This window comes from Amphiprion ocellaris, chromosome 4 (genome assembly GCF_022539595.1).
Source record: "Amphiprion ocellaris isolate individual 3 ecotype Okinawa chromosome 4, ASM2253959v1, whole genome shotgun sequence".
NCBI classification, from domain to species: Eukaryota; Metazoa; Chordata; class Actinopteri; family Pomacentridae; genus Amphiprion; species Amphiprion ocellaris.
In genome coordinates this window covers 7201237-7345415 of record NC_072769.1, presented here as the reverse complement: position 1 = coordinate 7345415, position 144179 = coordinate 7201237, and the positions used below count along the sequence as shown (strand labels likewise).

Here is a 144179-nt window from a genome sequence, read left to right as displayed (position 1 = left end):
GGGGGTTTGCACAAATGAAGCATGATTTGATGACAGTTAATGATTTCCTAAAAATGTTAGAAGTGACAATTTGCACAGAAATGTAGCTGGTGTGATTTTGAACAAAATGCTGCAAATATGCTGATTCATACAAAACTGCCAAGAAAGATATTTACCAAAGTTTCAGAGATGGGATACCTCTGACTTTTAAATATTGGAACAGATTTCCATATATATATATATATATGTGTGTGTGTGTGTGTGTGTGTGTGTGTGTTTCCTACCATCATTGTCGTGGAAGCGTTAATAATTATTGTAAGGAATAATTAACATAAATGTGATCAGACAGTCTTTTTACATATTATTTTCATTATTATTATTATTGTTTAAAGATGATGGCCCAAGTTTGCTATTGAGGAAGTTCATATCAAACAAGGTGCCCTTCGTACTACTCAATCCCCTTGAAGTTGCTCTCAGGTTCAAAAAGGTTGGTGACCCCTGAACTAGAGCCTATTGCTTTCTGACTATGTCTAAAGCCAGAGCATTTATACGTGGTCCAAAAGTTCTGACTCAAACAGTCAGTGCTTTTTCCTGCATCTTGCTGCTTCCCCGATCTCATATCTGACCATATTCTTCACCACTTGACTGTACAGACCAAGAGTGATGGTGGTTAAACAACAATCTATGCAGTATATTAGGGCTGGACCCAAATATATGAATATTCGGTCCCGATGGTGGTATCCTGATATTAATTTTGAGATCCGAATATTCATTTTTCAGAGCGCTCTAGCTGCTGAGATAAGGGTCTGTCCAGCATTCTGAATCCTGAATATGATGATTATACATGCAAACACATAACTGTGCGTGTAAACATGCACAGTGTTGACTTGTGATTTTTTTAATTTCGAATCAGAAACGACAGGAAGTACATTTGCAACTAAAACTTTTGGAGCATCTCATTTGGTCAGATAGAGTTAACAGCCTGAATTCCTGTTGAAGGGATAAGATTGAGTAAGATTTGGATTTAACACCATATTGGTGATAATAGTGATTTAGACAATATGTCACAGTACAGTCTTGTCTCCAGACGTTTCTGTACACACACTCATCATACAATGAAGCCTTAAAGATGTTAACTGACTTTACGTCTAACAGCTTGAACTTAAAGGAATTAAAAATTAGATACACAATATATCCCATTTGCGCAGCACAAATTGTGTCCTTTTCCATAGTGTAAGCTAATCCATTCCAACATGTTGATGAATGTTTTCTGAATTAACTGAGACAGTGAAAATCTCAAGAGATCAGCAATGTTGGAAATACTAAAATCAGCCTGTCTGGTACCAACAGTCACACCGCAGTCAAAGTCACTGAGATTGCATTTTTTTCCAACTCTCATGTTTGATGTGAACATCAACTGACACTCCTGACCTGTATCTACATGATATTATGCACCCCTGGCACATGACTGACTGATTGGGTAATGGACATTTTCAATGGCAGGCATTTTGACTTGTTACAACAGGCAAAGCAGTGGAGTATTAATGATGGTGGCATTTCTCTAAATGGTGTTTGTTTTTCCATATATTGTTTTTGCATGCTAGTTCATAATGTCATGCTGACTTGAATCAACATGATATTACGCACTGCTGGCACTAAGACTGATTGGGTAACAGACATTTTCCATGGCAGACATTTTGACTTGTTACAACAGGCAAAGCAGTGGAGTATTATTCATGGTGGCATTTCTCTTAAGGGAGTGTGTTTTTTTTTCGTTTATTGTTTTTTCACGCTAGTTCACTATTGTCAAGTTGTGTCTTTAGCATCTGTACAGGTCCTCCAGATACAGGAGCTTGAAACTGGATTCTATTCAATGACTAAAAAGGTTTTATTTTGCCTTCTTTTACTTGCAGGATCAACAGTTTAATTTAATGGTTAGGTTTTGCAGTTCCCTTGGCATTAGCTGTTAAGCATAAGCCTAAGCCTTTAGCATTAGCCATGCGCCATCAGGATTAGCATTAGTAGTCAGGTAAAAAAACATAAAAGGACATGAAGAAATACAAAAAGAAAAGAAATATTTTAAATACTGCACATACTTTGTATACTACTGTGAATAAACCTAATATAAAAACACACAAGTACCAAAAATAAAGACTTTTTAGGACAATGTTTCTCAAGACATACATGTTTTCAATGGCTTCTGACGGGTCTTAATGATCCAAAAGGGGAAAGAAACAGGGAAAGTGCTCCAAAATTTACTGAGTGTACATATCTTTCTGGGCCACAATGTGGATTTTTTAGATTGTATTTAAAAACTGGGAAGTCATACTATCTGTAAATTTTAACATAAAGATATAAGAGATATCTCACAGGGTTTCATGTTTTTGCCCTATGTGTACTGAATTTGAATGTATACGTTTAGAAAAACAGTCAAACACACTGCAATCCAGTTAAAAAGATTAGCACCAAGTGTATTTTACTAATTGTTGCATGTTTCTCTCCCCAAGATGCTAAAAATGGCCACATTCCCAGAAGGTCATGACTTCCTCATTGGCAGCTCAGGCCCTGGATTTTCTCCATTTGTCCTTCATTATGAGGCAGTTTGTTATTTTGTTTGTGCCGTTGCCCATAGAGACAGGAAGGTTGAAAACAGAGACTGGAAGGAAGTGCGGATGGAATCTGCATGTGATAGACTTCAGCTGGGATGCATTCCTCAACCTTTACTTGCAGCAGTAACAAAGAAAACATCAAATGAAAGTAAGGAGGTGAAATCGACTGCAAAGGGGTCACTCACTGAACAAAAACTGCACATTGACTGGTTTCAAGATTGTAAAGTATGCGACTGGGAAATGAGTCAGGACTTGACATTATGGTTAGGCGTGTTGTTGTTGGTCCTTATGTGCTTCACACCGTCTTGTCTGTACCTCAGACGACCCTCAGCCTCGTCCTTGACGCCCACGGGTCAACAACTGTGCAGTAAACAGTCAGAACTGCAGCCACAACCTGAAAAACACTGAAACAGTCAACAGACTAATGAACGACATGAGCCTGAATCAGTGGTTAGCTGTGTTGGATACAAGCCTCTCCTGTTCCTCACTGCAAAATAATGTAGTTCACACACTTTGGAAAAATACAAATAAATGGGTTGCTGATAGCTTGCTACCAGTAATAATTACAAACAGAAAGTGGCCTTAAAGCTTTATTGTCCCACACATATTATCTCCACTTGATGCCTTCTTGAAACATAACCTTTAAAGCTGCATATCTTTCAAACAAATCTTATTATTATATACTTAAGGTGCATTAGCTGTTCTGACCACTTGGGGGCAACAGAACAGGCTGTAAACACAACAGTGACAGATTATCACCTTATAAAAGTTGTTATGGTGAATACATTGTTTTAGCAAACACATGCAGCAGACATTAAGCAACATCTGTATATATTTGGAGTTGTGTTTCTGATCACCAGACAAATGTAGGTCCAATATTCTGTCTCCTTTCAGTTTTATTTTGAACTCTACCAATTCCCAAGAATTCCTCCTTGTTACCCTGGTGTGTCTGTGTTTGTTACAGCTTTTCTGTTGGAAAGTAGCTACTTGCAGTTTCCAGAAAGGAGGTTGTTTGTTGTAACTGCTGATCTGATGATAATTCTCCTGAGGGTCATGTGACTGAATCTGTTCACATTACATATAGTAATTGCATCCTTTATTAATGTACTGTATTAATGGCATGCTATCTATAGCCTGAAATCTATAGATTACCTAAATGTCATATCTTCTCCTTCTTTGACTAACCTATACATTTCATTTTTCTTATTTCCCAGGTATCCGGCACTGAGTTATAGCTATTAACATTTATTTTTTTTCTGTTTAGTTTACCACATGTTCACTGTCTAGGAGGGCTATCGAGGAAGTAGCCCATGCATTTTCAACTTAATATTTTTGCGGGTAATTTGCGCTACATACAGTGGGTACGGAAAGTATTCAGACCCCTTTAAATTTTTCACTTTGTTTCATTGCAGCCATTTGCTAAAATCAAAAAAGTTAATTTTATTTCTCATCAATGTACACTCAGCACCCTATCGTGACAGAAAAAAACAGAAATGTAGAAATTTTTGTAAATTTATTAAAAAAAGAAAAACTGAAATATCACACGGGCATAAGTATTCAGACCCTTTACTGTGACACTCATATTTAACTCACCTGCGGTCCATTTCTTCTGATCCTCCTTGAGATGGTTCTACTTCTTCATTGGAGTCCAGCTGTGTTTAATTAAACTGATTGGACTTGATTAGGAAAGGCACACACCTGTCTATATAAGACCTTACAGCTCACAGTGCATGTCAGAGCAAATGAGAATCATGAGGTCGAAGGAACTGCCCAAAGAGCTCAGAGACAGAATTGTGGCAAGGCACAGATCTGGCCAAGGTTACAAAAGAATTTCTGCAGCACTCAAGGTTCCTAAGAGCACAGTGGCCTCCATAATCCTTAAATGGAAGAAGTTTGGGACGACCAGAACTCTTCCTAGACCTGGCCGTCCAGCCAAACTGAGCAATCGTGGGAGAAGAGCCTTGGTGAGAGAGGTAAAGAAGAACCCAAAGATCACCGTGGCTGAGCTCCAGAGATGCAGCAGGGAGATGGGAGAAAGTTCCACAAAGTCAACTATCACTGCAGCCCTCCACCAGTCGGGCCTTTATGGCAGAGTGGCCCGACGGAAGCCTCTCCTCAGTGCAAGACATATGAAAGCCCACATAGAGTTTGCCAAAAAACACATGAAGGACTCCCAGACTATGAGAAATAAGATTCTCTGGTCTGATGAGACCAAGATTGAACTTTTTGGCATTAATTCTAAGCGGTATGTGTGGAGAAAACCAGGCACTGCTCATCACCTGCCCAATACCATCCCAACAGTGAAACATGGTGGTGGCAGCATCATGCTATGGGGGTGTTTTTCAGCTGCAGGGACAGGACGACTGGTTGCAATTGAAGGAAAGATGAATGCGGTCAAGTACAGAGATATCCTGGAAGAAAACCTCTTCCAGAGTGCTCTGGATCTCAGACTGGCCGAAGGTTCACCTTCCAACAAGACAATGACCCTAAGCACACAGCTAAAATAACAAAGGAGTGGCTTCGGAACAACTCTGTGACCATTCTTGACTGGTCCAGCCAGAGCCCTGACCTAAACCCAATTGAGCATCTCTGGAGAGATCTGAAAATGGCTGTCCACCAACGTTCACCATCCAACCTGACAGAACTGGAGAGGATCTGCAAGGAAGAATGGCAGAGGATCCCCAAATCCAGGTGTGAAAAACTTGTTGCATCATTCCCAAGAAGACTCATGGCTGTACTAGCTCAAAAGGGTGCTTCTACTCAATACTGAGCAAAGGGTTTGAATACTTATGACCGTGTGATATTTCAGTTTTTCTTTTTTAATAAATTTGCAAAAATTTCTACATTTCTGTTTTTTTCTGTCAAGATAGGGTGCTGAGTGTACATTAATGAGAAATAAAATGAACTTTTTTGATTTTAGCAAATGGCTGCAATGAAACAAAGAGTGAAAAATTTAAAGGGGTCTGAATACTTTCCGTACCCACTATAAGTAGTTTATTCTGATCTCTGAATTACTACCAGCATCTCCCAGTGTTTCAGTAAACTGCATAGATTGATATATGAATAAATAAAGTACAACAAAGTGGCAGTCTATCCGCTGGCACATCCTAAAGTGGGTCCAGCATTATTTTCTAAGCTTAATGAACTCGTTGCATAAAGTGTTTGGATTTTGGAATGTGAGAGCTTTTCCGAAGGCTCCATGATAAATATAATTAAGCTGCAATGCTTTGTTTATTGTGTGCACTGTGTGATGGATGCCTGAAGGTGTCATGATACAAAGTGCACAGAACATTTGTGAGTGGTGGTCAAAAGGCAGCCCTGCTAAATGCAAACATCACTGTAGTAACATCTCTCATCCACAGGGAGGCGATAGATATCTTTCGTCTATCTTTACTGTCCATTTGCAAGAAATAATAAGAATCACATGAGAACAAAAAAAAGCTCTCAGGCTAATTTACTTCTAAATGATGATGAAAAAATGTAGCCTGCGGTTAACCCAACCTTCTATCTCATTTCTCTCACTTTTTAATATGGTGATCTGGTGTATCTTTTCTTTAGGAGCACATTAGGATTTCACAGAGTTCTGAACGCCTGAGGAAAGGAGGGGAACAATTACAGACTAACACACAATGCACACTCACATTACCACACACTTGACATTCTCCTGCTGCATTTGCCTCCTCCTATGTTGAGAGGATATGAAGTGTGCAGAGCATATTGTCCGTTTTTTACAGTCGTACCCTGATGTCATAAATTTAAAACGCTCCACCAAACATGCAGTGCCTCGGGTTACGTTCCTCTATAGTGTCACATTTACCCCTGAGTCTCGCCTCCCACATCACCGCTGTGACCATCATCATCACGTCTCCTGCTCTTCATGTGTCCAACCTACCAACATTTCCTCTCAAAGTGCATTGTTAAAAGGATTCTCTTAAAACAAACACATGCACACACTTCCTAAAGCATTGCTACTGCGCATAAATTGCAGGGCATTTAAATATGTTGCACTGAGGTGAACACTTGACTGGCAGTTTGTCTTTTTATGCAAAAGCTGGCAGATGCGTTCCCTCTCATTAATGATAGCCATAAAACCGGCCGACCTGTCGGAAGCACCTAGATCACTGAAGAGGCCACTCAGCACTTCGAAAGGACTCTTGCACACAAGTGAAAGTGCACACACACACACACACACACACACACACACACACACACACACACACACACACACACACACACACACACACACACACACACACACACACACACCAAAGAAAAAGAGGAGAGGAATCATTTCCAAGTAAAATGGGATCAGTTGGCAGAAGGAAGGACAACTTCACTCACTATTTATGTTTAATGCAACATCTAATTTATTGTTTTACTCACACCATGCCATGAAAATCAAAGTAAGACTGTTTTATTGCAGCTATTTGGTGTTTATCTTGAGAAGATACTTGCAGCGAGTAAATCAGGGCTGCTCCTAAAAAGTGCGTTAAAGTTGTCATACATAAATTACATGTTTAGAAGCCTGGAACCTCCATCGACTTGTTTATCTATACGAGGAGGATTAGATAAGAACCGGCAAAGTGGTTTTGGCTGTTGGCCATTGTTGTAAATCCACATAACAGTTCAGGCAAACAGAACAGTGCAGTGAGGGAGGAAGACTAGAAGAGAGAGAATTTGTGGGTGTGCAGCATGTTTGTGTGTAATAATACTGACATATAGATTTTCGTTCTATGGAAAAAATACTCCTCTGAGTCTTTACACATTCAGCATTCATGCTCGTCAGCCAAGAGAACAAAAGGAAGAATAAAAGCCTCTTTCCTCTCGCTGTTGCTCCTCTGTTTCACAATTTTCTTTGATATTATGCTCCTAGAAAACACAAAAAATTGTTTTAAAAAAGTGCCAGTTTTATCTAAATGCATGCAGAGTTGTGGTTTTATCACTCATTCATTCTTTTATTTCCACTCAGCCAGACTGTTAGTCATAGGCTTCATTGACTTGTGAGATGATGATATGCATCATGAAGGAATCATAACAGAGGGTGTTTAATACTTAAATATCCACAGTTGTTGCAACTGTGTGAAAATCACAACGTATTAATGACAATACTGGATATGCAATGTGTCTGCATCAATGCATTGCTGTTGGATTTGCAGGCATTTAAACAGAATAAGCCAGAAAATTGTCTTTTCTGTTTGTCTTTGTCGTCTATAAATTTATCGTCACAATGCATTGTAACAAAATTACATATTTAGCGGTCATTAACTTAATTTTTTTGGTACAATTTACTGTTACAGTAGTTGACAGATTTTTCCTGTTTTGTTAAATTATAGATAATAAGTAGTAAAATAACAGAGAAAGAAAGTATTAGTTTATGTTAACCCTAAAAATCAGGAAAAAACTGTAAATAATGTCCACAATTAAAAATCTGTATCCTTACAAGTGGTAATTCAAACCTTTTACACTGATTGACCTTAAAATTACAGTTTTTACTGTATTCAAATTAGTAAAATGTATATATTTTTTAAAAATGATATCTGTTTTCGGTTTATAAAATTATGTAGGTAAATGAACAAAAAATGCAACAAAAAAAAATTAGCTGTGATTTTATAACTTTTCCCCTTTTTGTTAAATGATAGATAATAACTAGTAAAAATCACCAAAAAAATGCTAATTTACATGTTAATCCTACAAAAAAATCTTCCCGAATGTTTAATGTTGTCCCCATTAAAAATGGCATATTTACAAATGGTGATTTCATTTTTTTTTTTTACAATTGTGTTTTTGCTCTTTTTAAAATCAGCAAATATATATCCCTATTTTTACAAGTATCTGCTTTTTGTTTGAAAGAAAAAATATAAATTTTTAGGACTGAAAAATGATAATATTTTTAAGTGTTTTATTGAATTACATTATTATTATAAATATTATCAAAAACTTAAAAAAAAAAACATTTAGAGTAATTTGGTCTGATATAATATGTGACCTAGAAGTACACAGTTTTACTTACTTTATCCTTTATTTTGTCCATAGCAAGAGGACAAACTCATTTCATAAAAAATAGTGCTAGCGTTAAGATTTTTTTTCAACTGTAATTATATACTTTAATCTGATGGTATTGGTGGCAGCACATAAACCCATAAACCAAGGAGAGGCAGCAAGGGAGAAGACCTATAAACCTGTCGATCAAGAGACTTTAAAACATGTTCGTTAACACCCACATTCATCTCTACATTGACCGGATCTGTACCACACTCATGTTATGTTACTCACCATCACCATAGCAACAGAGATCTGGAAAGGAAAACGTCATAGTGTACACAGTTTGATGGACACTTTCCATCGACAAGATTACCCTTTCTTTTATCTTCGAAAGGCATTGGTGGGTTTAACTGTACAAATTGCTTCCAATTTGTCCTTTTTAATGTTTAGTTCTTGCAGTTGTTCAGTCAAAAAGACTATTTAAAACCCCCATTGACTGGATTATGCGAGGAAAGAGCAGCAGCAGAAAAAAACGACAACACATAAAATCTTTGTAGAATCAATCCCTCAGCCACTATGTTGCCTTTATCATCTAATAGATTTTGATTTATCTGTTGACATCCTGTTTTATATTCTGAAAATAATGCCCCTTTTACATTATCTAATATAAACGCAAAGACATTTCTGTAATTTGCTTCACATCATGTTTTGCTTCTCTGAGTATTGTCATCAACCCCGCATTAAGAGTTCTTTCTTGCCTAGCTGTGTGTGCACATGTGAAGCAGCATTTCTCTGCATGTGCTTTGAGATTTAGTGTTTCCATATCGATACTGCTATAGAGAGATACTTAGAAAACAGCTTCATAAAAAGAAAAGAAAGATCAAACACAACTGAGTTATAAGAGAAATTCATACTTGGATGTGTATTAAGGCAGGGCCCACACACACACACACACACACACACACACACACACACACACACACACACACACACACACACACACACACACACACACACACACACACACACACACACGCACACGCTGTCAGGCACTTTCATAACGCACTGCCAAAATCACTTACACAGTGTTAGTCCATTATCATAATTGCAACCATTAGGAAGTTAAAAACAACTAAATTAACATCCAAATAAACAAGCCAAAAGCAACAAGACGGAATTAATTGTATGATGAAATATGTCTTAAGGGAGCAGTTATGTTTATATGAAGCACTAGCGGCTCTGCTGGATCTCCTGATTTGCTTTCTTGCCTTTCTCCTTCTCTGTCTTTTTCCCCTTCCCCCTGTTTCTCCAAGGCTACAGACAGAAGGGTTTCATATTATCTCAGGGCTTATCACTGAGAATAATATGTGATTTTAGCTGCTGTGAAGAGCTGTGAAGATGTATTGAAAGTGGGTGAGAATTCATTTTAATAACACACACACACACACACATGCACACACAAAAAATCAGACTTCAGAATGGCCTTTTCTATTATTTATGCACATGCACATTAGTTATTCAGGGTTATCAATAGCCTGCAGCATTAAACCTGATGATTCACCAAACAAAGACAAAAACACTTCAAAACAGGACTTTTAGATTACATGAAGGGCTTTATTTCAAAAATGCATTTTTTAACCCGTTGAACGTCACTCTGTCACTCATTTCAGTTTTGACAGCAAATTGTTATAGCCACGAGATTTCTGTGAGATCCCCCTCGCAAAAACATGAATTTCACATGTTTTTCACATCTGATCACACGTTCAGGGTTACTGATCCTAAGTTAAGAGTTTAAGCCTTTCTAGCTGCTCTGGAGACCCTGTGGTATGATTCTATAACTTGTTAAATCAGATTTTTCCAAAAGCATTTCTTTAACAGTATGTTATGTGCAATGTATTGTTTTATTATTGTTATTATCAATATTATTGCATCATCATGATGATCATTAATATGGGTTTTGCTATTATTGCTGTTTTTATTATCAAAATGCTGCAAAATGATAGGGGTGTAATAAAAAGATAGGAATTGGAAAGATAAAGAGGTGAGTGTGGGGGAGATGGGGTAAGGCAGTGGGGTAAAGATGAAGAGTTAAGAGGTGAGAATGGAAGGAAAAGTGGTCAATGTCAGCTTTATTTATATAGCACATTTAAAAAGGCCCATGGCCAACCAAAGTGCTTTACAGTAAAATAATCATCAACAATAAGAAACAATAAAAGCAAAAAAATAAACATCCATCCATTATCTATACACTGCTTAATCCTCATTAGGGTCGCTGAGGGGCTGGAGTCTATCCCAGCTGAATTTGGGGCGAAGGCAGGGGACACCTTGGACAGGTCACCAGTCTATCACAGGGCTACAATCACACTCACATTCACACCTACAGACAATTTAGAGTTACCAGTTAAGCTCAGTAGGCTGCACAATGGCGTAGTGGTTAGCACTTTCGACTTGCAGCTAGAAGTGTGTCCCGGCTTTCCCGGGATCTTTCTGATCTTTCATGGAGTCTGCATGTTCTCCCTGTGCATGCGTGGGTTTTCTCCAGGTACTCCGGTTTCCTCCCACAGTCCAAAAACATACTAAGGTTAACTGATTATTCTAAATTGCCCGTAGGTGTGAATGCGAGTGTGATTGTCTGTATATGTAGCCCTGTGATAGACCGGTGATCTGTCCAGGGTGTCCCTTGCTTTCGCCCCAAGTCAGCCGGGATAGGCTCCAGCCCCCCCACGACCCTAATGAGGATTAAGCGGTGGATGGATGGAATTAATCTCAGCATATTTTTGGACTGTGGGAGGAAGTCGAAGTACCAGGAGAAAACCCACACATGCACAGGGAGAACATACAAACTCCATGCAGAAAGATCCCAGGAAAGCCGGGACGCGAACCAGGGACCTTCTAGCTGCAAGGCGACAATGCTAATCACCACGTCACTGTGCAGCCCCACAATAAACAGTGAAATAAAACAGCTTAAAGATCCAATAATTATCAAAAATAAGAAACAATAAAAGCAAAACAATAAAACAGTGAAATAAAAGATCCAGTAGAAGTGACTCTGCTCAGCCAAAGGCCAGGGTGAACAAGTGGGTCTTAAGACGTGTTTTAAAAATGGAGGTTATCCACAGACCGCACAGAGAGGGGCAATGCGTTCCACAGCGTGGGAGCCACAACTGCAAAGGCTCAATCTCCTCTGGTTTTCATGAGGGATCAAGGAACGTCCAGGACCATCTGGTCAGCTGACCTAAGGGTTCTGGAGGATTGATACACCTTAACAAGGTCAGATAAATATTCTGGGGCCAGTCCAAAAGCGGTGAGGAGAAGATAGAGGAAGGAATAAACATAAGGCAGCTGTCCATCATACTCGATCTTTCTCTCTCTTTGTTCTCATTTGTCGTCTATTTTCTCTCTTTCGGTGCATCTTTGTTTCTTTCCTCCTCCTCTGTGTGTCTCTCTGCTCTCGCATCAGCTGGACTATGGCTGCTCTGTCGCCCAGCTGCTGTTTGGTGTTACTGAGATTCTCTGTTAGCTGCTGGAGTCTGAAGATTTCCTCGTGTCCTTCTGCTGGATGGACTCTCTGTGTTCTGTACTCTCTGTATCTGGCAGAATTGCCTGGCCTTTTTTTATTCAGCCACCAATCTTGTGGCCGCCACGTTCATGTGGTCTATTAACTGCAGCAGGGCTGTCTTCTGCTGCAGTAACTCCCTGTGCACCCCGAGGTGCTGACCCTAACCCAAACTCTGTAGGTCCTTGTTCTCTCCATGTGCCCTGTTGTTCCCCTGGAATTTTTCATTCTCTTTCTGGAGTTTTTCAATTTCCTCCTGGTGTTTTTCCCTCCGCCACTGGAGCTGATGTCTCACTCAGTGTCACAAACAGTGAATCTGAGAATTTCCTCATACAAATCATCTGAGGCCCTATGCGGCCCGGTGAAGCAGATACTGCTGTAGTAAACTGTGGCTTGTGGAGATGCTTTCATGCTCATCTTGTGTAATGAATGCTTTTCACTGTAGATACTGCATATACCAGTCGCTGGGTGCCAGTGTTCTAAGGTTCACAGCCACATGTCCTTTTGTTAATTTGGACAATTTCTGATTCATTTTGGACAATTGTTAATTGGTGTTGGAAATATTTTAATTCATTTCGAACAAACTGTGAGTCATTTTGGACAGGGTTTGTGATTTTGGACAATGTTTGAGCAATTTCGAACACATTTTTGTTAACTTGGACTATTTTTGATTCAATTTGGACATTTTTAAATTATTTTTTCCAATATTTGAAGTTGCTTATTTTGGAAATCATTGGAGTCATTTTAGATATTTTGGGTATCATTTAAGTACTATGGACAATTAGACAATTCTGTACTCATTTTGGGAAAAAAAATTTGTTGCTTTGGATAAATTTTAACTCATTTTGAATACTTTTGAGTAATTTTGCGTTAATGTCATATTGGATTTATCTTGAGGTTTTTTTTTAGTTATTTTTAACAAGTCATTTTGGACTATTTTTAACTCCCTTTGGAACACATTTGATTAATTTTTGACAACTTATAACTCATTTTGGATGAGTTTATGTAATTTTTAAGTTATTTTCTACGTGTTTGGGCAAGTTATTGTAGTTTTGACTGATTTTAGACTTTCGTTATTTTGTTTTGTTGGACAAATTTTGAGCCATTTTGGACAATTTTTGAGTCACTTGGACATGTTGTTAATTTATTGATGATCAGTTCTTTTCTCTGATATCAGGTTTTTAATTCAAGAAAAGTCAGGTGTTTTCTCTTTTCCCACCCTCCTTCTCTCCACTCCTATTTGCCTTGGCCCTGTTTAATCAAACTTCTGTTGTATTCCCATAGCAATCTCAATCTCTCCAGCAGACACTGAGCTTTCACTGATAGACAGAAAAGTGGATTGATGAGAAGGGAAAGCAGAGAAAATGTTAGAATTATAAAGTAAGTAAAGATTATAATAACTACATCAGATAATTCTTGGTCGCAGTTGGAATTTTGCAGACTGAGAGATGGTTGAGAAGGTTTCAGTTCTTGTTTTAGCCAAATATGTTATAATAGAATATCTTTATTGTCATTGTACATGAAATTATCTGCAAACCAGCAAAGTGCATCAGTCTGAGGTATCTAAAAATAAATAAGTAAAGAAAAATGCCTCTAAAGCCAATAATAAACAGAATATTTTGAGGGAATATTCTAAAAAGGAAAGAAAAGCTCCATTCTCACTCCTCTCAGGATAAACTGTCATTAAAATTGACTTTAAATTTAGCTTCAACACGAGATAAAAACATTTACTTTCATTGCTGATGTTGTCAAGTTTTAATAAAGTTCATGCTACTTTTATAAAATGATGAAAGTGAATAAATTGTATTTCTGTGATCTGTGTTTGATTTCTGTCTTTTCTCCTGTCATCCAGATGTTCAGAGGGAGATGATGTCACATCTGGTCCAGCTGATGGAAGGTCTTGAAGTTCTCTGCATGGCCTCGACTGAAGATGGTCGTCTCACTGGATTTAAGGTTCAGATGCTCAGTAATAAACTCCACCAATGAGCCAACAGGGAAGCTTTAGGTTTATTAAATGTTGCTATGAAGGTTTTGCTGTGTTTCTTTGTGAATGCGATGTGCTCCAACTGAAACTTGAATTAGAACTTAGAAGTAAATCCTTCCATCTGAAAGGATTTAGTTGCATTAATAACCTCATAACATTCTAATTTTTATTCCAGTCTTGGTTGGAAATAGAATCTCTGTATTGATTCAGGTAAAAACTGAACTTCACAGCATGTTGCAGCAAAACAACCAGATGAAAACTGTGATGGTGTTGGATTGTCAGACCGTAATGTTGCAGCTCAAAGCAGCTTTTCTATCTCAGTTCATTCTGACATTCAGCTATGAATCAACACAGCAGATGGTGATCCATGCTGTGGAAGTCTCACATCTCCTGATTTAATGGAGCTGCTTTGCACTTTTTACACTGTTTATTCACCAACACTTTATTTAATAAAAGTCCCATCTAGTTTTTATGAGGAATGTGATGTTTTAATTTCTCTGTGAATAACTGCAGTCTTATGTAACAGCTGGAGTTGTAACATCTGTCCTGATATTGATCATGAAGTATTGATCAGAATAATTATGGTCAGCAGTCATCCCTGAAGTTTTACATTCAAATCTTTACTTGTGTTGTGAACTTTGGTAAGAAGCAGAAACGTTAGCGTTGCCATGGATACATGAGTGTTAAATTCTGTCCATGTTTCCATTTTGGGAAATTCAGTCCAGTTCCAGAATGTGGAGGAATTTAGTCTCACAATCACAGACAACAAATATTATCTGAAAGTCGGTTTATTATTGTTGTTTATCAGCACAATACAAAAAGATTAATGTTAGAAATATTCCAGTTAAGACTCTGGAATATCATGATTTATGTAAATTTACCTCAATAATATGAATGTTCAGGTTAAGATTGTACAGTGATATTTATTATGCAAGTTTAGCTGATTAAAGTTTATGATTCTGCACTAAAATATTATTTAAATTGACATCATTATTATAATATTTAGGGTCAGACCCTACAGTATTGAGATTAAGAAATCAAATATTCTATAAAATGTAAATACACTGAACTCATTTAGATATATTTATATATACTCTACAATATTATTTGACACAAATCTATCTAAATCAAAATTTTAATCATTTTTACTCCAAACATTTACTGGACTGATTTAAACATTAAAATCACTCCTTTCTAATCCTCTGCTGTACGTTCAAACCTGAGGCCTTAAACAGAAACACACAAGTATCTGATTGAAGGAACTTCTGCAGAGTCCTGGTTCCAGAACATGATGATAGAATTATAGACAAACTTTAACAAAAGTGAGAGGTTTGTGGATGCATGTGAACGTGTCTGTGTTGAAACAGCAGCTTTTGACTCAGTAACGCCGGGAAAAACCAAGAGCTCCTTTATTTGTGACTTCCACTAAAAAACTGATGAAAATAAGTTTGCCAGGGTTCTGACCAATGTTCCCTGTAATTTTTCATGAGTCTGAGCAAACACACAAACTCCCTGAGCGTCCCTTGGACCACTGTGAGCAACATCAGACGTGTGCACTGTGGTCACACCAGCATCACATCCATTCAAGTTACATGGTTCATTAAAAGAATCAAATTACAGCATTTACATTTCTGTTAAAACACTTTGTCAACAGGAGCCAGTTGAAGGCTGCAGTGATTTTAGTGACACTACAATGTATAAGAGTGAAGTTATTGAATATTTGTCTCTCTTTACTGTTGCAGCGGTTTTGCAAATTGCAGACGGATCCTGTTCACTCCATAGACACCAATGTTATTCCTGTAGCTTGAAAGACAGCTACTTTTGATAAAACTGGGCTTGTAGCACATTGTCTGCCTTGCAACAATGGGAAAGAGGCACCGTTTATGTTTTGACAATCTATATCTAATGAGTTATTGATGCTGGAAGTCCGAATCTGTGAATATCTTTCCAACTTTACTGAACTTGGGGCCACTACCACCTAAGGAGTGATATATTTAATTTTGAAAAAAGCATTTAGCCATACTTAAAGCTTTAAGTGCTTTATTAACACGGACCTAAAAATTTTGTATTGTTTTATTATCACAGGTTCTGTCTGAAAAGAGGTGGCATCATTTTAAACAGTGAAATCAAACTAACAAAATGTAATGACCAACCAGTGAGTAATAGTGGATTCTGCAAAAACATAAACAACTTTTTTAAAAATCTAAATCTTATCTTAACACAGTTAATGTATTAACTTATTTTTGTGTGTATGCATGTATTTATTGATTTATTTAGTACTGTTAACATATCAGAGTTCTGAGTGAATTTTTCTTAAGATAGGCAAAGGCCATTTATTGATTACATATAGGCTGTTAAATGTTTATTAAAAACTAAAAAGCTTTAAAAAAAAAAAAAAAAAACAACTTAGGCATTTATTGAGTCACTAAAATACTGCAGAGTACAGACCACATCAGCATGATTATAAGCATCCTCTGGTAAATAAACAACCAGATACTGATGTCTCTCACCATATGGACTTCAGGAGATGACTGGGGGATGATAAACTGTGACCTACTGGTTGGGTTCTCTCTGTTCTCATGTTTCTTACATGTTTGTCCCATGACAGCCGGGTCATAATGTTTTTTGAGCAACACACCATACTATGATGTTTTTACAATGATGGTTCTGCTATGGAACCAGTTTGACATGTTCAGGTGTTCTTTGTGTGAAAACTCAGATTTCAGGTATCAGAAGGTGGTTTTCAACTTTCTTTGTTAACTTTCTGCTTCAACTTTAAACTAAATTTCCTTCACTAACCCAGCCCTCTGGACTTCCAGTAAGCTGTGTTCCTATTGGCTGTCCAGGTGGCTGCTTGGTGTTATCAGGAACACCTGAGCAGCTCAGTGTCTTCCTGCTTTATTTAGCTGCAGACAAACATTTCTTCTGCTTCCCTTCACCAGTGAACCGGGTTTGGCTCCATTGCTTTAGTTTGTTCTTTAGGTGCTGGCTTGCAGCTTCCAGCAGTAAAATCATCTTTAATGTGTTTCTTGGTGTGTTTTAGGGCTTTGTACTGGATAGTTGTCTTGGTAAATGTGGTTCTTTAGCCACAGTTAGCACATGGTGCTAATGTGTGCAGTGATTAGTGGATTTGGTACAGCTGAGTTGTGTCTTTATCTTGGCTGTAGTGAGTCTTCAGAGGTTTTTGGTCGGACACATTCTGTATTCTTGTTTGTGAACCAACGTTGGTTGTCCAGAAGGTAAGAGTTCCTGTCCTGATTCTCTGTTCTCAGAGGTTCTCTGGTAGGCTGCAGGAGACTTTAGCGTTTGGGTTGTGCTAGTTTGGTTTTTGTATGGTTTCATTTGGACGACTATCTTGAGGCCCCTCCATGTGGTTTAGTGAGGTTTTCTGTAACAGTTCTACAAAGCAACCTGCAGCAGAAGAGACTTTGAGAGTTTTTAGGAAGTTCTGGAGACCAGACTTTAGAGCAGCAGAAACATTTGTCAGCAGTTTGAGCAGGACAAGGTGAGCTTCAGAGTAGAAATGAGACGGAAACCTTCTTGACCCGTGTGGTGAGGTCCTGTACCAAGAGTTTGAGCAGGTTGTGAAGAGTCTGTAGTTCTTTGGTCTGAAAGCACAAGAAGAGTCGACTCATTAAAGGAGAAAACAGGAGATATTGTTGGTTCTTCTGTCGCTCTGCAGTTTCCTTAGACTGAATATCAAGTTTATATTTTAAATGACTTCCCATGTGAGCCCAAGAAGACTTCAATAAACTCCCTCCATCCCCTGGACACAACATATTTTATTACCATGTTAAAAGTTGTTTTTTTTTTTTTTTTTTTAATGTTTTTGAGTTTTAATCATAGTTTTAGCATAGTTTTTTCTCTTTGCTTGTTTAGTTTTGTCATCTGTGTAAAAGGTGCTAAACAAATAAAGTTGAATTGATAAACTGAATAACTGACTAACTCATGATTGTGACAACAGAAGTATTTTCATTGTGATTTAAGGGTTTATTTCATTTTCAAGGTTGGGGTTAAAATCTTGACAGAAAAAGAAGATTAAAGAAATAAACTACATAACAAAAAGCAATTAAATCAAAGGGAAAAAAATTAATACAATAAAACTTTTAAAAAGGTTTATTATTAAAAAGTATTTTTGAATGTTTAATTATTGAAAATATTTTATCTGTAATTTTTAATATTTGTATTTGAAAAATTTTGTTTAGTTTCGTAATTACATGTATCGTATCTTGTTTAATTATCTAATTCAATATTTTGTCTATTTAATATAGTTAAACATTAAATACAATTAAATTCTATTAAACAGACAAAATATTGAATTAGATACTTAATCAAGATACAATACATGTAATTATGAAATTAAACAAAATAGAATTTTTTTTCTTTCCCAATATTTAATTTTTCGATTAAGTCTTGAAGGTTTTTCTTTTTAAATGTTTTACCACCTTTTAATGTTTAATTTTCTTTTTAAATGCTTCATTGTATTTTCTGTTTAATTCCTATTTGAAGTTTTATTGTCTTTAAGATGTAATTTTCTAATTAAACATTTAATTTTTTAATTAAATGTTTTGTCTTTTTAAAGGTTTAATAATCTAATTAAATGTTTTGTATTTTTTTTAAATGTTTAATATTCTTCTTGTTTAATTGTATTTTTTGAATGTTTAATTATCGAAAATATTTTCTGTAATTTTGAATATTTGTATTTGAAAAATTCAGTTTAATTTCATAGTTACATGTATTGTATCTTGTTTATCTAATTCAATATTTTGTCTGTTTAATATAGTTAAACATTAAATACAATTAAATTCTATTCAACTGACAAAATATTGAATTAGATAATTAAACAAGATACAATACATGTAACTATGAAATTAAACAGAATTTTTCAAATACAAATATTCAAAATTACAGAAAATATTTTCGATAATTAAACATTCAAAAAATACAATTAAACAAGAAGAATATTAAACATTTAAAAAAATACAAAACATTTAATTAGATTATTAAACCTTTAAAAAGACAAAACATTTAATTAAAAAATTAAATGTTTAATTAGAAAATTACATCTTAAAGACAATAAAACTTCAAATAGGAATTAAACAGAAAATACAATGAAGCATTTAAAAAGAAAATTAAACATTAAAAGGTGGTAAAACATTTAAAAAGAAAAACCTTCAAGATTTCGAAAAATTAAATATTGGGAAAAAAAAAAATTCAAACAAGCCGATAAAACATTTGAAAAAACAAACATTAAAAAGACAAAACATTTTGAAATCAAATCAGACATTAGAAAAGAATAAAAGGTGAGAAAAGCGCAAAACTAAACATTTAAGAAGAATCAAACTAAAGACAAAACATTTGAAAAGACACCAGTTAAACTTTAGAAGATCAAATTAAACAGAAGAAACAATAAAATGATCAAAAAGAGCAAAAACAGATAAAGGTTTTAAAGTGTTTTCTGGTCTGAAATGAAAACATCAAGTTGTTTCTTCAAACATTTCCTCTTTCTATGTTCTTGGTTTCATTGTGGATAGATTTACTAAGAACTCATTTCAGAAAACTACTTTCCGGATAAAGTCTGCTAGTAGTTGAAGGCATTTATCAAACTAATGTTTCCTTCTGATCTCCACAAACGTTACTGTTCAGTGAAGAGAATCAAAGTTTGTTGAGGATTTCTAAAAAACCCACAGGTGAAGGTCTGAGAAGAACTCGGATGGTCTAAATGTGAAATAAAGACTCATGGTCACAAGTTTTAAGGCTTCTGTTAACCAGAAGGTTCAAACTAACAGAGAAGTACTCAAGAACTTTTAAGATTTCAGTCCTCAGACTGTCTGAAGGTTCAAACTAACAGAGAACTACTCAGGAACTTAGAAGATATCAGTCCTCAGACTGTCTGAAGGTTCAATCTAACAGAGAACTACTATGGGACTTAGAAAATTTCCGCCCTCAGACTGTGTGAAAGCTCAGGTCCTGAGGACTCGGGAGGTGTGGAGGCTTTGGAAAGTCTTGGAACTGAGGGTTCAACCCTCCAGCACAAAGGCTGAAGTCCAACCTCCTGAGAAAAACGGTCGAGTCGAGACTCGAGTTAAAAAAAAACCTCGAAATCGACTAAAAATAGATGATAAATGCGCAAAAAAAAGATGATTTAGTATCTGAGCAAGTAGCTCAGGGGGATAAGAAGAGAGACTACCAAGTGCAAGGTTGCAGGTTCAAGACCCACCACCGGCATTTTTCTTTGTTTGTCTTTGTCAGGATTTTGATAAAATTTAAGAAGGGTCTGGTCTTGAACCTGCAACCTGCAGCTCCATAGGCAAATCCTTAACTCACTGAGCTATAGATCAGATAAAAAGAAGTAATTTCGTCGTCCCTTTGGCATCGTAGTTCCTCAAGTGACCACATGGGTGGAGCTGAGGCGGAGTCTGGGTGGAGTCAGGGCGGAGAGTAGGCGGGGAGGTGGGTGGCGGCCTCCCCCCTCTACTCCCCCACCTCCCCCCACCACCCACCACACCTTCCCCCGCCCCACGAGTTCTTCGAGTCTCCACGAGTTCTTCGAGTCTCCATGGGTTTTCTGGAGTTTCCACCAGGTCGGAGGCAGGACAAGTTGTCATGAAGAGGTGTTGAAGTCGGCCAGGATGGAGTGACTTTTTACAGCGACTAGAAGGAAGACCACTAGAAGAGCAGGTCTTTAACCACCATCCATAAAATCCATAGAGTCGGCTCCAGAGAAATGAAGGGAGGTCAACTTTTATCAACCTCCATCCAGATGTTCAACTTGATATCTTTACTTGGAGATTTTTAGCACCACAAACCTTCAGTATCACACTTTATCATCATTTATTAGGACTTTAATGGAATCCACCAGCAGATTTACTTTTTGTTGACAAACTTTATTCTTGTCGTTGTGGGACTGCAGTATTTAAAACTCTTCCTTCTATTTGACCTCATGTTTATCAGTTTTAGTTTAGAAAGTTATTTTAGTTGTCCGTTAGTCTCTTAAAAACCAAATAATAAATTGGATTAGTCAAGAAGTTTAAATTTCTTACTTTGTCATACTTTAGATATGACAAAAAAATATAAAAATAAAGCATCTTGAGACAATTTGACCTGTAATTGGCGTTATATAAATAAAATTGAATTAAAATTGTATATATCTTGTAATGTTGGAGTAATTCAGCCATATCTGTTGGAAAACACATTTTCTTTGTCCATTAATCTGTTGATTGTTTTCTCCAGTAATTCATTTATTGTTCTGGTTTATAAAATGTCAAACCCAGATATATTAAGTTTACTGTCATAAAAACCAAAAAGATTTACATTCATGATGCAGGAATCAGGCAGTTTTTCACTTTTTATCTTAGTTTAGTCAGAAACATAGTTGATAATGTGTGAATTGTTGCAGCTTGTGAGCCGTAGAAGGTTTTAATCTTTGGGGCCGAGTGTCAAAAAACATTTAGAAACCAACATCAACAAAACACTCAACAAAGATTTGAACATCATTAAAGGGAAATCCAACTTTTGCCTGACAATGTCTAATGAAAGGACATTTATTTCCAACGTAAATGTGTGATATTCATCCTCTGGAGCTTTCTCTTCACATCGTCTTCCACCTGGACTGGTTTGGTCGGGAGCATGTGCAACAAACATTTGGAAAACTGCACTTTAACATCAATAAATGACACTGAAGTTTAATGTCTACATAAATGAGACTGAGTCTGGATGTGCTGCTCTGTCATTAACTCCTAAGTTTAGGGAAAGTTAAAACAAGAGAGGACAGTTCAGATAAGACTTGAGAATGAGCTTATTTTGAACAAACACCTCAGACTTTCTGAGCTTCAGCACCTCTAGCAAGATATTTTAACAACAAGCAACTCAAGAGATCCAGAAGTTGGAGAGAGTTAGCTTTAGCTGAGCCAAAGAACATGTGGGACGCTAACCTAGCAAACATTTCAGACTTTTCTCTGTGAATTCTGAGAAATAATTTCCTATTTAATGACAGAGCTCTACATCTTAACTCGGTCTCATTAAAACAGACTCTGATTCAGTGTCATCCATCCATATTAAAGTGCAGTTACCCAAAATGTTTGCTGCATGAGCTCCAACAAAACCTGTCCAGGTAGAAGGCCACTTTGACAAACAGGAAGTGGAAGATTCCAAGCAGATTTATAGAAGGGGGAACCAGACTGTACTAAGTGTGGTCGAGTATAGAGGGGTGTTTTGTGGGTTTTTAAGGCTGATAATGGTTATTAATGAGACATTTGGAGTAGATATTCATTTGCAGTAAATGAAAGTATTTAAAATCTTGGAGTTAAATTTAGAAGAACACAAACTCTAACAGAAAACTTTGTTGATAACCAATCAAATCACTCCAGAAGACAGAGCGACCACAGGTAGATTAAGGTTCAGAGCCAAAGTAGCGCCATTTTTAAATGTATTTATTACTGTAAACCAGTAAAAAATAAAATACTGATAATCAGTAAATCAGTCAGCCCACAATTACTACAATTCTACAATGTATGTCTCTTTACTTTGACTTGTTATTTGTACAATATATGATGTATATGATGGCGTTTTTTCATACCAAAGGCTATACTATGATGTTTTCTAAGAGACATACGATGCTACTCTGTTTGTTCTGGTCCTGCACTCCTCCTCTGTTGTTTTCTGGATTGTACTCAGCTGCATGCCTTCGTCCACCCGGCCTCCGTTGACTCGTCCCGCCTGCCGTCTCTGGAGCTGAAGCTGGATTGGAACAGACCAAAGTACAGTCCAATCACGATGCCAGCTGCCTCTCAAAAGACTCCTTCATGTGGTGGAACTTCTTCTGAGGGGAAGCTGAGCTGGCCCAGCAGAACTTTGGAGATGTGTTCCAGTGCTTGGTGGATGTGAGGGGAGATAGAGAGGGACCTCTGAATTGTTCAGAAAGGAAAACAAGGAACCCATTGGTAGTTTTAGTTTAGGCTGCTACTGCGGTGTGTTTTGGGGTTTTAAGAGGTGAACAGGAAGAGTTATTTTTTGTATTGATTATCTTTTACTTTGTTCCTGGTTGGAATGTCCATCAATGTCAACATGAAGTTCACTTTTAGTTCTGTTTATTTATTTTTATTTTACTAACACCCATTTGCTTTTAACCCCCTCACATGTGTTGTTGTAAACTTCCTCTTTCAAATAAATACTCGTCTAACCCTCTGGAAACCAGTGTTTCGACTGTTTTTGTGTTGCTCCTCACCTACTTCAGACAGCCGGGACATAACAACGTTTTGTGGACTAAAGGCTTTTCTATGACGTTTTTAGAGTGACATGCTATACTATGACGTTTTTAGAGTGACATGCTATACTATGATGTTTTTAGAGTGACATGCTATACTATGACGTTTTTAGAGTGACATGCTATACTATGACGTTTTTAGAGCGACATGCTATACTATGATGTTTTTAGAGTGACATGCTATACTATGATGTTTTTAGAGTGACATGCTATACTATGATGTTTTTAGAGTGACATGCTATACTATGACATTTTTAGAGCAACATGCTCATTTGTTGGGTGACACGCTATACTATAGGCTTTTTTAATTGACATATTACTATGACTTTTTTGTTTTAGTTTTTTTTTTGTTTTTTAGCAACATATATGAATTTGAACAGTTTTAAAAATTACTACACTTTTACTTGTGCAATGAAATATTATTCTATGGCATTTTTTAGACAACATATTATACTGTGATATTTTCTTGAATAACATACTATTTTGACAATATACTGCACTGTGACATTTTTTGAACCACATATCATACATGACAATTTTAGGCAACATCCTATCATTTTGCGTTTTTTGAACCACAAAATAATCAGTTGGGTTTTTTTGCCAACATGATATACTATGAACTACAGGCCATACTATGTTATTCTTGAAAAGTATACCATACTTTGATATTTTCTGAACTACATCCTATACTATGGCGTTATACACAGAGTGCTTTGGTTACATGTTGATTTATAATCTAGATTTTTTTCTGTTTTGTTTTTTGACGGGATTACCACAGACCTGACCATGAACACCGTTGACACCCACCTCAGGGAGACGCTGCCTAAGATCTCAAGGCTGCTTGGTCGTGGTCTTTCTGGTCCTGCTCCAGAACGCCTTCATCAACTACATCTTCTTTTGAAGAGACCCTCAGATGCTGTAATCTCTGACCTTCAGGAGGAATTGCTACTTTCACTCTATAACGAGAAAGCGGTTATTTTAAAGACCCAGCTCCTGGCGGCTTTGAGTGAAAATTTAACATACATCAAAATGGAACCTACAGACAGTTAAATCTGAGCTGTCGGTCAGTATTTCAAACATCAAGTCCGACCCGGGTGCCCTAAAGCAGTGGTTCCCAACCTGGGGTCCGCACCCCCCTAGGGGGGGCACCAGAGATCTGAAAGGGGACGCAAAGCTTTGTCTGCTCTGAGGCTGAGATGTTATAAAAAATAGATTTTTACATTCTGGATAAAATCTGAGTAACAGACTCACTGTGTCATCACAAGTCTACCTATAAAACATTTTTAAAACACATTTATTTGGTCTTTCTTCAAAAATCCTTTGCACCTCCTTGACCTTTCAACTTCTGTCCACGCTTTCTTCAGGTTGGCTTCCAGTTAATCCCGATTCATTAGTGTGTGTGCAGTTAGAAAATTAATGACGGAAACGGTGTCTGAAAAACGCAAAACGGGTGAAGATTCATCAGTACCTAAAAAGTCCGGCTATAACTCAAGAGTTACCTTAAATTAGTTTTTTTTAAAGGTCAAGACAGAATTATGTTATTTGTGGTGAAATGCTCGCAAATGACAGCATGAAGCCAGCAAATTACAGCGGCGTCAGGAAACAAAAGACAGTTCGGTAAAGTCGGAAAGATGTCACAAATTTGGACTTCCGGCATCAATAACTCATTAAATATATGTTGTCTAAACATAAACGATGCCTCTTTTCCATTGTTGTAAGGTAGACAATGTGCTACAAGCCCAGTTTAATCAAAACTATCTGTCTTTCGAGCTGCAGGAATAACATTGGTGTCTATGAGCAGCTGGCTGTGCAACGAGTGAACAGGGACCGTCTGCAAAATGCAAAACCGCTGCAAACAGCGAAGAGACACAAATATTCAACAAATTTACTGCAGCCAGCAACTGACTCCTGCTGGTCATACTACAACTCTTGGTTTGATATTAAAATTTTTTTTCAGAATTTTAAGGATTTTTTTTTGTAAAAAAAAAAAATAAATCAATAACTTCACTCTTATGCATTGTAGTGTCACCAAATTTACTGCAGCCATAAACTCTCCCCTCCAAGCCAAACAGGTTGGGAACCACTGCCCTAAAACAAGCTGTGGGTGAAACGGAAACTTCACTCTCCACATCACCGATGACATCATCACACTCCAAAGCAGAGCACCTGTCTGCTGAACTTTTAAAAGTGGACAATAAATGTGAAGAATGTGAGCAGCAGCAGACTGTAAGCAGCGAAACAGATGCGATCAGAAAGAAGTCATTTTCTTTTTTCTTTCTGGTTGACTTGATGCTGTCAGATGCAGATGTTGGAGCTGATTCTGATCTTTCAGGATAAAATGCTGCTTTTCCTTCATAGACTTTTCAGGAAATTATTCTCAGGTTTTCTCTGCTATTTATATTTTTATTATCTGTGATTATTTTATTACTGTAAAATAAAGTTTGAGGCATAAAGACTCATTTAGCTATTTTATTCCTGAAATCTTTGACGTAGCAGAACTAAACTTCCATTTTCCTTCTTGTACTTCTGATACTAGAACTAAACGTATCTTCAACACGGATCATCTGCTTTTAATGAATCAGCAGCAACATCACAACAACAAATGAGACAACTTTCAACAAATTAATGAAACGATGTCATTTAAAACTATCAGAGTCTGTTTTAGTGTCAAATTAAAGCTGCTTACTGACAACTAGAACATTAACGTTACTGTTTTAATCACATTTAAGTTTCCTGAACGTTACATTAACGTCAACCAGCCACAGTTTTATGAACTTGATGAACCACATTACAGGAACACAACACACTTCAGCTGCTGACAGGAAACAACACAAACATCATTAGCTTGATGCTACATTTAGCTGCTAATCAGGACTGGTCAGCTAGCTTGGTTAGCATCGCTAATTCACATTAAAGCTAATATTCACTGGATGCTAACTCTCTTCTCTGGTCAACACACAAATAAACTCCACCAACTCTTGGGGTTCACTGCTCACATTATATCTGACTCTGAAGTTGAACTTAAAGTTCATTAAAACCGGCACTGATCAGTAAATTATCATTTATTACCGACTAGCTGTCGGAATCCTTCAGTGTCTGTTGGTCCAATCAGCCTAAGGACTGAATTACTGAACTGAAAACTGATTAAAACAAGACAACGGACAGTAAAACTGTCTGTGGAAAATGTGCTGCTGCTCCACCGATAAATACCAACAAACTAAAACAAACTTGGTGGAAGTGTTGCTTTTAGTGATTTTTTAATAAATAGCAAATATGAGGCTTTTATTTTTCTGGAAGCAAAAGGAAACGTTGCTGATCTGTAGTTTCGCTTAATTAACTTTAGCTGCACTTACACCATGTTCTGATTTTTTTATATTAAAATAGCTGCACTTCCTTTGTATATTTTGTCGTTTCTTATGTTGCTGCTCATTGCAATTATATTTTAATGATATTATTAAAATATAATAAATAAAATACAGATAATTGAAAAGAAAAAAACTGGCTCTGAAATACTCAATGAACTGGCACGTCATCTAGTGTTAAATTGAATAAGAATTCTTAATTATATAAAATGTAACTGACTGAGCTGTATTAATTAAATAGAGATATTTCAAATTGAAAGAAACACAACATTGACTGAAAGATTTCAGTCAATTAAACCTTTAATTCATTTACCTAAGAAAACCATCCTTTAATGTCTTACCTTAAAATGACCTACATTTTTTAAAAATATAGGTGCAAAGTAAATGTTTCACACTAAAGATGAATCACTGATGAACATTTAATTGCTCAGCAGATATTCAGGACTACTGACAACACAGAACCTTAACCTTACTGTTTTAATCACTTTCAGGTTTTCTAAATGTTACATTAATGTGAACCAGTGTCTCCATGAACAGTTACACAACACACTTCAGCTGTTTACTTGAAACTCAACACAAACATCGTTAGCTTAATGCTACGTTAGCTTTAATCAGGCTACAACTGAGCAGCTAGCTCGGTTAGCATCGCTAACATTAAAACTAATATTTACTGGATGCTAACTTTCTTCTCTGATCAACACACACAGAAATAAACTCCACCAACATCTGGAGTGCATGGCACACATTATATCTGACACTAAAGCTGCATATAAAGTGCAGTAGAATCGGCACTGATACGAAAGTAAACATTAACTCACCAAACTATCAGAGTCCTTTCGGTGTCTGCTGGTAGAATCAGCCGAAGGCAGAAGACTGGCTGACACAAGCCACCGGGCAGGAAAACTGTCTGTGGAAAATGTTCTGCTGCTCCACCGATAAATAAACCAACAGTTATTACATCAGAATTAATCCAAACGAGAGTCTCTGCTGCCTCCTCCATAGGACCTGTCAATCATTCCAGACCAGACTGTCAATCAAGTAACCCCGCCCCCTGGCTTTGCAAAACTTTAACACTCTATAAAAAAAAATCAATATTGATTTATTTTAAGATCGGCCACCTGATCTCTCATTTTGACCATGAAAACTAACGAAAAAAATTATATACAGTCTATGCACCATACTGTTTGGCTCCACCCTTGCTGATGACCACTTCCGGTCTCAGGAAACGAAAAAACGGATGTTTTTTCGTTTCCCATCTCTTACTGATTTTACTTTTTTTAAATTCTAAATATGAAATGAAAATCAAAGCATTTTTAAAATTTCGTATATCCCTTTTTGATCATGAAAAGGAAAAACGCCTTGTATTTCAATTTTAATTTTTGTATTTTAAAACGAAAATCAAATAACCACTCGTTTTTTGTTTTTCAATACCCGTTTCAGAACGGAAAATCCAATTCCCAAAATATACACGGACCGTCATTGCTCCCAACAATGACACTGAGAAGTCTGCAGACCACTGTAAGAAGTTTCTGTGTTCAGTTACACAGCCACGTGTACAACAACACTGATGTTTTTACAGTGTGTCTTTTGTTTGGATTAAATAGCGTAATATAACATGTTAATTAGTGAGCTTTATATACAGGAGCTACTATTTGTGTAATTTGTTTAAAATATTCTAACAAGTAGATTTTTGGTTCCAAAATGTAACAGAAAAAATGTGTCTTAACAGTGAGTGCAGTCTGACAACTCACATTGGAAACACTTATTTATAGCAAGCCGACCACTTAGTTTACTGTCTATGCGCTAACCTCATCGCTCCCCACAGAATACATTTGCACGGAGATATTGGGGAGCGATGAGTAGATATGATTCCCCCAGAGCGTGAGGGTGGATAGGGCTGGTGGCGGTGCAGAGAAACAGCAGCACTGGCAGAATAAAATGAAAAATGGGAAACTTTACGGCTTGGCAAATTGGGAGAACACCTTATGTGGAGAGTGAGTCATGTTCTGTGTGTTGAATACCTGAATTTGCTTGCAGGCTTTTCTATGTCTATTTTTTTTAGTTCCCTGGCATCCATGTTTGTTTTTTTTAGCTCATGTCTGTTTTTCCTACATGTTTTAAGTGAATTGTTTGTATCATCTATCATATTAAAGATTAACTCCTATCGTTGTGTCCATTTTTACATCAACAGACTAAAATATAAAATAAACAGCTCCAGCTGCCTCCTAAACATCTGGCCACTTGAAACTGCATTTGTTGGCACAGTTGCAACTGTGTTGGAAGTACTGTTGAAAAGCAGCCAAAATGAACTCGTGTTTTTCTTGTCAGTGCTGCTCAGAGACATAAAATGACATGGCTTCCGTTGTATAACTAAATAAATATACAACCTTAAGTGGAGCAGAGAGATGAAGATGATGATACAAATGAGTGACTGAGCTTTGAAACTTGTTTCGTTCTGTCAGCAAGTCATGCTTTATGTCAACATGTTGGCTTTCAGTCAGTCACACCAGAGAAAAACAACAGAGGAAGTCACAAAACACAAAAGAAAAAGCTCATTAATGAACTTAATCACTGAGTTGCTTTAGTCAACACATTATGGCAATTGCTGGAGATGTTTACTGCATTACCAAAACATCTGGCTCATATTTTGCCACTTTTTAAACATAGAATTTAGGGTGCACTTCTTTTCTCGTTTGGCAGTCAGACACGCTCAGAGTTTCTCAGCAGTAACATAACAGACACACAAACGGTCCTCATAAGGTTTGCCTGAATTATAATTACACTTAGTCTATGAATTTCTACCCTCATTTCTAATATTTTCAGCCATTCAAGCCGGTCTGCTCATTGATGGCTGTTTCCTGCTGTGTGAAATGTTGTGAATCATACTTTTAACAGGATTGAAACCACTGATCTGGTGTCAATGGCTTGAATGTAGACTCTTGTTTCTTTGATGAGCATGACAGTTGTTAGTTATGTACCTTTTTAGCAACAATTACAGATTCTGTGATGACTTGGATGAATGTATTACTACTACTTTTTGGGTAGAAACAGAACAAACATGATTCACCATGAGGCCAGATTGAAGTACTAGGTAAAGAAAAGGCAGTTCACCCTAACTATCAGGCAAAGGTATCAGCATATAATAGTTGTGAAGTACTGATGAGCATTTGCCCATTTCATATTTTACCAATCTAATGTAGATTGTTTTGACATGATTCTCTATGTTCAGAGGCATCATTATCAAAACATAATCTAGTGCTTCGATTTGCTTTTGGTTACTAAAAAGCTAACCAGTTTGAATGACAAGTAATACAAAAGTCTAAACGGTTTCCCCACAAAAGCCAAAACTTCTGCTTCAGTTTACAGCTGACTGAGAACACCAGGATTTTTAATCCACTTTTTGCTTTGTCCTTCTGTCCACATCTTACTTCACATTTTGCATGGTCTACTAACCCTCCATTACCTTCTTATAGCTGCCATTTATTACTGAGGGAAAGACCTGTGGAAAGGAAAAGTGAGCGACTGAAGACTATTTGGTGAAGTCAGTGAATGTCATCGTGTCCTAACCATCCTTATCTTTGGTACACTTGTAGAAGGTCCTGTTCACACCCGGTGTTAGAATGTTTCTCAAGTGACCACTAATGATCAGCTCTCAGTTTCCTACTTTAAACTCAAATGAACACATCCTTTTAGGGTGGCCCAAGACTCCGTTATCTTCACACGGCATACAGAACATGGCCGCATGAAGCCCAGACCATCTCCAAATGTGGTGCGACTGATCTGATCTTGCTGCATCCTCAGTGCATCTTGGGTGCATTCACACCTCGACATAAAGCTGTCCACATGTGACCACATGGTAGTTATTTCTAGGTGTGAACAAGGCCTTAGATATCCAGTTGGCACATGTACTAGTAAAGAACAACAAAAGCAATAATCAAAGAGCACGTAAACAAAAATAAACCAGAGGAAAAAAAACACTTATCCTTAAATAATTATATATTTTTTCTTTTCGTCAATATAATATATTTTCTCCTCAAACAGTAAGTCAGTCATTTACTTTAATTGCTCTGTAACCTTATTTCTTTGTTCTCAGGTTGTCCTAATTCATATTCCAGTCTTTCTTTTACCTATATCTTTTAATTCTTCTAGCCCGATGCCTGTCTGACTGACTTTACAAGATGTAATTAGGATAAAAAACCTAACTCAGGGCATAAAGTTAATTAATTTTAGACTTACTTTACTGAAGTTCAGAATGGCTTGAACACTTGACTCAGGGTTTAAGTCCCAGTGAGTCAACACTTATCACAAAACATTCAACACCTCAAGATCTCTGGCAATACAACTTAAAGATCAACACTGAGAATGAAGATAAAATGGTGTATGACAACATTACAACATAAAATGTGCTAAAACGACAGCATGGAAAGGGACAATCAGGTCTAGAACCTATAGAACACTAGAACCTGAAACTAGCTGAGGAAGGCTGAAAACTTTAGAATCAACAAGCATGTGAGATTGTTTGATTGACTGAACCCTCACACTAACTGTAGTTTACTTTGTTTATTGTGGATTTTTATGTACAAATCAAAGAATAAGTCACACTGGAAGAGCAGTTGGAGCATCATTATCATCTGTAATATAATGCATTTCCAAATGAAAATAAAGTAGTGGGTGGATCAGTTCATTAAAGTATGAAGAAGGCTGAATATGATGCCCTGTTACCTTTCAAAGTACTGCAATGAAAAAAAATCACAGCTCAAAAAGCTTTTCCTCTACGCCAGCATAACATATACAGACCACTTTTGCTGCAACATTTATACTGCAAAGATGGTCATTTAATAATCAAAAGATATGGAGGATAAGGGAGAAATGCCTAAATTAACTGGAATCCAAGCAATATCCACTCCAACAGCTTTACAACCTAAAGCAATAAAAGGAAGGTTTATGATGGCTTTAAGATACCTTGTCACCCAACACTACCAAACAAATGACTTTCTCCATTTTTGGTGACTTCTTCAGCCTACTGTAGAACCTAATGTAAAATCTTTTCCCTTCAAGAAAGCTGAATAGATTTGTCGCAGGCAGGGCGGAGACAACTTGTAGTTTACATGAAACAAGTACACTTCTAAGGCTGGCAGACATGGCTAAAGGGATGAAGCAAAAAAATAAAACATAAAACTCAAAGAGCTGCAGGCAGAGGTCAAAAACAAGCCACAACAAAACAGAATGGCTGGAAAGCATAAGTGAAGTACCCAAAGATCTGCAAAGGAATGAATGGTGGCGATTGGTGGTATAGAAGCAGAGGAAACTGAAGAGTAAAGTGGACGCAGATGAGCAGAAAGGAAGATCAGGTCATGCAACTGGAGCAGGTGGAGGTCCTTTCAGATCCCTTCCACCTGCTCCAGAATGAGAAGCTCGGAAATAGGAAACAGAATGAATGCCGAGATAGAAAATCATGAGACACTGAATGTGTTCAGTAAGTGTCACTTAAGTTCTACAGTCTGTACAATTGTGATTAAATCATAGCAGCTTCAAACATCCTTAGAGCGCACGATGAAGGCAGAGCTAGTTAAATTTAGCTTTAATGAATGTTTAAAATTATGAACTGATTATAAAAATTGTAACCAATATTTGTCACAATCTAAATGGCAAATTTTCACATTTATACGTGTGCAAAATGCTTCGTATTTTACCCCTCATTTACTCATTCACTGACCAGCTACCACAGAAGAGAAGAAAGTGTTGCAAAATGTAACATTGGACACAAATTAATTTCCTAAAAACAGGTTAGTTGCAACGTGACTGTAAAAGGAAGTGAAAAGAAAGCTATCTCTTTCAATCACCTGTCTTATGAAAATGATAAACAGAGATTGTACATTCTTCTTTAGATTTTACAAAATTTACATGGCTGTAAATTTTCATTCACTGACAGAACAGCAGATAAAAATGCAGAGAGTGATGCCTCATTGTCAAAACCTGTTCCTGAGTTTTCTATCAGCAGCACAGCAAGGTGTTTTTCAAATAAAGAACAAGCGAAAGAGATGATATGTGAGTGAACTCAAGACCGAGATCCAGGATGAGCAGTCCGACAAAGACAGAAAACTCCAGTGGAGACTCAGTGAGCCTATTTTCCCAGCATTCTCTCAAACATACTAAGAAATGCATACATGCATGCTGTACATCTTAGAGAAATAGGAGCAGTATCAAGTCTGGCATCTAACTCTCAACATGAAAGCAAAATCCACACAATGTTCACTTAAATGAAGACACTACTGCTTTGTGTTTGCTTGTGGATGGCATGCATTTAAATGCACATGGACACCTGCGTGAAATCAGCGTTGTTTCAGTTTTATCCCCGATCTCAGGAGGGAAAACATGAGTAATAAATATGCACACATACACTCAAGTACAATACCTGCACATGAGACACCAAAGACCTAGAGTATTTTGTTGTAGCTGAGAAGGACACAGTGTCTTTAACGTGTATTCAGCATGTGTGGGAGGGAGAGATATTCTGTCTCAGTACGTGGGAGGAAAAATCATCATCACATATAAACATTTATTAATCAGCGTTAGTGTAATAAAGTAAAGGTGTGCATGTGACTGTTGCAGGTTTGTCTCTACAATGATCCTCCTGTTACTCCTCGGTGTCCCCAAGGCCCTAAACCATTTTATTAGCAGTGCAGCACCTCCATAAAGTTAGCTTTACGACACTTTCAGCTAGTGGGGATAAATTGTCAGCTGTTTCTCACCATATGTGTTTGTGTATGTTTAGTGGAGTCAATCTGACAGAATTTTATTATATAAAAAAAAAATCTTTATTAATTTTACTGTTTAAATTTGTTGAAAAAAGAAACTTTATTAATTATTATTGTTTCATTTTTCAGTGGGGCTCCAGGGTCAATGACTTTGCTAATGTATTCATACAAAGAGAGCAGGAATCCATAGAGAATAAAAACTGCTAAGAGCCGAACCTACATGAGTTAATTAAGTAGATAAACGGTGTGTACAGATTTGCTCTGTTACCAACAGCTGCAGCATAGAACTCATTTATTTTTTTCTTTTTTGTTCCCTCTCTGTCTTACTTGTTTAAGTCTGTTGCTTTTCTTCTTACTCTATTTTTTCTCTTCCCCGGTTTCTCAGTACCCCTAATTTCTGCCTCTATTATCTCCTTGACTTTCTCAACGTCTAATGGGAACTGCTGCTGCTGCTGCTAGGGAGTAGAGAGGAAGCCTGAAGCTGTTTATTCTTGCACCTCTTCATCAGGAGGCAGATGAAACATTCAGATGGACTCGGTGTTCACATCTTTATCCTCCTCCTCCTCATCATCATCTCTATTGTGCCTCGCACTGCTTCCATGAGCTAACATACCACACAAAATCCACCCCACACGTATATCTTTTTGTTCCCTCTGATGATCATATAATTCCTCCTCTTACAGTCTTTTTTCCTTTTTCTTCTGCTTTCCCTCCTCCGCCTCTCAGTATCTCATTAGTGAAATGTGAAAAAAGCCAGACTTGATCAAGGGGCAGCTAAAATTGTAGGTTCTGTGCAATCAGAAGAACTATGGTGATATACACTAACAGTCAAAAGTTTGGACAAACCTTCTCATTTAATGTTTTTTCTTTATTTTCATGACTATTTACATTGTAGATTCTCAGTAAAGGCTTCAAAACTATGAATGAGCACATATGGAATTATGAGGTAAACAAAAAAGTGTGAAATAAGTCAAAACATGTTTTATATTTTAGATTCTTCACAATAGCCACCCTTTGATTTGATTTCTGCTTTGCACACTCTTGGCATTCTCTCTGGTGTGCTTTCAAGATAGATTTTAAAGACTCAAGACCTTTATTTATCACAATTACAATTATACATAGTGTAATGCGCAGTGAAATGCATTGTGCACCTGTTCCAGACCGAAACAATAAGAAAAATAAGAATAATATATACAAGCAATATATATATATATATATATATGTATATATATATATATATATATATATATATATATATATATATATATATATATATATATATATATATATATATATATATATATATATATATATATATATATATATACATACACATATACATATACATATATACATATACATATATATATATATATATATATATATATATATATATATATATATATATATATATATATGTGTGCATGTAGTGTAGGTGTATGTGTGCATGTAGTAAAGGGACTTTATCAAGGGCCTTTTTGAAATTCTGTATCAAAGTCAAGCTTACATTTTTCCTCTGTGCTCTGTACAGAGTGAATGGGAAACAATACTATGACAGCCACCAGCTCTCAGCTTAGATGGACGTGTGATTACATACACCTGCGTGTAGGCACAAAAGTACAACACTACAAAGATACACACACACACACATCATCATCATCATCAAAGCTCAAAAGCCTCCAGTATTACACAAATGTACTGCACCTTTGAGGTCTGATATATCATATTCTATTGAATCTTGATGTCTGAATGTGTGTGTGAGCAGCTTGGTGAGTAAAGTTGTGTATATGTGTGGGTGAGAGAGAGAGACTGCACTCTATCATCCCTACCAACACCCCCAGACTGTTTCAGTTGTATACATTTATTCCATTGGTTTGCAGTGCGCTAAAATACAGTAAAAATTGAACAAAAATAAAAATGTCTGTATTTGCACCATAGGCCAAATATGAATAAATAACACAATGTGGTGGAAAACAGCAAAAAATGGCAAATTTGAAGCCAAAACTACAGAATGAAAACCTAACAACGCAGCTGTTTGGCAATTTAGCTGTTTAAATGGGTTTCAGTGGGATCATTTTTATCTTTAAGGTCCTGGGTGTTACTTTTTTGGTGTTCTTAGTGTATTATTAATGTTTTATGGCAGCTGATATCAAAACTTCAAAATTCCACTCAAAATACACACCTTTACCAAATGTTATGCAAAATGCATTAACACAACCAAAATTATCTAAAAATCAACAATGAAAAGGACAGAAATGTTGCAGAAGCCTCCGGAGGATCCACTGACCAGCATCTGTTTGAATTTATAGCTCATCATCAGATAATGTTGATTCTCAGCTCGGAGGATTCTTGGTGGGTCTGTTTCAGAAGTGTGAATTGTTGTGTGCAGACGAACTAGTTTTACAGTGTGTTTGTTCTACATACAAGGTACATGAACCAGGAGTTCCCACTCAAATGCCTCAGGTATCGTATTTCCATAAAGTCTGGAGTCTCACAATAGACAGGTTAAAAGAAAAAGAATAGCTAAAATTGATGCAGTTTCTTAACCTTTATTCTCTTGTTTGGTTCAAGCTCTAAAACCACAGGATCGTACTTTTATTAAAGCAAGTCATGTCTTTTAAACTCTAAGCTGAAATGGGACTTTCTCTAGACTTTCATCTGCAGAAATCACTACGTCAGACATAATGTTTACTATCACAACCAACCCTAGATTAAAAATATCTAATATTGTACCAAAATCATATTATATCATGTTTTACAGTTACAAAATTTACTGTATATGTTAGATGAATGAGTTTATGCACTCAAGAAAGTTTGCAACTCAGTGCGTTTGTGTATTGTTACGTTAAAAAAGTAAATTACCAATGATTTCCAAGCTAACCACATTGTGCAGCAGCTGCAGCAGGTGTTGAAGGGATAGTATGTAGAATATTCTGTTTTCCACTGTCTCTGTTACTGAGTATACTGATAATGTTGTGTGTTTGTTGTAAGTTTTTAAGATAAATCACAGTTTATCTTGCATTAAATCTTGCCCTGTTTAATTTTCTTTTTGGTATCAATGCCTGACCTGGTGTTGGATGGATAAGAATAGACAAGTTAGATTGGTGTTTTATGTATTTTTCATACTGCAATATTAGTAGGAGAGCTGCACACATTGTGACATTTGTACTGGCTTTTTTTTAGTCATCGTACAGTATGTGGGTACCTTGATATTCCAGTCATCACACACATGATCTGAGTGAAGTTTGTGTCTGTACATCTTTCAAATGTCCTCCCTTAACATTTTCATGAACTACACAGAGTTCCTGTGAAACTGTACTAGCACGTTATAAAAACACAGTACTGACACACAAAAAAAGGATCTCATGGGGTTACTGTGATTGATTACCGTGAGTGAAATTCAAGTGTCTGCATTTTTTCATGCACAGCTGCTAAAGGAGTAGAAACTACTGACTGCATGGAAGTTCGGAAAATGTATTCACCAGTCAAAGATCTGTTTTTTGGACAGTATCTATATGTGTTATATTTACTTTTACATTTTTGACAAGAAAATACTTAATATATTGTTTGTATTATTTCCTATTGGGCAGTAATGCATGAATTTGGTGATGCATAAGGGTAATATAATTTGTATAGGGAAGTAAAGGTTGATCTAATACATTATTACTGATTTCAGTAATATTCTATTAATTATATATAATCTATAAACACAGTCAGGGAGAACACTATATTTTCCTTGAGTGTTCAGAAATGAAAGGATCTGAAGTATGCTGCAGACAAACTGAAAAACTACAAATATGTAGCCAAACATTTGGTTTGTGGATATTTTGCTGCGATCTTCAGAAACTCACAGCTGTGATAAGTATCAGATATGTGAACAAAATACATAAATATTGTTGTTGTATTAAAAGTTGTTTGTAGTGTTTGTAAACCATTTCAAAAATGTAGGCCACAATTCAGTTTGTCTGAATTTAGTAAATATATTTGCAACGACAATTTTTTGGTTGATCGCACAAAATCATTTGGACAGCGGAGACAAAATATGGGGATTGCAACAACTATTATGAGCATTTAACAGACCTATGCAAACAAACCTGCAAATATATGCTTGCGACTTAAATTAACCTTCACCAAAAAATAGTGAGATATGTACAGCTCCTTATGTTTGCCTCGATTCTAACTGCATCTACAGCATACAGGCACTGGGTTGTCTTCCAAAAGGTTTCCTTACAGCTATTATGCAGCACACAGCAGCTCAGTCACATTAAAATGGCAGCCATTTCTTTCAAGTACTCACCTACATCTACCTTAAGGTTCTTCAAAAGTGGTCTCTAAAACTGGCCCTGTGCTGCTCAGCCTTGCTTTGAACTTCTGTTGCTGTAGAGTCAATCTTCCTGTGTCATGGGCTTCATCATCCAGGCCTGTTGTTAAACAGACTCTCCTGCAGTATTAAGTGGTGACCTGTGGCCTTAGATGGTGATTTTATAGTGAGTGAAAAATGACTTCCCACAAATGAAACTGTTTCAGCACTTCTACATCATGTACACTCTCAGCATGGCCAACTGACATCCTAGAAAAGACTTTTTCCATCAACAACACCCTGCTATATCGCTGAATGACACCTTTTCTGATTACAGTGGTACCTTTGCTTTGGTGCCAAATGTGCTGCAGTCAAATGCACTGATGCATTGTGGTGCTCAAAATAAGTAGACATTTCCATTAAATTTTCAGCATCTTGTAATGCAATGTGCAACGAGAGCAGCACTTTGATCACAGTGCTGCAAAACTGTAGCGATACCAACAGATTTCTCACTTGCCAGTCTTCCCACTGAGATGCCAACCTGCTTTCAACTGGTACAGCCAAATGGCAGTTGGTATTTCTTCTTTAAAACTCAACGAAATTTCAGATATAATTATGTTTCTGAAGAGTTGCATGAACTGCTCCCACAGCTGAGCATCATTCATCTTGCACATCCGTCTTGTACAGCAGTGATTGGTAATTCTATTGAAGCAGAACAAGTGATTTTATTAAAGTTTGGAATGTTTCCAGTTAAACAATGCAGTTGACCACCTAGCTGGTGTTTTCTTACCCCTATGTGTGCAGCTACTTACATTGATGCGGCGGTGCTGGGATAAATTTGTGGAAATGTAGACCAGTTCTTGGTGACATCTGAGTTTTAGTTTGCAAACTAAACATTGGAACAGTTCTGCATTGGTGGACACAGCCTAAGTCATATAAGGACGGAATATTCAATCTATAAGTCTCAACTCAAGCTGTTTGATTTGAGACTGGTTCACAGTCACAAAAAGAAAAGTATTAACGACTAGTTTTGAAGTAAGGCTCCAGTGTCAGATACAAAAGCTTTAATAATAATAAAATGGACATCACATAAATTGATGCAGGGCCTAAAGTGGCTCGATTCTATCATTAATTCACCTTCTCAAGCATGCTCTTCCCTTTTCCTACACGCAGTCATTTAGGTAATTAGTGGTCATACACATCAGTATTTAATATGTTCTGTGCTTCTGGCTTCCTACATCAATCTCCTCTCTCATAGTCATTTAAATTCAGTGCAACTCCTCCAGTCAGACAAGGATGTTTAAGATGTGCAGACTATAGATAGTTTGATGGAAAGATACGACATGGGGTCGAGGAGAAATTGCTTTACGGTTGAAAGGTGCAGCAGCGGCACTTTTCTAGCAGATGAGCTGACAAGTTATTAGCAGTTATGGAAGTCTGAGCCAAATGTCTAAGGAATCACCATCTATCTCTGTCTTCTTCTCTTGCTGTTACATATATTAGGATTTAACGAGCCATCAGTCATCTGCATTCTGTAGCAGTAACTCAGCATGCAGGACTTATGTTTTTGAAGCAGGCGGAACTTCTGTGCAACGACTCTTTGGGGATTTCGAGACTCAGGAGAACTGGGATGATGGGAAAAGTTCAACAAGAGCAGCCGAACCATCGTCCCAGTGTTCCAAAAAAACACACAACTACAATGTTGGGTCAACAGATCAAGCTGAAACACCTTTGTTTGTCTGTGCTTGTAAAAAACCTTGACTTTGGTCAATAACTACTGAGATAAATTGTAAAAATAAATAATTTTCCTTGTAGATTTGTTGTTAGGACAAAGGAAATAGTTAAAATTAGCATTCATATTGATCAGACAGTGTGCTATGAATGTCAATAACCACTCCATGGCTTTGGTTTCATTTTCTAAATGTGCCTTGGTAGAACAAAGAGCAAAGGAATGCTGAAATGTGTCAGCTGATTATAGTTACATCACACTGTTATCTTGAAATACAAGGAACCGGTTAATATTACAAAGTCTGATTCAATCTGTGGGGGGGACCATTTAACATGAGGGGAATGCTGGCTATAATTACAGCGGAACAACATTTGATTCATATCACAGGCCTAATTGCATTGTGCTCATGAGAAGCGTCACGATTTTTATGCAATATCCACACTCCACCCATCCTCAACACACACAAACACATCGTCTCTCATTCTCCTCACCCTGAAGTCAACGGTGTTATTTCCTCTTCCTTCACTGTCGTGGGGCTGTAAACCTCACCAGCCTTTCACTTATTTAGGACTCAAGTACTTTCCACAATAGAGCTGTCACAGCTGATTGATTTCTGGTCCATGGGACTCCTTGAGGTGTTTTTGTCTTGATCCCAAAATAAAGCTTCTGAACATCATGTGGCGCATGCATACAACTTCCCATCCAGTTTTATCTCACAGGAAGTCATGTACTTAAACAACACAAAAAGACAGAAGCAGGGATCCACTGAGAAAATCTGCTTGCAATAACAACACACATGCAAAGCACACACATATAAGTAATAACAAAGACCGTGATTTCAAACTTAATTCCAGCCAGGAAAGGTCAGGGAACCATTGAGGAGAACTGGATTTAGCTTTAAAATATTCATCCTCCATTAATAAATATGATATACTTAATAATTTATTCAGTAATTACAGTGGGCTTTGCTTCGAAGATGGCACTCAATAATGGAGCCGCTTCATCTCCTGTCAATCACAGTTTTATTTTTTCTGTGAGATTGGAAAGTTAAATGTACATTTGACGTTCATCAATATAAATGTTTGAAAAAATGTTCTTTTTTTCTATTCTTTGGTTTTGCTTTCTTTTGTGCATCTCATGCTCTATGTGTGGCAGAGATTCAATCAATACTTTAACTACTGAGATGTTTTAAACATCTACAATCCATTTAGCTGTGGGTCTGGGGGCACTGAATGATGCTATAAGTGCTACAAGATGTTTGCTCAGTCAGCTTTGTCTATTCACAGATGGTTTTACCAGAGTGATCCTGAGGGGGAGTTTTGGGGGAAGAGGCATGGAAGATTTCTGACTAAAGTAATATGTTTTCAGTGACCCTCTGCGTATAATGTATTTTCCATGATCCTCCCTGCAGAATTATAACATCACGAATACCCATCCAGGGCATTAGCTGGTCCCAGAGGTTAGAATAATATGGCAGTATCTAAAATAGATGCTTCCTGCATGGGCAGAGGCAGAGCAAACCACAATTTAATTTGTTTTTTGTAGTAGCTGAGCTTTTGAGTCCTTTTTTGTCTAACATAAAGAAATTAGATTCCGATTGCTATTTAAACAATCACTAAGTAATAGCATTTTGCTTTCTTGATGACAGAAGCTTCTTTATTTGATTGCGATACCTGATGCTGATAATTTTGTGATTAGGAATATGAAAACAGAAATCCATCCAATGTTTAAAAATATATTTAGTTGACTTGTCAAAAAAGTATTGACTGTGCTTCTGCTGATATTCAGGGTTTAAAATTTTCATTATCACTGCAACAGGATTCAAAACGCAACTTGTCTGTCCCTCAGACCTCCAGATGAATGTTGTTTTGGCCACTAAAGGCGAAAAGGAATTCTGAGACTGTTGTCAAAATTGCGTATGAAAACAAATCAGACTTAAATGAACTAGATACAAGGCAAGATTTACAACTGGATTGGCCAGCCTGCCCTAATTTCAGCTTTGTGGGTCTCACGATGGTGACGTCAGAATAGCTTTTCTGCACTCAACCACAGAAAAAAATAGTATTTTACTGAATACACTGAATATAATTAGTTAAACCTTCAATACTCTTCAGATTAATGTGTGCTCATAAAGGGACATGCGCCATTATATCCAGACTAGGCATTGAAAAATAAGATAATTAGTTAATAAAAACGCAGTAACACCATTCAGACTGAACATTCATTCAGACTGGTCACGTAATGTTTTTTGCATTGTTTATGTGAGGCTTGCATATAAAAAATATATCTTGTTATAATTTAACACGCCAGTAGCTCACGTCATTATAAACAACATAAGCCACACACTTGGCTGTAACCCTTTCTTGCATGTTGTTACGATCCTCCAATCAACACTTCCCAAGTCAAAGTTTAGTAGTTTAATTGGGAAAGAGGCCATTTGAATCATACCAGACAAAAGAAAAATGTAAAAATTCACATAATTTTCTCCATTTGTTCATGGACTGATTACTAAATATTTCCTATTAGAACACAAGTTATTTGCTATTATATATATTAAATTATACTTTGTGTTACCACTATTTCAGGTTTTACTATTTTAGAAAATAATATACCATTCTCTATTAAACATAGGCATACATTTAGGTGTATATCATTAAAGCTTCTCGTCAGCTGTGCTCTGAGAGAGGATCACTGGAACATCTGCTCAGTGGCTGCCAGAAGGCTCTTGACAAAGCTCGATACTAGTAGCACCATCACCAGATCCTGAAGACAATTGTTTAATGCAATACCAAAGACATCAAAGCAGGTAGGGGCCAGAATCTTCTTTAAAAAAGATCCTGTCAAGTCAAGACCTCAAACTCGTTCTTGTGCTCCTCAAACCATTCCTGAACCATTTTTGCTTTGTGGCACGGTGCATCATCCTGCTGAAAGAGGCCACAGCCATCAGGGAATATCATTTCCATGAAATGGTGTATATGGTCTGCAACAATGCTTAGGTAGTTGGTGCGTGTCAAAGTAACATTCACATGAATGGCAAGATCCACGGTGACAGCTTACATGTTTCATTGCTCTGACTCATTGCACATCTGTCCAGCTGTTGATAATGACCCTAACCAAGAAGGTAATTCACATTTGCAAATTTGTCTGGTGACTACTGTGCCGTTGCCATTTTTGAATTTACCCCTAGTGTATCAGTAAGGGTTTATTGGCTATGATATTTGTGCAGACTGTTTGCCTTATTGGTAAAATCAGCAAAAAATCACTTTACTTTTACACTTGACCAGCATAAATTAATTATAGTGGGGTTTTTGTGTGACCAACTTTTTTTCCCCCATTTTTGCAAAGGTGCAGGAATTTAGGTAAAAACTGCTTGCATCTCAGTAAATGTAGACAAGAAGATATCGAGCTACTGTCCAATGTAAAACTAATAAAAACTAAGGTAGTTTTCATTGTTGGTCAATAGGTGTTGTGGTCATCCTAAAAATGTGCTCAATGACCACATTAAGACACTTTGTGAAGCTGATTTTAAAAAAAATGGACAAAGTGCAGATTTTGGCTGGAGACCTGAATTATTTCCATGTTCAGGTTAAATAAACCTCTCTGAACCTTTTATTTCCAGTGTACTTCAGTGCACCTATAGTCAGAGTGTGCTGTCCTTAGATACGGTAAAAGTCAGTTAATTCCCCTGAGAGGCACTGTGAACCAGCATAAGCTCATATTCTTGGCTGGCTTTATTCTACCAAATCAATGAGCTACCTCCAGTGGTTTCTGTTCTCTGTAATATGTAAATGTACATGGGTAGGGAGATGTTTTCAGAGCGATTCCTAGATCAGTTACCGACAAGAACACACATTACTGGACATGTGCACCTTCCTAATACATAATTCATCTGCTGACATCTTATTACTTTCCGCGCAACAACACCCAGTTGAGTCATAATAATTTCATGTTGTCGGAATCTCCAGTGGAAACTTGCTTGATGATAACTTCACCGATTGGCTTTGTACAGGATAAATAACTGTGCAATAATATACATGCATGCATGTGCACACACGGAAGAATTTATTTGATTCATTTGCCTAATATGTGTCATTTTTTAGCTAAGGCTACAGAACCTGAACATTTCTGCAGCAAAGCACCAGAAAATGTTTTTCAAGTACATTTTTTTTCTTAACTTTAATATCACAAACTTGAGGAATGTACAGTATATTAGCTCCTGGGCAGTGTGCTACAAATGGCAGTTAAAAGGAATGAACTATCCAAAACACATAATATATACTGAGACTGTCTTTGCTGAAAGAATTCTTTTTAATTGGATCCACAGAGACATATGAGATACAGTAATTTTGGCTTTTATACAAAACATCTTGCTTTCTCTCACTGACATTGTTTGCTTTAGGCTCCTTCTGACAGCAATAGTTTCAGTAGAAAGACAGGATCTGATCTTTACAATCATGTTTTGTGAAACAGGAGACTTTTCTCACAATAGTTAGTCATATTTTCATATTTCATCACCTGCACTGAAAGCAAAAACACAGAACAATATGCCCCCCTCACCCACCTGTCTTTATATTACTCTCTTTTATCAGTATTTACAATGCACAGCACACTCTCATTCACTTCAGGTATAATAGGTCTTCTCAGTTCTTGATTTAAAAAAAAAAGTCAATTATGGATCTCTTTGTGAAAACTGTTGCTGGCTCCAGTTAATTTCTTATTTCCTAAAACACAAAAAGAGGTTCTGCATGGCACCGTTTACTCTGAATCAGAAGGTATGAATGCTGATCCTATTTGCAGGAGAAAAAAAATAAAACAAGTCATTCCTCCTTTGTTAATGGGCTGTTCAGTACAACACAAAGTATTAGTCACACATCCTACTAAATACTAAACCTTCCTCGTCATATAAAACAACTTCTGCCATCTGTATATACTGTATATTGGGTGCACATATCTTCTTTCTGAAGAATACTGTATCATTAAAATAAATGTGGTGCTAGATGAACAATGAAGAAAAACAGTGTGATGACAGTGATCTGGAGTAACTTTCACTGAAGTTAAACACTAAAAATCAAACTGCTTTTCCTCCAGTTACCTGTCGCTGCATCATGTATTGATCTTCACTCTGAGTATGCATGAAGGCAAATCAAGAATTAAATTCAGGTGGTATGAATAAAATATGTATTTCTAATTACATATGTACATTAAAATATTTTCACCCATATTGTTCCATTGTACATTCAATCAGAAAATATGTTTAAAAATGCACGTTGCAAGGATGGTGTCGGTACAAAAAGAAAGGAAAAGCAAGAAAAACAAGAAATTGATATAAAACCTGTCATATATTATTATTTTCTTGTTTGGCTTTGGTCATTCAAACCACAATAATTTAAACATTATAGCACAGTCTATCTGAAAATAAAAACATCCATCGTCATTGAAGCAGCCTCACTGTGGCAGACATTAGACTGTTTTCCACCGCAGAAACTTGCAGATGATTTTAGGAACCTTTGTCAATGTTCACGCTGTAACTAAAGACCCTGTAGATCGTGCTGAGGCTGCATTCCAATATCCGTACTACCATACTACACTGCATGCCAGAAAAAGATGTAGTATCCAAATGTCAAATGCAGTATGACAAAAATACCAGGATGTCCTATACATCCAGTTAGAGCTTGCAATATGCAAGCCAGCACGACTTGTCTGTGCATTCTGACCCATAATCCTCTGCATAGTTATGTCACATATGCCATGGAGTTTCACACAAGTACAAATAATGGCATAAACCATCATAAGCGCACAGACAGATGACAACTAATGTCGCACAATAGATTGCAATGGTCCCAGGTAAATATGATTGCTACGATTAAGCAGTACATCCAAATTCAGTGCATACTGCATGAAACAGTATGTACTTAATAAGGGCAGTTGTAGTATGTATGTGTATTTAAAGTAAAAAGACTAAGTATGTGATCGGAATGCAGTCCATCAAAGGTACTTCTGAGCCACACTCAAAAATTGCTATGCAGATTTCCACATTGATTGGTTTAACTCTGTCCTCATCGAGTAGCAGTCCTCTCCTCTCAAACGTTGGCATCAACAAGGTAAAATTCATCATATTTGCTAATAAAACAAACCTCCACTGCTGAACGTTGCAGTCGAAGCTATAGTTATCTACACCCACAAGAAGAACTTCATTAGGGAGCCATTCTCACCTTCCTCTAGTTACTGCAGTGAAAAGCTTCCTATTGATTCTCCTCATAAGATTCTGTGGTCTCCAACGAATCGCTCAGTTCTGCCGATCTCCCGACCCTCTGTGAAGAAGACATCAAGCGTCACACACACTGCAGTCCACATTCAGTTTCATAAGACCATAAATGAAAAGGGAAAAAAAATCTTATTTTGACATCGAGAGGTTGTTGTGTACCAAAAAGAAGCGTCCACTGCTGCAAACAGACACACAAACAGCCGGACAGATGGAAGGTTGTGATCAGGGTCGGTGTTAAAATGGCAGTCCTCCATATGGACACACACACTGAACACCACTGGAGTTTCATTTTAATTTATTTAAGCATTCCTGATGTCTGAAGTCAGTAAGTTTTTTCCTCAAGGTCGCAAAACCAGAAAATACTCATTTGCAGCTATGCAGGTTAAACAGCATTTCCTGCATTGTTAGTCAGCAGTGAACATCATGATCCATGCAGGTTATTTCCGTTTTCCACTCGAGCTGACTTGTTGGTGCATAATAAACACTGATCTGAAACACCGATAAGCACAATCAGAGCTTTCGCGACGGGGGAATGGCGTCATCACACATTAGTTTCCTCTCCTTCCAGAGAGTATGATCGGTATTGCACCCTCTCTTCCAGGCTCACGTGTTCTGTCGCGGTGCTGGCGGTGCCTCGGTGTGGCTGGAAAGAGAAATGCAGGATGTGTTTGCTCTTGGCGGGTTTGCCTTTTCCCGTCCCGTTGCTGTAGGAGACGACCAGTTGGCGGTTTTCCTCAGGGGCGGCCGAGCAGGACGGGCCTCGGTCAGCTTTGTTGAGGTGAAGCAAGTTGCCGCTGGGCTCGCTGCCGTTGTTGCAGTGGAGATCGGGCAGATTGCCGGTGGCGATGCTGCCGGTCTTGACATGCGGCGTGTGGCTGTGGGTGTGCCGGTACTCCTCGTCAATGTCCTTACCCAGTTTCCACCTCTTCCACTTTTGCAGCATCTCAGATTGCACCTGAGAGATGATGAGATAGCAGTTGTAGAGTTGGAGAGCAGAGCAGCAGTGATGAAGATTAGACAAGACACAGAGCACTTTGTTAGACGGATGTCTGCTGCCAAAAACTGCATTTAGAAGTTGAGATTTAAGCAGATGGATGCTGTTGTGTCCGACCTTCTTTGCAGACAAAAGAATGAAATGTAGCTCGAGCAAAGATGGAGATTTTAGACTTACAAAAGGACAGATAAAAGCTGGCAGCACAAACACTGATGATGAAAAATATCGCCTGTCTACAAAGCGAAAGGAAGCAACTGTGGGAAATCAAGCCAGGAAGATGGTCGACATGAAAGCAAATCTGTCTCACCTCTTTATTGACGAAGCAGTACAGGATTGCAACCAACAGGCCCTGAAACAGAAAGTGGACATACAACATTCACAATGTGGGGAAAGTATATGCTCAAATGGGTTTAAATGCTTATACAGAATTATTACACTAACTAATAGTTGACCAGTGAAAAATTTAGATCAGGTTAATGTAACAACGCACCATTAGAAGCACCTCTTATTGCGCTGTCAAGAAGAGCTTAAGGAATAATTGTGGAAATTATGCAAGCTGACAGTTCTTTATAAAAGCTCTGTAACTGGAATCTATACAAGTTAGGGATGTGAAATGTGAACAACAAAACAGTGGAGGCATGGAACTTATATTGATGTACATTTATTAAACTAACAACATGATAACAACAACTAACTACAACACACTATTAACACACATTAAGACAAGACAACAACATAAAACAAGCAACACTATGAATGTCCATCCATCCAATAGCTATACACCACTTAATCCTCATTAAAGTCACTGGGGAGCTGGAGTCTATCCCAGCTGACTTAGGGCGAAGGCAGGGGAAACCCTGGACAGGTCGCCAGTCTATCACTGGACTACGTATATAGACAAACAATCACACTCACATTACCATGAATGTGAGTTAAGGAAAAGGAAGGAAGAGAACACAATATTGCAACATAATATCGGGGTCAATATTCGGGTGTAATGTGCTGTTCCAAGATGAAGGGATGAATAGACCACACTTGAAAGCAGTCACTAATTTGATGGTTTGCTAGTTGGAAATTTGGAAGAATTTACTTTTGCGAATAAAAGAGAACTGAGAGAGTTGCACCAAGTTTCAGTGATTGAAAGGGACTTGCATGCATGTTATGATGCTGCATCTGTGCTTCTGCTGATGTTTGGTCTGGTCGGCCTGTGGATGCAGGTTGGAACACCAGTGGACAGAGTGGTGTCTCCGAGTCAGGCTTGAAGAACGTCAGTAGAACTCAAGAAGGACTCTCAGAAAAGACTTAGGACTTACTCAAGGACTCCACGGAAAGAGGACCCTTAAGATGGAGGACTCAAAGTGCTGCTATCAGGTATAGTCTTTTAAAGAGGACTTTTGCATGTAATTAACTCAGGAGGGGGTCTGACACAACCTCCGTATGTGAGGGCTGATGTCCGGATGTCCCTCACAGAGTTACTTTCAGATAATTTCAGATAAGTCGTCCAGTGTTGTGGCCCACCATTTATGCATTTGTAGTCCTGGTAAACAGAGCATCAAAGAAGGACCAAACATCAGACATTGTTAAACTTACAGTTTGACACATAAACAAGTAATTAAAAGATTTAGGGAGAGTGCGTGGTGTAATGGTTATTATAGGTAATGTTAAACAGTTCCTTGAAACCAGTAAATGTAAAGAATGGTTAAATCCAAGACGGTACAATAACAGTCTGTCCTAATGTGACTCTGGTGTTCCTTGTGGCATTGTCAGTGGGAGTGAAATCCTTTTCAGGTTGTAATCAAGATTTTGACCTCCACTTCCTGCAGGGTCAGAAGTTGATCAGAGTGTTTCTGGCAGCCATTTAGTTCTTTGTAGGCCTGATGGTGACTGGGGGTTTGAGTCTGTCACTTGGCTAAACTAGGCTCAGTCAACATTGTGGTTGGTGTCTTCATCTGATGGTGTGTGCTGTGGAATCCTCTGAAGGTCTGCTTTCTTGTGGCCTCCTCCTGGTAACACAGACTTCACACCATCTTGCCAGACCTGGAAGGTGTCTTTTGTCAAGGCTGTACATCTGGCATGTTGATTTAACATCTCTGCTCTGTTGATCACAGTGGACCCTGTCTCCAATCTGTGATTGTAAATGAATGAAACTTGCTCTTTCTCAGTCTTTATGTTGGTTATAGCTGGTTGATCCTACACAAGGAAAAGCTTCATCTTTTCATTACTATCAACAAATACCCAGATATCACTTAGCCTTTGTGACATCCAGTCTTTTTCCTGTCCAAAAAATTGACATTGTGACAAAGGCATCCCAGTGCATTTTGCAAATAATCCTCTGAGCAACTAAAGTGCCAAAAGCAGAGACACGTATTATCACTGCTATGAATATGATCTGGGTGTGAAGACTTGCACCGAGTCTGTTCCAGTCTGAGTCATTCAGTGTTGACAGTCTTTAAATAAAATCGTATCTTGTGTGATATGGAAATATTCTAATCTCAAATCTTAAAATATAGTCATGCCAACTGTTCTTAAATTGGGCTCCCCACCGAAAAAAAGCAGGGCTGCCTCACTGCACAATCCAAATCCTCTGTAAAATGAGACATTTTTTAAAAATGGTTAAATGCAGGAAGTGAATGGCAGGACAAAAGTGTCTAAAATAAGCAACCAATGGCAGGTTTCAACCCATAGCCTGTATCCAGTGATTACCCAAAGAAGACAGCCTGGCAAAGGACAAAGATTTGAAAGATAACTCTTCTAAACTCTGCTTTTTTCAACACTTATTGCAATGCATACCGTACAAACAGCACAAGCTGCAGGTTACTGTTCATGTGAATTTTACTAAAAGAACACATGACAGTTGGTGTTCTTGGTGGAGTATGTTTTCAGAGCTGCAGACTCTACTGACACACTACAGGTGTTTAGTGTATGGCTAAAGATGTTTACTCAGTGGAGGTTTATGCTCTGTTCTAAGTGTCAAACACCTATTAGGATAAATGTATTGTTTTGTTTATAAACAATTACTATTCATCCATTAATAGAATTAGTCTATTTGTAAAGGGGTTTACTGCAGACTGGTATTTTATACTACACAACTGGATACTTATTTGTTGAGTTCAATTTAAAATACTCAATATAGATTTACCCAAAAGTAATGCTATGTCCTTTATAAATGCAATAAATGAAAATGAATGAATGTAATTCAGATCTGAGAGAAAACTGAAGATGCCACTGGAAACTTTGAAAGAAAATGCACAAAAACTTATGCTTAGATGTTTGTGATTTGTAAAAATGTGAAAAACGGAGAGTTTCATGTGGAGTTGAGCTTGAACCTGGAAGGAGTTGAACAGCAGATCGCAGAAGAGGCGGATGAGGCGCAGCATGGAGCCTTTAGGGACGGACTCATCGATGACAAAGGTGAAGAGGATGGCGTGAATCCCCAGCAGGGGAATGAGCGTCAGAGTGGACTTTGCCAGTCTGGAGCGAAGGAGGAAAAAGGAAACAGGGAAGAGTTGTAAAGATTACAAGACACCGGAAAAATCTGTCACAACTCATTATATCCAGTTACACCATGTCAGTGGGAAACAGTAGTCGGCAGAGTTTGTGGTCCAAGACACATTGATCATTCAAGCCTTATGGTGCGCAAGAACTTTTAAATTATGTTACAAACACATGGCAGGGGAGAAATACATTCTGAAATCTAATGTGGAGTCTTATATGTTAATTTGTAATTTTTTTAAAAGTGCAGCTGTAAAGAATTATCTATGCAGAACTTTTGGTTTTACAGTGTTTCTGTTCTGGTTTAATCTCATCTCTCTCAGTGTCATTTTCAGCACAAAAAAAAATGCTTCAAACCTGCAATATAAAACCTGCACAAATGTTCCCTTATGTCTTAAATTTTTTTGCGTTTCTCACCTGAACTTATAGTCGGTATATCTCATCTGATGAGCTCTAAGTTTAGACATCAGGATTTTGATAATTCGGATGAAAATGAAGAAGTTGATCTGGAATAAGAAGAGAAAGGGAGTTACTTGGAAGCAAAAAACATGCAAAATATTGGTATATTGCACGTAAGAGACTGAAAAATTCCCCAAAACATCTAAAACTGGACTGTTTTGTAGCTTTTAAGTCTTGGCTTGTGGTCTCTGGGGGTTGAAAGGGCCACACATGCACAGCAGTGTTTCCATCATTTCACAGGACATTACATTGACTTTCATTCTTTCCTGGAGACTTACCATAACTTCTAACCCAACTTAATTACAACAACATTAACACTACATTTTAAACCAAGTCTTTATCATAAATTTTAGGGATTTATGACATGAGGATTTGCTTTGTGATGCCGAAAGCGATGAGGGTTTCCTCAGTATGACAGTGTAAAGGGATTTATGTCCCCACAACATGAGTAATACAACACAGAGCACACACTCACACTGTGATCTAGTGCAGGACCCTCTCTGATGACAGAGAACATTCATTATTACAGCACTCAGGTTATTGGAGCTCCAAGTTTGGTAAAGCGTCTACGTTGTCCTCTAAGATGTGTTTGGCTGAAGGTGTGTGTGTTTGAGATTTTTTTTGGAGTGAATGCGTGTGTGAACAGCAGTTGCAGAGCTGCAGGATTCTGTTGTTGATGTGACTTTATTGTCTGTTAGACAACTGCTCCACTATTTCAGTGATTACAATAAAAAGCAGTGTTTCCATGAAGCACAGAACGGTGCAACTGCATTACACCATCCAGGAAATGAACGGATATTTCTGAATGTTTGGCAGTGTGTGCACGTACACGTACGCTTCTGCCATAGGTCACAAATGTGGCTACTGTTAATAAGCAATTGTGCTCGTAAGTGTGTCCACCCATGACATCGTTTGTCTCTATGGGAACAAGAAGCAGGAAACACACAAGAGGAATTCCTCAACTGTCTGTGTGTGTGTGTGTCTGTGTGTGTGTTGTACAAGAATGTATTACTATTTGTAAAAATACAGATTTTTGACATGCACATTAGTTACACTTTTAGCCATTTTTTTGTTGTTTTTATTTTGCTTTTTTATGGTATATGGGATGCTATCTGGAATTTAACAAAACAAAGAAAATCTGTAAAGTATAAGTTAAAAATAATTTACCTTCTCTGATCCTTAATATACATCAGTTTTTCAGCAAATATCTGTAAAATAATTATGTTTTGTTGCTAGTTTGAATGAAGTAAAAAAAAGAAGTGTAATTTTACGGTAAAAAAAAAACAAAATTTAAAGGAACAAATTCCCAGTTGTGAAAATGCTGATTTTCAATGTGAACATTATTTACAGTTTTGGCCAGTTTTTAAAATTTTGTGTATTTGTTCTTGGGGTTTTTTGTTACATTAACATGTAAATTAATACATGTTGCCTGTGATTTCACTTGTTATTATCTGTAATTCAGCAAAACAGGGGAAATCTGTAAAATAACAGTAAATTGTTAAAAAAAAAAAAAAAAAAAAAAAAAAAAACAACACAGCCAAAAACCTTTCAGGAGGAGTGTCATACACTATAAGAAACCACACATAATAAATTTAAGTTTTGAATCTTAATTAGATTCCATTTTCATGAGGTCAAAATTAGATTCATACTAAAATAAGCAGTTCTATCTAAGTGCTTTTATTTTTCTGGACTCCCACAAGCAATTGCAGGACAAACAAAGCAAGACAACAGAAAATGATGATTTCTCTATCTCCTCTGATAATTATCCAAATAAAACATGGACAAAATGAGCAAATCGTCAAACTTTTGGCTCAGTTTCTGACTCTGCTCTCATGTACACCTATTTGCTCTGTACATTGTTTCCTTACAGACTCTCAGCCGTCAGTAACTGGGCATCATCAATCTGGTTTTTGATAGACTTCTCATAACTGGATGACAACAGAACAGCATTTTAGGACTGAGGGACTAGGACTAGAGATCTGTAACCTCCAAACAAAATTTAATGTGTGCTTGTTTCAATAACACTTGAGTGATGATTACATTGGACAAAGAAAGAGGGTTTGAAATGGGTCGAACCATCTGTTCTGAGTAGGGGGCTGTTTGTGCACATCCTTTAAAAGAGACACTTTTTGCTTTTGCAAACCGAATGTCCATCCATCCATTATCTATACACCGCTTAATCCTCTTTAGAAGCGCAAGGGGGATGGAGTCTTGACTTAGGGTGAAGGCAGGGGACATCCTGGACAGAATGTTTTTGGACAGTGGGAGGAAGCCGGAGAACCCGAAGAAAATCCATGTTACACAACATGTGCAAACTCCACACAGAAAGACCCCAGGCCACAACATGAACCAGGGATCTTCTAGCTGTGAGGTGACGGTGCTAACAACTGAGCCACCGTGCAGCCCCAAACCCAGGACTAAATTAAGAAAATCATAACAATATACCGGTTTTATTTTGGTATGTTATGTTCACCAAAGTCAAACCTTAGACACTGTTTTTTTTAAGGGGCCATCAGATAGAAAGGATAAGGAACTGCCACTGACTTCAAGTCAAGATCAGTAAAATACTATTTATTACTAAATTTTCGGCGTGACTGACTTAATTTTTGCCTCATGCCTTGTAAATAATCTGCATTTACATATTGTCTTTTAATCTTAACAGCACTGCAAAGCCTGACTGACATCATGATTATAAGTAGAGCTGCACTTGACCACACATGAGTGTCATTCTGTCAGTCTGTGGGAGGTGAGATCATAATAGTACTGGTGTGGTAAGTTAGAAAATTAAAAAAAAAACAAAACAATAATAATACCAAGAGAGCTCAATTTCTTCAGTGGATTACATCCCCAGTGCAACTTTTTGTCATGTATCTGTTGGTCACAGCAGAGCCACTGCTTTTTGTTGTTGTTCTTGTCTTTTTTTACAGAATCTGGTTAGCAAAAATTATTCATTTTTAGCAAAAAAAAAAAAAAAAAAATTTTTTAAAGATGTCTTGAATTCAGTGATTTTGACAAAATATAACAATTTTAACTTAAGATTTGGTTAATTTTCCACATGAAAATTAGTTGTGAGGAGTTCAAGGACCACCAGGAAGCTGATTTTCAAAGTTCCTGGCTCTACGGATTCATTTTGGGGATTTTTTTTAGACACAACATGCCTTTCAAACTGCTACTATTTAATCACAGCAACATCTGCCAAGTCACTGTTTCAGAATGTTGGACTTCAACTTTTATTCCTTCAACACATTGCTGCCAGAGTCAGAATATGAGCACAAGAGAGACAGACAGACAGATGCAAACAGTCTTACCAGGTAAGCAAACAGTATAGGACAGCGAATGATCCACCAGTATCCCATGTTCATGTTCCTCTCCCAGCACCTGGACACACACAGACAAAAATATAAATTACACTCTAACTTATTGATGTTATCACCGAGATTCTGCACAAAAAGTCAACGCATGTTAACACACTGCAATATGGTTGATTTTTTTTTTTTTGTCTGCATTTGTTCTCGTTTAACTCCACAAACGAGGTGTCAACATTGTATGAGATTGATGCATATTTTAGTCTTGCAGCCAAATATTTTAATATTTAGTGCATGTGTGTGACCATCACCGGCCCTCCCTGAAAGCTAAGCAGACCTTCTTTATTAGAATTCCCTATTATAAGCCAGGGAGGGCAGTGCTACACCTCAGTGATGTGTGGGGGAAACAAAGACTGGACAGGATGAACAGGACGAACAGGATGAACAGGGATAGAAAATAACAGGTGGTGCTATTGCAATTAAAGATTGTAAGGTGGTGTGTTATTCCCAACTACTAACTGTCCATCAATAAAACAGAAAGAAAAAAAAAGAAATTAAAAAAAGAAAACCAACACAAAAGAAAAAGAGATTCAATAAATAAATAAACAAGCAGTACTGAGCACCATAATTGTGGATGTCTTGACAGTATAGAATAGGATGGAATAGAATAGGCCAGAAGAGAAGAGAGAGAATATGATTGATTATAAAGAAATCAAAAAGAAAACATACAGTCATCTGTCTGTTTACAGGATGCAGTCTGAGGCTGTAACATTTAAAGTGTCTTTTATTTCATGAAATTTGTTAAACTCACTCTTCGTTCTCGTACAGATATTTCACTGTGATCCATGGCGACACGAAAATGAGTGGTGCACCTAGGAATGAAAGAGGTCATAGATTATCACTATGCTCCTGGTACATCACTGACTGCAAAACAGCATCTTTATTAACACATGCATTACTTTATTATATCAGTATTCCTAAAACACAGTTTTCATATCATCAGGAATGTAAAGAAGTTACTTATCTCAAGTCAAATATTTCTGTTCTTGTCTTAGCCACTGAACTGAAACTGAAACTGTTAAGCTATTTCTGCCTTTCTCTGTGCTTAAACAAAGTAAAATCCTATCGGCTCATGAACTTGGTCTTTTCTTTGAACATTATCAGTCCGGTCAGGCTACAGTGACTCACTAACATCAGCTGGATGATCCACTTATTAATGTGATATGGCCATGAGCAGTTTCTCCACTCACTGAGGATTTTCATAATCATGAAAAGCAATATGAAGATAATTATACAAATCATTTGTTATCTCAGATTAGCAGGCTGAAAACTGAGTCAGCATTTATTTAAAGTTAGCGCTTATTTAAAGATGAAAAACTTGTGATCTCTAGATGAGACATCTGATGCAATAAACCACAGATGTTCGGGGCTAATGAATCGTATTTATTATCATTGGAGTTACATTCATTTTCATATTTCAGAACACAATAAATTATGCATGCTTACAGTCATATATACAGTTGTAGTTCCAAATTAGATTTCTTATAGTCTTCACTCTAAAGGGGAACTCTACTGATTTTTACACACAAGGTCTGCAAGTCTTGGGGAATACAAGTGTATATGCAGAAGAAAATATTAAATGTATAAAGCCTTTTGTGTCTCAGGAAAGAACTATGGAGTGTAAGTTTCAGGTTTTAAAGAAAAAGTGAGAAGAGTGTATCATTTACATTTATTTTGTCACATGTATTTCTTGTGCAGTGAATTTTAGCAACATGCAACACAAATGGACGGTGCTTCAAAGTAGGAAAATGTTCTCAGCAATTAAAAATATGAAAGCTTTTTCAAATGTTGTCAATCTATAGCAGAAAACTAACAGAATTGGCATCACGTTCCTCACCCTTTGAGATTATTATAATGGCCTATTGCTCAGCACACTGTCTGCTAAACATGTGGACACAATTTAGGATATATTGGTTAAAATAATGCATGATTAATTTCTCTTCTCTTTTATTTTTAAATGTGTCTCTGAATACAACGTTGCTTATCTCCTCACCATACACTGCTTATAAAAGATGGATGTAGCCTCCAGATTGGAAAAATGGAAATTCTCTATAATGACCAGCAGGGGGCAGCTTCTCAGATTACAAAAAGAAATCCACTCGTTTAAAAGTCAGTAAGAAAATGACTGCTTCCCACTTGATTTATTAGATCAGTGAACATTTCACTAATGAATTTATGGCCTGTATTGCTAGTTGCAAGGCTTCTTCTACACAACATGATATTTATTCTAAATTATGTTCCCATTTGAAGTAAAAATGACAACAAAGCAGAGTATGTTTAAGGGCGAAGCTACACCTTGTATACTGTGCAAAGTGTTTTCTCAGTTTCAAGAGAGAAAAATAGTGAAGGCTAAATTCCAAAATCTAGGCTTCAAAACAGTGCTCCACAAACCAGTGGGTGTTAGGGTAGATAAATCCATCTTTATCAAGACAAGCACTCAGAGAGCGCAGTACTCTGCCAAGGCTGCTCAGTCGTATCTTTTCCGACGGCTGAAATCTTGAAAAAAATTTATGGCGGTAATCAATAAAATGACCTGGCACTGAGCACAGGCATGTGTTGTGCATGTGTACGTTATGTATGGACATGAATCGTGTGACTTAATTATATAGCGGGTGACAGGAATTGATGGGACACCCCCACAATTTAATCAATTGTTCCTTGTATGGTTTCCAATGGATAAGTCCCGACAAATCCACAGCGGTCGATTTGTAGTAGGATCGCAATCGTGATCATCAGCAGCTGACGTAGCGTTCACTTGTAGCCATAGTTACAATGACGCAGTGCTGCTATCTCACAATGACACAGAAATGTTTAACAAATCCATGGATCCAGACTATAAGCCGCATCACTGCCAAAACCTAATCACTTGGTCCTTATGTCATTTCTGAATTTCCCTGAAAATTTCATCCAAATCCATCAGTCCGTATTTGAAAAATGTTGCAAACAGACAAACAGTTGGACAGACAAATAGACAACGTACGTTGATCGTCACATAACTGTAATAAAGTAATAAAGAAAGCCAGAGCCTGTTATTTCATACCTGCCCACTAGATGCCTTCCGAGTATATAAATAACCTGATTCACCCTGAGGACAGTCGTCTGTGTGCATAATCTCAGAAGTCTATTTGCACTCCTGTTAACCGTTTCTATTCCTGACTGATTTCTTGCCACTGATGTGTGACTGAGGCTGTTACAAACACCTGAAGACTACCTGAAGGTCAAAGTACTGTTTACTGTTCTCAACAGTTCTGACCAGGAAACAGCGAAAGTACAACTCAGTGTGTTTCTCTAATAATCTCAAAGCAGTTACATTGTGATGGTGAGTCTCTGTGGACAGTTTCAGTTCTTACCCCAGCCAATGGCGAGGTAAATGTAGAAGTACTTCTTCTCACTGAACACTGTGATGACCAGGAGGCTGTGCAGATAGATACCTTCCACCAGCAGCCAATAGTTGTTGGCCATTACGCTATACTGCATCATCACCATGGCACCACGACACCACGTCACAGCCTGATGCACAACACAAGACAAAAGTGCTGCACAAGGATACAAACAACAAGCCAAGGTGTCCTCGATGCTCATTGTAAATATGGTTTAATGTCAGAGTGCTGCAATATTCAAATCCTGTTCAATGAAAGCAGTTTAGAGGACAAGAATTGCCATAATGAACATGAAATATTTGATTTTCGCATCCACACTGAGTTCCTATTTGCCCACTAAGCAGAAGAGTAATTAAAGTTATGACATTGCAGTACAGTAACTACATCCCAATGTCTCCAAGCTACTAATCACATTTACAGTGCAGTTTTAATTTCCCATTGCTTATCCTTAATGTGGTTTACTGCAGACACAATGCCATTTGTTTCATTTTATGTGAGATATTCCTCCAGTGCAAATACGGAGTAGTTTAGCGAGAAGAACCGATTTATCCTGATGACTCCACATTTCTCCGTATGAACTCTTGAAATGGAACTATAACAGACTGTCATTTTGAATAGAAACATTCTCATTCATGAGAGCCATTTCCAGGAATTACACACAAAAACAGCACATTCACTGATGTGGAGAGAAGAGAGGGCCCACTAAACACTATTTAAGAGAAAAGCAACGTCTTTTTCTTTTTCTTTAACCACAGGTCTGATGTGTCTAGACACACCCAATCAATACGTTATCAGTGGTTTATGAAGCAGTAAATCCTGTGTGATCAGTGTAGAAGATTTACACTAAACTGACCGGTTGTCCAAAATATTGCAGCGGAAGTTATACTGTTAGAAGTAGTATGAAGGGATTTCTGTATTTGTCTTTCTACTTTCATATTTGCTAATCTGCATTTGCAATTTAACTTAAACAGCATTTTAGTGCAGGAAGTAACAAGATATTCAAAGTAAATGAGGAAAAGCTGAGGTTTGTGTCTCCTCTTTTAGAAACTTCAGTATTTTTATTATTTAACAAGATCCATGTAGCTGGAGCGGTTAATAGAAAAACATTTCTAGTGATCATGTCGCTTCAAATGTATTACAGTCTTCCAAAAAAGCTGCACAGGAACACTGAGTTTGATTTCGCTCTGACCGGTATGCTGACCCAGGCTTGTGTCTGGGTGTCATTGCTGCTCCTTGGGTCCAGAGTGAGGGTCAGCAGGGCGTCTTTAACCAGGATGGACACCGCTCTCAGGATGAAGGAGGCAAACAAGTTCATGTGGATGTTGTTCCTCATACAGTGGAGTTTCCTAATGCAGACGTGACAGTGTGTGAAATGTCATATTCACTTGTCAGTCTACATGCAGCCACAAGACCAAAGCCATTATTTCTACCCTTCTTTGATTTCCTTGTATTATGTATTCTTGCTTTCCATTGGTGGACTTTGCATTTTTTCTATTTCACTCTCATCTTCCTTTTTACTTTATCCATCTCTTTCCTTCATCTTTATCCCTTGTTCTTTGTGCTTTCTTACAGCCTCATTTTTGTCTTCTGTTCAGCATTTTTGCACCTTTTCTTTCATTTAAACTTTTTTACACTTCCTTTTTTTGTCTGCCTGTTTTATTTTGTCATCTGACCCCCTACTTCTTTAAGCCATGCTTTCTTTATTCCAATCTTCCTTCTCTTTCTTTTTTCTTTGTTCTTTCTTCTATCCATTTGCAGTGCTTGTAGAAAATATGTCTGATTGGAAGTTTTTGCCAACCAATTTGTACAAAGTAATGTCAGTAATTGAAAAATATAAAATGTAAAACAAGTGATGATAAAAAAAATGCGTAAATCTGTGTAGAGCATGCCATCTTCAAAAACTGTGACAAGATACAGACTAGTGAGGGAGGCCACCAAGACACCTATGACTCCTCTAGAGAAGGTACAATCTTCAGCAACTGAGATTGAAGAGACTGTGCATACAGCAACTGTTGCCTGTTATTACCAGTCAAAGCTTCATGGTAGAATGGCAAAAAAAAAGAAGCCGTTGTTAAATAAAGTTCACGTTAAGTCTCTATTAGATTTCACCAGAAGGCATGTGAAGAACCCGAAGTCCACTGAACAAAGGTTCTTTGGTCTGATGAGACCAACATGAGCTTTTTGGCCATGAGACTAGATGTTTTGTGCACCAGACACCTGCACATCATCACAAACACAACACAGTCCACATCATGAAGTACAGCGGTGGCAGCATCATGTTGTGGACTTAATGTTTCTCTGCAGCAGGCCCTGGAAGGCTTGTAAATTTAGATGGCAAAATGAAAGCAGTAAATGGAAATCTTGGAGGATAACCTGGTGCAGTCTGCAAGACAAATATAATTTGGGGAAAGATTTGTTTTCCAGCAAGACAATGACCTGAAGCATACAGTCAAAACGGCACAGAAATGGGATTATAGACAACAAAATGAATGTTTTAGAGTTGCCGAATCAGAGCCCAGACATTAGTCCAATGGAGAATTTGTGGCTGAACTTAAAAAGGGCTGTTTACCCACAATCCTATCTAGCCTGACAGAGCCTAAGCGGTTTTGCAAAGAAGAATGGCAATGTCCAGATGTGCAAAACTGATTAAGACCTTTCCACATTGTCTAATGCTGTAATTGTGGCCAAAGCTGCATGTAACAAATATTGACTTGAAAGGGGTAAGTGACATTATTTCGTAGAAATCTGTTTACATTTTGACATTAAAGAACCGTTTTTCCAAATTCTTCTTTCAAAAGATCATATTGACCATGAATTCGATGTTGAAAAGCAACAAAAGGAGAAAATATCTAAAATAACTAATATAAAATATCTAAGTAAATAAAACATCTTCACTTTTATCATCTCTTTTGTTCCATTATTTCTTCTTGCTTTCCTTTCTCTAGTTTTCTCTCTCCTTTCCTTTATTGATTTAATCCTTCCCTTTCCTTTTCATTTTTCTACCTCTTTTTCCTCCTGCTCCCTCCATCTTCCCTCCCATTTTTCCATATTGTCTACCTGAAGGTGATGAGGATTCCCAGGGCCAGCAGCAGAGCTCCCAGTGAGAGAGAGTAGCCCACCGTGTACATGATGCGTAACTGACTGAGGATGCGGCCATACTGCTGCTGCAGAGTCAACAGAAAGACAGAATCAGTTACTTCCATGCAACACAAACACGAGCAGACACTTTAGATTACAATTGGCACAGAACAAAAATATCCTCAAGAGATTGGACGATTTGTACATGCAGAATGGTCTCTGAATGTGGCAAGTTAACGTTGCAAGTCACAGTGTTACCCAACCATCTGTCACTTTGAGCATGGCGGTGGTCAGTTCACCAGAGCAGGCAAACTCATACACTCGCACACAGTTTTATGCACAAATAATCACACACAAGTGCACTGTAGTGTATGCACACACACCTCACCGGGGTCGTCCTCACATTCACTGGTGTTCTTTTTGGCCCATTTACCGTCTTCGGTGCAGACTCTGTAGACCAGACCCTGCTGAACTGTTCACACAGACATGTTTGAGATTTCATATTACAGTGGTAAGCCGTACTGTTATTTCTAGAACTACTATTGATGTATATTTTGGTTTATTTTCATATTTTCATTGTTGTACTACAATTCACTTAATGTTTGCACCACCTTTACTGCTGTAACACTGCAAATTTCCCCACTGTGGGATTAATAAAGTTCTGTCTTAAGTGTACCCCTCACTCTTTATATAGTGGTACATGCCCACCCCCATGATTGCAAAAATAAATAAGCAGGTAAGTAAACAAGCAATGCACTAACATTTTTGGATTTGAAATAAAAGCTTAAACATCCATAAGAATACCTTTAAAAAACATTTAACATTTAAACCACATAGAGTGTTTTAACATCACTTCTTTGGCAGTTTTTTAGTTGCTTCTCTGCAGCGTTTGTCTTTTATCGCATGACTTTTTGAACATGGGTCCAGCATAATTTCATAACTTCTATATGTTCTCATATGAAAGTCACTCAGAATGCAACAACATATTTGGACAGACAATCAGAGGTAAACTCAGAACTGTTCAGCTCTTTTCACACACTGGAAAAGCAGACTCCTGTCAGGCTACCAGTCAGCAGGAGATAACAGAGACAAACTCCCCTTCACATCTATTTACAATCTCTACAACACCTGGAGGAAACCTGTACATGAAAATGAAGATTTTGCACTGACAGAACTACAGATCAGACTTGTGTCCTGCAAGTCATGAGGCAAACACCTCAGAAAGCTCCACAGGACACATCGTGAAGTTTCAACACCACTCTTAGGTAAATGGCAGAGTGATGGCCGACTGATATTTGGCCTTCACACCCTATTCGTGCACTCTATCATCCACCTACATTCTGCACGTTTCTTTCATTCCACTGAATGCCGAGGACTTATCGTGAGCGAGTTGCCATAGCAAAGCACTTTCCATGCAGCAGTTCTACTCATATTGTGTGATTAGACGAGCACTGCGTCCTTTTTCTAAGATGAACTGACGTCTTGTGTGAACAAGTGACACAAAGCCTACCCAGTGAGCTACACTTTCATGTGCTTGAGAAAAAGCTCTACTTTCTGTACATAGCTCTTGAAGTGGAAACGTGGGCATATTCTCATGTATTCATATAAAATCTGTGAGTGTACAAGTTGTTGTGTCACAAGATGAATGTGGTAATTCATGAGTCTCATGTGATGTGAAAAAAACCTGCTAAAAATATACCACTAATCTGTCAAGTGTCTGAAACATGAATAAATATAACAGAAATAATGTAAGAGAAGTCCAGCTGGTTTTTACTTAGGCTTAGAGGATTACTAAGGATTACCTAGATGACTGAGAATTTGACTTATTGGCTGTGAGCGTTTAAGAAAAACTGTTTCCCCATAATCAGTGAATTCTTCCAATAGAAAAACAAAAAAAGCACTGCATTAAATTCTGATGCCCAGGTGATGCTGTGAAAATAAAGTGCTATAAACTGCTGTTTTAATCTCAACACAACAGTGTCACAATGAGCCCAAACCGTGTCACATAGGTTTGATTAAGAACACATCTGTCCTTCTTTAGGTGCAACAAGCTTTAAACACATCAGCTTCTTGTTATCATTAATAATTTATAACTGCAGACTTACTGGTTAATCTGCAAACTGTACACAGGCAGATAGGGATAAACTTGATGACCTTCTAGCTGAAACATTTGACCAATGTCCAGCTCAGGTTATATAACTCTAAAACTGATGGAGCCGGGATACGTAGCATTATTTTTGTCACTGAACAACCCCGTGGTGCAGGTTGAAAGACGAGAGTGATGAGAGTGATTTTTACACATAACAACAACAGAAAAGAACATAACAGCCATAATATTATCCATCCATCCATCCATCCATTATCTATACACCGCTTAATCCTCACTAGGGTCGCGGGGGGGCTGGAGTCTATCCCAGCTGACTCGGGCGCCATAATATTATTTTCTAATAATTTTATATAAGTTTGTATCAGAAGACATCAGACAAAGTAAGCTTCATGTGCAAACTGTGGTACTGAATAAACATATGAGCAGCATTCATCTATTATTTTTTATCTTTTTGGAGCAATTAGGGCTAATTATGCTAATTCTGATCATCCTTACATTCGATATGATTTCTGAATCTTGACACTTTCTTTTGGAACTACTGACCAAAATAAAGAAAAAAAGAGTAGAAATGCAAAGTTCAATAAAGACTCTTTAACATTACATAAAGTCATCGGATGCTGTCTTAATATAAAATGTGGGTTAGTGCAGCTTCGAAAGTTTTGCATCTGTGTTAATTCTGTCAAACACTATGACAGAAAATCTTTGTTGACAACCTATTTTATCAACACTAACAATTACAAAATCAAATAAAAAGTAATTTTTCAAAAAGAGAACTACAATGAGATGCTTTGCTCTTTATTTCACCAAATAAAACCATAATGATTATTTTAAATTAATCACTTTAAATGCAAAGTGTTTCTCAGTGAGATGCAGCATCTGTAGAATCACACACTGATCAAAGTTTCCTCTGCTGCTTAAAATTCTGTTGTTCAGTACATTCATCAGTTTGACCTTTTGGAGCTCCTTATGTTCATTATTTTAACATGTCAGACAGCGATGTTATTTGGTGGTTCTTGAGTGCAAATGGACGTGTGAATTAAACTCATTTACAAAACACAAGAAGCAACAACAAAGCAGCTGAGACAAACTACAAACATGCAGAAAGCAGTCGACATTTCTAAAAAGGTAAGCTAACGTTAATCTAATGTGATGTAGATGTGATGCTAGCGTTGCTGTCAAAATGAATCCGTTTAAATCCAGGTTAAATGATGGCCTCTGTGTAAAGCCTCCTCTAGATGTTAACTAAAGAAACACTGTTGAATAACTATATTAATGTATTAAATTATTAAAAAGTGACTGAATCATCTCCTCAATGAGCTGCTGCTCCTCAGTGGACTGAGGATGTAGTTGTGTTAATGGCAGGTGAGCAGAACGGACAGAAGGACCGGTCCGGACCGGAGTTTGGAAATAACTGGCTTTACGAAGGAGAGTCCATCTGTTGAATCACTGCTTAGCAGAGGGACACAGATACTGAGCCTCTTCCATGAACCCCGCCATACATCAGAATAACCTCATGTAACCATGGCAACCACGTAAAAAGAGGGCAACAGCCATGACCTTAAGGTGAATAGATCATATGAAAATCAAAAACACAAATATGAAACTAAAATATCACTGATGAAAACTAAACATTTTTGACTACAACTAAACTAAAACAAACAAAAAAGCACCCATGAATCCTGGTACCTATCGCAGCTGACATGGTGCAGGAGACACCCTGGACAGGTCACCAGCCAATCACAGGGCTACATATATAGAAAAACAATCACACTCGCATTCACACCTATGGACAATTTACCAATTAACCTCAGCATGTTTTTGGACTGTGGGAGGAAGCCGGAGTACCTGGAGAAAACCCACACATGCACAGGGAGAACATGCAAACTCCATGCAGAAGGACACGAACTAGGGATCATCTAGCTGCAAGGCCAAAGTGTCAACCACCGAGCTACTGTGCAGCCCCCAGTTAAAAGTTAAATGAGAAAAAATTTGAATAAGAATTACACTAATACCTGTTTCATGACAAAATTAGAGCATAATCAAAACCAAACTCCAAAATTGTACAATTTAAACTGCAGATTTAGTCATCTCTCTATTATTCTGAAGCACTGATATAATCACAAACCACACACACAGACCTTTACGGTACCATGGCAGGAACCATGGGCAGGAGACATTGACTGTGGATCCTGGGTGTCCATCTGGCCAGCAAGCGTACAAATCAAAGGTCCTGTTACACACCAGCCCTGTGGCAGGAAGCAAACTGGTAAATTCTGTGCCGAGATCCAGCTGTCAGGAATCATCGTTTGGAAATATGAGGCCATGCTGGCAGTAGAGGAGCTCACCTGTGGCAGGGGGCGTGGCGTTCAGGTAGTCCAGGCACTGGTTCCTGTAGCTGCTCCACTGCTTCTTCACAAGCTCCAGAGAATTAGCAGAGGAGACCTGCAGGAAGAGGGAACTTCTGCAGCCGTTTCCTCGTTTTGAATTTGCGGACTAAAGAAGTGTACTAAAGAAGCGTTTCGGGCTGTGTGTGGGAGTGTGAACGGAAAAGAAAGCTTGGCGTTGTACCTTTATGCAGCTGCAGAGCGTGAGCAAGGCCAACAGGAGACACACCTGGGACATCCCACTGATGCTGGGAGGATGGGGGTTGGTGGGGACCGGAACACAGAGGAACCCCGACACATGAGGCAGGCTCAGCCCTCTCTCCCCCTGCAGCCTACAGCACACAATGTGGACAAGATGAAGTGCGCTTGTGTGTTCATCAAACTACAATTCCTTTAAAATCATGAAAGGATCAAGAATCAATAAACAGAAAAAAAAAAGTCAGTGATCTCAGCTGCTTCTCACAACACACACATCACAGCTGTAAATCATTCTGTCTCCACAGTGCCAGCTTTTAAAGAAACAGATACCTAAAGGACCTCTGTTTATATGTGACCTAGTTCAAGTTGTGTTTACACAAAAGGTTGAATTGTTTCTCTGCTAACATTAAAACCCACGAACAGGTTTGAAAAGTGTCAAATCACTCCATCTATCAGTCATGAAACTAAATAAATCAAAGAAATTGTTGCAGTCCTTGAAGTAAGCATTTGGGAATTGCATTTCTGTTGATATAATTACCCAAATTTAAGCTTAAATTTGTTATATTTCAATTTTTAAAAATTATTCTACTAAAAAATTTTTTTTAAAAATCTGCTCTCCTCAGTGCAACAGACAAACTATGACTATTCAGCTATTGCAGGCAGTGTTCACACAGAGCAGATGGAGCACAAGTATGGAAACAAACCTAAAATTAAAGTATAGAAAAATATTTGTCGTATGTACAGCCAGGATTCATTTTTACAGTATTGGAAACAACTGAAGGCACTTGGCCTAAGGCTGCACAACGTTGATTCAATTTTATTTCATTTGTTGTAAAATAAATAAAGAAATCCAGATTTGATAAAACAGTTCTCTGTCCTTCTAGCTATAGTTGTGCTGTTTCCATAGATATGCACGACTTTTTAATGCAGTGAAAAATGAGCCCCCAGCAAGTAAAAATGTGACAGAAGCAACAAAATGCCAAGAAACTGCTTAGAGGGTTACCCTGCCTGGGATTTCATGTTGAAATAAGACAAAATATAAACAAAACAGTCACCACTGCAAGCCTGCTATGCACTGTGCTTACAGGACTATCATATTTTTCGACATGTTTCTCAAAAAGACATCAGTTACTGGAGTTCAGCATGTGATTAAAAACCAGGCTGCAGAAGAAGGTCAGAGAAGAGCACGGAGCCTCAGGAGAGGTTTGCAGACTCCTTGTCTACACTCACCCCCAGGTCTAGAATTACACATCCACAACTGTATTTAGACTCTTGAATGAAATCTACAACATGAAATTCTTTGTGCGTGTTGATTTTCCTGTGGCAGCTGACCGTCGTCACCCACGCAGTTGGAGAACAAAACGAAATCTGAAACGTTTCTGCAAAAAACACCTTGACCATGGAAACATTTTTGGCTAAAACGTTTCAAATTCCATTCTATTCCAGTCTCTTTGTCTCTGTTGAAGTGCATCTTCAAGCCATGTATGTGTTTCTTTTTGTGTTTTTTGTACCTGACAAAGATGTAAGCTGAGCATCAATAGCCTATCATATTATCACAGCATGCAGATTAGTCCTGTAACTTTAAAGGACCACAGAGCAAACAGCAACAGCAACTCCTGCTGCGTTTTCTTCCTTTTATCTCGTTGTGTTACAGTGATAATCTTCCTCTTTGTAACCACATGCAGTTCACAGCAGCAAAGCCCAACAAGCAGAGAAAGAAGGACAGATGGACAGTCTACAAGTTTCCATGGGGCGAATTTCATGTAAGCTTCATGTTTGGTACACAGTCCTAAGATTAGCTGCATCAGTGTTTATAATGAAATATGCAAAAGAGTTTATCTGTGAATAATATAAATATGAATGAGAGGATGGGCAGTGATGGACTTAGGTAATACAGAGAGTTTATGTTGGCTCCAAAAACAAGTGCTGCTTAACTGTCATCCAATTGTCCTTTTTTAAAATTACATTTTTAAGCTCCCATATTGTACCCCTTTTCTGCATATTAATTAATGTCACTTCAGCTGTTGTTGTTTTTTAGCTCAAAATATTGCAAAGGTGATTTATTTCACCATGACTGTGTTACAGCTTGTTTTAGTGCTGTTCTAAATGGACTGTTCTGCTCTGAAAACCAGTGAGCTGCTGCTGTTCCCGCCCCCTTCAGGAAGAATACGCTCTCTGAGCAGGATGATTATTTGTAAGCACCTGGGTTAAATTCGTATTGGGTAACTAGTTGTAGGGGTCTTTGAACCTCTTCATATCTTAACATCTTTTATTTTACACCTCCCAAGTTTGTTACAACCATAAAACACAATAAAAACTGATTTTCACAATATGGGACCTTTAACACATAGGTCTGGTGATAATCAGTTTATTCTTGCCGTTAAACTCCACGAAAGGATCAAAACCAACAATGAACCAAATTTGTGTTGAAACTTGTTTTATCTTATTCCTGTTTGCCATAGAGCTCAGTTGTACACATCAACCTAGATTTCAGTTTTGTTTATGACGAACACTTTAGATCATTTTAAGTTTATCCAACCAAATATGTATTAATCCAGCACTGAAAACAGACCCTAATAAAGGATAAGGAACAGTGGCATCCTGCTGTTTTAGAGGATTTACTGAGGGTTTTGTGAAGGTGACACTAGATTTTTTTTTTTTACACATTTTTAAACATTTGCTTCTTCAGCAGGGACCAGTGGATGTAGGTTGATTAATAAGGAAAAGCTTCAAAGTCAGAAAGCACTGAGATAAACCGACATGTTCTTGAGTTTTGCTGGTTTTACAGATTTCTTGAAAACAGTCCAAATAGAAGACAGATCATCTTTCAGTTCATTCTCATGAGAGGAAGTCAGCTAAGTGAGGATTCCTTCTGTATTGTTTCTATGTCTTCGGTCACAGAACTGCAACATATTACAGTCATGTGCAAGTTTGGGCACCAGTGGTCAAATTAAATATTTTGTCGATTTCGAAAAGGAGAAAAAAAAAAAAAAACCTGCTGCAAGCATAGATCTAAAATGAGCAGAATTTTTTTATACTTTGCTTTTTATTTCATGACCTTAAAAAAAGAAAAACAAAGTTTGTGCTCAGATTTGGTATCAGGGCTTGAAAACAAAAGTTTTTCTGTTTCCTCTTTCTTGTGGTTCACTTCAAGTCCTGAGATACATTTAAGATAACAAATTTTAAGAGATATTTAGGGGATCTGCATGTGTTTCTTGAAATATTTCGGATTGGATTTTGAGGTGTGCTTACAATCGATTTTGTTTCATGACTGACTGCAGGATCATGCATCCAGTACTTACTAAGATTCTGTTTTTCTTTCCATATGTCAAATCTTTCCTTTTCCAGTAGCTGTCACACAGCCCCAACTTGTGCATACAACTTTATATATGTTTATATGTCCATAGAAAGGTTAATGTAGAGTATCCAGATGTTCTTAAAAAAAAAAAAAAAAAAAAACAGGACTCTGGTTTATACCATTTTATTAGAATGTCAGGGAAGAAAATTTCAGTCACTTCAAGACTCATTAAAAGTCTAACCTGAACTCCATTATGAGGCCCTCTGAATTAAAAAGTCAATTTTATGTCTTCTTGTTTCTGACCCGACATAGGTTGTAATTTCATCTCCTCACCTTCCCCATACTCACAGTGGCATATAAAGACTTGATTTTCATGAGTAAGAGGCCATAAAAAAGTATAAATGTGCATGAGTGTGTGTAAGGTGTGCATATGAGTGTCTTCCTGCTTGTCCACTTAGCTGTTTTTATCCAATCTCAATATCAAGCAGAGGACAGCATGTAATCACAGGACCGTCACAAGCTGGGAGCTGCATCGACCTCGCAGGCAGGTTTTACGTTACACACACACACACACACACACACACACACACACACATCAAAATGCTGTGGAGCGAGAGTTCATTTGAATGCATTTCTCAGCCTGTGTCAATTTCCAAGGTAGTAGCACTTCAGGTGTAAGACAGCAATTAAAGCAGATATTACCTGCTTTTCATTGCTTGTGAGTAAAATTTACACAGCTCAGTTTAACAACCACAAACAAAAAAGAGCAATATCTGCATTGGTCCACAATGCAAAACATGTCATGTTCACTAAAAAGGCTGTAAAACAGTTTTTTGTTGCTTTTGTTGGTATATTGTCCACAAAATGAAGTTTCCATACAACTAAACTGCATTCCCAATTACGTTTGGAAGGAAACATAATTTCTGCCAGATTACGTTTGTTGAAATGTGTCAGAAATATGTTGCTCATCAATGCATGTTTGGAGCTTATTTTACTGCTCCAGTGTTACTCCTTTTCAGAGCTTGGCTGAGTACCCGAGGTCTTTTTTTTTTTTTTTTTTAAATCATATGTTGTTGATAAAACATTTGGCTCTGCATCCCTTACCTCAAATGTCTATCTGTCTCCCTAAGGAGGCGGTTCAAATGACTGCTAAGCAAACCAAAGTGAACTGTTCTGCCTCTTAAATTGACCATCGTTGAATTCCCCTTTATTGGAAAAATATCTTACCTTCCTCAAACTCATCCTGGCTGCAGGATTTGATGGAATTTCTTAAACTGGAGAAGATCAGATTTGCTGTCTGTGGCTAAACTGAAAAATTTTATGAACACTGGCCATCTTTCCTCTCTGATTTCAAAACACTGAAATCTATTCCACTGGACTGAGATGAAGCATGAATGGATGCAAGCAGCCACTGTATGTTTCTGGAGATCAGTATTTCCACATACTGTATGTGCACATGTACATTAAGTACATAAATATATTGTTACTGTCATTTTTCTGTCTCCACAAGGAGGATTGTCAGGTACATACAAGCAGTCAATAAAAGAAGTTGCCGACTTGCAGAATACAACCAAAGTTTTGGTCATTTAGCATTTGCACAGATGCATTTAGACCCAAACCATGATTTATTCTGAACCTAACCAAATATTTTTCATGCCCAAACTTAACCAGATATTTTTTGTAGCGTAAACACAAGCAAACACCAACTGAAAAGCAACAAAAGAATGGTCCCAAAAATAACCTAAACTGCAGTCTCCTTAGTGAAACTCCTGTAGTTGATCCTCCAGCATCCTTACGTCAACTTCAGAGCCATTTTTATGTGTAAAGCAAACAAACTCACAAATTCAGACACTTTGTCAGTTTTAACAGTTTATTTCAGGATAACATGCATTTGTAGTTCCGCTCGTGTGATGCTCTGGACCAATTTGAGCAAACATGACACAGACAGTCCATTAGATCACAAACCCCCCGGCAGAGCCTGAGATTCACAATGTTTAAATGAACAAAGTATGAAGGAGACCAACTTAAATGGGCCACATGATACAAAATCTGCTTTACATAGTTTTAGGGCACAATTATGAATCATCGGTGTTCTACAGTCCCACAAAATATGAGAAACAACTGATCCCCTGATTCTTTCCTTCCTTTACAGGTTAGAAGGTGTGTGAGCAGCTTGTTAAGATGTCATGACTGGATGACGGACTCTCCATCCTCTAACAGCGTAGACGCAGGAAGGTTTGCTGCAGCATTCTTTGTTAATTTGTTGAGGGTTATGATATAGATGCTTTACAAGAGGAGGGTACAATGATTTGTGGTTATTTAGAGGCTGGTGTAGCAGTGATGTGGTGAGAGTGGAGCAGGCAGAATGAATGAATGCTGTACAGTAAGTGGGCGGGCTGCACTGAACAAGTGAACGATTGGACAGAAAAGGGCCTTATGACTGTGTTTGTATCTCACAATTTTATTTTTGCATTTTTTGCTGTGAACCAGTGTAGCTGTTTCCCATTTTGTTGTGAGCCTGCATTGATTTACAGCAGTGGTCAGATGTGTTGTTAGTATCTACAAAAACAAACAGATAATGGTGCATTTTTAAGATGCACTTGAAGCACATGTTGTGGTAAAAGAACAAACACAAAATCCTCTAAATGGCTGTCCTCTACTTGCCCAACAGTAAGAACAGTATCTTCACTTTTATTGCTTTTGAAGCTCTGTTCTGAATTAAAAATTGTTATTGTAAATCTTTACAACAGAGTATAATTAAAGCTGATTTTGTCTTATTTTACGCAGTCACTACAGAAACCTTTCTGTGAACTTTTCCCGTTCGGGAGCCAATGCTTGTATTCTTCCTCTAAACAGCCACATTGGATCTATTTTACATGACAATTCAGTGGAAAATACTCAGCGTCCTCGTCCAGTAATCACATAAAGAGTGCACAACTGTTTCTGTCTGTTTGTGTGTGTTTCTAAGGAGAGAGATATGGAAAGTGAGCAAAATATCTGCACAACCACATATTTGGATGAGCACAATCAGGCTGCGTGACTCACAGCTTTTCCTTTTGAATACTCCTGAAAAATGTGCTGCTCATACGAATACATATGTAAATCAAAACGCATGACAGATGGTCACATACTGTATGCTGTGAGTTTGTGCATCTGTGGCCAGTATTAGTTACTTCTCTTGAGAGGTATTTGCTTATCCAACTGAGTGTATGCCATTTGCATCTTTCATTTGTCTCTCTGCCTCTTACACACACTCTCTCAGGAAAAAAGATGTGAATAAGATCATTTCCGTCTGTCTTTTGCACCCTTAGCTCACAACATAAATTATCATCAGATGGCCAGAGCATTTTCTTATTTTTCTATAACGTGCTTTATCATTTTGTTTGCGACTCTAAAATGCATGAATAATCTCAGTCAGCGGGACAAATGTTCTCTTTCATTCATGTTTTCATCTTCTTGATTTTCTCTCTGAAGAAATGAGACCATGCGTCCCTCACTTTCCTCCCACACATTTACATCCGAGTGTACAATATGTACACCTGTCCAGGAAATAAACAAAGCAGCAGGAGACGCTGATAGAAGTCAAGTGAAAGTGTGTGACAGCAGCTCATTTGAGGAAAAAGAACAACTTAACACACATCAGGGGTTTCAACCTCCAATGATCAGGCGCTGAATAGCAGTGGCTATGGGAAAACAAGGCAGTTCCCCCCCATTACCATTAAGTTCACGCTGTGCATCTGTATTCAGGCTGCAGTGTTATTGAATAATTGCATTACTCACTTTGAGCACCTTCCAATTATGTTTTTTAAATCAATAAGCCTTCCGCATGTGACGAGGGGAAGGCAATTAGGCAGAGTATGGAGCGTATGTAGGTGGTAACAGAGACAGGAGTGCAGTGGCTGTAATGGAGCTAAACGGCACCGTAATTATGTTGTTTCTGCTTTGGTGAGCTGCTCTGCCCCCCATGTTGACTGCTCTCAAGCTCCAAATGTACCATAATATCTCTGCATGACTTTTCCCTCTTATTCTTTATTTTAGTTTGTTGCTATCAGTGTGTTTTATTGGGATTTATTTTCCCGACATTGCATAAAATAAATGTCATTCAAAAACAAGCAGATTTTCCATCCATCCATTATCTGTACACCGCTTAATCCTCATTAGAACAGAGGACACTCTGGACAGGTTGCTACATACAAACACTCCTATTCACACCTACAGACAATTCACAATTACCAGTTAACTTCAGTATGTTTTTGGACTGTGGAAGAAAGCCAGACAAAACCCACACTTGCACAGGGAGAATGTGCAAACTCCATGGAGAAAGATCCCAGGTTGGGATGTGAACCGGGGATCTTCTAGCTGCAAGGAGACAGTGCTAACCACCGAGACACTGTGCGGGTTGCAGATTGTCCAAACTACGATTTTTTTCATGTCACCATTCAACCAGGAGTGTGAGTTGCACACAGTGCTAATTTCTAACAGTGTTTTCTTGTACACACAGTTACTCTGCTCCTCTGGGTAAGTCACAGAACTCACTCTTAACCCTTTGACTCCAGAATTTATTTACAATTAAATAAAAAAAAAATTTACGTGTGTTTTTGCTTTCTAGCTGATTGTGATCTGTTACACATACAACATAGATACACAGATATATAACAATAGTAACAGATATATAATAATTAGGTACCACTCTGACCAGTCCTACGAGAACCCAGTGCTTGTAAGAGGTTCCAAGGTATGTACTGAATATGCAAAAACCGGCATTGGGGGAATGGACATGCTATCTCGGCTGCCTTCTGAATGAAAATGGTATGTTGCAGATTCACGACAATGGGCATCAAGAGGTTAATAGTTGGAACTACTATCTGTCAAAAGAAATAGTCCCTATAAAAGCCACTGGCAGTGTAGATTATCTTCTTAAAGGGGACAGTGTTTCTGGAAAAAAGCACTCCTGCAGAATTTTTAATGAATTTCTTCAAGTTATGAGGGATGAATCTAGATTCCACTCATGTCTGTTGTTTTGGGGTGGCAGCAGATGTTTCACAAGTAACTTAACCACTGCATTTTGTAAATACAACTAAAGGTAGGGTTTAATGCTTGAACTGTATTTCGGCACCATGTACAAAAGTTAGATTTATCGCACTGAAGGCAATCGTAGTTCGCTTTTCTGGGGTAATCAGGGGCACTTAAATACAGACAATCATAAGGGTGTTTATGGCAACCTTTTCTCATTAACAGGGCATCAAAAATTGTCAATTTGTCAAAGTTGCTAGTGTCTCAGAAATACACATACGGCATTCTTTGTACCAAAAAAACAGTACAATCACATAAATAACTGTATTTGGTGCTCATACCAACGTGCTGATTGCCCTCGGTTAAAAACAGAAGCCTCATCACATCTTTTTGGTATCAGGAATACCATGAATGCAATTAAAGTCACAGGGTATTTATACAAGAGACTGAAGTTCAAGCCCCATGCTGGACAATTACTTTCTCACTTAGTTTCATTTTATTTTTTGATTTACATTTCATTTGATATTTGCTTAAGTTTAGGCAAAAAATTACTTCGCTAGCTTCAGGAAGAGATCATGGTTTGATTGAAATAAATCTATTCACAATGGTTGTCACATGCTACAAGGCAAACCTCTCATTGCCATGAAAATAAATGACAGTGACAACAACAGCAGAGAAAATTTTGCTACAGTCTCATGGTGTCTATTAATGTTGTTCAAAAAGTTTTATTGGTCTATCCAACTACCTATCCATCCATCTATCCATCCATCCATTCTTATTTCCTTGCAGACTAAGCAATCCCTTCCAGATATCCCTCTCCCCAACTACGTTCTTCCGGGGAATCCCAAAGAGTTCCCAGACCAAATGAGATATATAATCTCTTCAGCGAGTTCTGAGTTTACTCTGGGGTCTCCTCTTAATTGGATGTGCCTGGAAAATCTCCAAAGGAAGGCGTCCAGAAGGCATTTTAATTAGATGCCTGAACCACCTCACTCCGATGGGAAAGAGCTGCAACTCTACTCTGAACTGCCTCCTGACATCTGAATTCCACACACTATCTCTAAGGCTGAACCCAAAAACCCCACAGAAACTCTTTTTGGCCACTTGTATCTCATTTTCTTTCATCACATAACAGAGCTCATGACTGTAAGTGGGAGTTGGAAAGTAGACCGACTGGTAAAATGAGAGCTTTTCCTTCCAGTTCCAATATGCCTTCACCACAGCAGTCAATTACAACTATTGAAAATTGAGGCTAAAGGCCACCCAGGGCCTTTGAATCTGATGCCAAGAGGTCCTGATAAAGTGGCCATATGTGGTGAGTAAGGGTGTGTTTGTGCATGTAAGCGTGTGAGGATGTGTGCTATGATTAACTGAAGGGTGTGACAGAGGTAACTCAGAATCTGCGCGTTCAGCATTTGTTGCGCTTCACAAACAGAGCAGAGCAATCTTTTTCTTTTTTTAAATTATTCTTTTCATTTCTAACCATCTCTTCCTCGCATCATAAGTTCTCCTTGTCCTTTCTTCACTCTTCTGCTTTAAGATCCTCCAACTACTCCTTGTGGAAAAAATGCCACCTCTTTCTCACATCATAGATTCACTTTGTCCTTTTCCAGTTCCTTTAATTTACAACCCTCTGACTGCTCAAAAGCACACAAGCCTGTCCACGGAAAAAACACCATGTGTCAGTGCTTTCAGAAAATCTTGCACTGTACCGTTTCTTCTCCCTTTGCCTCCTCCAAGTAGAATGCTGGACCATATTTTTCCCTGTTGTGCCTGACAGGACAAAGAGTTTCACTTTTTGCTGCACACAGAAACTGCAGCAGAGTCACGTCTCTTCCTCATGGTTCACATATTAAAACAGTTGAAATCGCTTTGCTCCCAGCGCTATCATGTTTAAATCATCACCACTTCCACTTAGGAGACATCTGGGCTGGAAAGAAATTTGGGTACCGGGCAGATGGTCCAAGCAGCTTTGCATTCAGACTAAGGTGGTTTTTCTGTCCAATAAGATGAAATAATGGCAACAGACCATCAGAAGGCAAATGTCTAGTGGTGGTTGTGGATGAACCCAGTGTAGTCCAGATGAGAACTATAAAAAATTTTGTGTGAACGAAGGAGAGAAGGGAAGAGCACATGGGAAGAAGGCTTGGCCAGTACATACCATTCTCTGTGTCCTGTGGAGAACGCTAAGAGACAGACCCTAAATCCTCAGAATTGCTCTCTGGGATCCCCCATAAAACTGCTGATACCACACAGACTGTTTCCTGCTCTCCATATATTCTCCTCAAGCCTTGCATCCCTCCCATACACCTCTTATCTTCTATGGAAACAGATAACACCACATATATCTCTGCCAACACAGACAGATGCACAAAAACAACAGCCAAATGAGTTTATCCACCTGGCTGAGAAGATAAAAAGGTGGCAGTAATATAGCACAAATAACATTTGGATACTTACTTGTGCCCTCTTTTGATTAATTAGAGTCTGTTTGAAAAGCCAGAATTCAATAATGAGGTGTGTATCATCAGGTTGTAGGAGTCAGCAGTCGCTTTATTTATTTCAGCACAAACAGTGGAGATGAAGGGAAATGCGACAAAGAGCTTCTGTTTAAAGGCTGTAATTTTTTTATCTCACTACCACAAACAAGATATAACATCATGAACATGTTGTATCTTATTTGTTTAAATCCTACAACAAATAAAGTGTAAAAAATGACAATTTGCGGTTTTATGGCAATTATGTAATGAACTACTCCAGGGCACTGAAGTCACTGCAGCCGGCCAAGAAATAGTCCTGCATGTAACCCTTTAGGAGTCAGCTTTAGACAAATGTGCTTCGTATTTAACACACAGATATATGAGTGCTGTTGATCAAGGTGTCCAACAAGCATTTTTTTCCACAATGTCAAACTGTTTGAACATCATCTCAGATAGTGTAATTGACACTGTTGGCGGAAAATGTGTTAAATTACTCCTTACTTAGAGAAAAAAAGCATACTATAATTGATCACAACAAAAGATTACACATTGCATGATTTTCATCACCGGCTGTATCAAAAGTGAGTCTTTAATCAAACCGTGACAACTTCTTGAGTTCTTATTTGGGCTCTTGGGTATTGGTTTTACTTTTCCTTTTTGTAAGTAAGGCAGGATGATGCTCTTCTGCTCTATAAGCAAGTGGATTTAGTCAACCTTATTCTTGTTGTTTGAGGAAATGGTCACTTCTTTCTATTCATTCATGGACTCAAGACCACACACATTTTACTGATTCTATTTTTTCATTAGTTTATTTATGGTTCATAAAATAAATATTTTTGATGAAATGTTGTCCTCCCTTTTTCTTTGTCCTTCCTTTGAGCTGGGTTGACCTGATCCAGGCATTTTTGCATTAGTTTTTGGGGTAAACTTTTTATGTTTCTGATCACCAAAGAAATCTTAATGCGGAAACATAATCACCTGCAAGAACAGCAGCTTCACTTAAAGTCTTTACCTTATGCTCATGAATATATGAGGCAACACAGCTGGACATTGTTTAAATTGATTGACAAGGGTGCATGGTTCTTAAAATTAATCAGCACTGAACAGCCACAATTAATCAAATTTGAAACGCATATTATCTCGAAACAAGTCATCAAAATTATACCATATTAGTCAGAAACTGTAAAAACAGAAAGAAACACTGGATTTTCAGCTTTCCACCAGTCCTTAAACTGTTCATTTTTGATGCACCGTTCTATCAGGAAAATTAAATTAATCTGAGTTTAAAGTTGCAATTTATCTAAATCTCTATCAAAGCTACATGTCTCATTTTAAGAATTGCAAAAACCATACGTTTTACTACCCAAATTTTGTTAAAATAAATAAATAAACAATTCTATCCTTCTCAGCAAAACTGTGAAGCCATTAGTGACACAGTTTTGATAAACAGTCATGTGACTGGGCTGAACTGCAGGCTGTGTTTATTCAGAGCAGACAGGAAACAAGTGTGGGAATAAATGAAAATGTAAATAGTTTAATATCTATTATACCTGTTTTTTAGAATACTGTTTTACATGCTGTTTACGGGTTCAAGCATGCAAATTATGTTTCCATAGAGGTGCAAGACTTTATACTGCAGAGAAAAATAAGCCCACAGTGAGTAAAATTGTGACAGGAGCAAAAAGATGCCCAGAAACTGGTTGAGATTCACAGTGTCAAGCTGCACTACTAAATCATTTACAATATTAACATGCATTTGCCTGTCAGATTTGCATGGTTCTCTCCTCTCATCTTTGTCCTTCATTTGAGCCTTGTTGTGACAGCAGTTAATGTTTGCAAGCTACAATACAAACAGAAAAGTTTTAGCATCACAAGAAAAGAGAATGAACCACTTTTGATAGAAACTACCAACCTCCTGTTACCTGCAGCAACATGGCATCTCATCTAAACTCTGCATCAACAAAGGTGAAGTTGATCAATGTTCACGTCTGATACTGTGAAACTCTGAGTGAAACAACAAAGAAATTACCTCCCAAAATGTAGAAAATAAAATAAAATATTGGATTAGTGGTTGCATTGAAGGAGTTTAAATTGTTATTCCTTTTTCTACAAGTTCCTGCAGGTAATCACATCACTGCATCGTGCTTCTAGGTCATCTACTAAAGCCCAATACTTGTGTTTATACAAGACAATGAGCAGACATGTGCAAAAGGACAAAAGGACAGAGGAACCAGGTCTGATCCATAGGGTTTCCACAACCTGTGCTTAGAAATGTCACAACTGAGTGTGTATCATATTCAAACTACCCCTTTGACCTGCCTGTCATGCATTTGCCAATGGCGCATCTGCCGACACACACCGTCAAACCTGTGACAACCAAAAACATGAGGGACACAAACTGGTGGCACAGTGTGAAACACCACAGTGACAAAAACACATGAAAATATGCACACACTCAAGACAAACGCTCTTTTCATGGGCTTCATAAACAGCTAATGAAAAACAACCAGCTGCTACACGGAAGGACAAAAGTAGAAAAACAGTAGCAAGAATAACAAATCTCTCTGAAAGCCAACTCAGTTTCCTTAACCGTGCATGTGTGCGCCTGCATACATACATACATACATACATACATACATGCTTGTGTGTTGTTGAAAGGAACGGATGAAGACAATCATGGCACCCACATTATGACCACAGTACACGAAAACACTGACAAGATGATGGTTGTGGGGCAAACATGCAACAGACAATGTTTGACATGCTGAGGTAACATTTGGAAAAGCAATTAAATGATTACAACAATATAGTTTCCATTTCTGTTTCACATGTATGACTGACATGCATTGGAGTGATCTATAATTTGAAAGTCATTCTGATGCCGCTATCTTTCTCCGCAACTTCTCTGAGTTGGAGAAATCGAGGTGGAAGAATGAAAACATGTTACAAAACATGGTGAAAAATCAACGCAAATCAGTCAAAAGCCACAAAATACGGCCATGTCCTGCTCCAGTCAACCAATCTCAAAATAAAACTGGCAGATAGCACACAATAAACAGTCAAAAATAGCTGATGTTTTATAAGGACACAATTTTGACCCTCATTATCTACGGTGAGTCAAAACCAGATGCTGCAAGCGGTGTTTTGTAAAAATACAGAATACTGCTGGGGCTTCAAAGGAAGAGCAGATGGATGATGTCTTTCAAAACTACACATTTTCTCTGCAACCATGGCTGCTGTTATTACCAGGATTTGGCTAAATCCATTAGAAACTCAAGAAAGCTGCCAGAAATGGGGAAAAAAAAGGTAATTGTCTATTGTGAAATAATACTCTTAGCCTTGAAATGTAATTGTTTGGTGTGAATACTTTCACTATAGTTACCATGACAGCAGTGAATCAGACCCCTCAAACTGCCAGGCATCTATGTAAGGACTTAAAACCTTCACTGGATGACATTTTCAATGTTCAAACACCATTTAAGATAATCATCTTTTTTTAGCAAGCTGCCAATGTCAGATCCTCTCTAACAAGAGTTTTAAACCATTATATTTTAAATTACTTTGTAGAGAACCATTTTGGACAGGTCGCTAGTCTATCACAGGGCCACACAGAGAGACAGACAACAAAACACAACCACATTCACACCCACAGACAATTCAGAATCACCAATTAACCTCAGCATGCCTTTGGACCATGGGAGGAGGCCAGAGAATCAGGCAGAACCCACGTTGGCACATGAAGGACATGCAAACTCCACAAAAACCCCAAGCCCAGGGATGCAAATCGGGCTTTGGGCTAACAACCGAGACACTGTGCAGCCCACATCCATCCATTATCAGGGGGCATGTATGTACCACTTAAACTCACAAGCATGTATGTATCAGTGAACCTCAGCATGTTTTTGGACTGTTGGAGGAAGCTGGAGAACCTGGAGAAAACCCACACATGTATAGAAAGAACATGCAAACTCCATCCAGAAAGATCCCAGGCCAGGACATGAGCCGAGCATCTTCTAGCTGCAAGGCGACAGTGCTAACCACCAAGCCACTGTGCAGCCCACATCCAATGATGTTTTAATTAATTATTCTTCAGGATTTAAATGTTGTGGAATCCATCTTTCCTAATCCTGCGTTTCAATGCTCAGAATTTTTGCCTGTGCAGTATTAACAAAACCACTTTCCTCTATAAAGTCCACTTGTCAAACCTTTGGTTCCCATTGTCTTGTTTTCTTCCACTGAAATTATATTAAAGTACCAGTTGCGACCTGGAAATTCTTCACCGGGTTTGAGTCATGCAGTAAAGATACACCTTAAGCAGAGAGTTTATTGCGATTATTATCAGCACAAAATCAAGGCTTTGACTAACACTAAAAATAAAAAACTTAAAGCTAAAACTCAATTTCCTCTCATTAACAAAAACATACAGCCTCAGATGATTCTGTTTATCACTTAGAAATACATCCAATAAAAAAAAATAAAAAATGAGTGTGTCCTGCTGACTAAAATTTTGATAGGAAAATAAATTCAGTTTTGTGGCATATCAAGGCAATGGTCAAGGTTTAGGTAGGTTTAGGTAAAAATAACTTCAGGTTCAGGGTTCTTTCACAGTTATAGTTACAATGATAACCACAGACACAGTCATAGTGGGAAAGTCCCTCATTTAGTTTACGTTTCTACAACGTCACCCATCTTCCTTCCTTTCTAGGGACATTGGAAGGTTTTGTTTTTTAAAAGTAAACACGTGTCCTTTTTGGGATTAGCTGGAATGATGGATTGACCTCAGAATAACACAATATAACATTATGATGACAGCGACACAAACACATTAAGCCACATAGGTTAAAGCTCATCATATCTGATGAAAGGGACGTCCTCAACTATCACTCTTGCACTGCTGCTTCTGTAGCACTTTGCTCAACTGGTCAATTTTCACATTATGTTCGAAATAAATGGAACAGATCAGACTGGTCAAAGAAGCTTGATCAAATCACCTTAGAATGCTTCATGCACTGGAAATAAAATCAGTAATTAAAAAAATAAATGAAATTGTAAAATTCTCTATATGTTTAAAATATTTGAAAACAAAATCTAGATTTTAAAAAGACTAGTAAAAACGTGTAGATTGTCTGTAATTTTGCAAATAATTCATTTTTTTAACTGAAGAAACTGTTAAATTCAAATTGAAAACTGTAAAATTGCATTAAATTAGTGACAAACAAAATAAAAGTCTTGGTTCTGTAATTTACATAATTCTAGCTGCTATTACCGTATTTTAATAGTTGTATTTCTTATTTATTTATTTTTACAGTTAAGAAATCTTTGCTGACTGATTCTTAAAATTGTCCTTTCTGACTGTCAGGAAAACACATCATGTTATCTGCTCCAGTTCTGTTTTCTTGTCCATCATACCAGTTAACAAAAGTGCTTCGTGTTTAAAACCCCTTAGTGAAAATCACTTTCTTTGTTTTTCAGGCTTGGTAACATGTCCATATGGTGTTTTTTATTGCTTGCAGACACATCATGGCTCAATTAAGCAGTCAACACCACTGCTAAGCATTCTCACCCTGAAACTGCAGTATCCTGAAGACCGTCTCAAAGACAAAGATTCAGACTTCCAGGGTTTAAACGTAACAAATCTAAAGAACCGAATCTGTCAAGCTGTGTGGTGGGACCTTTCATGTGATTCTTTTTCTTTAGAATCAGCTTCCAGTTCAAATATGTAAGGCTAGAGTACTTTTACAGTGTTTGAGCAGAGACTTAGGTGAGCTGATGTGCTCGAGCTGCAGCATGTAGCAGAGTTGCATTTGGAGACTTCATAGAGCTCCTTATTCTAGAGGAAGCAACAGTGCAGAGTTACATCTAAGCCACTCTAAGACAGGAAGGGATTGTTTTTATGAGATAATAATAAAAAACTTCTAAATAGATAACTTTGGCACAGAGCGATTAGTTCTTACGGTTTCATTTGTGACCACAGAAGGACTTTAAGACTAAGTCTCAACCGAGCTGATTACATTTCAACGAGCATTCTTTTTGTACATTTAAGAAAATGCAACCAAGCATTTCTTACAGTGTCTGAATCTTTATTTGTGACTGAGAAATTTGACTTTGACATCTGCAGATGTAGTGATGACAAACAAACGCTGCTGTAAAGCTGCATCAGCGACTTACACACAATTTAAATCTCCATAACAAAGAATGGATGGTGTATGATTTTCTCATGACCTCTTGTGAATAGAAATAACTGATTTGCATGCTGCTAACAAATATTGCACTTTGAAAGAAATCATTCAATAGAGTTTTGGAAAAGCTGTTCACAGTATATAATTTTGTTTCAACATCAAAACTCAAATTCCCACCTCACAGTTGCAGGCTCTTATATTATGCATAGAGAAGACTTTGAAATGTCTTAGTTCATTGGGAGAAACAAATAGTAGAGTCAAACTTCATGCATGTTGTTTCTGCAAAGTAGCTACAATTTCTAAAATACAGATGCTTCAGAAGATCTATATAAACACCACAGTTTCAAAGCGAGCACCCAAGATCGGTATCAGACATTCAGTATCTGACTAAATGTGTTTATTATTATTATTTATATCTATTCTGTCCCTGAGTTATGAGTGTTGAATAATTAATTATTGAAGCTGGCCTTTGACCTTTTGGACATAAATTTTCATCACTTCATCATTCTATCTTTTTAGGCGTTTATGTGAAATTTTGTCATAATTAGGAAAAAGAATTCCTAAGCTATAGCCAAAAATGTGTTTTGTGTGGTCTCAGTGAACTTCAACCCCTGATCATTAAATCAGCTCATCCTGAAGCTAAAGTGCACATTTGTACCAAATTGAAAGAATGTGAGGCATTCTTGAGATAACACGGTCACAAGAACGGAACGGATGGTCAACCCAAAGACATAAAGCCTCTAGCCACAGCTGTTGCCTTCACAGAGGCAGAAAAAATGTTGCATTCAGTTCTGCTTCATCTAGAATTACACATATTTAGGGTTTGACTGTAATTAAGTCGTAAACATATTATTGACACAAAATTATTCTCTCATTCCTCTCTGATGGGCTCAAACCATGACTGGGAATCTCTGTAAGAGAATGAAAACTGAGACAAGCACACAGAGGAGAGAGAATGTGAGTCCATTTATCTCTGTCAGATAAGATGCAGTTCAGATTTATTGAAGAAACATAATTAGATAATTCAGTTAAAGCTAAATAGACCCGTATGTGCCAGAGGCATAAAGGGACACAAAGGTTAATCTTACTATGAGCGCGACACAGAAAGCACAAAGACAGAATGTGTGTCTGCATCTGCATCCTCGAGGGCTCGGCTCATAACTCAACTGAATTTGTTTGGTTGCATTCTTACTCCCTTTAAATCACATTAGGGATAATCAGATTTATTAAGTTATGTTCAGGGAGGCTCAAAGGGATAAAAGTGCATCAAAGACTCAGTTACATGTTGTGTTAAATTCAAATCGCTAATTTAGAAAATAAATGAGAAAATAAATGAGTTTTCCGAAGATGATGTCTGGGTGCAAAAATGACTCATCGCACAAATGAACCAGCTTGTTTTCTCATTATATTTGTTCTTTAAATTGTTTAAACATGCATATAATATTCTGTATATCTCTGCAATAGTGTATTTACTTTTTTAAAACTAAAACCTGAACCAACACGCAAAGAGAGGATTTGTTTTTATGAGGAAAAACAGTCATTGTCTGAAAACTGAGCAGTTTCTCAGCATTTAGTGCTTCCCTCCTAGTTTTACACACTGTGCGCTCTTCTTTTTTTTTTTTTTGCAAATAACTTCCTCCATCTTCATAGAAACAACACAACTATGGCTAGAAATAGAAAGAACTCAAAAATGTTTTCTCTGCAGATTGAATAGTTATAATGCCATAAATGCCATGAAAAAATACAAACATTGAATATCTATGGTTATTTATTTCACATAAAAAGAAATATCTGGAATCAGCATATATTTTCCGTCCACATGTGGTACTAATACTTGAAAAAACAACTGAGACTCACTAATACTATAGCTATTTTACAACTTACATTTTTCATCGTACAAACTCATCTAAATGAGACATGTAGAATAACTTAATTATGATGAAAAATTTTGATGTTAAACTTAGATTTGGTAAATTTTCTCAGTGGTACATCTTACATGATTAGTTGAAGGACCACTGGAAAATTTTAAATTCATTGATTGTTTTTGTTCTTACAGTTTCTGGCTCTGATAAATCATGTCATTTTGGTGATTTTTTAAAAGATATCCTACCTTTCAAACCCAGTGATTTTGGGGTTCAGAGGGTTAAATTCGCTACATCCCTGCTCAGGTGAGGGCATGACTCATACAGGAGGAGTTTCAATTTTAGCAAGAACTAAATTTTGTAATATATACAAATATTACACAAAGTTATCTGAATTTCAAGCTAAAATATTCGCCATTTTTGCTAAATACACATACCTGAAAACAAAAAAAAAGGCCCTCCAAAGTTTTAAATGCAGTCAGAGATGCCTTTCAGGACATATATGTTATGTCCTCAGGCTTGCAGGCTCCCACAGTCCTATACAGACGCTGCAGGAAAGCTGCGTTTACATCAACCAGGTGGCTTTTCTCAGGGTGGCAGCGGCACAGAAATAGGTTTTCCCAGGCTATAAAGAATCTCAATTAAAACAATTAAAGAATGTCCAAATCCACACAGGTGTTGAATTATTCTGGCCAATTAGAACTCAGTTGAGGATGAAGCTGCGATGAGCTCCACTGGGAGTTCACTAAAAGTCAACTTGTTTTTTTCACAGTACACATTTTGTGCTCATTTCAAAAGCTCAGGTTTCCTAATGTGTGTGAAGCAAAATAAACAACAGCAGAACCCTGGAGCAGGAACAGGTAAATGGATTACAATCATGATTCATGTTGTTAGTTAGATTGTGCGTTGTCTAAAGGGCTTTGGAGATGTAGAGGTATGATGATTTATACCTCCTCTTCATGAATATTTGCTCCGTCTGCTGTTCACTTTAACTGAAGCCCATAACTGATTATTTCTGGCCTTCAGTGTAGACATCTTTTATGCAAAACTTGCAGGTCAGAGTTCACTTTCATTCAAACTTTGAAATAGAAACAGGCAAGCATCGTTGGAAAAGAATAAGTCATTATTGTATTCTGACAATCCTTTATATAAAGACAATATTTATTTATTATCCAAGCTGCAAAAGTGAAATATTTTTTTCTGGGCTGAAAATTAGGCAGCTGTGATGGACAGAGAGTTGCTACCTTAAGCTGCAGGACGTGACTGTCATACCCAGTTTCTAGTTAGGAAAATAACCAATGAGTGTGAACCACAGATTGACAGAGCCTCAAAATAAACTCCAATATTGTAAAATAAAACTTCTGAATGAAAACATGTTATTTGCTCTCCATGTATTCAACTGTAAAGTGCTGGAGAGCAGTTAAAGTTTAAGGACGTTGCTATTCCCACTGCAGAGAAAGACATAAAAAGATGTTTATTTTTTAAAAAATAAGTTCTTTTAAAGCAGCATTCAAGAGGCTGAATATACTGATATTGAGCCTGGTGAGCAGCTTTATGGGTCATGCAGGTGGTGCATTGTGAGGCACTGCTTTATGGTGACACACAATACACAGCAGGAATAAATAATCTTGTACAGAACATGCTGCCAACTGTGTAGCATTGCATTTAAAATTTTTAGAGCACTCACTGATTCATTTGCTCCCTATTGATTGAAAGCCGCAAGCAAGACTCAACTATTTATATAAATTTTGAATCCAATATGCTTGTTTCAAAATGATGTTACATGAGGGCAAAAAGTTTGTTATGAATTAAACACAATGCCCCAATAGTGTGAATCATGGCGGCTCTGCAGCTCAGCGCACTGAAGCTGAAATGTGAGCAAACTAAAGAAACACAAAACATTTCCTGTGTAGTATTCGGAAAAAATACAGCACATTGAGAAAACACAACCAAACACTGAAAAGCACTGGTAATATAGATACACTGCAAGTAGCACAATGAGAATGTTTCCAAGTGACACAGAAATGTATGAAAACAGCTGGGGAGTGTTGGTCTTTACTGAGGTGTTGGAAAATAAATTTCAATGTAAGTTTTTAATTCAATCCATTCGTTGTTTTTTTTCTCCATAACAGGAGGGTCACCGTGGCTGCAGGGCTAGCAGGTTATTCCAGACGTCCCTCCACTTATATCTGCAATTGCATTGTTTTGCACACTGCCCAGACCTCAGACCATACAGTAGGTGACAGTAGGGCTGAACTGGTAAAATAAACCATTTACCCTCTGGCTCAGCTGCCTCTGTAACTCAGTCTCCACAAAATTATGTTCCGATACAACTAAACTGCTTTTTCAGTTTCATTTTGGAGTAAACCCAGTTCCTGCCAGATTATGTTTGTTTGTAACATATCACAAATACGTTTCTATCTTCGCCATGTATTTTACTGCTTCACTGCTGTTCATTTTTCAAGCAACCAATCACATATTAGGTGGGCAGAACTTGTCACCCTGGTAACTCAGAAAATGGAGAAGTCTCAAACATGTAGTGAAAACACTCGAATGAACTGTATTTTAACCGTAACCACAATATTTTCCTAACCCTGACAGAGTAATGTTGGTGCCTAACCCTAGCCAAACTTCTAATATGATATTTTCCTCAATCTAATACTGTAGTTTTGGTGCCTAAACCCAACCAGAAAACAAGTAAAAACAGAAACTGAACAACAACAGAAAAGAACGTGAACTCCACTCCTCTAGGTGAAAGTCCAGTACCTGGTTTATGCCTACAACCACTACTGCCTCCTAAAATGGACCTTTAACACCATGTCACAAGGTACAACTTACATTTGTTTTTGTTTTTTATAACAAAAAGTTCCCTTCGAAGCGCAATTGAGAATGCAGTTTGTTGTACAGGAAAGTCATTTTGTGGGGACGGCGTTGGCCTCATAATCACAATATAACTGTTGATGGCACACCAAGATCCCGAGATACTTACACTTCTTCACTTGGGCCATCAACTCACCCTTAGCCTGGAGGAAGCAATCCATAATTTTCACACATGGCTTCAGATTTGTGTGTGCCGATTCTCATCCCGGCAGCTTCATACTCGACTGAAAACCGTCCCAGCCAAAGATCATGGCCAACAACCGAACCATGTCAACTGTAAAAGGCAGTGACATGATTCTGAAGTTCCCTCCCCAGCTGCTCCTTAAGATCCCATCAGTGAATATCACAGAGACAGAGAAAAGGGTCGACCTTGGCAGAGTACAACCCCCACTGAGAATGTGTGACTTCAGATTTTTTTCAGATTTCTACTGCTGACCAGCTGTGTTTCTGTCATATTTTGTGTTTTAGCAACTTGCTTCTGTATTTGGTTGTGGATACACTCATTAAAGCGGGGTAGGCAGGGTTTTTTTTAGCATCATTGGGCAAAAATTCCATATTAACCCTCCAGCACACTGTAATTCAAGTGTTCTCAGAGGAAACTATGGTTTTCAGGCTTTAAAAAATCAAGGCCATGATGGAAGATTTTAGCCAATCATAGTGCTTTTCACTGATCAGTATAAATAACAACAAAGTCCACAGTGACAGCAGGAAGTGGTGGTTCAATGGGTTAAATGAAGGACTCTCACTGGGGAGGTTGGGTTTAATTTAATGTTGACTTTTAGCTTGATTTTTTTCGCAATGGAAACCACTGACTATATTAGCAATTTAAACTAGCGTCTTTCCAAACGCTGACCCAGTTATGCAATGTGGAGGTTCATAAAGCTGCTAACATGAGGCGTTTGCTGATTCGATGTCAAACAGCGAGAGTTCATCTGCTGCAGCCAACTGTTCATATTTATAAGGTCTAATTTTATTCAACATTAATTATACATAAGGCTACAGACTGAGGAGACACATGTTCAACTGTGTACTCACAGAATTTCCGGCAATAAACCCTCGAGATACGAGCTGCAGACAGACGTGTAGCTACGCACGCGACACATAAATTAACAATCATACAAATAGAAATCTACACTTATCAAGAGGACAGTATCTGTGCAGTGGCCTGTATTATTGCAATACAATGTGCATAGTAAAGAGGCAAGGAAGGAATTTCTACCATGGATGAGCAGCGGAAACAGCAAAAAATATTCATATGGACACAGAAGTATTAATATGCTGCAAAGGTAGTTCTCCTAGCTAGCATATTTATGTTTTAATGACTTTTATCTCCACAACAACAACACAAGATCTTTAGAGAAATTTGTTTGATAGGTGCTCTTGTACTTCAAAGCACAAAAAAATGTGTATACTGGAAGGGCCTGACACTGCTTCATTCTGCTTACTCCAGCGGTCTGTTCTTTATCTAAACTGCACTATACTGTGTAGCATACAGAGATCGAACTGTAGACGGAGAGGTGGATAACACTGAGAAGTGGGTCTATCATTTAGAAAAGCCTCAGCAGTAGGAGAGGACAGACCATATGTTGTCGGTAATGTGAAGCAGAGGATCACTGCACTACTCTTCATTACATAAGAACCCAGAGGGACAAAGGCAGCTATAACTGTTAGCGGACACGGCTACGACACAGAGAGTTAAACTAGCATGACTCTGAATGCCACAGAGCTTAATTATTAACTAGCATTAACTACGGTATTTTATGTGTTTGCAGGTTTTTGATATTTTAAAATTTACCATCTGGTGTTTGTCCTGTGCATGACAGCACTATGCCATGATAAAGTTAGTAAAATGACCTACTCTGTGGTGGTTTGGGGGACTTTACACTCCAACAACCCCTAGCAAGCTTATTAAACAAGAAGGCATTATGTTTGCATATCTTTTTAGTCCTTATCATTATTTTTGTCCAAAGCAGGCTGTGAAGCAGTGCGTGAAAACATGAATGAAAAGTCATAAAGTATTAGTATCTGAATAGGGTTATGGGTTTGTTAAATGAAATCATAACTGACACAGTCTGTAGGGCTTGTTATGAGAGGTCTGTGATTCAGTGTCCCTTTCTAGCAGAAACGGCAAGAAACTTAAAGCAAACACGTTCAAGCAGTAACATGGTATTTGTAAGACGAACCAAAATACAGAATGAAAGGTTTCAGTCATAAACGGATAGATATCGAGCAAAAACATCCCCGAGTCCTAGAAACTGAGATTCTGAGGTGCTCAATGAATGGATGCATGATTTCATATGAAGGTAGATGTGGTCCACTGTTTGTTTGTTTTTTTTAAAGTAAATAATAATGTCCAAAAAGGACAAAATATTTCTGGCCCCTACAAACCATTGCATGGAAAGTTTGACTGTTTTAACAGCAGTAACTAGAAAATGGACTTAAGCATTATTTCAAAGCTCTCTTTCCACACCTCTGCATCATTGTTCAGCAGCAAGCTGTGTGTGCACCCACATAATCATCTCCACCCCTACAGAATCACAGTCCATGTAACCTGAGAGTCTGCTCAGTCCCACTATTCCCCCATAATCCCCCTCAGTAGCTCGCTCTCTCCTGTCTGAGCCTGATCCCACTGTCCATTATTAACGGGGCCGAAGCTTGCTCTGCAGAAAGTCAGCCGCTATGACAAACCTACGCTACTCGCAAATATTTACACTCAACAGGCTTAAGGGTTTGTCTGCATGAGTGTGTGTGTGAGTTGTGTGAATTACCAGCACAGGATTCCTGAGGTGAAAGCAGCAGGACTTTGTGAGTGAGTGTGTGGAGCACTGATACGTGAAGACAAACTCAGCAGGAGTTTTGTTTTGTCAACAGTACCAATCATGGTGGGTGAAAAACAGCAAAGACACCTGACCTGACAATAACAAAACTTTACCAGTGTGTGTGTGTGTGTGTGAGTGAGTGAAATAAAGGTGATGGAAGAGACAGATAAACAAGTGTTACTGCTACTGACTCAGACCTGACAGGTGTGATTGACGGAGCTCCCCACTGCTGTCTTTCTGCTTCAGAGGATAAATGACAGAAAAGGAAGAGAAACAGTGTTTTTTAAAAAAATGAATTAAAAAACAATCATGAAATTAGAAAAAGTCACCAGAGTGGAAAGTTACTGCAGGAAGCAGTTGGCAGACTTTAAGAGATGTCAGTGGAAACGCTGCAGCATCAGTGTCACAACTGAAGAGCTGAGAGAAGAGCGGCTTCATCAAGACATCAACCTGACACCTCTGTCATCTAGCCAGCTAGCCTAGTCAGCTTCTAACCATTTCTGTTGCAATGTTAAGAAGAAAACACGGAGGGAAATCAATTATAGCGAGGAAAAAAGAGAGAATGCACACACATAGGACAGTTTGAAGCTGAGAAGTCGTACACAGATCAACACGTAAACTTTTGTACAAAAGAAAGGAAGACATGAACTTTACTGGTACTAAAGCACTTTAGATACACGGTAAGGTTCCAAATTGCATATTTCACCTAAAAAAGAGCATCTAAAGCAAAACACTGTTCTTATTATTTAACCCATCACCGTTCACACTAGTCTGTCTATCACACAATACTTCCAAGTGTATGTGTTTAAACATTATACATTCTGATTGTTTGGCTGATGCCGGTAAAAGCTGTGTTTTGGAACAAAAAATGAATTATAGCTCCAGAGTTAAAATGCTTTTCTATATCAGCGGCTTTCTAAATAAAAAAAGAGGCTTCTCAGCGATGGTTGACATTTAATTTTTACACCTTCACTGCGATGTCATGCATATCCCATCAATAACAGCATGCGAAAGTATTTTTTTTATGCCACTATGTTCTCTATCAAACACGATCACTTCAAGAAAACCAAAAATAACGATCGGCTAACCTGACAGCAAGCAGACATACGGTACTTTCCTTCTAGAACAGGAGACTGAAAGTGTGTGTTTGTGTGTCAGATGAACAATATGAGTCAAAGGCATCCTCACAGCAGTTTGACTAAGAATCACACTAACAACCTATTTTTCCACTGAGCTAAAAATAAATCTTTCCTTGCAAAAGTGAGATAATTCTTTGATACCATCTTCACAGTTGAGGAAGATAAACTACCATAAGTTACAGTCAATGAGAAGAAGGCAGTTAGTATTTTTCACACTATTATTCTTTTCTTGTTTCCTGTTTCTTCTAATTGCTCCCTCCTTTCTCTGGACATAGTAGTAAAAGACGGCTAGCTGTGATTGATTAGTGCCAAATATGCGGTTTGTCGTGTACCTTTGAGTCTGTTGTGTTGGACAGCAGTGGTGCAGAAAAACAGACCTGGAAGAGTAATACGGTCATCTGAAAAAAAAAAAACATTAAACTTGGTTCCCATTACATTGTCACAAAATGTGACATCTTCCAGCAAGGAGCTGCTGTGATGCTCAAGCAAACATTTAAGCTCTCATTGCAGCTGCTGATTACTACTATTACTGTTGATTTACCTGGTGAATGCTGCAATAGATTATAGAATAGTTGTGTAACTGTGGTGAGCATTTTATAATACTATGAAGAAGGATCAGTGTTTTTTTTCTGTACATCCCTTACCAGTGCAACCCTTGTGGGGGCTGTTATATTGTGAATACCTGGGAAGTATAAGTTGACAGCAAGTACCAAGCAGAACCAGTTACCCTTCTAGTTTTACATATCCATGTACTGCATGCCAGTGGTTTGTGGAAATCATTGGTTGATTGTTTATTCTCAGAGCTTGATGTTGACCAGGTGTTTTGTGATTCTGAAGGTTTTGAGAATACAAATTGACGTGACAATGCCTTAATTTCTTTTTACCTTTTGTCATCAGAATGTAGTTCCATATTCTGTCGATAACTCTCTTAACTAGGTGAGTTTAGCATCATTACGGGATGAACATCTTGAGACATTGTGTACTTTTTCAGTGTTTCTGCAGGTTAGTGGCAGCTGTATTGACAGTGAAGGTGGACACATTGGACTTCTGTGACATTAAACATGCAGGAGGCCCTCGGGGATCTTAATCTGCCTCTTAATCTGCCTCAGCATAATGATGTGAGCTGGCTTGCTGCTCCAACACACTGATGGTCATGATCATGGTCAGCTGAGCGTCTGAAGCTGATTGTTTGGCTGATGTAGGGGGGAATGTGCCTTAGGATGTGACATGGTGGATAAATTCAGCAATTCACAATAGACCTGAAGTGTCATTTAGCTTTATAATTAGATGGCTTGTTATTCAAGATCAATACCCTTGCTCCTCTGTGTGCTGCTGTCCTTGAAAGTTCAGTGGAGATCTGTGACCTTGATCACATTTAAGGGAAGTGAAACACGGCAGCAGCCAGAGTGGGAATGATTTTTTCCATACTTTTGGTAGTTAGGCCACTGAAATGACATTTTAGGTATCAAGCAGATATTTGCAAACACTTATTAAAGGTGTAATAGTGGGCTGTAAAAGTGGAAGATTTAAAAAAAAATGTTTTAAATTCTTATTCAACAGTGTTCCACTCAGTTAGCCATGTCCTAGTCCTCTTTTTGGACACCTAAATATAGTAGATATCAAATATAATCCACTTTCTTTAACTGTTATTGGTGCTTCCTTTTTCTAGTTTCCATTTCTTGTTTGGCTACAGTTTACTAACCGTGGAAACCACCAGATCATACTGGGATATCTTGGGAATGGCAATCAAAACAAAGAAGAGTGAAAGACTGTGATGTAAAGTACAAATAATCAGGCAAAAAAAGAGACAAGAATCATCATGCAAAATACAAATTTGGAAGCCTTTGATGAATTTCGGTAGTGTATATTTTTGGGCCTACATTACCCCAAAATCACTTAATTCAGTCCAGCTGCATAGTAACTGCATAACTTGTAGAACATGCTGTTGGTTGTGGCTGAAAGTCAATTGCATCTCATCTGGACTGAATCTGCAACAACAGAGTAACGGCTGCAACATTCCAACAGGAATGTCTGTGTTCAGTCAGGTAAATATTCATGGCTCTGCAGTCCATTACTGAGAAATCATTCAGAAATTTCCCTGCAGTGTTGCTGACCTGACTGTGCTCACACAGCCGCCGCTCTGCTCGCTGCCGTCCCTTATTGTCTCAGTGTTGGATGAATCACAAACAGGCTGCAGAAAATAACATCCACACTCCTTGATCACAGCATTAGCGCAGAAATTTGGGGAAATTGTTTTGCCTACCTGACAGCGTGATTATATCTGATCACATCCTGTCGGTGTCACTCACAGAGACGACAAACAGCACCCAGTTATTTCATCAAAAGATCTCGGCCTTGGTGAAAACATTTCATTACAAATATTGGTTTTTTTCTGCCTTCTATATATTTTTGTCTCATAGAGAACACTTTAGAAAAAGTATTCTGGAGGAAAAAAGTGTCACACAACTTCCATTTGTCACGAACACAAAATATCTTTGAACACTGATTCATTCATCTACCAGTCTCACTCCATTCATTCAGATTCAGGTGATGCTCGCTGTTAAACATTCATGCTTGTCTGAGTCCAGATTTCTGAATAAAAGCTTTATGTTCCCTAACCTAATCAAACCTTAACCACGGCTCTGTCAGCTCATAAAATCCTTTAGTACTTAATACTTTAGTACTTTAGTAATACTTTAATACTAAATACTTTAGTGATGGTGATTGCTAACAGAAATGTGAGGCAGTGGTGCAGATAACACCATCCTGCAACTAGATTAGAAAACACTAAATGTGTCCCTCTATAGAAACAGAAAATTACAAACTATGTGGTTTAGTGGACTACTGGCCCAGTGCCCCTTGTTGTCCACCTACACGACTGAATGACTGTAAATTCTAAATATTACAGCTTGGAAGAGCCTTCAGTTATGTTAGCAGCTCTGTGAGGCTGTAAAGTGGCCCAGCGGTGCTTTGAGCTGAATGCTATGGCAACATGCTCAAAATTACAATGCTGGCAGGATGATCTACAGCTCAGGTCAATAATGTGGGTGAAGAGTTTGGCCCAAATGATGATGAAATTAAGGAATGACCAAAAATATTAGAACTTCAACGCAATCCATCTAATAATATCTAGTCTGATATTAAGATATTTTACTAGAAACCAAAACTGCACCGCTGTTGAGAAACCCAAGAAGTCACACCAAAAGTCAAGAAATCATCAAAAGCATTAGGAAAAATCTTCTGGGGGCCACTAGTTACTATTCCATAGAGTCACTTTGCTACTATGGCTGGATAGCTGAATGAGTATGTGCATTTCTTTTGTTTCCTATTTGTATCCAGTGTTGTCAAGTTTGTTTGTTTTTTTGCTAACAAGAAAGTTTGCAAGCCTCATCATTATCTCAATAGATTCCATTCAATTAATAGTAAATGGTTTGTTTAATAGGTGTGGCAACATTCCTTGTAGTTTTTCTGAACCCCATGCTGTCCTTAAAACAGAGGACTGAAATACATTTTTAAATTATGTTAATTTAAGCTAATTTTTATAAATTAAACATGAAATAAATTAAAACATTAAATAGAAATGCACATTTATTTGTATTTCTCTATTTTATTTTGTTTGATTTTATTCTTAATTTTTATTTTTTATTAGCTACTTGTTTAACTTGTTTTTTTTTACTTAATGTATTGCATTTTAATACATTTTTCACATTAGATTTTAATTAATTGATTTATTTAATTTTTAATCACTTCATAAAATGTATTCTAATCATTTCTAAATTAAATAAATTGACTTGATTGTATGGTAATTTCGCTGTTCATTTACATCTGCGTCAGTTACATCTTTGCATGCTGGATGGGGAGTTTGCATCAGAGCAGACTGAACGGGATAAACTTCAGCTGTCCTGTGTGTCCCGTAGAGAGCTGGGATAATGGTTGTCCCAACAACAGGCGTCATGGCAACAGACATGCAGCATGACTAAAACATTTGGAGTTGGTGAAAGACGTAGAGGGGGTAAGTGATATCCTATCTAATTATAAATACTGTCTCCACAAGCCCTACTGTCTTTTACATAACAGCACACACACATGCGATCCAGACTAAACCTCATTCAGTAACGCTCAGATGGACATCAGCGGTACGCCTGTGTGATCTCAGTGCTGACAGGCCTGGACATATCCTCCCTGTGCATTCCTTCAGTTGTGGCCATGTGTGCACATCTCAGAGCTGGAGTTGGTTAAAAATCATTGATGTGCCCACACGGGTTTGAGGGTGGCGCAGAGAGACTGTCAGGTGGGATTCACTGGTGTCAGGAAACAGCAGCGACAGCAGATCTGCACTGATTGTGTCAAAAAGTCGGACTTGACTCATCCAAGTGTCAGACAGCAGAGAGAAGTCTTATCTCTCCTCTTCCTCGGTCTTTCCCCCCTGGCTATTCAGAAGAGATCACATTATATATTAGCTCTTCATGTATAATGGATCAGCTCTGAAGCGGTGGATTGCTCACCAGCTTTGCTCCACTTTGCTCCCAGCGTGTCTTGGGTGTATTTGCTGCACTTAGTAAAAACCTACATGGTGATACTACAGAGATGTGGGAGAAGCTGCCTGAACTCAGGAAATTGCATTACATTCAACCACACACTCACATTTTCACAGGTGTTTGTTTGGGTTCAAACACCATCAGCGGTGAGTCTCTGGTTAAATTCTCAACTAGCTGGACTCTCACTGCTTGTCCCCTGCTGTCTTTCCCCACATTCCCTACCTCTACTGCTCCGATCCGAATGCTAAGAGCTAATCTCTTGACAAACAGCTGTTTATTTAAGAGCAACAAAACAGTGTAAAACAGAGAAAACATACAGCAAACAAGGAGACAAAGGGTGGACTGACTTGCAACATATGTCCACCAGGCCACCAAAACCCCACTTGAATATTTCTTGAGTGCATTTTTTTAAGCACCGTTAGGAAATTCTGTATTCTTGACAAATTGTGAATCAACACCTAAAAGCATAAACTTTGATATTAAATCATTTGCTCTTTCCAGATAATTGAAGCACCTTCAGGGTTTTGTTTGTGCAATGTAGGATATCAGAACAACTTACAACAGGTTTGTTAGAAACTCCTCGACTAGTATTGCAGTTCATTCACTTTACAGCCCAGTCACCCAGAGAGTCAGTTTAAAAAGAAGAGAACTCTTTCTACAACTATAAGATATCTATTATCTGACAAAAGAAATTTAAAAAAAAAAAAATTCTATGATTTTCCAGGGGTTTGTTTTCAGTAAGGCCACAACGAGCTGGTTGCACAATTAAATTTATAGTAAGGTGTTATTCTTAATATATTTTAATGTTTTGGTTTCTTATTTTAGAGTTAGATTAGCAGTTGACAGTCTGAGCTTGCAACTACATCTGCCATGGAAATGTCCAACATCTCATTACAATGCAGTGTTCTACTGGCAAACTGTAGGTCTTGGCAATCATGTGGACGTAACTCTAACATATACCACCCACCTAAATCTTGTTGCAGGCCAAGCATGCTAGAAAAATGTGCCCTGCCACACTGCAAAACTGCTCAGAAGCAGCTTGAGGAAGATGGCAAAGAGCTCAAGGCATTGACCTGACCTTTAAACTGCCCAGATCTGATCGAGCATCTTGGGATGCAAAGGAACAAGACCCCACAACCCAGCATTGCAGTGCTAAACACCACAGGACACCCCTGGAGGTCCCATGTCTTTACCCTGGCACTAACACGTTAGAGCTGTTTTAGCAGCAAGAGCAGGCTTACTCAATGTTAGGTTTTATTGGTTCAGCTACTCACTGAAGGCGGTGCAGTACTAACATGTGTATGTTTGCAAAGTTTGACTGGGGAAATAATGAAGGAGAACATTTTTCTACATCACCAATGTTGATGCAGTCTGAATGGTGTTAGAGTATATATTAGTGTTCTAAACATTTAGTATTTCAACCCCGCACTGCTGTTAATTCAAAGTCAGAAAAAAAAGGCTATTTTGTCTTGGTGGGTATTTCAAAGTCTGCTGAGTGACTGTTAAGCTCTTAGCTGTATTTATATCATGTGTTCAGACAAAAGAAGGCACCTTTCTTTCATAGGTTCAGTTGTGTAGATAACAGTTGACCTTCTACTATAGCATCAGCAGCTACTCAAGGCAAACTCAAGAGAAACCATTTTCTGCAGTAATGTAGTTATTGTTGTACAACTGGAAGCGAACAGCTAGCAATGTCTGAGAGCAGCTGGTTAAGTGCCCATGTGGCTGCTGCAAATGAAGTGATATTACAAAGTAAGTGAGTTTTAAAGACTCACATTCACTGGAGAACACTGATACAGGGCTTGCTCATTCTCTAGACAAAAATAAATAAATGCTACATTTATTAATTTATTGGCAATTACAGCTATAACTAAAGTTAAATAAAACATATTCATTTCAATATTCCATCAGTTTCCATCCAGTTCTGTCTATTATATTCTTCTCTCTTTTCACACATTTGTCTTTTCAATGAATCTCATCCGGCATCATTTGTCTCTAAGTGTAGAGAGGATGCTAGTCTGTCCAAACATAAACAGTCCCACTGTGAAACTTCCAATTGCAGGGTCAAATGAAAGTTAAGGGCAAGGACTCTGGCAGAATGGATGAGCAGATTGCACGTACACAAAGACATGGGACGAGCAGAGGCAGGAGAGGTTCAATTTTACGCTCCAAGAACGAGAGTGAGAAAATATAGGGAGATTAGGACTGGGGTAATTTGATAGCAAGCCTTGCAGGAGGAGTGGGAGAGTGTAGTGGAGGATACAAAGATGTGGTTAACTTAGAGTGTGAAGAGATAAAGAAATAAAAGCAAGGGGAGGAAGAAAGACACAAAGCAGGAACAACAAAAGAAGCGCATTTAACTCACTCCTGCAGGTGTAAAAGAAAAAAGGAGAGACTATTATCAGTGATGGGTGAACATTTTGAGATGTGAACTACAGATGCCTGCCAGAAACACTGACAGTAAGGAAGGAGTGAGGGATGATCAATGGCTCTCAGTTTCATTGTCAGTCAGAGAAACTCACAGAGCAGCATGAAGAATAGATTCACCCAATGACAGACTTCACTGAACACAGCTGTGACTTTGCAGGCATGTGCATAAAGATCAGTAAGGGCTGCATAGAAAAAGAAAAAAAAGAAACTACAACGCTAATAAGTGAGATCACCTTTCACATTACGTGCCATTAATTACATGTCTTTAATGAGTATCTGCACCACAGGGATCAGATACCAAGAAACAGTGACATTTCAAAGATCTTTCTTCAGCTCTCTCATCACCACCTACAACCTGCATATTTACTTTTCCATCTGTATGCAGCTCCTCCTTTTCTAATGTGTAATTACTGTTGGAAATGGCGTCGATGAATATCCCACTCAGAAATATCACATCTGTGTTGGAGATGCTGAATTCATCACTTTTCTGTCTGTAAACACACCACATACTAAATCACCTATGACCACTATGAAGGAGTTATAACCTGATCTTCACTACTCAAAGATGTATGGGAGAGTGGTTAAAAAAAGCCACTGTTGAAAGAAGTTCACATTAAATCTCAGAACTCACCAGAAGGCATGTGGGAGAATCTGAAGTCAACTGGAAGAAGGTTTCTTGGTCTGATGACAGAAGAATTTAGCTTTTTAGCCATGAGACTTGATGCTGTATCAAAACACACCATTCCTACTGTGCAGCATGGTGGTGGCAGCATCATGCTGTGGGAATGTTTCTAGGCAGCAGGCTCTGGAAGGCTTGTAAAGGCAGAGTGTAAAATGAATGCAGCAAAGCAAATAGCAATCCTGGAGGACAAGCTAATGTACTCTACAAGAGAACAGTGACTTGGGAGATGATTTGTTTTCCAGCCAAACAATTACCTAAAGATTACAGCCAAAGCTACATAGAAGTGGTTTAAAGACAATGAGGTTCACTGTTGGAAAATAGTGTCCATTAATATCCCACTCAGAAATAACCCATTATGTTAAATGTAATTCATCCCTTTTCTGGTCCAAGCACACTACATACTAAATTGTGCTTTAATAAGCATGTAATTTAGGTTTGGAAAAGCCCTTTGTTGAGTTTAACTTCCAGTAGCGCTACAATTTGCAATATGGACTTTCCCTTGCTCAAGTGCAAAAACTGTTACTATTATAAAAATGGTGTATATAATCCTTATTGTATAACATTTGCCTAGCATCAGGACACAGTATACATCTCCCTCAGTCTCTCACACACACATTGAGCATATAGTAGTATGATAATATTGTGATAATCCTTTCATCAAATGTATGCGTTTGTACATGTGATCATTCACGTGCAGCGCATGTTATCAACCACAAAAACAATACTTCTGTGTTTTACTCAGAGCAAAAGGATGGAACTCCCCTTCAACTACACTGCATTTATGAAACACAGTGAAGGCTCAGCAATTTAGAACATCTGTAGGGCCTTACGTCCCGCTGTCCTTCAGCCTTTTCATTAAACGGCCACAGGGGCCTCTGGCGTTGATGACATCAGCATCAGACAGCGGAGATTAATCAATGTGATTTTCACTGACATAAAACATCTCTGTTTAACCAGGCACCAGCAATCTGCTCCTAATGTGCTCTAAATGTATGTGTGTGTGTGTGTGTGTGTGTGTGTGTGTGTGTGTGTGTGTGTGTGTGTGTGTGTGTGTGTGTGTGTGTGTGTGTGTGTGTGTGTGTGTTAATGCAGAATGCGTCAGAAACCAGGCTGGGTCTGTGTTGATTAAATAAACAACTGTGTTTATAGAGCAGGCCTTCTTTCACCTCGCATGCATAAAACACACACACACATTGACACGATACGCACTTCAACTCGGTGCACTGTCAAACCTTTTTCTTTTTCTTCACTTATGACAACAAAAAAAAACACAAATAATGTGGCTTCTTAAGATGGGAAAATAATCACTGGGCATCAAAAGTGACTTTTGTTACAAATGTGAAAAATCACATATATACGCTTAAAAAAATCTGACTATTACGATATCAGCTGGGACAACATTCATAGAATCCCACTCAGCACCTTTGATGCTATAAGAAAATCAAGAATTAAAACTTTAAATAAGACTTGTGCACATATATCTTCACAATTACTGTACATGCAGCTGTGTGTGTGTGTGTGTGTGTGTGGGGGGGGGGTGTTAAGAGAGAGGAACTAATGTGAGGCTCCTTGAATAATCACTCAGCCTCTACATCAACCCACTCTAATAAATAAGTAACAGGGAGATCAAATGCAGAAGTCTACAAAAGAAAATAGACATGAAATATGCAAGGCTGGCTTTTACATAAAACCTCCTTCTATTTTGGAATGTGTTAACAATGGCCTGAAACTGCAAAGATTCCACAATAAACATACAGTAAACCATCCTTTTAGTTTGACTCCTGACCAGTGCTTTTAATGTATTCTTTTCCACCTAAAAAGTATGCATGCATATATGTGTATTCTCATTGCTTTATTTTAAATTTAACATGAAGTGTTTTCAACCCATTATGTTTGTTTTTTTCCTGCAGATGAATTATCACTTTTGTATTGTGTATGTGTATTTATGTTTTCTGGTTGCAAACAGGAGTCCCGGAAGGAAAGGCTGGACAGACTGTAGTATGAATGCATGAGTAAAGATGGTGGAAGCTCGCCACCGTCTTCTCAGACTTCCATTCATTAATTACATTGCTATCACAAGTTTTTGTCTTCCTTGTGTGTTGCCATAGATTAAAAAAAACTGAGAGTGATAACTGGCTGAGTATGTTTACATTATCTTTCCTGTGTAGCTTAGGATGCCAAACATGAATGAAACCAGTGGCCAAATGCAGTTCCTGTGGATGATCTGCTAGAATTTGCAGCTCATGAAACGGTGGACTTCAGCCAGACACAAACTGAAACACTCAGAAGAACACCTTAAAGCCTCTGTAGCAGTTCCTATTCATTTCTCTTTCCAACAGTGTCTTCCTGTGAAGCAATTTAAGTTTTAACTAAACTTTCCAGTTCACCATTGGCAGCCCTAATACACGATATGTGTTTCCTGCTGAGATAAGTATTATTATTACATTTAATAAAGGGTTTTCTTCTAGTCCGTGTGACTAAGTGAAGCTCTGTAATTTGCTGTTTAGAGTGCACAACCACACATGTTCAAAATGTTATCAACCTTTTTAAATAAAAACCTGCAGCTATGAAAGTGCTTGGCTCAGGTATCCAGAGAGTTTTAGCAAAGTCCAGCGTTTCTCACCAAAACCTGCAAAGCCAACTTTTGACTTCTGTTTAACATTGTGCATTTTCATCCATGCTTGCTTACAAGCACATTTCTGCTTCCCTTCCTTAAATTTGTGGAGGCCACCTTAGTTTACAAATTACTGCCACTAACTGTCCACCAGTGGAATGGCACAAAGCCAAATGACAGAATGCAAACTGCACCACTCTGTGCTGAAATAGGCTCCATCTTAACAATATTGCCTTCATACTAGTGACCAAAAGCTCCACAGGGCACCTGAGTAAATGGGGGCTATAAGTCACACAAATTGTAAAATGGAGATCATGTAAGTGCAGTGAATCTGTCTTAAGCGATTGTAGCATAAGACTCTTTGAAAACAAAAGAACACTCCAAGTATATCCATGAAAAGGTTATGGGAAAAGCATAATTCAGGGGATGAATAAGAAATGGAAGGAATCTGACAAATGTATAAATCTGCTTAGAGGAGGATGTCTTCAAAAACAGAGTGACTCTGCAAGAAAGAGACTAGTGAAGGAGGACAAGATGCCTATGACTCCTCTGAAGGAGTTACAAGCATCAGCGGCTGAGATGGGAGAGACTGCGCATACAACAACCACTGCCTGTTTGTCACCTGTTAAAGCTGTGTTGGAGAGTGGCAAAGAGAAAGTCTCTGTTGTTTGTGGCCATCAGACTAGACATTGTGTTTGGCAGACACCAAAAACACTGCATATCATCACAAACATACCATCCTCTCTGTGAAGCACGGTGGTGGCAGCATCATGATGTGGGGATGCTTCTCGGCGGCAGGCCTTGGAAGGCTTGTAAAGGTAGAGAGTAAAATGAATGAGGCAAAGGGAACTGCTGGAGGACAACGTGAAGCAGTCTGCAAGAGAACTGCGGCTTGAATGAAGATTTGTTTTCCTGCAGCCAAAGCTACAAAGAAATGGTTACAGACAACAGGGGGAATGATCTGGAGTGGCCGAGTCAGAGCCTAGACCTCAATTCAATTGAGAATTAAAGGCAGGTTTTGAAAAAGGCTGTTTATTCCCAATCCCTGTTTAACCTGATGGAGCTTGAGCAGTTTGGTTTACATGGGGTAAAATTGCAGCATCTAGATGTACAAGGCTGATTGAGATCTATTCACACAGGCTCAATGCTGTAACAGTGGCCAAAGATGCATCTACTAAATACTGACTTAAAGAGGGGTGAAAACTTATCTGCTTATTTTACAATTTATATTTTAGTTCACTGGCATTACTGGCTTAAACAAATTCTTGTCTATAAAGTCTAATTTATTTGACCATGATTCCTTCTGGAAAAGGAGCAAAAGGAGAAAACTTCCAGTTGAGGTGAATAGTTTTTATATTCAGTAAGTTTGATGCTTTGTGGCTGCATCGCTTAATTGACATGCAACATCAATGCCCACATGCTGTTCCTGCTGTTCAGACGTCGTAGTCAAGGTCGTTTGTAAATGTTTTCTGTAAGATACAATAAATTTGCTATTCCAGGCAGCGAGTGATGATTTTATGCAGAGCTGTTTACTGTGTGTCAATCACAACTGTATATTGGGCATCAGAATTGATTATTTTGTGATCTACTCAATATAAGAAGAGACAGAATGGATCAGAATGTCACACTAAATCATTTGCAAGCATGTGTAGGTGGAATAAATGTAAACATCATGATTCTCAATGTAATGTTTGTGTAGATTCAAATCTCTCTTAGAGCTATGGCAGCCAGCTTATTTTTATTATTTGCAAAACTTATGTACTAATCTTTGAACTTATTGTCAATAAAGTGATCTCGAAAGGCACCTCCTTCTGACTCGTGATGGAGACTTTGGCCAATCGCAGGTCTTTTGAACTAGATCATGTTACACAGTATAAAGAGCAACAGATGCCACAGTGAGAGCTGGATGTGGCGGCAAAATGGGTTTGAACGAGGACTTTCACCTGGGACAGCCACATATTACTTTTAGCTTGACTATATTTGTGCCTTTGAAGTGCTTGCTCACTGTATATTTACCAATTTGAGCTCTATTTTTGCCTTTTTGCCGACTGACGCTTTGATGCCGCACACTGAAAAGGAGTCTCATGACTTTAACAGAGAAGGACGTATCTTCTAGCAAGAAAAAAGGGTCCGATAAATTAATGGACTGGCAGCCATGGGTCAAAAAGGGCCCCGATAGGCTCCATTTACAGTCTTGCTGAATGAGACTTACCCACTCTTCCTTCATGACAACCCTCTGTCTTTGTCTTTTTATTGATTGAAAAAGTTCTGCCCCTGAAACATGTCAGGTGGAAGAAGGTAATGGAAAAAAGACATTAGCTTACTTCACCTGCTTTCACGGAAGTAGGCCGATGTCTGTGAATCAATATCTGTCCTTTGTAAATGTTCCCTGCATGTGCGCGGGCCCATCTTGACCAGCAAATCAAATCTCTGGCCATCATACCATTACAAAAGAGTGGTCTGATGTCTGCGGGAAACCACTGAGCCCTCAGGCAGGACAACTTAAGTTATTACTTTGTTTGAGAGTGAATGAAAACACAGAAAGGGGCAAAAGGGCACAGAGAGAAAGAAAAGGCTCCATTATCAAGAAGTTGAGTGCGAATACAAGCACAAACATGAGGTGCTTTTGTGGCCAAAGAGCCAAATTCAAACTCAGAATGGATGGAAGGAAAATCACTTTTAAAAACAGAGGAGCACTTTCAAATGGCCTTTGATGGGAGTCCAGCTTCTCTGATGGCAGAAACTGTCAGTTCATTTGATTATAATAAATGTCAGTTTTCTGTTGATGCCATCTGCAGCTCTACGACGCACAAAACAACTATAAAAATATAAGGTTTTGGTATAATAATAAAATATGGTCATTTTGTTAAAGCATTACAACAATCACTGTGTTCTCCATATGATCTAAACTGCAAACAATCTAACCACCACATGCCCGCCATTAGCCCCCTACAGGGACCTAACATTGATTTATGACTAATTGTTGATAACTGCAGGTGCACTCTCAGTCCCTAAAGGCATATGGACTCTGTTTGCAGCTGCATTAGACAATAATAACTTCTCTCTGCAGATGACAGCAGGAAAAGCTCACAGAACTGCCAAAGGTCTGCTGATTTTACTCATAATTGTGTGATCACAAGACATCGACTTCATTTAGGGTTCAAGAAATTAAATCTTAGTAGTCGAGATTGCAAAATATTTGCTCCAATTTCCAATGAAAACAAACCACAAAACAACCACTCAACAGTCACACTGTAGAAAAGTAGAACCAAATATTTATACTCAGCATCCCCAGCAGTCCTATCACTCTGCAGGAACCTTATCAGCTCACTGGAAGCCACAAAACCGGTCTGCATTTCACAGCTTTGCGGGAAAACAAAAACCAAACGCGGGAAGAAAGCCAGAGATATTTATCATACATCAAATTCTGCAAAATCATATTCAACTTATCTAATTCTCACACAGCAGGAATTCATCTTCTGTGGTCTGCCTTATCATCCAGTGTGGCATGAGCCAAAAGAGCTGGGCTATAACTATTTGGAGGGTATCTGCATTGGACATCAGCCACCGTGGTATGGAGGCATACAGACGGTTAATAAAGGTCACTTGTGAAATTGGTTTGCTTCCGATAACACAGATTGCAGTGTAATTCATTGCGAGGTGAGGATGAGTAACATTGAACGCAAGTTTTCTGTATTAAAGTGCAGACACACACACAGAGAATTCGAGAAGAAAGAAGTCATAAAACACAGAAGCATGAAGTGACTTTTTGAGCTTTTCGGATTATGTCTTTGATGGAAACATAAAGCACCTCACAAAGTTTCGCCTGCGCTCTATCCGCTCTTGGAATAACGCAGCTTCAGAGACAGCAGAGGAAAAAAAGAATCAGCCCAGCATTAGTTATTGAACAAAGTCATGTCAGATAGCTAACATCCAGAAAGAGGACAGACGGAGGAGTCAGATATAGAAAGGAAACATTAAAAAAAAATATGAAAATAAAAAACTTCTTTACCTATGCGTCCAGACCTCCTCTTGCGCCCTTGGCACCCCCACACTGCCCGCTGTTCATCTCACCACTCGCCCCATCACAGCAGGTACAGTCCAGAGAGCAGAACCGGGACGCATCACCCCGTTAGAAAGAAAGAAAGAAAGAAAGAAAGAAAGAAAGAAAGAAAGAAAGAAAGAAAGAAAGAAAGAAAGAAAGAAAGAAGGTCCTGTGACTTCTTAAATGTTTCTTTTCCAATCAGGCAGTAGTCCAGGCTCACTTCTGAATTTCATCTCTTTGTTTCTCTGGAAATGTCTCCCAGTCACTTTTCTCGCTCCTGTTGCGGGGCGGACCGTCGGACTGGAAGAGGCTGAGAGCTGCGCTGTTTCTGCTCTGCGCTCCGCATGTCTGCAGACAACCCGCAGAATAAACACACTAACTTCCAGTGAAACGTTTCAAAATACAACCCCAAGCGGTGGACGTCTGTAGATGAAGCGCAGTCAGAATCAGTGCGTGCATGTGTTAGTGTTACTCAATAAAATACCTGAATTTAGTATTTTAATATGTACACTTTATAATTCCTTTGGGGGCATTCCACCTTTGCATTAACAGCAACACAACACCAGAAGCCTTCTGTGTGTGTGTGTGTGTGTGTGTGTGTGTGTGTGTGTGTGTGTGTGTGTGTGTGTGTGTGTGTGTGTGTGTGTGTGTGTGTGTGTGTATATATATATATATATATATATACACATAAAATAATTATATGTTAGCATAGGTGCATGTAGAGGGTTATATTATTTTAAGTGTGTGTAGAATTGTTTAAAAATTATGAGGATGCTCTCAGAAAATGTCTAAAGCAATGTGAAATAAGTATTTTCTCCATTTGTTGTATTTTCAAAATTTGTTGTCCTCAAGCTGTTCTAGCAGTATTTTGTAATGGAGAATCCTATTTCCGCTCAAGAATTTGCTCACAAATACAGCGTTTTTAAGCTGACTGCTGCCAAGGTACAACACATCCATTTAGGAATAAAGAAGCAAAACAAAAAGAAAGTAAAACAATTTTCGAGATTCAGCACAAACCAAGAACTGATAAAGTACTTGCTTAATCCAAACACTGGAATGTAAAAACCCAGCAACATCCAAAAACTCGAGTTGGTGCTTTCTGTTGCATCCTGGAAAGATGAGAGAGGGGTTAATTTTGACAATTTTATTCCAAAAGTGTCCCGTTTCCTTCCTTTTCTGTAAATGTCACAGAATGATGAGACTCTGCTTTATTGTGAAATGTTGTTCTCTCAACTTCCAGTGAGATTGTTCCTATATACTGGTAGCTTTACATGTGTCTACGCCTCACTTAATGTGAATGAACGTTTTTCCTTGCTGACTGAACTTTATATCAAGAGATGATCATGTAGGCTTACATATGGAACATTTAGTTCTGCATTTTAAAATAAATAAAAACTGTTTACTAGATAGTGAACAAGGACACTGTAGTGGCTGCATGGTGAAACTATGAGGAGGTGAAGGGGAACAGGGGTGTCATTGACGGCTTTCTCTCAGGCAGGTGTGGTCTGCAGCTAACACCGTAGGCAGAACAGCAGCCAGTGTCATGAGCAACATAATCTACCCCAGTGTTAACACAGTTTAAGAGATTTGCACACCAGAATGTTGTCTGGACATCCGTGACAATAGCACAGCTGCAGTGTACAGCTGTTCGCAGTATGGAAGTCCAAGCCTGCCACTGTTTATCCCTGATCATACTCCAGGATGCAGCCACTTCTATACATAGACTACTGCAGTCAGAGCTACACGTACGCTAACACGTTCCACACACGCACAGTAGAAAACATGGCAATTACCTCAAAGCAAGAAGATGAAAGACCAATGCCCGTAGATGCATAAAATGGACAAATCGGTTTACTTTTCTGGCACATGTTGTCATTTTACTAGCTATATGCAGACAGTCCATGTATACCCTCAAGTTTGGGGCTGTATGTCGACAGCCACACGCATACCCTTGGACTTAGGCCATGGATGTATTAAGGGAAGGGGATACGTGCAACCATACAGCACTGCAGCTAGTTTTTCCAAGTGATCACTCACAACCCGCTGCAACAAAAAAATCCCTGCAGCACAAACGGCATTCTAACTACATCAAAAGTCTGTCATCTTCTTCTATAAATCTGCAAAATACTCAGAAAGTTGGAGGATTTAAGAAAAAAAACAAGTTCCATGATGCAAAATGAAAAAGCAACCTCGACGTCGGCAATCAAATTGGACATTATTAGCAATGATCCTGTTGGAACAAAAGGTCAGATTTCAAATCACTCAGATTGATTTCATTGATTCGTCAGAGGCTTGTTTAAGTAAATCAACTTGTAGCCACTTTTCACCTGTTATAAATATGGTTGTGGGAAACATGACATAAGATGTAAGTGAAAGTATCACAGTTGAAAGGAGTGAGGAGATTCCTCAGCATCAAATTATAGCTGGACGGTACATCAGCAACAGTGAAAGTAATGACCGACACTGCATGTCAGTCTAAAACGCTGCTTTAGAAGCTGGATCAATCCAAAGCACAATCAGAGAGTGAGCATACATTCAGAAGATCAATACATCAAGCTTTGTTCACTGAGTGATAGAAAAGCAATTTCATCCCAGATAAAGGATTTACAAAATAAAGAAGACAAGAGTCTAATCAGCAAAAGCCCTGTCAAAAGGTCAGTGATCTGAACAATGTCTGGCCTGTCCTAAGACAAACTGCATTTCACACTACATGACCGGAACAAAGCCCTATTTGCTGATGAATGCAAGTTTGAATTTTATAGTAACAGAAGGGTGTATGTAAGGAAAAAAACTGGAGAGAGAATGCTACTTTTGCGTTTAAAACCCAGGTGAAGGAGGCATCAACTCACTGATCCGTCACCAGGATCTACTGTGAAGACAATCAGATGTTATTTACTCTGAGAAGTGAAGCCAGTTTGGGGGCTGTGACCACCAAACAGAGAGTTCCTCCAGCAGATTCCAGCTACAACACCTGAGGTCTCTGTCCAGAAGAGTCCAGTTAGAGGAGTCATAGCTAGCAGGGAACATTCCCACAACACTGGCTAACATTCGCTGAAAGCTCTAATAACGTTATAAAGAAAAACTCTTAATTTAATGTTCAAAGAATGTTTTAGGAATGATTATAACTTAAAATAATGTTCCTATAAGGTTAAATGTTAACTAAGACGTAATGTTTAGGCTACAACATTCAGAGGATGTTTTGAGGATGTTGTCAGGGAAACAGATTATGATACATGACATTCTCATTACAACATTCATAAAATGCTTTGAAGGATGTTGTTGGGACCTGAGATTACAGAACGTTTCTTATAAAACGTTTCTGCATTGTAACGCGTTAACATTTTACCTGTAACATTCTGAGAGCAAAAAACATTTTACAAAACATTTGCACAATGTTACATGACAACAAATGAAAAATGTTCTCGATGTAAAATTCGGAAAATGTTTTAAGGATGTTTGGGCACAATGTTCTAATTTTAGGAATGTTAACGGCAAACGTTACTGAATTTTCCACAACTTTTTAAAAGGAACAATCTCGGAACAAGAAGAAACCTTCTTTGTGGAAACACTTCCGGAAAGTTACAGCATCATGTTCAAACGATGTTGTGAAGAACATTTTAATAATGTTACTTATACAGTTATTAGAGAACATTATCCTACCTTGTAATAATAATATCAAAACTTCCTGCTGAAAATGTTTTAATGGTGTTAAATCATATCGCTGTAAGAATGTAATCATCAAACATTATCAGAATGAAATCCTACTTCAAGATCATCATCCTAGGAACTAAAAAAATAAATCTTCCAACTGAAAACATCACTAGAACACTGCACACTAATATTCTATGAATGGTTTAAGAATGCAAAATTTACAGCTCTGGCAGCAAAGGTGCTGCACACACAGCCGCCAAGCTCCCAGGCCTCTGTAAAGCTTTATTTGCCTTTTGTATGTGCACGGTGCGCGAAAAAATAAACACATGTAATTCAATTTGGATATGTTTTTAGCTCATGTATAATAAAAATGCTATTCTCATTTGAATAAAGTTGTCATTGTTTTCTGGTATGCACCATCCTTCTGCTTGGGTTTGTGGGCAGCATTGACACATGTGCCAAGTATAATTGTTTACGGTTTGTTTATTTTTATTTGTTTTACTGTTCTAGACATGTAGCAGTTTTTTGTGTGCAGACCACAAAACAAGACATCAGACATGAGACCCAAAAGACTGCGCTTGTCACGCACAAATAAAGCTAAGTGGGATTTTCTGTTTAGGTCTTCCAGTGTGTAATGTGCTAATGTCCATGCTGCTGCTGCTGCTGGTAAATGATAATGGTATCAGTTCTGCTTTTCCTGTTCTGACAAGTCAAAATGTCTGGGAAGTAGCTGTATTGTGGCAGTTAGTGAAAGAGAAAGGTAAAACATGAAATTACAAAACATCAGCCTTATAGCATAGATTTTAAACAAGCAATTTCCAAAACAGTTTTCTCATGCAGTGCCTCAGTATCAGGTTATGTAATACACTCGTAGGCTTATAAGAGCACTGAAGCATGAAATCAAAGAGAGGACCGTGGAAATAAACGCACATGCTGATGAAGCAATGACACTCGTGAGGGAAACAATGCTTTTTATCTTTTCTCTGACTACAATCTCATGACTTTGGGCTCTGTGAATCAGCTTTGTGCCTCAGAATAACAGGGTGCTCAGCCACTAGAAAGGAAAAAAAGTGAGGTTTAAGAAAGCAGAAGTTCAGGGTGCAAAGTTGAAAATTTAATCACATTTTTGTGTGATGGAAAAATACGTGTACACTTTAGCTTTTCAGATTTTTGTTGCAGATGATTTTCCAAAAAAATACATTTAATGTGGATTTTAACAATGGCAGCCAGAGGTTTACAGCCAACATGCAAAAGCACAGTCTCCTGATATTTGTTTATTGTCTGTAATTAGCATCAGTGCTAACCTTGCATTAATTTGTACGCTACATGTTCTGCTCTTAATTGGAAAATCTTCAAAAAACTATGCATTTGTGTTGTGCAAGGCCTTGCCATGAAGTATTTTCTGCTCTGTTCTGTTAATACTGAATGAGCACTCCTGTCTCATGTGAGTTTCCATTGCTATACAACAACTTTGCATTAATAAGCCACAGTGTGATGCATCACTGCTCAGATAGCTCTGATTCAGGGTCGATGTCTCCTAATTAGAAGCATAACTCTATTAATCATGAGTAATCCAGCTGAAGCCTTAAATGCTGGTGGAGGGAGAAGGTTGCGGCTGTATCAGTGATGTCAGGGAGGATGGAGCTGCTCTATGAATTTTAAAATGATATGATAGGAGAGGAAAATTATGAATGAAACCACAAGGCACGACTGGACCACAGTAATGAAGGAAGCAATACTGCAAAGAGAAGAAGCAACATTTTAAGGTAAAATTAATGTGAGTAGAGATGAATCTAAAGCAGACAGCTTAGGGTCCTGCCTGTCAGTTTCCAAGGTTTCTTTTTTCCTTTATGATCTCAGTAACAGCACCGTTAATAGAAGTAAATGAGGAGGGAGATGTAATGATGCTGCATCTGGACGTTATTATGCAAACTGCACATTAATTAAGTGTCTATTACATTCTGCAGATTTGTCTTTCAGGTCTCGTTGTGCACACAAACCTTTGTAAAATGCAGTGCTTAATGATTTAGTTTTGGTTACACTGTCAACAAAAATAGCCTTTTTTAAGCAGCTTTAAACAAGAAATTTTTAAGCAATTTGGTGCTATTGCACAGATTTTAGGTGTTGTAGATAAATTACAGATAATTAGTAAAATGGCATAAAAAGTATTTGTTTACATGTTCATCTTTATAAACACAGTCCATAATTGCAAATAATGTCCTCATCAAAAATCTGTGATTTTTACAAAATGGTTATTCAGTCTTTTACAGTGTTTAACAAGAAAATTCTAGGTTTTTACTGTATTCAACATCTGGGACAAAATGATTGATCATTTTATAGATATATGCCATCAGATGAAAGAAAATTTCTGTACATTAAAGACCAAACACTTGCATTTTGTTCATTTATTTAACAAAAAAAATAGTTTTCAGTTTTCTTTAATTACACATATCTAGTGAAATCTTAGAAAAGAAGTATTAGTTTACATTTTGACTGTATAAAAATTAGAACAAAAAGGCCAAAATTGTCCTCATCAAAAACTTTTTTTTAAAAAAAGATAATTCTAACTTTTACAACATGTACTTCAAAATTACAATATTTTTACTGTACTTAAATCATGGAAGAATATTATTTAACCAATATTTGAAATTATATGCATATTAACTGAAAAATGGTAAATAATGTTTTCAACAGTTATTGTCCACGTTTCATACATAAAATTACACTGTTTTACTATATTTAAAGCAGATAAAAATGATCAGTACTTCACAGATATTTATTGTTTGTTGTATTTTCCATTTTTAAACAACATGTTTATTCTGTTTTTTTCTGATGGCCTTGCTGCCAGATTTTTTTTTGTGTGATTTCTTTTCTTTTACATTTCAACTATTTAAATGCGTGGTTTAAAGCTTTTTGACGATGAACACTGTAACTCATGATGACAATTAATTAACCTTGATAGGAGTTGAAGAGTAAACTTAAATTCATTCTCCAGCGAAACAATGAATGTTTTGCAGGGCATCCTAACCATCACTGTGGATCAGGTGTGACTGCTGAGACTTGTTTTTTCAAACAGCAGGACCTTGAGCTGACGGAGCCGTCGTGACTCGCACAGCCTTTGAATAAGAATTACAAAAAGCTGCAGGATTCTGTCAAATAGCTCTGAGTCTTATTTTAGTCTGATCCTGGAGATGTAAATGAGAATCCATTCATCTGAGGCCTGGCTCCCCATCTTCCCATCTCAGGTTAGATGCTAAATGGTCTCATTTCTCGGCATTATTGTTTTTCTACGCTGCCTCTCTTGCTCACTTTACCTCCTCTCTCTCTCTCTCTCTCATATTGCAGCTGGTCTTTAGGAAAAAAGCATTTCAGGATCTGTGCGGCCTCTGACCTTGAGCTGTTGCAGCTTTATCTGAGCTTAACAAAGATCAGATCCTTTGGAAGAGGATTCTCAAACATACTGTGCGTATAACCACACATGAACAAGCACACGTATGATTGTTATGAGTGGTTATTTTCACATTTCCAAGCTGTGATAGATTCACTGCGCTAAGCTCTGAAAACGATTCAAACATTTGAGTTCACAGAGAGTTGAATGCTTGAAGATTATCATCTGAACAATGTCCTTTAATGTTTTCCAGCCATCAGAGTGTTTTGCTCAATAAACAAAGAATTCTTTCATTTAGGGCATCACTCCTTCTCTCCCTCTCATGCACACCATTTAAATATTTTAAACATCTCCAGACATGTCCGAAGGTGCTCTGTGTCTAATACTCTGCTTTGAATAATAATGTGCGTCTCATATGGTTCTTCCATTCAAAAATGTAAATTACCTGTCGACAACTTCTTTAAATGACACCCAAGCATTCTCCCAATGACAAATCAAATTAATATGCAAATATTCCCATTTCAAACGTGTCTTTTTCCCAACAATTGGATGTAAAATGTCTCCTGTGTCACCGAAAAGCCATCCTCAGTGCATATGTGATATGCAGCCTTAAAGTTTCCACACCATACTTGTGTGAGTTACTAATTGGACCAGAATTTCAAACCAGTTATGATCAGATGTCACAAATCTGGCTTATAAGTTCATGCAGGGTAAACTCAGATGAATGGCATAATAGTATGGATGAAAATGTCAGAAATATGATTTCTATAATAAATATGACTCCTTAATTAAAGTGACCACTGTTGTGAATTAATGGCTCTGATTACAGTCAGCAGTAATTTTGGGTTCACAGACATGAATCTGGGCAAAAGATTTGTAAGCATTGTTCAGATGGCAGCTCTTCATATTAATCAGTCTTTGCTACCATCTGCTCCATTCAGTTAATTATTACCCATATTCTGCATGTGCCTTATGCATGCGTGTTAGTGGGAGTGAAATCTTTAACTTGGGGGTATTCTGAAAACATATCATGCACAGTAATAAAATAACTTTCAAATCATCGTACATTAAGTATGCAGGAATGATGGTGTCCTGATGACATAATGGAAAATAGAATGTTTTGTAACATATTTTCACTGGATTGTCATTTGATCTGCAGCTAATATCAAAATGCTGACAAATAATTAAAAGGCTTCATGACACTGCACAATAAATCCTCATCAAACACAAAACTGGAAATGCCAGAAGTGCGGATTTAACTTTGCAGGAATGTTTGAGGCTGCATTTCGTGCTGCTAAAAATCCTGCTCAGTGTCTTTCATTTAGTGCTGATGACTATCTGGTGACTGGCACAGTTTTCCTGTCTTTGGCAAATACTTTTGAGGCCATAGTTTGCCCATCTTAACTGTGGACAATTTTGCAATTTGTGCAGCTGATGCACCAGAAAATCAGATGGCGATGATGTGACTTCTGTGGATTTGAGTTCCCTTATGAAGCCTTCCAATAAAACTGACAGATCCTGCAAACAAGTGTTTAACTCTGTATGATAGAGGGTTTAACCATCACTGAGTGCTGTTTGTGAGGTGCTTTGATTATTTTAGCCTCTGTAATGTACATAGTGTAGTTAGGAATATTCTTATGATTTTTGTGTGGTCCCTTTAGAACAACAAAAACAGGTTGCTTAGGTGAATTTGTTAGCATGTACAGTCCCCAGAAAGTCTTCCTCTTTTATTGCACCTTTAACACTGGGTCAATTTAATTTGTCTTTTTTGACAAGAATTTACAAATAAAAACTTATTTAATTGGCACTACGTCAAAGAAATCTGTTTTCACTTTGACATGAAAGACTCTTTTGTGAATTCTTGTCTACAAAAACCTAAATATAATAACCACGGTTTAATGTCAGAGCGATGAATATTTTTTATAGGCACTGAAGTTGTTTAATAATAAATTCAGCGCACACACCACAATATAATTCATATAGTGTTGTGTTTGATTAATGTAAGGTCAGTCCTGACTCTCTTTTTCCACCTACTCCAGAGAAAAATATCTGTTAAAGCTTCATATTGTTCAAAAGCTGTAAACTATGTCTGGCTGCTGTTTGGTGCTGTGCAGGTGTTGCACAGTGGTTTTATCAAAGCTTCTTTTTTCCCCGCTGAAAACAGCTGCCTACTGAAGCCCAAAATGACAATCATGGGAGCAAAGAGTGATCCAACCTATCAAAGTCACTTTATAAGAACCAAACAATCATCCAAAATAGTTCATATTTGACACTGACTATAATGTTACCGTTACCATTAAAACTCAGGTTAGTTGACACCTTGTTAGGTAAAACCAGCACCATCAAGAGTCTGGGGCGGCTGTTGATTAATGTGATTTATACTGTATTCACACTTACTGATTGAACAACTGAACAAACTATGGCAATGGCTTTTTAATAAGTAATTGTAACAATTCATTTACCCAAAATAAAATTTGAAATGTGTCTCATCAACCATTTAAGCAATCTTTTGGTCATCTCACTTTCATGTCAATTCTGTGTTAAATTAAATAGCAGTGAACCATATTTGTCAGATGCTTATTAGAAAGATCTTGAACCTCCAAACAACATATAGAGATTAACGAATTCATCATATGCAACTCATTCACTAAACTGAAGATTCAGTGTTTATTCTAAAATATTTTAAAATTTAAAAAGGTCAGTACATTGGTTAGCTTCACTGGACATTTGTGTAGCTATTTCACAAATGTGTCACAGGAAAATGATAGTATTCAACACGATTTACAGACTGTAAAAAATCCGCAACATTAAGCCATTTCTCACTAATGCCTTGTCATTAAAGTAAATAGATACTACAAAATGTCAAATGACGAATGGTGTAATGTTTGGTTACCATAACAGCAGTGATGCAGAAATTACTTTATACACGGGAGCAACATAGAAACATTTGAAATATCCATTTTAAGCGATACTACCAACAGAACACATTCCGTATGATGACAATCCTAATAGCTTCTGTCATGCTTGACTGGGGACACAAACTAAAAGGGATGGTGCCATCAGTGCGATCAGTTTGGGATGTGGGGAATTTGGAGACCAGCTTGGGCTCTTGGTCATGTTCCTCGAGTTGTTTCTGAGTAGTCTTTATATTGTGACAGGCTGTGTTTTCCTGCAGGTGGAGGCTCCTGACATTAGAGGAGGATGTTGTTCTTGGTATGCAACAGTTTAGGTGCACGTACATGTCGCAGTATCATCAATTTGAATGCCTCGACCCGAAGTTTGCATCGTAACGACATGATCAGTGTTACTCATTTCACCTGTCTGAAGTTTTAAAGCTGTGACTGATCGGCGTACATGCAAATGATCTGCTTTTCCAGCTGGTGCACGGTCTCCCACGTTCCTAAGTATTGTGGTTTATTGCTTTAAAGCCCTGTAATACAAGTTTGCAATAATCTGCAAGTCCACATTTCCCCTGACGCAGCCCACATTACTGTCACACACTACATGGAATAAATAATCCTGAAAACTGAGAGGGAAATGTAGAGATAAAAAGAAATGTGCGGGGGGTTGAAGCAAAGCAGAGAAACACCATCATGAAGTTATTGATGCATATTTTACAGACACCGATCACTTCAATTACACTTAAACTTGATAGCAGTCACATTACATGCATATATCAGACCTCAGTGTCATTTAAAAGAGCTACAGACACGTACACACAGATATAACACACACACAATGACATAAATCCGTCTTTCCCTGCAGTTCCTGTCACTCACCCACACCTTCATTACAATCATTCACCACCAACTCCTCAATATACACACAATAGGAGTTAAATGTTCCACACAAGAAGGGATAAGTAATTACACCACACAGACACAATTTGCCCTGAAAGCATTGACAGATGTTTTTGACGCTGTGACAGAAATGCAATGCAAGTCTGGGTAAAGAGGGATTAACTCAGGTCGTAAACCACCTCGCCTCACATATATCTACACATCTCCGATCACAGGAGACTCTGATCCATGCTATTGACCACACAACCTGCACAAACACACAAAACTAGCAAACCTGTCAGAGGGAGAGTTATGATCATTCACATATACCTCAGAGTAGAAATGTAATGTGTGTGTCACAGAGAGACTTACCATCCTGTTGTACACGGAATTTATAACATCAATGCTGGCGGAAGCATCGGTCTTATTGTGTAATATGAAATCATGCTGAAGGAGGTGAAGTACATGTTGAGGCAAAAAAAAAGAAAGAGAAACGGCTCAGTAACGTACTGCTCCCTTATATTTTTCACAGGATTTTCTTACAATAAATACATCGGATATATTCCAGTTGTGTTTGTGCCCATTTCTTCTTTTCTTCCTCTACATGTGTTCACCTTTCTGATTCAACTTCTTCCTTCTCAAATCACACATGAAGGTATCATCTACAATTTGGTATTTAGATGTACATATGTTGCCATCAATATTATCCTTGTCGCTCTTTACATTTGTGGTTTTAATGTGCATTTTGAGGAGGCGATCCAATAGCTAAGTGATTATGGGTATGAGAAACTCTGGTTCCATTCCTGAACACTTACTGCATACCATTTCCTGGCTCTCTTTTACCATTTTTCCCATCTCTTTCCACTGTCAAAACCATCAAATAGAGGTAATAATGCCACACACACAAAAAAAAACCTTACACACACATGCATTGTAATACTTGATATTATGAAGCTCTCTGACTACATGGAAACCTTTTGTACAGAAAGGTGGACCTAAGTCACTATTTTCCTGTCAATTTAATGTAACAATTCCAGTGGCTGCAGACAGAACTGCATTTCTTCTTAAAGTTAAGTTTAATTCTTTGATTAAAACAAACATTCTACTAATAAAACATTAAATTTTAAAAGTAATCACCTGTCAGAATTTGTCCCTTGTGGAAGCCATCTTGTGCTGCGTCTCAAAGAGGAAATGGCCTCAAAAGTTGCTTTTTTATTGGTAGATGAGAAGGCGGGCTCTTAAATGAGATTGGCCAATGGAGTAATGAGAGTAAATACAAAAGGAAACGTTTTGTTTATTTTGGATGTTGGACATTGATGACTTCTTGTGTAACCACCAAATGAATCATTCATTGTGGTTGGAAGAATGTTCAGAAATTTACATGTAGTTACTGTTAAGTTTGTCAACGCCCTTCTAAAGCTCTGATCTGATTGGCCAGTTTGAAGTAGGAAGTCTGTCCTGTATGTACTGGGAGAGTATACTAGGAGCTGTATGGACTCAAGCTTAAGTGTTGGAAGTAGTTGCTTGAAAGTTTTTCCTCTAAGTTTCCCTCATTTTTTATTTCTTTTGAAACCTGCTATTTGTTTGAGGCTGTAATAAATGGCTTCCTGTTTTTCCACCACATTTGTTTGTCCGTGTAATGGTTTGTCCTTCATATGCCATGCAGCACTAGATGCTCTCAACTTAGGTAGAGTTTTGCGAAGGTTTTAAAAGAAAAAGAAAATATTCACTGTTAAGATTACCACTGGTCACATTTGACAGAAGTTTGTTTATTGATCTCTTGTGTACAGCATATAGAAAATGCTGTGAACAGTCTATGTTTTAACAAATCAAGCCTTGGAGATCCATTTTGAAACTGGTTCTGTGCATGCAAATAAACAAGGAAATTCACATGGTGAGATTTAACAATTAAAACCCTTATATATGTGTGTATATATATTTAATTATTGTACTGCATGTGTGGTAACACTGTTAACACTTAACCAAACAATCTCATCTTCAGTTTCATTTATCTGCTGCTCTGGAGCTTTAAATCATATAATCATTATCATCAGCAAATGGAGTGTGCTCGGTTGTCATAAAATAATATTCGTTTATATTTAAACCTGAGACAATCATATTTTTAAGCCACATGGGTTAAAAACATTGGTATTGACATATTATGACCTTGGCAACAGCAGTTACTTGTTTACACATCTACTTTGGAGTCCTGTTTCTGTCTGCCTGACCTACAGATCGTGTTTATGTATATATTTGTTTTGAACTCTGTTTTTCATCTGGAGCAGCTCCTGGGAGGGACGATCTGCCTCTTCAGCATCTAAATTCCCTGAGTTGTGTCTGTTCGGTGCAGAGCAGCAGTGCATGCTACACCTCAAATCATCATGAGAGTGGAGTGAGTGGATAGAGGCAGTAAGGCCTTGAGTTGGTCAGTAAAACAATGTTAATTCTTTGTTTTGAAAGCCACGCCTTAGTTGGCACCTGCTTACATTTCTGAACTTCTTTGCCCCTACTCAACCACAAATGCTCTCAGATCCTCAGAAAAACTGCTGTTATCGTTCCACAGTCGAGGCTGGTGGGAGCTTAAACCTTTGTTGTAGCTGCTCCATAGCTTTTGCGTTGTTTTTTTAAAAAATATTTTGTATTAGGTTATTTTCTTTTAAGTATTAATTGCTTTTTGCACTTTTTTTCGTTGACTGTAGGGCACAGTTTTAAATTAGAATGGGTTTAAACTCACTATACAACTATTTGGAGCCAGGGGGAGCTGCAGACTCAGTATTTAATGTTTTCTGCAGGTTCATTATTTGGAAGCTTTAAATACTCAAGAAAAAAAAATTGTACACCTGAATTTTCTTGCCGGAGAATTCAGTCAGAACAAATTATGACATAAAGACAGTGTGTATGATATATTGCATGAATCTTCAGGTGAGGTAGTTTTGTCAGCTGATTGTTCCAAGTCAATTGTTGGCATCATTTTGACTCAGCTACAAACAAGTTTTAAGCTGATGCCTGCCATAATTTTCTTTCTTTAGAAAGACAAAGTGCGTTTATAATTATATAATGTTGTTGTTTTTTGTTTTTTGTTTTTTTTTTTTGGGGGGGGGGGTGTTTTTTTTTATCCCTTGGCTAACACCTCTGAAATTTGTTTTCACAAGTTGTAAGTGGACAGAGTCATGATTTTAGGTCATTTCTATTACTCTTAATAAAATAATAACTCTTAATAAAATAATAATCAATATATAAAATGTTAGCAGACTGCTATTAATGTTAAATTGCAACCTGTAGCTGTGTTCTTTAATGTGCTTTGTTTTTAGCGGGTGAGATGATGAGTTTCATGCTGAGCTGCCTGAGATTCCCTTCAAATAGCTGCATAGGGTTTCCTCTTGACTGTTGTTTGCACAGCCTGCTAAACCATAGGTTCATTCTCACTATCATAAAGGTGGGGAATATGAGCAAACAACTGTAACATCTCTGCCGCTCAGTGTACTGATCAGGTAGTCCTGCAGAGTCTCTGTGGTTGTAAAATCCTGACCTTGTGGCCAGAATGTGAACTGACATCAGGTGTCTTTTCTAGTGTTTGACACCAGAAAAAAATATTGGACGTGACATTTGGAGCCGCACTAAGCCACTGAAATGTGAATTATATTTAAACCCTTAACAAGATGAAACCTGTAACAGATTTTTACTTCTTTGAAGATGGTTATTTATTGATGTGCTATTTTAATGTGTGACAAAAATATATATATATATGTGTGTTTATATGCGGTAGTGCTAATAATAAACACCAACTCAGTTTTTTTTGGGTTTCCATTTTACTCATAAATCTACTTTATCTGCTGCTGAGCAAACAGGACAGTTTGTTAGTTATATAGTTATATATAGAAAGGAAATAAATCCCATCCTGTTGTACAAGTATGAATTTATGCATAGACAAGTCTGGACACTGTGAAAGAGCAGAGATCTAGTTTGTGACATCAGTGTCTATGTGGTTAAGGAGTTGCTGCTATATATTGCAAGATCTACTTAATGTATGTTCAGTCCTGTCAAGCTTACTAAAAAGAAGAATATCTCAAATCCAGACCTCATGGGAGTGAGAAAAGAATGATTTCCAAGGAAGTCATTTTAATAATCTCCTCAATAATGTTAGAAGGGCCACGAGATCAGCTTTCACTTTTGCAAGGACTATTCTATGTGAAATGACTACAAAAAGAGCCATTGAGGAAACTTATGTAGACACACTGAGAACTAATTCTGAAGTGATTCTTTCAGTCAGAGCACCCTGAACGAACCCTGAATCATCACAGACTGATGGAAAAACCTGGTTCATCATAAGCAGAGTGTGATATATAATCCAGTAGGAACCAGCGGCTCAGGAGTTTCTTGTTCATTAGATGAGCAGTCTTTGCAGATTTAAATTAATTTTCTTGATTGTAATGGGAATTAAAGTAACAGTGAGGAGGCTCTCAGTGTTTGAGTCTAAATATAAAAACTGCCAGGTGGAAGATGTCTCTTACTTAGATTTCTTTCGTCCAGATTTTTAGACTTAATCATCCTGTTCTTGTTCTTTTCTTTTTAGTTGCTACATTTTTAGGCCATAAATATATGGATTGATATTTCTGAAAATTGATAATACATTTAAGTGCCAACAATCAGCAACACTTGAGTAGCTTTACATAAAAATGCTCAGAGAACTATATGTGGCATTAGCCTTTTTACCACAGAGTGTCCAGATTACAGGGGTTGAAAATAACTGGAATACTTGGATAAAAAAAATGTCTCCAACAGTTGTACACATTTTAATATTAGTTTAAACAGGTGAAATGCAAGTAAACAAGATAATAAAAGACAGATGAATTCTTCATTATAGCTACAAAATCTATCAATTTGTTACAGCAGCAACAATCACAGTCAAGAACTCACATCTAACATTGAACATAAAATTATCAACGCAAAAACTATTCACAGAAGTATTAAAACACACCGACAGCCTAGAATAAGGTGATAAAAATATTTGTGATATATTTGTGTAATAAAATTTGCAAAAATGTATGATGCAAAAATACACATTGTACAAAAATGACTTGTATGTCTAAAAATCTCTCTGTATATTACATTATACATATATATGTATAGAAATAAACAAAGAATAAAGGTAATGCTTCATTCCAAAGCCTATAAAGATGGTAATTGAGAAGAAGGAAAACTGACATGCTGTCAATGATGAGGAGAAACTTTCACAACTCTACAAGAAGCAGAGTTGTGAAAGTTGTGAGAAAAGTTCAAGGGACTCATGAAACAAAAGCAACCTTCTGCCAAAGATGATTTAAAGGAGAAAAAATGAACAGCTCAGAACCAAAGCAACAACTCATCTGTCAAACATGGTGGTGTTTCTGTTACTGGGTTATTGGATTGCCAGTGGAGGTGCCACACTGGCATTTATTGATGATCTCACTGCTGATAGAAGCAGCAGAATGAATGATCAGACTCTGGCAAACACAATAAAACTCAGTGGGTAACCTCATCATTTATTATCCTAATCCGAAAGCCAAGTCAGCCAAAGAGCTTTTTAGGGTGAAGAAGGTGGGGCATTCCTCAACTGGTCGAGTTAATCAGTTGCTCTTTAGTTAAAGATCACACTGATGACAGTGCAAATGGGAGAGCTTCCCCCCAAAAAAAGCATCTGCTAAAGTCCGTGAGGCTGTGATGGCTTGATGTGTTAATTGACTGCAAAGGATTTTAACAGTTAACTTGTGTCTGTTCAAGTACTTTTTAGTGCCTCTAGACCCTCTGCGTTAAAAGATCTGCATCTTCCACACATTTTTTTTCTGCAAAACAAAGCCTGAAAAAAAAACAAAACAAAGGTGTCCAAACACTCATGGTCTTGACAGTATGTTGGCCAACTAGTTGCCCTGTGCTGTCACCAGAGTTTCACCATGACATTCGTGTTAATACTGTTTCCTGCAGTTTCTCCATCCAGCCTCTCGAAACCCAAAATCACTTTTCTCTGCACTCTTGGCTGTACTCAGAATAAACTGAGCTGCAGCTACCCTGGCGCATACTGGTCAGTGAAGCAGGGAATTACTTTATTATCCGTAATCACAGTCCTCCAAATACCATCAATGCTCTTCATAAGCAGATGGAGTGAAATCAGATCATCCATAAAATAAACAGAGTGAAAGTATAGCCGTGGGGTATTTTTTATTTCCTGAATGCTAAAATTTCAAGCTGGGTTCACTGGGCAGTCACTAACTGAGACTGCTCTTTGGTACTGGACAAGCATGTATGTGCAAAATTGTTTAGATTAAAGTTAGGAGCTTCGGTGCCATCAGTGACAATTTACATGGAGTGACCTCTGTCACATTACAATTAATGATCTGGATTATTGTCGATGCACAAATATTGATTTTAAGAGCAGGAAGAAGAATCACATCTCTTACTCTCCCAACAGAAAACATAAATTTGCTTATCTTATCTTTTCATTTTGGTTTTATCAAATATTAGTGAGCTTAATTCTACAGATAATTGATTTTAGGGGCTAAGTTTTGTGTTTTTTTATGCAAACTGTAGGGAATAGTTAGCTTAGAAACACCTTGGAAACTACACATTAAAAACATGCAAAAATCTAAATCTTGACTCTGTCTCCCCATTATTTAATGTTGCTTCTCAACTTTGTTCCTCTACAGCATTAGCAGGACAAATCCTACCAGTTTCAGTGGCATCTGTTGTTGTAAAGTTCACTTACTGGATGCCAAATGACTGCTTCTGGTTTTGACCCGTCTTTTCCCTATTTTTCAAGGTGAAGGCTGATCAGTGACAAAATATTAAGAAACAGAACACAAATAAGACATTAATATAGCAGCATCAACTGTCTGCTATGTAGGCATGTTAGCGCATGTTAGTGCATGTGAGTCCCTCCTGTTGAAACTGTTGATAATACACAGAGCAATAATGACCTCCCACACTTCGCTGGAAAAGCAAAAGTGCAGTTTAGTGTTTAAGCCCCAAAAAAGAAAAGATTCATGAACAAAGTATTTGATTTATGCTAATTCCTTAATTTATGTGCGCTCATTTCATCTTTGCTCAGTAAGAGAGTCTCTGCTGCTGTTTTGATAGTCTCCTCTGCTACTTGTTCTCCGATCACATCTGTTTCGATTCCATTATTGTGTCACTATTTCAACACAAAAGTCTACTGTGGTTCATCCAGAAGTGGACCCAGTCTGTTCATGGGTCCAACAGAGCATGAAAACAGACTTTCACTGAGTGTAAGAAGCATGAGCAGAAAGAATTTGAATTGAAGATAATGCTACTTGAGTTAACAACTCATTGTGCGCCATTCATTGAGCTTTGCAAAGCTAATGTGGCCTAATAGTGAAAATGATCATTTTATTATTATTGCTATTACTATTGTTGGTTCTCATGTACACAACTTTACTGGTTGTAAATGAAATGGAAAAGCAGAAGCCAGTGTGGCTGATGTGTCTGAGATGTCAGTGACCTAGTGCAACATCCAGGGGTTCTGAATGTTGCACAGAGAGCCTTTAATAAAAGAATTACAGATGGAATCACAGACTACATTTTTAAAAATCATGAAGTCAAATATCATGCGATGGCCTGTCAACTTCAGAGCGAACAAATGTGGTTCTAAGTCATTCCTGACATGGAGACAGAAAAGGAATTTCTTTCCAGTTATCTTTACAGGTATTGAATTTAATCCATTCAGCAGTGCATGGTAAATGAATCAAACTGTAGCTCCGGCCCCATTTCCCTTGTTGTTCTATGAATACATTTGTACTTTATACCATCCTGTCAGGGAATATTTCGAGCAGGTTGACACATATCACAGCAGCAATATAACAAATTATACAAATCGCCATGTCAGAAAAGACAGAATACAAATCTGCTGTGGCATTTTCAATATGTGAAAGTTTTCAAAAGATTAATCAAACATGACAGTGAATGTAAAACTTTTGCTTTTCTTGGCTTTAAGATCACACCTAGCCTCTTGAGGGGAGAAAATTTGAGACTGGGTAAAGTTAGTGTTTCACAGAAGGTGGACCCTGAATCCTGAATGTTGCTGTCAGTACTGACTGTCCCGTACGTAAGGTGTTTATTAAAAATTAACTGAGTGAACGCAAAAAAATTATATTCTTTCTTCTTGCACATTTGTCACAAGCAACAGGTTAGTGTTTATTCCAACTAGGAATGTTTGGTGGCTATTGCTCCTTATAATTTTATTTATTTATTTATTTAACCTTTATTTAACCAGATAAAAGACCCATTGAGATCGAGACCTCTTTCACAAGGGTGACCTGGCCAAGAGAGGCAGCAGCAAACAACAAAAAACAGACAGATAACAATAACAAGAAACATTAAAATATTAAATGCAAGTAATTAGATACATAAAATACAAGAGTCATTTTTACAGTAATAATTTAAGAACACGGGCACTGTTCGAAGGTTTTCCGCTGTCGATATCTTAAAATAGAGCGGAAGGCCTCCAATGAAACAAATTTTGATCATTTCAGTTCAGAGTGGAGGGCATTTCAAGCAGAGGGGCCAGAGTGGGATAAAAAATGGGATAAAAGGCCTTTCTGAGGTAAATATTTGGGGCCTAAAACCTGAATGTCCATATCACTGGACACACAGAATTATTACTCAAAATCTATAGCTGTGCAAAAATAGTACTGCTATTATGAAGCAGGGTGCATGCAGAGGCAGATTTTTCACGTATATGTGATGTTAGAGGTGAACAGTCAGCGTCACTAATGCGATGGACAGTGCTAATGAAGGACTGCAGCTACGTTCATCTAGGCAGAGGAACAGAAGTTACACTGCAGCCGTTCATCATCACTCCTGAATACCACCACTTAACCGCATGGTTCAGGCTGGGAAGCCATAATTCTGGGAAAATAGGTACACATCTCAAGTCTGTGGGCTAGTGTGAAGAACTGGTGGTGAAAACATTAAAGTGTGCCTTTGTTCTAATGAGGACAAATCCCTGAAGGTGAAGCTTGAGTCGCAGTTAGCCTCATGGTACTGTGTGAGTTTGTGTTACCGCCGCAAAGATCACATTTCTTTATTTAATGATATGGATTAAACACAATCCAGTGAGTCTGCAGCATAAAAATTATTATAAAAATGTGGGGTGATGTGGCTGATTTTACTCTCAGTATAACTCTATTCTTCAATGAAAAAAACAGTTTTTTCAATTAGTATTTTAATTCCAAAGTCATTAGTTAAGGATCTACAAAATGCAGTTTCACAAACACATAACTGTCCCTCCAGTTTAATTTTTCTTTTTCAATATTATTCCTCTTCCTGGGATGAAGGTGCAAGGCTTATTATGATGCATAACACAGGATAATCCACACATTACTATCCTGCCCCCTGCAGGACAGACACTGTAAGGCAACAGTACGTTACAAGGTCTCTGTAAACAGAGCAGGCACAGCACAGATAGTCCTTAATTTCACTGAATCAAAGCCAGACTTATCATATAGGACTGCAGCTGGCAAGAACTACAAACCATTCCTAACTGGAACCATTAAAAATGAAAGCACTGTTCCTTTGAGAACACGTTTTAACATACAGCATGTGTTTCTACGCAGCAGGTTAGTCCGTATGAATCCAGGGTTTTTTAAAATAAAGTGCCTTATAAAACAGAGGAGCATCCTGAGTCATAAAGTCTGACACGTGTACAGGTAGACCAAACAGTGATGTTACTGATGGAAATGCTGCATGCACACTGTGCAGCAGTTCTCCACAGGCTTCACATCTCTATTAAAAAAAAAAAAAACTTTAAGAGATGAAGTGGTCATGTAGATTTTTTTTTGAAAAACCCTCTGCCTGCATCAGGATTTCAACAACCCCTTTTCCTCAGTTTCACAGTTTCCCCTCTAACTCTCTCCTTTTTAAAAGACACAACACAAACACAAGCTTGGTCCTTTTCTCTTCCAGATTTGAGAGTGAAATGATCTTAGTGGAATGACATAAAGGAGCATCAGGTACAAATGAATGAAATTTCAACCTGTTAGTAGTTGATTTCCAGTTCTAAAGGACTAATCAAGCAACGACGAAGCAAACAAATAAATCAACACTAACATTGTAACGTGTTTGGTCACAACGAGTGGGAATGACTTCTATGTAATTACATTACAACTTGTTCAGTCATGTTTTAGTAATAGCTTTTTGGAAATATTACGGTTGGTCAGAATGGCACTAATGATAAGGCTAAGCTGTGTTTAAACTTCACTACTTCTGCTAAATCATAAACACTTTCCTGGTCGAATATAATAAGAAAGTGTTCTAGAGGACAACAGAAAACACATTTAAGCTACAATCTACATTTGTTATTGGACTGGTGTGTGCTCTGAAGGCACCATTTGTAGATTGAGCTAAACATAAATCACAAAATCTCATTTGGAATGAGTTAAAGTCAGTCTTTAGTCAGTCCTCAGCATGGCAGATGAACTGCTGGAGTCTCTTTAACTCAAAATTAGTAATTAATCTCAGCCCGTCTCCTTCTGTCATGTGCCAATCTGTACCTGAAATTACAATGGACATCTAATAATCCTATTACAGCACTTTTATATTTTGTAGTTTCTTTCTTAGCATCATATTAAAAGCCTTTATTGAAAGAGAATTAAATCCCTTCTGAAAGTTGATGCTCCTGTTGAAAACAAAAATGTTGAACTTTCACTTGTGAGAAAGAGGTAGAGCAAAAGGAGAAGAAAAACATGCACGAGCTGGTAATAAACAGCACGTCTTCCTTTCTTCCCTTCTATTCTAGCAGAGCAGAGTGATGACAACGGATGGGTTGTGATTGGCAGTGAAGGTGTTTGAGTGGGCGGGGCTGAAGAGCGGCCGGTCACTGAGCGTGCTCAGGAGATGATGAGAATGCCGAAGTGTTTCTTGAGCTGCTCCAGGAAGATGAAGGTGAGCACTGTTTGGGGAACCAAGCGGATCCCTGCAGGAACAAGACCCTGTGACAAAATGTAGCGTTAGATCACTATTTGTACTTTGCTTGACCAACAAAACAAACAACGCTTTTATTTGTTTAGTTCTTATCCAGTGTAATGCTGAGTTTCAAGAAGGTGGCAGGCAGGTGAAGGTGGTCTTCTGGTGAAATAAGCCAAAATCTAAGAAGTTTTTGTTCTTTATGTGCAGCTGTTTGGATTTACAGGCACAGATTCTTAAAACCAAATACTTCACCATTAAAGATCTGTGCTAGTATTTCTTATTCCATAATATAGTCCAAGTATCTCACAAATTGTTTACATTATAACCCTATTTTTAATTTTTACTTCACTTGTGCCTTTTTTTCTGATCTGATTAATTAAAAATTATATTACTAGGAAAACATACATACACACACACACAACATTTTAAGTCACACTGATAAATCAAATTCCAGACCAACAAAGCAAAAATGATCATGTCTGCAATTTCAAGTTTGCATTCATGGGATTTTTAATCTAAAGTCTATGGTTGATGCAGTTTTCTCAGATGAACTGACAGTCTCTGTAAATGCTCCAAAATCTGCAAACTTTGTATGAAGCTTTATATAATGACTCTTTACTTGCATTTACTGCAGACAGTGAAACCCTGCTTCACTTTTTTTTTAATAGAAAGATTCCACAGGACTGATTTAATGTATTCTAGTTGTAATACTGTGTTTGGTTGACTGCCAGGCAGGGTGCTGCTGTCTGTTTTGATTATTTACTAGGAAAATAGGAAAACACAAGCATTGTCACAAAGAAAGAAGAGCCCACCCACTTCTTTTTATTGGACTAGGGGAGATTTAAGATGCATAATATTAGAGCATCCACTGCTAGGGAGGAATTTCTTTGTTCAACAGCAGCCTGGGAACAATTCCTGCTTCTCAGGAAGAATCAAACCATCATGGGATATTCCTCACGGGTCAAATTAACACATTTTGGTGATAAATATCTAGCACGTAGGACTGCTTTACCTTATAAAATGCCATCGGACCGAGCTTAGCAGTTTCTCGTAAGCAATGTATCACCCCCTGAAGACAGAGACGTGCTGGGTTAAAATGGACTCTCAGATATAGATGCAGAAACAGAGTGGACTGAGAGAATTAGATAACAGGAGAAAGACGGATGCACTCACTGTGTACTCTCCTTTAGAGTTCATCAGCCTCGTCTTCATTACATCCAAAGGTTGACACAGGAACGTAGCGCAGCCTCCCTGCAGAGCAACAGTTCAATCAACAAAGAGGCCCCGTGAACTTTACACCGACTGACTCTGGCTTCCAGGGCACAAGAATAAAATCAGGTACTCACAGCAATGAAGCTGGAAAGAAAGTGTGTGAAGATGTTGTCTCCCATCATGCCGGTTCCCAACACCAGCTGCTTGGCCTGGTCGTAGCAGGCCAACTGAAGATGGAAATGTAAAGTGTAGATGCAGAAAACTGGTGAAATTTTACTGGTGAAAGAAATATTTAGGAACATGCACCCCACAATCTTTCACTGCTTTTAAATCAGAGCTCAGACTTTTGCCTGTCTTTCTTTTCAGATGCATCAATTTGTACTCTTTTAACAACTTTGTGCTCATGGCGCTAATATACTGGATTGAAAACTGTGAAGTACACTAACTGCTGGTCATTATGTACAGTCATTCAGAAAAACAAAACAAATATGAACCAGTACAAGTGTCAATATTTGAATAGTTCAGTATTTGGCTCCCTCTAGTGGTAACACGAAAATGTTACCAAAGAGACATTGAATAACAATATTGCTGGTTTCACGACAATAAAAAAGATAAACCAACCATAGCAATTACACAGTGACCATACTGATCAGGTTTTGGGATGGAAGGCATCTTTTAACTCAATGTTTTGTTAAATGCATCGGTGCAAGTAGCCTTCATTAACCCTTAGTGGTAAAATTTTAGAGCACAACCAGTTATCTGCTAAGTTGCAGTGCATTCTGGACTGAACCTTATTGTCTGGTCTACAGTTAAACTATAAAAACTATAAAACATTTTTGAGTTTTCTCTACCTCTAGCCATGGTTGTGCTGTTTCCTTTGAGGTGCCGGACTTTATACGTCCACTTACACTTCTCTCTACACTCTCTTAGTGGTGTTTGTCATCAGTTGTAGCATCAAAAGCTCCAGAGCAGCTAATTAATGAAACTCAAAGTGAGATTGTTCAGTCAAATATAAACAGTGTTATCCTGCTGTGGGATAATAATTTTAAACACTTCATGAGTTGCCCCAAGAAGCTTATATAACTATACATCTATGTAGTTATTCATTGGTTTCATACCTGAGAATTCAAAAGGACTTTTGACTTAATTATATTTGTACCAAAAACCCCACAAAGATTGCAGATTTTGAGAAAGTGTGACTTGCCTGCCCCACAGTGACCATCGCTCCTCTGCTGGAAGCCATGGAGGCTCCTGAGAACAGTTTCCTTAAACCCTCTGCAATGACAGGATGGAGATCAGAGGGCAGATATGATGCCATTTTTTCCTGAAGATGAAATGCCATAACCAGCAATATTCTGCTTTGGATTTACCTTCTCTGAAAACTCTGAAGAGACCATCAAAAGCATGTTTGTAACTGCAAGAAAACCACAAATTAAGCATTTGTTTACTTGGAAATTTATACTTAAACAGACTTTTTTTTTTTTTTTTTTTTTTTTTTTTAGATACGTAATTACAAAACTCACTTTCTCCTCAGTTCTGGTGGTAGTTTCATGTCATTCTGCATCCTAGAAGAAAAAAATGAAAAATGAGATCTTCTGAATTCCACTGTTTGATGACTGATTTTGAACAGGACAGTCATGATATGTTACCTGACGTTCACCATGTCTGCTGGCGTGCCAACAAACCCACCAGTGAAACCTGTTGGCAGAAAAACCTTGTTGGCGCATTGTCCTTTATGGAAGCCTGATATATGTGAATGAGACTGAGAGAGAAAAAGGGGTAGAAAGAAGGAAGAAGTAGAATATGTGTGTGTGTTGTCACCTCCAAAGGCTCCCAGCAGGACCTTCTGGTAAAATGGCATGGGGCCCTTGTTTGTGCTGCCCATCATGTCCCTTACCGTCTCATAGATGGCGAATCTGGTGAGCGAATAGGACATCTGAAAAAGAAAAGAAAAGAAAAGAAAAGAAAAGAAAAGAAAAGAAAAGAAAAGAAAAGAAAAGAAAAACATACATTTACTTTTTTCCACCACTAGGAGGAGCCTTGGGCAAAACCATCAATCTAACACAATGTTGTTGCAATAACAAGATCAAACTTGTCCAACACTTTCTCAACATCCAGTGGCTGGAATTAAATTTTTCTTTCTCACTGAAGTCACCTTTTGTCTCCTGCAGCATTTGCAGACCTGAACACACTGTTGTTCTTGTACACTGTAGAGAACTGTCCTATTGTTAGTATCCTGCTGCCATAAAACAACATGTGCTCAGTTAAAAATAGCTGCTTAACATAAAGTCTGAATAACTACATGTCATGTTTAAAGAGCAAACCTTAAACATAATTACTATACACTTGTTAGATAGAATTTGCCTGTAAAAGCAGTAAACTGGTTCTATAATGAAGTTGATTCTTATAATAAACAGGTTGAGGAAAGAAATTATCATCAGTAGTAGTAGTAGTAGTTGTAGTAGTAGGACGTCTATACTTGTTAATGTTTAACTCTAATCTGCAAATCATAGGATTAAATCAGCTTTGGGGATAAAACAACATTGATATACTGATACAGAAACTGTCCACCTCCATGTTTTTTTACTTGTTTTATTTATTTAATGTGTTTCAAGGTGATATCATTCTTTTATCCTTATTTATTTTTAATTACATGCAAAACATATTTATATGTGTGCATTGTTCCTTGATGAGCTAAAATTAGTACCTGTGCACCTTGACAAACAGGCTAAACTTTCTTCTCCTGATCTTTATTACAAATAGGCCATTGGAAATGATCAATAATTACTAATATTGACTGGTATAAAATATTTTATTGTGGTTTATTTTTCAGCTATATAACTCAGCCTAAGTGTAAAACTGCAAACAGAAGAACACAACACAAACAGGCTGATAATCAGACTGCACTCAGATCAACGTACCTGTCTACACAGAGAAGCAGAGAGACCGTTGTAAAGAGCCAACACGCCGTCGTTCTTCATCACATGGATGGCCATCCCCAACATCCTCTTCTTCACCTCCTGCTGCGTCTGCAGGTGCACCTACAAAAACAGTCATGTATTAGGATTCATGTCAGTTTTAAAGCCACGTATGACAACGTAGGGACATGATAAAGAATGCAGACAAAAAATCTGTAATGACAAATTGAAAGAAACTTTTTTGTGGAGTAATTTGATCTGTCGTGTAGCTAAATGTGCCATCTCTTAGAAGGGTTCTCCAGCCATTTAGTAGTGGTGATGTTGGGGGACTTTACATGAAGCAAAACTTCATGAAGACACACAACAGCAGGAAAAAAATGACTTGTTCTAGCTTTTATCCTGTGTTTCTGATATTTATACAAAGTGTCTCAGAGCCTAAGATATTCTTAGCAGCCCCTGTTTGTATGCACTTTTGCATTTCTTTACTCTTATGTGTTTTAGTTACACGTAGCCTTTTCATATTTGGAGAGCGTTACTTTCATGTTTGTGCTTTCGCTGCTGTGTGTGCTCAGTCCTCAGGGGTTGCCGTCATTACGCTATCAGCAAACTAGGATGTATTTGCCCAGAAACATTTGTGCACACTCACTGTGAAATATTACACTGAATAGAGCTGATAGGGCTAAAATATTGTTTTCTTTTCCTTAAGGCGAGGTCAAACTAAATCTTGTTTGGCAACTCTGCAAAGTAACTTCAAGACAACAGCAAGTCCTCTGAGGGTGTAAATGCACATCTGGGTTGACGTAGACGAGGAAATCAATACGACGTGACTACAGAGTCTTTCCTCAGTGATACGTGTGTTTGGTCAATACATACACTACCGTTCAAAAGTTTGGGGTCACTCAGGCAATTTCATGTTTTCCATGAAAACTCACACTTTTATTCATGTGCTAACATAATTGCATAAGGGTTTTCTAATCATCAGTTAGCCTTTCAACACCATTAGCTAACACAATGTAGCATTAGAACACAGGAGTGATGGTTGCTGGAAATGTTCCTCTGTACCTCTATGTAGATATTCCATTAAAAATCAGCTTTTTCCAGCTAGAATAATCATTTACCACATTAACAATGTCTAGACTGTATTTCTGATTAATTTAATGTCATCTTCAGTGAAAAATGGCTTCTTTCAAAAATAAAGAGTCACTCCAAACTTTTGAACAGTCATGTCTGCCTCTGCTGACAGCTGCATTCATTCCTTTAAATTACAGTTCAGAACTTCTAAATTTAGATGCCCTGCTGTACAATACACAGCATTATAGAGCACAGCACTGCAAAGTCACAATCCTCCTCAGTGTCAGGTCACAGAGAACACAACAGGTCTTTTGTGCCTCATTGTTACTAATACACAGTGTTAGATCCAAACTTACGTTACACAGGAGTAAAAGGAAGCTATTAAAGCTGCAGTGGAACACACCTCATTACTCTGAAAGTCACTTTACATGTGATTTATGTCAACAGGAGAACTCGCAATGCCAACCAAACCTACAGCATGAGGAAATGATGTAACAGCACCTGAAATTCACAAACTGTATGTTATGCAACTGTCACCAGATTTGACTTCATCAGGCACCAGTCTGCTGTCACAGTGGATCTCAGTGAGTTCTCTCATTTCTAACGTGTTGAAACAGCACGGACATGTCGACAGGTTTGTTCTGTATTTTCACTCACTCCAGCCTCCGAACTAACATTACTTTATGCTGGATTCATTCCAGTAGATCTTATCAAATCTGATTAACTTACTGTCATGTTTTGTGATGAATGAAGACTCACAACCAAAACTCATCAGTATTAGACACTTGGTCTGGATACTGAGTCCTAACACAGGACTTTACAACAGCTGCTCAGTTCTACACCTGTAAAAACACTGCTGACTACCTTTTTATCAAAGAGCTCTTTGTTTGCAACCTAGAAGAAGAAAAAAAAATATTTTAGCCACAAAAAATTCTTCCTGATTCCTTGAAGAAAAACTGTGAGAACTTCCTTTGTAGTTTTTTTTATTAATAGTCACTGAAGTTTTTATTGTCATATATCATTAAATTTGGTCATTTTCAGGTTTCTTTCCTTCTCTATGGCAGTAAACTGAATATCTTTGTGTCATGTTGGGGTTTGGGGAATGCTGATCAACATATTTCACCATTTTTTTTTTCATTTTCTGACCAAAATACTAATTGATTGAACAATAAGTGACTGGCAGATTAATCTGCAACGAGAAGAAGCGCTGGCAGCAGCCGCAATAGACAGAAACACATTTAAATGTTTAAATGTTTAGTGAAAGCAGCACATTATGCTGTACTTTCTACTGCATCACCAGTTAATAAGCATGTTAGGCCAGACATGAAGCCCTCCAGAGGACTATTTCACTGCACGGGGATGATTAGCAGCCTTGACCACATAGTTATGCACCACATGACTTCCTGAGGACCAGTTAGTCTGACCAGAGTCATGTGCCACTGAGCATGTCGGCATGTGGATGAGATGTGCGGCTTTACTTGTCTGCAGCATCAACCTGTCAGGTGATGACAAGCTGCTCTCTAGTGAATGTGTGGGAGCACATGCAGTCATCCAGTCTGACCTGTGTCCTATATCCCGCCAGCTTCTTATAGCTCCAGGCATTACAGTGATGCCATGGGTGACATGTGACACCCTCACAGCTGCTTTAGGAAGCACACACTGACATCTGATGCCGCCACGATGAGACGATGAGCCCCGTCGTTGGCGGGTAATTGCGAGATCTGTTGTCCTCTACTGGAAACAGCTGGCGTGCAGGCCTGCGACCCCCCCACAGCCCCTCACCTTGATGAGATCCAGAGGATGCGTGCAGCAGGCGGCTCCGCAGGACGCCAGCCCCCCGAAGTACCACCGGGACATCCGTTTCTCGGTCATGGCAGCAGCCGTCGTCCGATGCAGCTACACTCGGGGGTGACTTCCTCTCTCGACGCGTCTGGTTTCCGTCGGCAGCTTCCACCGGCCTGCTGGCTGCAGCTCGTGGTCTACAGGACACCGACAGCCTCGTTAATCTTCAAACATGTCGATAAGGGAGTGCGCCACGGACCGGGGACTTTGGGCTCCAGCAGCATTTGCGCACGCTCTGCCCCATGTTAGTGCGCGTAAAAGGCCGTGTACGTGTATGTGTGTGTGTGTGCGCTCTGCCTGCTGTGTTTGGTGGAGGAAGAAGCTACAGACAGAAAAGAGCGCAGCCAATTGCCTCTGTGGACGCCGGAGCTGCCTCCCCGCCCCGGGGGCCCGAGATCCAAAGGTCGACAGCGGGGTCTGAGTATGCTAAAGCCCCGTACAGCACAGAACACTACATACCCCACTCGCACCGCCACAGAACTGTCATGCGGTTTTTAAAGCGACAGGCCGCCTGTGCGCAGCTGCAGAGCACTCAGCCCTCAGCCTGTCTCTTTAAGAGTCCACATTCTCAAACCAGCGCAAACTACCCATTAAAAAAACTGGGTTGGCACACAGAGTGCATGGTTTGGTGAGGTAATGTGTTGTTTGCATGGGATAGTGGAGTAGGTTGCTCCACTGTGGTGCGTTCGGGTGCCTTAAAAGCTGCTTTACCCAGTTTATACCAACCTTTGAAGAATGTTTGCAGTTGTTTAGTGTGATGATAGCAACATTACAGAATTGTTCTCCATGTGTATACTATGTGCACTGTGAATATTCTGTACATTTAAAAACAATGCAATATCAAATTTTCAATATATACAAGAATCTTTGCAACATAAGTACTTCTCTGTCTGTTTTTCTACTCATGAAAGAATCTGTGCATTTAGCCTACCATTTGTGAGGCATTAACCTGCAAAACACAAGGACTCACAAGTGAATTCTAAACATAGCTTTAATTTCACACAAAAAAAATGAGTTACAAAAAAATAAATAAATTTAGGCCTGTAAAAGAGGCCAAGAGAACCAAACTTAACTAAGCAACACAATAGCCCAGCACTAACTACATACACTGATCAAACAAACTAATAACAGACCAGACAAACGCTGAACAAAGGGATATATATATACTCGCTGATCAGACCAGTCATGCACAACAGGAGAATCATAAAGCACCTACAGCTACACAAACAACAAAAAGCACATAATAGTACAATTGGTCTGCTTAGTAAAAAGAATGATTAAAAAAAACATACCTAAAATATGTCTAATTACTCAACACAAATCAAAGGAGTAATCTTTAAATCAAATAAACCCTGTCCACCCCTTGAAGTGGCAGCCACTTGGTATGATCTGATTGCCGCTCTGGTATAAAAACCTGCTGCTCCAGTGATGGAATCTTTTACCTGAAGCCAGCCAGGTCAATGTGACCACAAAATACCGGAAACCCCAGCACTGGTAAGACAAAGAAAAGATTAGTACAACTTTAAAAACTGCACATGCTGAATATGAATGTTTGTAACGTCCGTAAATTACCGGTGTGTTGTTGGAAATGCTAAATTGTGTTTTTGTATGTGCAATATAGGTGTAAAGTCATGTGTTTTACTTGTATTTGTCTACTGATATTTCTTAAATGTTGCACTATTCCCTTTTTCTACTGAAACAATGCAAATTTCCCCACTGTGGGATTAATGAAGGCTTATCATATCATGTTGTATCATATCTTACTGTATGAGAGTTAGAATCATTCAAATAACAACCTTATGAGTGAAATCAATTCATTTTGCTGCATTAATAACATTTCAGTCACTATGTAGGGGCTGCAATCACTGTCTGACAGGAGCAAAACTGCATTGTATGAATTGAATTTGTGATATAAATCTTTTTAAACTGGTAAAAACAACTGGATAGAATAAAATCTGGGGCACAGAGCAGGTGAAATATTGCAGAAACAAAAGAAATAAAATTGCTACTCTGCAGATGGTACAACACCTGCAAGTAAATGTCATTTTGTTAACCAAAGTAAAATAACTGAAAAATGAAAACAAGGAAAAACAGTAAAGTGTGAAAAAAAGAGCATGAGATTCAGATACATAATTTCAATGCAAAAATGTAATTTGCTTTGAATTTTCAGAATGTGGAGAGACAGATTAGCTTCCATATGTTTTAGACTATATGCATCATTCTGTTGGTTTGTAAAGCCTGTACATTAGCCCCCATACTTGATAATTTTAGCTTTTTTAAAGGAAACACGGTACCTGAAGATACCTAAAGTATACCTTTTACATTTGTGTTGCTTTTCTTCTTCACAACATTCAAATTTTTCAACTTACACTTGGACCTGTTGCTGCCCCCTATGTTCAACTGTGGAATTACACACATCAGAGTTCGCTTTTTATCAACGACTTATTTTTTTTAATTTGAATTTTTTTATCTTTAAAGAAGTCACATTTGTTGTTGTTTCTTTATTTACATCTTTTGGAGGATGTTGTAAGATCAAACAATCAGTAGCAAACAGCAGAAATGGGAAATAACATGCAGAAAAGTGTCCCTGGCCGGATATTTTTTGCTCATTTTCCAGACACTGGGGTCACAGTTTCTGATGAAATGTATAAATGTTAAGCTTTGTTCCACAGATAATGTTTAGCAGTGTCTGGGAGTAGAAAAAAATCAAAAACCTACCAGAGTTCAACAGATTCTCAGAACAAAGGTCACAACTTCCTTTAATGGTCACTCTTTGATGGTCAGAGAATATATGTAACGCCAGAGCCTTAACTCCAAGGACATGCTTTCCTAAACTGATTGTGTTGCATGCATTGATGTGGTAGTTTCTTGTGTGGGTTGTTTGCTGACAGAAGTGATTATTAGAGCTGATGGATCATATTTATGAATATGTGACACAAATCCAAATAATGAACTGAAAGTAAATGTTGACTGCTTGTCATTTTGGTGCTATTTTCAGAAATATTGCTGTATGCAGGAGGGATTAAATGCTGTTTAAGTGGAATCACATTGTCTGAAAAGCTGAATGAGATATACAGTATCAATACTGGATTTACATTTCTTTGTTCTCTCGTGAAATAGTATTATTTTGAAGCTGAGGGTTCTTGGAAAAATTTATGCTGAGTCACCTCAAAAGAGATAAGACTGACTGAAAGTAAACTTGCAGTGTTTGTTTCTTTCCAAGGAGGAGGAATTTCTGGCACAGTCTGGAGAGCTGCAGGTTTTTGCTTGCCGTTGCCCTGCCCCATGTTCCCTTAAAAAGGGGTCTAAATCTGCTGTTGTGCGGAGTTAACAGAGTGGCATGCTGGGAAAGCTCCATGGAGACGCTGTCAGGCATCAGATTCTTTACTTGACTTCACGTTGGCTCTATGTGCACTCAGTTTAGGAAACATTGTCTCCTCTTAAAGCTGTTCTTCGACCGGTGCACAGGTTTTTATTTCCCACACTTAACGCACACCTAAAAACACAAAATTATAGAAGCTAAACTAGAAACATGGACATGTACTGGCACGTTTAAAGGGTGCACACATTACAGCACGATTCTAAAACCTCAGCCAAAAGTAACCAGGAAGCAACTAAACCTTTATCTTATTCCCAGCTGCATGTAGGTCAAAGAGTAGAAAGTAAAATGAGGAACCTCAATAGGCTCTAAAAATCACAACACATTTAAGTAAAAGAAGAGAACTGACAGTCAAAACCTCAAATAAGAAGTTGATTAAAGCTCCTTATGTGGTCTCAGACTGACACACTTTGACAGGACTGTTGTAATTCTGTGAATAACTCACATGCTGTATGTTGTAAGTTTTACATTATCATAGCTTTTTGTAGTCATATAAACTAATCAGCAGGTGTCATGATTCAATAAGTGACTCATTAGTTACTTGGTGTTTGCTGCCCCCAAGTGCTTCATGTCTGCTGTCACTAGTTTGACATCTAACTGGGTTGCAGGCATTTCCTTCTTTGTTGATGTTGTTTTCCAGTAATCTTGCATCTCTTAGTGACATGCAGAATTTTGAACAAGAACGGTCTGAACCAGATTTGTGAAAGCGACTCAATCTTTGCCCTGAGTAATGTTTAATTTGGGACCGTATGATGATTTTGTCCAAGACATGAGCTCAGACGATGTGATGACTTGAAGGAAAAAAGCTCTGGGCACCAGTAAATAAATGTACTGTAAAATACTGAAATTATAAGGTCATTAGAAAGAGTGGAATATTCCAGTGTTTTACAGACATGGCTGGATTATGAACGAGTCTACCTTTATCTGCAAAATAAACTGCCGTCTGTAAAGTCATAAAACAAACACAAATGGTGTCAAAGTAGCACAAAATGACCGAAAAGAGATGCCAAATGAGTGCAAATGGAAGCAAACAAGTATAAAGTGATGCAGAATAACTGCAAAGAGGCAATATGAAAACTCAAGGAGAAGCAAATCAGTCACAAAAATGTCCAAAATGGACAGTAGGAATTGAAAGACTACATGTGAAAGATACACATTTTGAAGGGACAAGATGACTACAAACACAGCTACAGGGTTTGTGGTTGTTTTGCTCTGTAGGAGGGGTGGGATGCCTTTTACATGTTTGTGCCCAGAGGCCCCTTTGTTTCATAATCCGTCCATGTTAATGGTCTTATACACTTTACTGAGAAAGAAACATCAAAAGAAAGTCATTTATTAGAAAAACAAAACATAAGTGGTGCACTGTCACCCTTAAACATTATGTATATGGCATAATATGTTTAAGTTAGGTAGCCTTAGCCAGATGAAGCATCATACGACTAACTATATCTCTGCATTCTGTAAGCCTCCGAACATACTGGTAAGTTAGTCACCTATTTTATTCATTGTATTTATCGACTTGTTAGGAAAGACAGAATTATTCAAATACAATCAGAAGACGAATGCAAAAACATTTTTTTTTTGTTCAGCTCAACTAGCAAAAATTGTTGTTTCTGAATTAATAATCAAGCAGTCTGTAAAATGATCAAATCAATAAATCACAGAAACACAATGGAAAAAAATGTTAACAACAATAAAGGCGTACTTTTGTGTAAGTCTGTAAGTGTAAAAATAAACAAGCATCTCCCAGCTGCCCACACATACACTCAGTGAAAACACCAGCATACACAGATACACAACGCACACTGGCCTTCTGTACACACACCACCCACACACACACACACACACTAACACAAGCAGAGGCAGAGTGGAATCTGAGAAATGTATGTCACATGCATTAGTAAACATCTAAAGTCCTCCCACAATCCATTTCAACCATTTCTATGACACAAAACCCTTAAAGTAAACCCTGTTGGAAATCTTTTGCTCTGTAGTGTATCATGTCAAAGATGTAATGAAATGACTTAAAGGAACAAACTCATCTTTATCAAAATATAAAACACAACACATCCTTTAATAGATCAAGACATTGCATTTTCCAGATGCTCTTCTGATGAGGTCGTGACCTCGGAGTCTGTTCGTATTTCGCACGTCCGATAAAATTACCTCATACAAAAGATTTTTCCGGTTGCTTCCCCTCGCTTGCAGCCGCTGAAGAAGCGTTGTCCTTTCCTCTTCCAAAAACAGGCAGCGCTCTTCCTCCTGGTGCAGAGGAGCCGACATGCAGCAGCGCTCCCCCCACCAGGAGCAGCACACTGGCCCCCCAGCCCAGGTACAGCGCCGGCCCCAGCTCCCTTTTCAAAGGCGCTGCAACATTTGGGTCATAAAAGTCCCTGATGATCGCGTAGGCGGTCCAGCAGATGGGTATCAGGTAGGCAAGGCCAGCCACGATGAAGAGCACCCCTGCTATCCCAGCCAGCCGAGCCTTGGAGGCCTGGTTCCCGTCGCCCATGCAGTGAGTGCACTTGGCCCCGGCCACCCCCAACATGAGGGCCAGAAGGCAGAGGAGCAGGGAGAGGACCGTGAGGCCCCGGGCCACTTGGGCAGACATGGGCAGGGCCAGAGTGGAGTCGTAGGTCTTGCACTGGATTTGTCCTGTGGTCTGAGACAAGCAGTTCATCCACAGTCCCTCCCACAGCACCTGGGCGATCACCAGCTCCCCGCCGACGAAGGCTGATACTCGCCACAGAGGAGCCGCACACACCAGCGCCCCACACACCCAACCCAGCACCGCTAACACCAAGCCCAGCACCTGCAGACCTGTGGAGGCCATGATCGCTGAGGAAACTTTAGAAGGCTCTAGCTGTCAAAAGATGCTTTGCCTTAGAAGCACCTGAGTCCAGGTTTTGTCTTGTCTTTGTTACTTCGAAGACTGAGACCCAAGTCCTCAGGAAGGTGTCCACTGATCGTGAGTTGCTCAATGAGTCCCCTTCTTCTCATCAGTCTTCTTGTTGAACACCTAAATATACTGTGAAGAGGAAATCATGTTCAGCAAATTTACTTAAGAGAAGCACTTTTTAAATTAACTCAGACATAAGAAAACAACAGACTGAAGTTTGTTACCACCAATTCTCTGTAATACTTACTTTTCGAACAGAGGTCTCAAGTTTCATTTGACGGTTTCCCGGTGGTGCAGTAAAGCTGTATGATGTCAGTAGCTGGTGTCTTTATCCTTTTATGAGTGGCCAGCCTGTCTTGCTAGATCTCATACACAGATGTGTAGGAGGCAGCAGTGTCATACTGCATATTAAACACACACACACACACACACACACACACAGCTAGTTATGCAGAAAATGAAGTGACAGCACGAGGACACTAGGACACTTTGTTGCAAACATTGCTGGTTGCTAGCATGTTGTCATCTCTTAGAGCTGCAGTGGGCAGACTGAAGCTGAGGGACGAGACCCCACAAGGAGTGAAAATAACTCCTCAAATTAAGTTTTTGGTGAGAAATTTTGACCACTGCATTGCTTTTCATAGTATTCAATTGAGCTGTGTTAACACTGGGTTGGTTATGTGGAGGTTCATTTGAAAGTTGTTCTATAACCAGCCACCAGATGATGTTAGAGACAACACTTCTGCTTCCATTTTGTTTGAGGTACTTTGCAGCACTGCATCACTAAGTACAACACACTATTCCTTGGGTTTATTCTTATTATAGAATCATCATCAGCTTTGAGAAAGGCCATATAAATTATACATCAAAAGGTGGAGCTCAACCTGGAATGGTGTATTATGTCTTTTGGTGAGGATTAGTCATACTGTTTTTTACAAAATTGTTTTTTAAAAAAACTATTAAAAATTCACATTAAACTGAATGGGAAGTTGGCTGGACAACTGCCAAAGTGACTCACAAGGCGTTTCATCTAAATGCTTTTCATCTAAATCCATATTTTGATACCATTTTGCCTTTTTTACAAAGTTATAGCTTAAATTTTATGAATTTTTTTGAAAATCATGAAATTTTTCTTCACCTGGTGATGTGTGATGCCACCCATTCTAAGTTTTATCGGAATAAAATTATTTGAAAAGTTAACCTGGTCTCCTCACAATTTTTAGTCTATATAAATGATTTATACATAACATAGGCATTTTTGTCCTCTTTCACTCAGTGTCTCTTTGCTGTAGGACTTGTGGTTTTTTTTCACAAATCACCTCAAGTGATGACCAAAGTTTCAGGTCAAAATCTAGAATGGAGGGTCTCTCTAACCTGAAGTTTTCGATACAGCATATAGTTTCTGAGCTGTGACAGTTTGTTTGAGGGTCTAATCCATAGACTGTAGCTCCTCTACTCTTCTCACTGCAAACAGCCCGTGACTCAGCTGATTGATACTGGACCATATGTTCAAGACAAAAGCACAAAGATGCTGGATGGTACTGATAAGGGCTCGTAACACATGCTGGCTTTTCAAAATACTACATACTTATATAAATGATACCTTATGTATAATTATAATAGGACATATTAACCGGCAAAAGCTGCATTAGCACGCTCAAAGTGTCTTCGGAAATCTTCTAGTTTATGTTGTTCTCATTGCAGAGACAAACATGTTGGTATAGGATAATACCAAGACTGGCATCAGACAAGCTTAAAAGTAAAATGCATTTGACTTTATTGGCTTTAGTGTGTGCCGACAGTGCAAACAGGTTGGCATTTTTGAATAGCATCCTTTGTTAGACCGTGACACACACTCGCCTATAGACGTCAGCAGCATGACACAGCTAGTTTCCATTTTGTGTCGGTTTTGTTATTCTCAAGGTCCACCACCACTTCAAATAAACATCCTAAATTAAATAGCTGAATACAATGGAGTCATGTTTCTTTGAACTTAGTTTCTGAGGTATTTACCTGCTGCTGAAGGGTTTGTGCTGTCCAGTTCATCAGTTGCTGGTCCCCATAGAATTTCTTATTTCTTCGCACTACAACTTTACATTTACCAATATTGTGTGGATGTCTGAACAGTATGAGTGTATACTTTGTAAATCTATATATTTTTTTAAATTAAAGCTTAATACATATCTGTCTTATTAATACAGCTGGGTCATTCCGTGTCAACTCAGCGAGATTAGGGGAGATCAGTTGTTTGACCATCTCAGAATCTGTAGAAACTTAAAGGAATGATCTTGGGCATCTAAAACTGACATCAGCCATTTTTATTAGCGGAAATTGCAACATTTTCATGATTTTTTTCACCCAATGGAAATTTTCATTCTCGAGTTGGAAATTTAACCAAATGCCACTTTCAGTTGTCAGTATATCCTGAAATGCATGGTGTAGAGTCTTCAGATTTTCAGGAGATGTTCAGAAGTTTCTGGTGAATGGAGAGAATACATTTGATATCCAACGAGTTTAATTATTTGGTTAAATAGATGAAATATTTTAGCATCAAGACAACATGGAAGGATATTGAAACTTTGCACACAAGTAGATGATACTTCCATCTCTTACTATTCCAAATGTCATCAACCTACCCGTGGTTCAAGATGTCCATCTGGCTTTTTGGAAATGAATTACTTTATTACCTGAAAAGTTTGACTTGCCATAACATAGGAAAGCTGTCTAAGCATTGGCAATGTCCTTTAGATAGTATTCTCATCATAAAATTGATCAAAGAGATCCTATGTATTAGAGATATATTTTCTCTATTTTTTTTTTTTTAAATAATCCACGTTATTTGCAATTTTTAAACAATTCCTGAATCTGAGACGGCTTAAGCACAAAACTGAGGTGTGTTTGCCAGTATTTGCTGCATTCTCTCCGTTCATGAGAAATTTCTGGACATCTCCTGAATATGTTAAGACTCTATGGCATATACTTCAAGAGATATGGACATGTGAAAGTGGCATCTTGTTCAATGTCCAACTCGCGAGCGGTTTACTGAAAATTCCCATTGGGTAAACAAAAAAGTAAAAATCATGAAAATGTTGGAATTTCAGCTTTAAAAAAAAAAAAAAAAAAAAAGGCAGGTATTAATTTCAGATGCCAAAGATCATTCCTACAAAGTTTCAAAAGATTCTGAGATGGTCAAGCAACCACCTTCAATGAACGGACTCAGAATGACCCAGTTTTTCTGCATGTAACATGGAGCAACAATGACTGCATTTTACTGCACAGTACAAAGAAGGTACCTTGAACCTTGATTAGCAATGAATGGGGCACGTGGGCATAAAAGTTAATCACCTCTCATTGTGAATGAATTCTGATAAAAAAATCTTCTTAAAAAATAAAACAGATTTAGTGTCACCCGCTCTAGTGTGTGCAAAATCTGTATTCAAGCCATTTACAAAATGTTTTAAACCCATACAGCAGCCTTGTGGTAGTTTCATTTTCCGGGAAACCATGCTGGTGAGAGTGAGTTTCACTTCTCTGTAAACTGCTGTGGCACAGAGGGAGAGAAAGTAAGAGAGGGAGGGCTCACTGGCTAACATAAGTATAGATCTGGAAGAACAAGTTAGAAACAAGCCCAGGCAGTCTTTGTAGTTAAATCAGAGTTCACTGGTTCTTCTTGCTCTCTACAACAACATGGGATTCACGTCAGCTGAAGGTCAGTCTGTTTACTTTTGCTTATGCACATGTGTATACTTCTTACATTCCTACTGTGAGGTGATTCAAGAATTCAAGATGAATGCTTTGCTGTCTTTTTGTTCAAAGACTCCTGCTCTCCAGTTATCAGTGACCTGAGGATTGTCCTGCT

At 38.1% G+C, this 144179-nt stretch overlaps 4 protein-coding genes across 6 annotated transcripts in view; 1 reads left to right on the top strand and 3 right to left on the bottom strand.

The window, feature by feature from the left end:
- Nucleotides 1-43813: 43813 nt before the first annotated feature.
- On the bottom strand, nt 43814-105560 carry gcgrb (glucagon receptor b). Of its 3 annotated transcripts, XR_008601527.1 has the most exons (15): nt 105193-105559; nt 65233-65380; nt 65010-65106; nt 64803-64910; nt 60941-61029; nt 60537-60643; nt 58669-58825; nt 57450-57609; nt 54851-54911; nt 54043-54112; nt 50693-50781; nt 50110-50254; nt 47091-47132; nt 45949-46744; nt 43814-45835 (listed from the first exon to the last, which is right to left on the bottom strand). XR_008601527.1 is itself a non-coding variant. In XM_055010324.1 (14 exons), exons 2-14 carry the CDS (start codon nt 65284-65286, stop codon nt 46331-46333), a joined length of 1581 nt encoding a protein of 526 aa, XP_054866299.1. In that variant the 5' UTR covers nt 65287-65380; nt 105193-105560; the 3' UTR covers nt 43814-46330. The 3 variants fall into 3 exon arrangements, 2 of the variants coding, with proteins under 2 accessions (XP_054866299.1, XP_054866298.1); XM_055010324.1 differs by having other exon boundaries at nt 43814-46744; nt 58681-58825; nt 105193-105560; XM_055010323.1 differs by having other exon boundaries at nt 43814-46744.
- Nucleotides 105561-125310: 19750 nt separating this feature from the next.
- On the bottom strand, nt 125311-134520 carry slc25a10b (solute carrier family 25 member 10b). Its single transcript, XM_023275280.3, has 11 exons — nt 133983-134520; nt 131133-131252; nt 130033-130147; nt 129861-129909; nt 129735-129776; nt 129582-129625; nt 129416-129486; nt 128346-128438; nt 128173-128250; nt 128012-128068; nt 125311-127022 (listed from the first exon to the last, which is right to left on the bottom strand). The coding sequence occupies exons 1-11, from the start codon at nt 134070-134072 to the stop codon at nt 126921-126923; spliced, it is 861 nt and encodes a 286-aa protein (XP_023131048.1). The 5' UTR covers nt 134073-134520; the 3' UTR covers nt 125311-126920.
- Nucleotides 134521-138738: 4218 nt separating this feature from the next.
- On the bottom strand, nt 138739-140700 carry LOC111571868 (claudin-9-like). Its single transcript, XM_023275256.3, has 2 exons — nt 140568-140700; nt 138739-140449 (listed from the first exon to the last, which is right to left on the bottom strand). The coding sequence occupies exon 2, from the start codon at nt 140252-140254 to the stop codon at nt 139589-139591; it is 666 nt and encodes a 221-aa protein (XP_023131024.1). The 5' UTR covers nt 140255-140449; nt 140568-140700; the 3' UTR covers nt 138739-139588.
- A 3243-nt stretch (nt 140701-143943) lies between these two features.
- Nucleotides 143944-144179, top strand: part of LOC111571892 (GTPase IMAP family member 4-like) — a 790-nt gene continuing 554 nt past the window's right edge. Inside the window, 2 exon segments of the mRNA XM_023275290.3 lie at nt 143944-144029; nt 144137-144179. The exon segment at nt 144137-144179 is cut by the window's right edge and continues 316 nt beyond it. Coding sequence (XP_023131058.2) covers nt 144008-144029; nt 144137-144179 — 65 coding nt within the window. The 5' untranslated portion in view covers nt 143944-144007.

Bases quoted from the DNA above. Each gene is read 5' to 3' on its own strand.
- LOC111571868 (XM_023275256.3), bottom strand. From the start codon at position 140,254: ATGGCCTCCACAGGTCTGCAGGTGCTGGGCTTGGTGTTAGCGGTGCTG.
- gcgrb (XM_055010323.1), bottom strand. From the start codon at position 65,286: ATGTCCCAGGTGTGTCTCCTGTTGGCCTTGCTCACGCTCTGCAGCTGC. The intron at 58,826-60,536 runs GTAGACAATATG...CGTCTGCATTAG, and splicing joins GGAATCCTCATCACCTTCAG to GAAACTCCACTGTATGAGGA. The intron at 50,255-50,692 runs GTGAGAAACGCA...CCTTCGCTCCAG, and splicing joins TATACCGACTATAAGTTCAG to ACTGGCAAAGTCCACTCTGA.
- slc25a10b (XM_023275280.3), bottom strand. From the start codon at position 134,072: ATGACCGAGAAACGGATGTCCCGGTGGTACTTCGGGGGGCTGGCGTCC. The intron at 129,777-129,860 runs GTAACATATCAT...TTTTTCTTCTAG, and splicing joins GCAGACATGGTGAACGTCAG to GATGCAGAATGACATGAAAC. The intron at 129,626-129,734 runs GTGAGTTTTGTA...GTTTTCTTGCAG, and splicing joins CCACCAGAACTGAGGAGAAA to TTACAAACATGCTTTTGATG.